This window comes from Sciurus carolinensis, chromosome 12, assembly GCF_902686445.1.
Source record: "Sciurus carolinensis chromosome 12, mSciCar1.2, whole genome shotgun sequence".
NCBI classification, from domain to species: domain Eukaryota; kingdom Metazoa; phylum Chordata; class Mammalia; order Rodentia; family Sciuridae; genus Sciurus; species Sciurus carolinensis.
Window position 1 is genome coordinate 9,629,001 of NC_062224.1, and position 144,179 is coordinate 9,773,179.

The following is a 144,179-nucleotide window of genomic DNA, read 5'->3' on the forward strand; positions in this document are numbered from 1 at the left end:
CAAATGACAGGCTTTCCTTCTTTTTAAGGCAGAATGGTATTCCATTAGTATTCCTCTTACTCATTCATCTTTGATGAACCCTTGGGCTAACTCCCTATCTTGGTGATTGTAAGGCTGTCAGGAAGGCAGCAGGGCAGATATCTCCGACATGCTGAGCTCACCTCCTTTGGATATATACCCAGTGGTGGGCCTGCTGGATCACATGGTAGTTCTATTTTAATTATTTGAGGAACTTCCATAGCATTTTCCATAATGGCTGTACTAATTTACTTCTGCACCAGCCCGGCACCAGGGACCTTTAAGAACTAGAAATTATGAATTCAAGCTTGTAAACATCAACAGAGGTCACAGGTCTACATGTAGACATATGCAAATTAATATGCAGATGTTGCATTTCACAACTGAAACGTGGAACATATTTAACCTGACAGCAACGCTGCTCAAATCCTGATTTCTTTTTCTAATTGGGAAATTTGTTTGTAACTCATTTTCCAGTCAAGAGCTGTCTCTTGTTCTCCATTTTCTTACATATCTATGGAAATGCCTAGTGATGTTCCTGAAAAAGCAAGTCATTTTTTTTCCACTTTAACACCACAATTACTCCTGCTTTCCTGTTTCAGAGTGTTGGAAGATGAGGAAGTTTCCATTAATCAACCCACACCAAAATACTAAGAAGGAAATAAAGTCATTCCATGAAACAGGCTTTAGTGCACTCATTGATGAAATGGCCCAGAGAAGTTAAAATTCTTGATGGCCTCATACTTTACAGAAATGAAACATTTTTCTTTTCCCTTTTTCCAGTTTCTAGATATTGTTTCAGGATAACATGATCCTGCTTCAAATTCTTGGGAAACTTCCAACTGTTTCATATATCATTTAAAGTTCAACGGCTAGATCTAGAGCTAGATTCATTTAAAGGCTGAGAAATCTGACAGGCAACTGGAAGGAGAGGCGAGGGCTGGAGGATTTCCTAGTGGAGCAGAGGTCTTCACTTCCTCCTGACCTTACCCGATCTCAGGGAGCGGGGCGCAGGTGCGGAGGAGGGTGGAGTAGGCCCAGAGACAGAGAGGATGTCAGGCAGCTGTGGCTGCACATTAGCCCAGTCGCAGCCCAGGGTTGGAACAGAAGGGAGTGGCCGAGGCAGGGCAGAATCTGGATCCTGGGGAATCTGCGTCCACAGGTGGGAAGGACAGCCTGGGAGCCCAGGGATCCATCCTCAGCACCCACGGTCTCCTACGTTGCTTACCTTTTTATTCAGGTTGGATGACTCTGAGCCCAGTTGTCCAGGGCAGTCCGAGGGGGAGGGAGGAAGGATGGTGGAGGAAAAGAAGAGGGGGCGGGGCCTGATCTTGCCGCTCTTGCCTTCTTACAATCCTGGAAGTCATTTATTAAACAGAAGGAATTCCCAGAGGGGAATGCAGCGCTGTGGGAGAGGGAGCAGGCGGATTCCAAGACTGAAAGATGATGGACGTTTAAGAGGAAAGTAACCTTATAAATGGATACATTAAATACTGAAAAAATTGCTTCTAATAATAATGCATAAGGGAACAGTCCAGGGGAGTTGAGGTGACCTTAGGACGCCTGGCCCTGGGGCATCCTGGGGGCCACGTACTGAGTGAGAATCCAGCTTTGCCCACAAGCTCTTTCCTCAGCCACGGCGACTGCAGCAGGTAGAGGGAAGGCCCACACCTTCGTGGGAGATCCGCTCACCGGTCATTCCACACATACTCATGAGTGCCCCTGTTGTGGTTTGGGTGTGAAGTGTCCCCCACATGCTCCTGAGTGACCGCAGGCATGTCTGGAGGTGAAGTGACTGGATGGTGAGAGCTGTAACTAATCCGTCCATCCTAGTTTGGATGGACTGGATGGTAACTGCAGGCAGGTGGGGCTGTGGCTGGAGTAGGCGGGTCATGGGGGTGTGACTGGAAGCCCCTTCCCCTCTCACCTTGCTTCCTTGCTGCCCTGCGTGAGGCAGCTCTGGTCCACCATGTCCTTCCGCCATGATGTTGGGCCTCACCTTGGGCTCACAGCAATGGAGTCGGCGGGCTGACTAAGCCTCTGCAACAGTGAGCCAAAATCAACTTTCCCCTCCTCTGAGTTGTTCTTGCCAGGTATTTTGGTCACAGCAACAAAAAGCTGACTAACACAGCTCCGTATAGGCCAGGCCCTGTCGGAGGACCCGAGGCTGCAGCCCTGAATAAACAAAGATTTCTGTATTCACAGCACTTGGAGTCCAGGGGGGAAACCAGCCAAGGAACAAAGTAAACAGGGGAAACCAGGTAAGCAGGCCGTGTGTGTGAGACACGGGCTAGCCAGTCCTTGAGAGGACAGGCGGAAGGGGTAGGAGTGTGTATGGACGCTGCCCTTTCTAACAGGGTGCTTTGGGATGGCCTCACCATGGAGACCTTGCTCAGTGACCTGAGGCAAACTGGCTGGCGGGTTGGGTGTGCGAGGCTAGTGCCCGGGGCTGAGGAAAGAGCAGGTGCAGAGGCCCTGAGACCTTCATCTGCCTGGATGGACCTCAGGGCAGGGCAGGGCTGGTGGGATTAGGGAAGACCTTGGGAGAAGCAGGGCCCTGGAAGGAGCCCAGATGTTCTATAGGTGGGGGAGGGGGCGGGGTGACTTGCTTGTACTCTGAGTGAATGGGGGTCACTGGAGAAGGGACAGGGCCCTGAATTACATTTTAGTCATCCTACTCTGGCTTCTGTGTTAAGGACACCCACAGTATGTGGAGACAGAGCAGAAAGGAAATTGTCACTTGGTCCAGGTCAGGGGCAGTGGCCCAGACACAGGCAGGACCAGAGGGACTGAGCAGCCCAGGAGAGCATGCCAGCAGGATTTTCCAAAGGCTTCAGATGTCAGAGGCTGGCAAGTGCCCTTAAGGTTTTAGCCTGAGCGGCTGGAAAGATGGAGTCACCAGGAACGAAAGCGAGGAAGACGGAAAGGGGAGGGTTGTGCACTGGGGTGCAGAGATTGGAGATCATTTCTGGTCCCTGCAGGTGTGAGATGCCAATTCCCCAGACACCGGAGACCACTATGGGATGGGGAAGAGGCCCTGGCTCAATGGAACCAGCAGGGATGGAGCCCCAACGGACCCCAGCATCTCAAGTAGGGCGCCCTCCTGGAAGCGTTTAGCCTGCTTGCTGACCTGGTGAAATGCTCTCCTTTCCAGAAGCTCAGAACTGGGGACATGCTGGTGCTTCACGGTCCCTGCAGAGGGGGAGCATGAAACCTTGTCCCAGGCAGCCCCAAGAATGACTTCCAGTGGTCTCTGGTCCCTGGTGTTCACACCACTGGAAGGCTGGGCTCAGTGCCCCCTGTCTAACAAGTCAAAAAGGATGACGGGCCTTTCCTGGGGCTAGGTAGCAGTGGCCGTGGCCATTCATGGTACTCAGTCTCACTGGCTGTCACTCATATGACAGAGCGACCATCTAGCAAGGGCTGAGGGCCACCTGTGGCCAGTGCCAGACCTGAATCCTACCGACAGCCACAGTGGTCCTCTTGGAACCCGCTTCTTCCCCTTTTGAGTTTTCAGGGGACACTTCAGACAGGGGCTGACCCTGGTACACCTCAGGGAGGCCCAGAAGCAGGTGACCAAGGGAAGCCTGCCTGAGTGCCCAGCCCACAGGAAAACTGCTCCTGTGATATGAATGTGTGTCGGAACAAGTCGCAGAAGGTCGTGGTAATGTGTCACAATGTGTCAGGCCGAAATGAAACGCACATGGCACATCCTGCTGGTGTAAGCTGCACAAGTTAGCAGAGATGCAACATCCAGGCCTGAATGAGAGGATTCTTTCCTAAGACCCAAGTTCAAAAAAAAAAAAAAAACACCTCCAGTTGAAGAGCTATTAAAATACTGTAATGCAAAAAGAAAGAAAAATATGTGATGGCCCTTTGTAACTATTGTTTCAATTACTGTCATATGTTAATATCCTAATCAACTGAGCAAGGGGCTAGGGCTCCTGGAAACTGTGCCTCAATGATCAGTTACATTCCTGAGGCACAACTCTTCATGTACACAGACTTGAGCTTTTGAAAAATATACATAACCTTGCGGGGGGGGGGGGGGGCGACAACTCTTGATTTTATTGTTTTATTCATTTGGTACTGGGGATGGAACCCAGGGGTGCTCTACCACATCCCACATCCCTTTATTTTTTTTCTTTCTAGACAGGGTTTCACTAAATTGCTGAGGCTGACCTCCTACCTCAGTCTCCCAAGTTGCTAGGATTATAGGCATGCACCACCATGCCCACCTATTGTTTTAAATTCACCATTTTTGTTCTAAAACCCATACTTATTTTTTTGTGGGGGAGGTACCAAGGATTAAACTCAGGGGCACTTAGTCACTGAGCCACATACCCAGTCCTATTTTGTATTTTATTCAGAGACAGGGTCTCACTGAATTGCTTAGCACCTCACTGTTGCTGAGGCTGGCTTTGAACTGGTGATCCTCCTGCCTCAACTTTCTGAGCCGCTGGAATTACAGGTAGCGCCACTGTGACCAGTTGTACTTTTTTTTTTTTTTTTAAGTGTGGGGGAAGACAATATCCCTAACGAGCAAGAGAAAGGAACTAATAATGCCTGGATTTGTGTATACACACAGAGGTTCACATTGCTGCCAAGCCTGCCTTTTCACTATTTATATATCCCGGGCACATTTTCACATGAATATATATTTATCTTTCTAACTAAAACAGCCTTTGGTTGTTCTTGCTGTTTACATTTTTACCATAATGCTTTTAACCCATTGTTATGTTTAACCTGAGGTGCTACCTGTCATTCATTATCTATGTTTCAGACAATTTGATAACAAATGACCAGTCCTTTAATTTGATGTAATGAAAATAATTTCATGAGAAGATAAGGGGCAATTGACTAAGAATTCAGTGTGGACCATGTTTTAAAATATTATTTGCTCTAGAAAGGAATGAATGATTGACACTCTTACAGCACAAATCCTAGGCCCCAGGCTACAGAAACCTCTGTGGGTAGGGAGGCTTAGAGCCTGCAGCCACCTCCTGTTTTAAGGTAAATGGCACTGCCACTGACAGCTTCAAAACACCTGCTATTCAGTTCACAATAGCTAAGCTATAGAACCAGCCTAGGTGTCCTTCATCAGATGAATGGATAAAGAAAATGTGGTACATATATACAATGGAATGTCACTCAGCCATAAAGAGGAATGCAATTATGGTATTTGCAGCTAAATGAGCGGAACTAGACTATCATACTAAGTGAAATAAGCCCATCCCAAAAAACCAAAGGTCAAATATTGTTTCTGATATTCAAATGCTAACTCAAAATTGTGGGGGGTTCACCTTATGGGACAGGGCAGATTGGAATGGGAAAGACAGCAAAATGAATTGGACATCACTTTCTTGTGTTCATATATGAATACCCGACCAGTGTAACTCCACAACATGTACAACCACCAAAATGGGAAGTTATACTCCATGTATATATGACATGTCAAAATACATTCTACTGTCATGTATAACCAAAAAGGACAAATAACCTAAAAAAGAAAACAAACAAGAAAAAAAAAAAAAAAATCCCACCTGCTATTCTCTTCACTGAGTGCTGAGGCTCAGCCATTAGACCAGCAGCTCTCATATTCTGCATTCATCGGAGTAACCTAAGGAGCTTGTTAAAAATACATATTCCCTAGTGCCTTCCTAGAAGCTGGACCTCAGGGGTGTGCAGAGAAATCAGTGATTCTGATGATCTCGGGGCTTAGGAACTGCTCCGCCAATTCTGGCCCAGACAGAGATCAGACCATCCGTTGGAGGCAAACAACCTAAGTAAACTCGCGTACCACCGTCTTTTGTCTAGGGTTGCCCTAGAGTAAGACTAGTTTATGTTGTTGCTTTTGCAGACTTTGTTCAGTTTCTTTATTTTCTTTATCATTCAGTTAACATTTATTGGTCAGAAGGGCTCAGGGGCTACAATCCCTATCCTGAACCATGGTGTGGGGCCTTTTCTTCACTTGGGGTAACCACTGAAGGAAATGCCTGTCTCAAGAGAGTGCTTCCTGGGTGGGGGGAGGGCACCTCCACCACAGCACAGAACCTGGCACCAGGTGACGCTCCATAGAACTTACTGCTAATCAATCGCACACATGTTGAATATAGATATTTAAGACTTTGGAGTTTCCACTAGAGCAGGCCATGATGGGTTTCCTTACTTAGGAATGGCTGTCCCACCCCCAGGCCCCAGACCTTCCTTGTCTGGCCCTCTCCGCTCCATGTGGATTCTCCAGACCAAGCCCGGACGCCAGGGTGTCTCTGAGGGTGGCGTCCATAAGTCCTCCTACTCTCAATTCCTTCTTTCTGTCAGCCTGGAGCTGGAGGACCCAGAAGCGCTAGTGCTCCTACGACGACCCGGGAAATGACAGCTCTGTCCTCAGTCAGTGCCTCCAACTTGAGATCCATCACAAGTTCTTCCTCCCTGACCTCAAAAGGTGAAACCTGTAGGCTCCCGGAGAAAAACGGCGGGGCACCCCACTATTCCCAGCGCCTCCCCCGGAAAAATCCTGCGGGAAGCAGGCGTGCGTCCATGTGGCGACAGGGACCCCAACCGCAGGGGTCGCCTGGGCTCTCCAGGAACCTGCAGCCCCACCCAAGCAGTTCCTACCTAAGGCAGCGAGATTCTCCCGCAGAACTCTGGCCACCTGCTGCGCTCCGCCCACCTGCGGCCTCCCCGCCCCAGGTCTTGACGCTTGGGGTCTCCCCACCCGGGATGCCCCCGCCAAGCCTCCCCCTCCCCGACCTGCTCCACCTGCAAAGTCTGGGGTCGCGGCAGCCCCCACCTGCCTCGCCCCTGCACCCCACACCCCGACGCTGGCGCGCCCGCGTGCCCGGCCCGCGCGCGCCAGTCCCGCCCGCCAACGCCCATTGGCGCTCGGGCGGGCGGAGGCGGTTCCTGCCCGGCGCGGGCGGGGCGGCGGTTCCGAGGCCCGCGCGCGTGGGCCAGGTCCTCACTGCTTGCTGCGTACCCGAGCGAACCGGCGCCCTTCGGCCTCCTCGCCATGGCCAGCAGCGCCCCGGCGACCCCCAGGGGGTCCTTCCCGAGGTTCCTGGAGCACCTCTCCGGGTCCGGCAAAGCCATCGGTGTGCTTACCAGCGGCGGGGATGCCCAAGGTGCGCGCCCGCCCGCTTCCCGAACCCGGGCGGGAGAGGAGGGCGGCGGGGGGGAGGGGAAGAACCTGGGAGTAACGTTGCGGGAGCACGGCTGGGGAGGGAACCGAGGAGCAGGGATGGGGCTGGAGTACCAGGGGAAAGTGATGGGGAAGATGACAGGGGAGGGCCCTGGAGAAGCGATGGTTTAGGGCTGGGGAGAAGCCCTGTATCTGGCACCATCAGGGGTAGCGGAGGGGCGACGGGGACCGGCGATGGGGCTTCATTGCGGGGCGGGTGCTGAGGACAGAGAATATGGCGGTAGGATTCTTCATCGGGAGGATAAATTAATGTCCACCTCCGGGTCTTTTTAGTGGCTCATGCTGGCCATGGGGTGGAACCGCCCTCCGAGATCGTTCTGTATGTGAGTCTAGAATGGGCCCGGCATCCCCTCCAGAGCTCCAGTACAGCGCGCTCCCTCAGATACCACGGTGCCCGCCCTTAGCTGGCTCTTCCCAGCCCCCTGTTGTAGGGAAACAGCCCCGCGCCCACCCCGCGGCGCCGGCGTAGTCCCCGCTGCTGCATTGCGGGACGCGGCGGGGTCGCGCGGGGTCCCTCCTCGGTGCTGCCGCCGCGAAGCCGCAGCGCCCGACGTTCCCGCTGGGAGACTTTAAGCAGGGTTTTTTTCCGCTCTTACCTCCTGTCGTCTTCCGGCTTATGACAAAACTGAAAACAAAAATGGGTCACTAGGCCCTCCCCGCCAGCCTCCCCTGGACGGGAAAGACCAGGAAGCCGGGACTCCGGGACGTCACCAGCACCCGGGTCGCGGACTCCAGGCTGCCCTTTACCCCAACGTGGAGACTGATTTCAAGGCGGAAGGGACCCAAGCCCGGGACCCTTGGACCTGGAGGGTGGTCAGCCGCGCACAAGGCCTTTTACCCGGGGCGCACGTGGGGCGCTGGGGTCCCCTGGCGGTCGGGTTTCCTGGTCCACGTAAATCCCTAGCGAGGATAAGCCAGCACTCGAAAGTGGATCGGCGCTTGTCAGGCGAACACGCCCTTGGAGCCTTCAAGATCACGCGGGCTGGAGACATGTTCCCCGAGCTGGGCTTTGGTTTTTATTTTCCCCTCTTCTCGGTGCCCCCAGATGAGTACCGAGGCACTGATGGCTTATTCCTCCCGTTTCGAGGCCACACGCCGTGGAGGGATGCTCAGGGGATGAGCCGGGCACCCTCGCCTGCTGCCCACTGTGCGGATGACCTTCCCTTCGCCCTTGAGCAGGGCGGGGCCGGGCCGGTCGCGGGGGCGGCAGGTTGGGGAGCTGTGAGCACCGCCCCGCCTGCTGCCCGGAGCCTACGTGATGCCCAGCCCGTCGCCGCCCCTGCGCCTTAGCCGGGACAGGAGGGGCAGCATCCTAGGAGCCTAGCGTCAGGTGCGCCCGGTGCCAGCGGCGGAAGCCCGTGCTGCGACGTGGGGTTTCCCAGTGAGACTGTCCTGATTCTATTAAAGGCTGTGAGCGCTGCACCAGTCACCGCCGGCACCACCAAAAAAGCAGGATTGCTCTAGGATTGGTTTGATAGTAAGGAGAGACCCAGTGAAAACATTCCTTATGAGGGGCTGCTTTCCTAGAGAAAGAAAACAGTGAGAGAGCAAAGGTTGGAGTTGGAAAAACAGGAGACTGAAACAGGAGATAGCATCGCCTGCGGTATTTAAATAAACGGTTAAAGATGTGCTTGTGTGGGGCAGCTTGAAGGTCTGTCTTGTGACCTGAGTGGATTCCAGTCCAAGGGCTTCAGAAGGATCTGCATCCTTCCAGATACCTCGCGCTAGGTCAAATTAGGAAACACTTTGAATCTTATCCTGGGCTGCCCGAGAAGAAGCCGTCACCACAGGAAGAGGAACTGGTCTCTAAGCCACCAGAGCTGCACATCAAGATTATCGTCGAATTGAGACACTATATTGGTTGAAAAAGTATTTATAGGTCATTCTTTTGATAACCTGTCTGAACGTTTGCCAGAATACTTGGTGTAGAAGCCTATGAGATACTTCCGCAATTTACAAAATCAGTATTCTCTGTTACTTATTCTGAATCTGTCATTTGTGAGGGGTTATAAATACTTAGTAGCTTACTTAACACTAACATGTCCATCGCTCCATTTCAGCAGAAAAAATCCCTTGAAAACCAACATTATATGAGAACTGTGTGCTTGGTCAGTATAGCATCAGGTTAATGGGAGATGGCTGGTCTTAGCTTAACAGGTGGCATGGAATATGACCTCCTGCTTTTTCAACTGTCACGTCTGGGCTGTCCCTGGAGAAACTAGCCAGAGTCAGCTGTCTGGGCGGTCGCACTTGCGGGAGGATGAAGCCATCGTTCAGTTTTCTTTAAGTTCCATGCAAGCCACTGTTTCCTGTTGTGATGTTATCTTGGACCTGTTTCAGAGTTAGTTCACATGTTGCTCTCTGAGAAAGCTGGCCTCAAGATAGGCTCAGAGGCTCTGGTCTTGGCAGTAACAGCTTTACCAATCCTTAGAGGAGGTTATTCCTGGAGATGGTATCTATTATGCTCCCATGCTTCACCATTTTGCCTTCACTGTATCAGTACTTGATTTTCCCTGAGAGAGAGAGAGAGAGAGAGAGAGAAAAGAATTTTTCACATAGCTAGAGATCAAGGAAAAGTATTTAGTCTCATTTTTAGGGTCATTTTCTAATTGGATATGGAATTACAGTAAAATTTCATAGATAGCTATAGGGACTATTTGTTGTGTGCATTTTATTTACTAAGAGCTTTACAATTTCTGTCTCCAGGATCTCATCATGTAGACCCGGGATATGTATTTCTTAATTTTGGACATGGGGAGAAAGATCCACAGAAAGATGAGTTAAAAATTTAGGCAAGGCCCTGAGGCTCCAGAGAGTTTGGCAAGATTTAAACTAAGCTTTGAAATCTGATCCCCCAGACTCTCCACTAGACCATGTTCTTAGCAGGTCTTTCTTGGTGATGCTTTGTGATCTAGTCTTGCTCCAATGTGAGCAGAGCCCTTCTTACTCTAATTTATAAGAAGGGCCCTGGGGCAGCTTTTTCTAGTGGAACAGAAAATGCCTTTTTATCGTAATGACCATCAAGGTGGCTAAAATGATGTACCATCACACTTGATATCAAAGTGATAGAGCATTTTTATTCCCAATGGAGTTTATATTACCTAAAGTAAAACTGAAAGTCCCCCAGCTGTATTCCTGACTCCTTTAGTCCCCACATTAAGAAAGAGTATTTCAAGGTGATTTTTTTTCATCTTCTTTAGTTACACAGTGTTTCTGCAACATTAATTGATTTCACTTTCATCTAAAATTAAGCTCTGCATTACTGTATAGACAGGTTTGCCATGACTTAGTACCCACCCTCAAACAATTCTGTTTCACACACCAAAAGTTATCCATGGTCTTAGATACAGGCTGCGGTGTTTGCAGGGCCTCGTATGTGGTGGAGCTGAAAATGAATGCTCAGGAGTCAGAGTGGATCCTTAGGGTAAGTAGAGGGTGCTAAGGTGTTCAAGGGCATCCTTTTTCCCTAAGGCAAGGAGAACATTAATGCCATACTTATGGACAGTACATATAGTTTAAGTCTTTCTAATCACAGAATAACTAGCGCTGAGTGACTGTTCTGTTGCAGGCTGCCCCAGGTGTTGACTTATCCCCATTTTACACAATGCACTTGAAACCTGAGATGAACTGGCATTCCAGAGTTTGCAGAGCTAAGTGTTAGTGCCTGGCCACATGGCTGCAGAAAAGGAGGCAGCCTGGGGTGCACACACGTCAGCTCATGGCTGTATTTCCAGCACCCAGCACGGTCCAGGGCAGGTGGCAAATTCTCAAATGTTTGTTGGTGGTTCCCCACCTGGAGTCACCCTTGAAGTGAAAAGTGATCAGGGTTCCAACTAGCTTTCATGAGGTCATCCAAGTGAATGACTCAAAAGTTCTCTGTGATCCTCAGAGCAGTATGAGTAAACTCATGCCTCAAGTTGAGAATTGCCACACTGTAGACGGAAGTATGAGGAACCTGTAGACATGACCAGAGTGCGAGCTGGTTCTTAAGTAGCGCAATCTGTTCTCCATATTTACAGATTCAACCAACCTCAGGTTGAAAAATAGTTTTTAAAATTTTTAATATTTATATTCTGTTACATATTATAAGTAATTCAGACATGATTAAAAGTGTATTAAGGATGTGTGTAGATTTATGAAAATTCTACACTACATCATTTTGTAGAAGGGACTTGAAGCATTGAAGGTTTTTGATGTTTTTGATATCTGAAGGTATACCTAGACCCTATACCTGGAGGAGATACCAAGGGACAACGGTATTTATTGAGCACCCAGGTCAGAGTCCTGCTTGGGCCCCGTCAGTGCCCAGAGCTTGCCTAAGAGCTAGTAAGATGCAAAGGGAAATTGGGAATACTGGCCTCTGGTCTCACACAGCCCTCAGTATCCTGGAACTCTGTATGCCTGTTCTTTAATGAGATTTTTTTAGTTGAAAATGTAATGATTAATTTAGCATAAATCAGTGGGCCTTGAAGCAATGCATGAAAATTGTGGCATAGCCCAGTTGTGTGGGCGAGTCGTAGGTTGGTGTAACTGCATCCTCTTCTACGTGTGCCATATGCAGACCACCCTAAGGGTGGATATTTTGTCATCTTCACAAAAGGCATATTTTCCTCTTTGGTTCCAGATGCTAAAAGCTTTTGGTAGAGAACTCAGACCTTCTAGCAGGAAGAATTGGGGATATTTAAATAAGCTCCACCAAACTTGGGAACTTTCAGAAGCCACTAAAATGAGAAATGAGAGGATAAATTATCAGCATGTTAAGGGCAAACATCAGTTTACAAAGCTTCATCCACTACCATTGTGATGATATTAAAATGCATATATGGAAAAAGAACATGCTAGATATTAAGGAAACGATTGAGTCACTTTTTGAGTTTTTTTTTTTTATCAAGCTTTATCTGGTGGTGTATTTTTATTGGTTGCAGAGTATCTGTGGGAGTCTACAGTTCCTCTTCATTAGTTCTCTTTTCTTTGCACCTTTGCCATCCTGGACTTTATTTGAAATTACAGTAGCTGTGCTTGTCTGGAAGAAAGAAGCAGCAGAAAATGGCAGAACAGTGTACTTGAAACTCAAGAGACTTATTTATAGATCCTTGTTCCTGGCTGTGCTATCTACTAGTGGTGAGATAGGGTCGTGGTTTTTTTTTTTTTTTTTTGTCTCCCATTTGCAGCATGAAGACATTGGAATCACTGGCTCTTCTCTCCCTGCCCCCCTTTCCTCCCCCAACCCTTATCTTAACTAAAGTCTTCAGGCGAAATAGGAAGTCAAAGAAACAGTGCCTGAGGGCTCTGAGCCCCTGTCAGTGTTTTCCCCAGGACCTGTTATCCTCTGCAGCCGCCTGAGGCTCCTGTGCAGAAGTGGGTGCTGAGTGTGGGGGCTAGGTGAGACTTGAGCCTCGCACTTGGAGGTCACTGGTGCTCAGGTCCCTGAGACCAGGCTTCCCTGAAGTTTTCCCAAGAGGACACCATCCCAGGAGTTCCACGTGATGGTTTTCTGACCTTGACTCTATTTTTTAAACACACATTGTCTAAAAATGTGTAGATAAAGGGACTAACCAGAAGTGCCCTGATTAGAAAATGACTGAGAGGGTGACATACAGTCACCTCAGGCTCAGTCAGTCAGTCATTCCTTCTCATGGTTTCAGATCTGGGCCAATGTTATGCAGATTTGCTTTCTGTTTTAATGCAGTCATTTCACGGTGAACAGCCTTTCATGTGTCAGGGAGGGTCAGGCAGAACTGCAGAGCACCCTGTCTTGTCACTATCACTTTGGGGTGGATGGACTGTGTATCTCAGCAGCTGCTGAGAGCTGAGAAGGAAGCTGGACCAGGGAGAAAGACCTGCTGTTTCAGGGAGAGGGAGGAGCCCACAGGAAGCTGCTCTCCAGGACCAGGGAGTCGGGGCCCAGGGGCCAATGGGAGGAAGTGGTCTTGGGTCTTGGGTGGGTCCTGGCCACTGGTAGACCAGGTGAGGGACTTTGCATTCACATCGTGTGAACTGGGAAGCTGCGTGAAGGCTACTGGCTACTTCTGATAAAGGTGGCTTTGTGCAGTGGAGGGGAGAGGGAGCAGGGAGACTGGGTTAGGGACTCAGGAGGAAAGGTATCAAGCCTCCAGTGGAGGTTTGAGGGGTGGTGGGGCTGGGTCCTGTGGCAGGATGCCCGCATGGCTGTTGGCTTCAATGGATGGAGGAGACCAAGGTCTTGAGTGTGTTGGGGCGTGGGATGGATAGGAACACACCTGCTGTGGCAGGAAGAGAGTGCGTGAGCAGAGGTTGATACGGGTGGGATGGTTGACAGGTATTTTTTACAGCAGTGTTTTAATAACAGGAAAAAAGTTGGGAGAGGGCCCTGTGAAAAATGACCCACAGGAAATTAATTCCATCCGTGTTCCTGGAATGGGTCACTCACCAGCTTTGAAGAGCTTCGTGTCCATCAGTGTGGCGAGATGTTCACAGCTCTTCAGGACTCGAGTGCACCTCTGTCCAATGGGAAAGAAGCCTGCATAGGTAGCCAGTGTTTTATAGGTAATTTCAGTTGATGTGGTTGCCACGTTAATCACGGTAGAAGAAAAAAGTGAAATTCTATAAAAATTTGTTTTCTTTTTTTTTTTTTTTTTTTTTTTTTTTTTTTTTTTTTGCGGTGCTGGGGAAAATTTGTTTTCTTTAACCCACTACTTCAGAATACAAGAATTGATTTGGGTGTTAATAAGATATTTAAATTATTTCCACGCCACGTCTTTGAGGACCACTGTGTGCTGGTACCTACCGCACATCCCCATCTGGGCAAGACACAGGTATCTTGACCAGATACATTTAACGACTAGTTAAAAGGTCCCAGTGAGCTTTCTGTGGAAGCTTTGCCTAAGTGCAGGGAACAGTGGTGACATTTGCAGAGTTCCCGGCACACTTCCTGGGGCCTTTGCTCCATGGCCACTTGCTGACTTCCCTCACCTTCTTCAGATCTTTCCTCAAACACCGGTTTTCTTGGAGACCTCCTCTTCCCTGACCACCGTAGCCTCCCCGGCATGCTCTCCGCCCTGGGCTGCCCCTGTCCTCATCTGCTTATTTTCCTCCTTAGCACTAGTGCCCTTTCACCAGTGTGCAGTTCATGTGTTGGTCGTGTTCATTGGTCTCTCCTGACTGCGACAAGCCGCAACAGGGTCTGTTTTGTCAATGTTGTATCCTAACAGTACCCGACACAGAGGAGGCCCGCGATCCTCGTGTACTGGGTGGATGGTGGAATGGATGAAGGCCTCCTCCCAGGTGTGTCTGCAGTTTACCCCCGACCTTGAGTCCTGATGCAGCGGGGGCTTGGGCAGCCCAGGAGGCCAGAGAGAGGCTTCCTGGCCTGATGACTTTGAACCCTGAAGGAGCCAGCATCCTGACAGGACTCCCCCTGGGATTCCTCCCTGCCGACATTACTCAAAGAGTAAATTTAGCGAAGAACTTCAGTGGCAAGAGTAAGATGGGGCATATTTTAAATTCATCTTTTGTAAGAGAAGCCAGCCACCTGGCTTTATTTTTCAAAATGGAATTTAAATATTGAAATTAGTAAGGGAATGTACGTAAGTACTGGGAAGTATTCGAAAAAAGTGCTTCAGTGCTGTCAAACAAAAGGTCAAGTGAGGAGACTTATTCCACTATTCAGATAAGAAATAAAGGGATGGGCCCAAATTAGTTTATTAGAATAAATTGTTTCTCATTTTCGGTTGATTTCATTTTTAATTAGCATACAGTATTTTATACTAATTATGGGATACAGTGTTGTAAAGTGATATATGTAAAAGGTGTGTAATAGATCAGTGTAGTTAGCCTTTCCACCCCCTCAAAAAGCATCATTTCTAATGATGCACAATTTAAATTTTATGAGAGCAGAATCTCAAGAAACATTTGGAAACGGGGAGGTCCGCCTCAGAGTGGCCCACGAATGAGGACTGACCTGATGCTTTCTTGCCAAACCCTGCTGTGGGCACATGCAAGACTAGAGCCTCAGGAGAGAAGTTACGCACACTGAAGTTGAGCAGGAACCCATTGAAAATAAGTAGTATCAAGAAAATAATAATCTGTCCGTTCGGTTGCCCTGAATCATCTCCCACTTAGCTAGCCGTCTCAAGGTTTGTTTTTGTCTCTGGTTCCCATAACTGGATTGTATGTTCCCTGAGGACTGAGGATTAGATTTTGGCAAATTATGAAGAGGTTACTTTCCCAATACCAGGATTCCTGCTTGGTAGGAGGATTACATTTTCCCACGGAAATGCCGACGAACGTTGTTTGGATTCCTGGGTCTGGCTACCAAAACCCAAACAGAATGAATGAACCCCACTGGGCCTGAGCTGTCCCTAAAAACAGTAGCTTGAGTGTTGAGCAGAAAACCCTGAAACGGTCCTTTGTCCCAAATGGCCTCTCAGCTGAACCCAAGGACAGCCCTGAGCAAAATGAGGAAACAGGGAATGTTGACCCACAAGGCTGTAAAACCAGTTGGAGTTGCAGGGATTGGTGACTCGACTGCTTTCTTCCTGCCTTGCCTCCTGTCCTTCACCCTGCTGTGGCCCTTCCTAGAACACCTTTGGGTTCTCCTGCCCACAGTGTTAAGCTGGAGGCAGCTCTTTGCAGCGTTGGTTGATCACATCCCAAAGCAGAGCATTTACAGCCCAATGGGGCCCCACCCATAAGCAGTTAAATAGGAATCTGGCCCCTGCAGGCATTCTTATCTTGAAGTCTCTGGTGGTGATTCCTATGCATGGTCTTTGTAATAGGTGAAATTGGGAAACTTTTAAGTTAAAAGAAGAGGAGGGTTTAGATTACTACTTCACCATTTATTGATTTTGTCACCTTGAGCAAATCAGAGCCCAACTGCTCAGGGTCCTGGGAGGTGGCAGAATCTCAGCAGGCTTCCTTCCTGGTCCCAACAGGATGCTGCCAGTTCCTGAGCTGCAGAAGTGAAAAGGGCCAGCTGGCTTTACTCTGTTAGGGTGACTTGCAAGTGAAAAAAAAACCCTCTAGGACTTAGAGCTGCGCTTCTTAGAGTGTGGTTCCCACAACAGCAGGGAGCCTGTTAGGAAATGCCAGCTCTGGCTCAACCCAGCCGACCCCCAAGGGGTTCCAGCCAGGTGCGGGGACTGCTGCAGGGCCTAAGGCTGAAGGGGAAGCCAGTTCTTCTCCCCCAGGTGAGGGCAGGGGGCGGGAGGCGGCCTGGGGGCTCACCTTGTCTATTGTATCAAGCTTTTAACCTTCAGTCCTCCTGTCATTTCTTTTCCATGGACATTTCCCAGTCCCCACGGTTCTTCGTTAATATGACATTATGAAAGGCCCTGGGAAACGTGTCTTCAGAGAAGGGGAGCAAACGGAAAAGGGCTCTCGGTGTGACTTTAATCCCCTGGTGCCACCCAGGGTCTGTACGTGTTATAGTACCGGTAGCTTTAAGTCCTAGAACAGTAGAGTCGCTCGGAGGGATCTGGGAATTGCCACTTTTATCCCTAAGTGTAAGGCTGGAGGTACACCTGACCCTGCCCCCTGAGAGATGCCCGCATCAGTGAGCAAGTGCCATGTGGTGCCACAGGTGTGAGTGCGCAGGGGCAGCTGCCTCCCTGCAGGGGCTAAGGAGAGACAGGTGACGGGGAGGCCAGGAGGTCATCTTTGAGGGGCAGGAGACGGAAGGATAAGGAAGAGCCTCCAAGGAGGAGTGCTGGCCCGGGATGCTGAGCTTCCAACAGGCACTTCCTGAAACCACCACACAGACAGGAGAGTCCCCAGAGCAAGGGCTTAGAGCTCCGCTGAGGTATCATCCAGGGGAGGAGCGAGGCACAGGAGTGCTTTCAAACAGAACATTTGTACTGATGTTGAGGGCAAAAATCGTGTACAGGAAAGTGATACCGCCAGTTGTGGGTGATGAGTTCTGCTTCCTCAGATGTTGGAGTGTGAACATTAGAGAAGCACTCCGAGGCAAGCACACAGAGCAGGTTTTATTTAAAGGCAGTGACACAGACTTCTCCAGGGAGGGAAACGGAGGCCATGGCTGGTGTTCTGGTATCCCCAGAAGTGAGAGCGCCCTGCATCTTTTATAGACCAAAGTTTCCTTCCGTCTCCTGCTCTCTCCGCACTCATCTCTCTCCTTTCTGGGTAGATACACAGGTGACTGGGCCCAGGAGATACTGTGGGATGGCCATGGGGTGAGTAGGTGGACTGGAAGGGCCAAGGTGGAGTGAGCAGCAGCCCAGGGGGTGCGGATTAGTAGCTCTTGCCAGCTCAGGAGTTGCTTCATTAACACCTTTTTGGGAGGGGTGGTGTCAAAGGGCCTTGGAGACATGAACATTCCAGTCTCCCTGGGGTGGTCTCCAATGGGCTTCCATTGTTTGTACGGGATCACCTATTGTACATTAACTGTCTGTCTTTAATTCTGGCTTCAAAAGAAGTGTGGACCAGTGTACAGGAGCCATGCAGCCTCAGTTCAAGTTTTCAAGGAGGCGGAAGCTTATGTGGCTGTTCCCGCACCTGTAATTATTTTATAAATTAAAAGGATGTATTGATGAGTTATTTGCAGAAACTCAAAAAAGAGAACAAATTGCTTCAGTCATCCTGGCAGATATCTGGTGTGGATCATGTTTGAGGGATACGGACTCAGGGAGAAGTGTTAGGAAAAGGCGTCATTTTTATAGATAGCAGCTATGGGAGGTATTGGTAGTATCCAGTTTGCACCACACAGAAGAAAATCGTGCTGCCAAGCAAGAGAGTACAAGAGAAAGAGAAAAATAACAGGATAAAAGAATCCATTGTATTTTGAAATGAGTTTAACCTTCTTGGGAGATGGCCCCCAGTTAATTCAGCAGGTTGTTAAAATTTCTTCATAAAGTAAACTGGGTTTTAATATGAAGTAATAAGGGCATGAAACTTGCACATGTATGTAGGCATCAGATGTATGTCAGCATGTATTTATCTCTGAGACAATCCCAAGGTTTTTCAGCTGAAGAGATATTGTCATTCAAAAGTGTAGCCTTCAAGAAGTGTGCCTGGCCCAACATAATTTAGGATATCTTAAACCATCTTTTGGGCCAGTGCACCATATAAGTATACTCAAGTTTAGTCTCCTTGTGGATCACAGTATACTCTTGAAGAACCACAGCTCCTTTTAATAGGGCACTTACTTGCCAAAAGACATTGTCCATGTATTCTGTAACATCTCTAGTTCTGACATTTATTTCCATAATATAAATACACAGAGGAGCAAGATTGGGAGTGGTTGGGTGTCTAGGAGCAATTTCACTGAAAGCTCCGGTGTTCCCCCTTCCGAGGGCATCTTTTAGGACCTGGTCCTCAATCCTTTCCATTTTTCTTGTGATGCCCTTAGCTCATTAGCTAGAGCAGTGATACAGGACTGCCTGTATCAAGTTCCATGCCTTGGGGGTGATTCGAGCAAGTTGTCAACCTCCAGAAACAGGACTTAAGTGGAAAGCGAAGCAGATTCAAGTCCAACAAACAGACTTATGTGATTACACGTTGCATGTGGCTGCTCTTAGTTTAAGTGTGACAGATGTCCTTGAGTTATCCAGATTCCTTTTACTATTGGCAGTAGGCAGGTTGGGTTTATCTTCTAATAAAATTGCATGACTTATTTTGCGCTTAAGACCATCACTTGATGGTTTATTACACTGGTAGCTGGTAATGAAATAACCCGTTTTTCATCTCCTCAAATCTCAGATCTGTCACCCTTTTCAGTATTGATTTCTTGGACTGTGGCTAACTCTCAACACATGTCTTCTCTGTTGTCCTGCAATTAATGGGTGGAGCTGCTTGGGAGCTCACACCAAGTCGGGGCAGCGATGTGCTGAACTCAACGTGCTCCGGGTTCTTTTATGGCGTTACCCAGTACCCATCGATGGGTGACCTTGCTTTCCTGTTTCTCTTAATCCTTACACTAATCCCAGAGGTCTGTGTCACACATCAGGGAAAAGAAACACAGGGGAGGTTTCGCAATTTACCTGCAGTCTCGGTTAATTAATGGCAGAACCCCGTTAATGGGCCTCAGGCTCTTGAGTAACGATTGTTCCTGTTCCTTTCTCAGGTATGAACGCTGCTGTCCGTGCTGTGGTGCGCATGGGAATATACGTGGGGGCCAAAGTGTACTTTATCTATGAGGTCAGTGTATGCTTCCCATTCATTGTTTGTGTGTGCCTCCCACCTGCACAGAGCTCCGTCCTCGCAGGCCTCTCTCCCTCCTGTCTCCTAAAGCTGAGCACCGGAGGTGAGGGGAGAAAGGAGATGAGACCGAGCACAGAAGTCATTTTGGTATCAACTTCCTCTTCTCGATTTATAGGATCAGTGATCGCAAATGGTGGTATTTGTCTGTAGCTCTTATTCCAGTGCAAGTGATGTAGTGTTTTCCAATGTGGGCTGAGTTTGAACAGGCACTCTGGGAAATGGGGAAAACAGCCACTTTGAGCTTTTGGTCATTCATATGAAACCCAGGCCTCCACCCCACTCTCAGTTCAGGCTTTAGTTTCAGAATAAGAGTCCTGTGACCAAATAGCAGAGATGACTCTTGATTGACTTTTTTTTTTTGGGGGGGGGGTGCTGGGGATCGAACCCAGGGCCTTGTGCTTGCAAGGCAAGTACTCTACCGACTGAGCTATCTCCCCAGCCCCTCTTGGTTGACTTTTGAGGCCCTGACAACTTCGGGATAAGTAATAGTTGGATAAAAGGCGCTAATAGAGTTTGAACCACATTATTTATGTCAAGGACTATTTGGAAAAATGTACCTTTAACTTTTACATTTATAAGATATAGTTCTAAAAAATTGGAAGAAGAGAATATTTATTTTAAAATTGAATTTTTTTAAGATGGCCATTAGTAAGCATTGTAGTATGATTTCTCCCAACCCTGTATATATAAAAGATTGGAAAGAAATATATACATTTTGAAAAGTATAGCAAATATATTTTGTATGCTATATTTATACCTGCCATTAGGACTGTTTTCTATTTGCTATATTGATTCCAACTATTGCTTTATTTAATTTTGGTACTGGGGGATTGAACCCAGGGATGCTTTGCCACTGAGCCACATCCCCTTATTTTTTGAGATGGAGGGGGGGGTCTCACTAAGTTGCTGAGGCTGGCCTCTAACTTGCAATCCTTGTGCCTCAGCCTCCCCATTTGCTGGGTCTTACAGGCATGTGCCACCACTCCTGGCCCAACTCTTGCTTTAAATGCTCTGTCAGATGGATGGCATGTCGTGTACTTGGCCCTCACCTCTATGATTCCTGCCTCCAACATAGCCCTCTATCTATATGATATTTAAAACCACTCAGGGTTTTGTGTCACTGCCTTCCAAGATCTGGCATTGACTGAGATCAGAGGCATGAGCCTTTTAATGCCAGTGTCTGGTCAAAGTGATCTCAGAAACTTCAGGCCCACCCCCAGCCAGCACAGGGAAGCGGTGCCACCCATGCTTGCCAGACGGGGTGTGGCTGCATTCATCCCACTCCTGGGAGCTGGCGGGATTCCCTTCCCCATCCAAGTCATTCTCTCCTTTTGTGAAATGGCTGTTCCCGTTCTTTGCTCATTTGTCTACAGAACCGCTTGTCTATCATTTGCTGAAAAGAGGGTCTTCCTGTGTTTTGGTTTGCTTCTTTTGAAGCGTTTGGAGGTTTCTGCTTGCACTTATCTGGTTGGGGCGATTTTAAAATGATGAATTTAACCTCAGCGTTTCTGGACTGCTGTTTTATCATTTTTGTGTTTGGATTGGTTTAAGGTCAAATTGCCCTTGTGAATTTCCACTGCTGGCCTCTGGCCAGGCTCTGATGGCTGCTTTCCCCTGCTCACTGACGTGGAATGAGCACATTAGCGTTGGTGCCAGGGGCACCATCCTTGCCTCCACCCGACTACCTTCCAGTTTGCGTACAATCTCCAGTGCTGTCACCTGGACCTCCTGGCTGCCTTTTGCTCCTGCTGCTGCCGAGCGTGCCTGTGCACTCTGAGCTGGTTTCCGCTGGCCGCCTTGCCTTTCTGTCTTTTAAGAGGTGCGGTGTGCAGCCTGCCTTGGATCTGGAGGGAGAATTTGGCATTCTGTCCTGGGAGCTGTTCCTAATGAGTGAATGAGGTTTTCAAAAGCTCTTTGGAGCTGGAGCAGCCTCAGATGAGGTTTTTCTGTCGAAATTAGCAAAACATGTTCAACGGTATACAGGATATGTTTCCCCAGGAAACCTCGTGATCTCAGTGACTGCTACAATTCTTGGCTCTTGCTAATGCTTGAGTTTTACAAATGCCTTCACGACAGTGACTGACTTGGTCCTCATGGTGACTTTGTGGGTTATGGGATGGGAGGAAGGAAGTTATTTCTGTTATTTCACAGTGAAAGAAACCGATCCATCCATCACAGACAGTCTGTTTTCTCTGTGTCACTGTGTATCATTTTCAGGGCTAGGAAGGGTGTGTGACCTCTCAGGGTCAGGGAGTAACTGACCCCAAGGACATTGACGAGTATTTGGAGACTTTGTAAGGTCATTATTGGAGGGGTCATTGCTGGCATCTAGTGGGCAAGACCAGGCATGCTGCCTAGCACCCTAAGATGGACAAGGCAGCCCCCACCACTGATGATCAGCTGGCCTCAGGTATCAGCAGTGCTGAGGTTGAGCAGCCCTCCCTTACACCAGTGGTCAACCCTGCACTGAGCTTGGAAGTTGGTAGAAGGGAGATCGGGTAAGGCTGTGGACGTACAAGGGTTTCATCTTTGAAATAGTAACTGGCCGACTCTAAGTACTTGGTCGAATTCAGTGGTTTTGTTTTCCCGGTCCTGTGTGTGTCTGTTTTTAATTGGTCACTGTGTACCGTAGTTATCCACCTGTGGTCTGGTGGTCTTCAGGTGCCATCAGACCTCTGTCTACAAGACATGGCGCGTTTCAAATGGAGGAATTGATACGGAACACATATCATAGGCCTTCATCTAAGAGTATTTGGTCTTTCTTTTGAGGTAAACCAGATTTATCCTCTACGCTATTGTATTAAAGTTGCAACAGGGATTTGCTAGATGGGTCCTCAAGCTCGGAGGTTGAAAAGGCCCACCGTGGCCATCTGCAGTCTGAAGAGCCGGGGAAATTTGTAAGCTGCTCACTTTGAGAAGCTGGACCACCTCCATGTGAAAGTCCAGCCGTGCAGCCCCCAGCCATAGGCTGAAGGTCCGCAAGCTGCCTGGAGGGCCACTGGTACCAGTCTGCGTTCAGAGACTGAAGAACCCGGAGTCTGAGGTTCATGGGCAACAGCAACAAAAACAGCACCCTTGAGGAAGGGCACAAGCAGGATTGCAAGCGACCTCCTCCTGCTGCTGTTTCTTCTGTCAGGCCCCAGCCTGCTGGATGGTGCCACCCACGATCAGGGCAGATCTTCCTCCGTTCAGAGGCACATACAGCAGCCTTCCCTGAAACGCCCTCACAGAATGTGCTCAGCAAGGTCCAGGCAGCCCTCCATCCAGCCAGGTTAGCACCCAGAATCAGCCAGCACAGTTACCAGCTCAGAAAGTCGGGGCTCCGAGGTCCACGCTGCCCAGTAGGCAGCCGACTCCTGGTGGTCTGCAGGGGCTTCATTTGTCCTTTCCTCTCCGAAGGGGTGAACAGGGGAAGTTTGGGCCAGTGTGGGCTTCCCTTTCCTTCCCTTCCCTGGATGGGGAATGAGGAGTCCTGAGTCTGGTCAGCTCCCATCTCCTCGGGGAACCTCTGCAGTTCTTCCACTGAGATGTCGCCAAAGAGAATCCTGTGTGCAAATGTTGTTTAAGGGCTACTCTAAGTCCCATGGTGACTGTTGCAGCAGTAGTGGGCACCTGAGATAGAGGCTATGGAATATCTGAATGTGGTGGTGTACAGGCTTTAAAATCCTGTCTCACTGGGGAAGTGGGAACACACTGAAGATGAGCTCTGTTGAACTGAAAATGCCCAGAGATGATAAGGCGCTTCTCCTGATACTCCTACCACCCCCCTACAAAAAGGTCAGTCTCAGCGGAAGAGCTCTGTTGTTTATATCCCTACAGGAACATGGTCCTCCATATCTGCCTTGCCTTGGTTGGCGCACACTGGAAGCAGATCCTCAGACCAGAGGGCCTTGGCACACAGAGCAGGTTCTTTGCTCAGTAGCAATAAATGTCTCTACTTGGATCAGTTTGGAGCATCGTGTTCTCTCTATTATAGATTTAAAATCTTACATGTAGCTGACCTCTAAGGCCACCTATAAATCCTGGCTCCCTCACCCACTGAGATTTGTCCCTCACTCTGCAGAATCCCAGGTCTATAGGGGTGGGTTTGAGGAGATGCATGCTCCCGAGGCCCCAGGTGACACAAGCAATAATGTCCCTACTGCTTGCTAAAATCCAGTGTCTTCTGAATTTTGGTCTGCCGCTCAGAGTTTGGGTAAAGGATTGTGGACCTCTGGCGAGCGCCTTGGCGGCTCCATGAGTAAATTAGCTCTTAATCCCATGTCTTCATCTGTCCAGTGCAGAGGCTCGCTGCACGTGGAAGGGCCCTGCACTAGCGCAGGGGGGCTGTTTGTGGCCAGGCACAGCATCGGGGACTGCCTCTGATCTTTTTATAGACCTGCTGGAAATCATGGCTCCACGTGCCTTCTCCCTGAGCTCCACACGTTGTTGGAGCTTCTTTCTTGACCTCAGCTCTGTGGCATTCGGGACTGGGGAATTCTGGGAGGGGCACACTGCCGGAGATCCAGCAGCATCCCGTCCTGACCGACAAATGCCAGGAGCACCCCCACCCAGCAGTCATGACACTCAAAAATGCCTTCAGACGTAGGTAAATGTTCCCTTGGCAAAACCACCCTCATTGGGGACCACCGTTCCTGACATATTTGGGCTCAAATTTAGAAGAGCGTTTTTCTGGTTTTGGTACCACTTAGTATTTTACCGCATTTGTTCGTGTTTTTTAGTCTAGTTTCTGAATATTCCTACAGCTTTGTAGGTTACCATCAGACTAAAACAGTTAAACAGGTAATTACGAAAGGCTTCAATTAAAGGTTCTTTTTTTCCTCTCTGGTAGAGGACGTGTATTCACTGGAGTGTATTCACGGGAAAGCACTGGCATTTCTGGTAAAAGCCTGGCACTGGATTAGCCTGAGCTGTTCTATCTGGCTGCGGCTTGCAGACCTGTAAATCCGGGCCAGGCCTACGTGTGGTGCATGCGAAGCCCTTGGGCTCCGTGCTGGAGAGACGGGGAGGGCTGGCGGGTTAACCCGTTCTTCTCTACCTAGTCTTCCTTGTTTTTCCTCTTAAGCAAGGGTTTTTCCTTAAAGACATATAAAAGCCTTTGGTTTCTTGGTGATGTAAGAACAACAATTCTTTGTGGCCAACTCTGTCCACTCGGCTGCCCTGGTTAGGGTGGGTGACATCAAGTAGGGAGTGTCACTTGGCTGCCCCAGACAGCTACTGTGACTGCAGAAGACCCTGTAGAAATGACTGTTTCCTTGAGTTATAGGTGGGCTTAATATCCTGGTTTCGTTTGTTTATTTTGGGAATTATTTATTTTTGGGGGGGGTTACTGGGGATTGAACTCATGGGCACTCAACCAGTGAGCTACATCCCCAGCCCTAGTTTGTATTTTATTTAAAGACAGGGTCTCACCGAGTTGCTTAGCACCTCACTTTTGCTGAGGCTGGCTTTGAACTCGCCATCCCCCTGCCTCAGCCACTGGGATTACAGGCATCCTGTTGTTAAAAGCTATTTCGCATATTTAAAAAGAACCATAAAATATGAGACCCAAAAAATCTCTCATCTTCAAAAGAAACTAGTCCGATGCTCATGAACACTCATTTGTAAATACTATCAGAGCTTGTCTCTCCTTGTCCGCACCCTGAAATAAAGGCTAGGAGTCATTCTGTCACTGCTGATCTTACTGTGATTAAAAAGAGCAGATCCTAAATGTCTGGCGTGTTATAAATCCTTCTTACAGTAACAGAATAAGGGGTAACAGAACGGCATGGACAGGTAATCCTGTGGTCTCCAGAGCTGCTGTGGTGGCAGCTGCTGCCCCTCCCCATGGCTGCAAGGGCTCAGGGTCCCCCCTTCCACTGTAGCCTCCAACTCCTCTCTGAAGACCCAGGTTCACTGGATTGGCCTTCCGCCCTGAGCCTGAATCATCAGCACGTAGACGTGGTGTCTCCTTTCGGGCCCTGAGCCTGTGACTTGACTTGATAGACTAAGAAAGAAGTTTTAGTCCATAGATTGGTGTCATTTTCTCTTTCCTAATGGAGTCCCCCTCCTGGCCAGAGGAAGCGCTGTCTTCTTGGATAGGAAGCGCCACCCTGCTGCTCAGTGTTGAGGGGTGAGCCATGCCGCCCTGTGACGACTCTCCAGGGCCTTTCCCAGGCTCCTGCCCTGCTTCGCTCAGAAGTGCTGGTGGCCCCTCTCCAGCCTCAGCTCTCGGGCTGACCTGCCGTTGGAGTAAGGGTCCGGAAGTGACTTCTCTGTAGATACGTTGTGATCCAGATAATCCCCGTGCTCTTGGAATGTGGCTGGTGAAGCAGGACGCCCGGCCTTGGCCGTGCTGACCCGGGGGGACATGGCTGTGCCCCCCCTCACCCCTCCCATTCCTGACTCTGACCTCCCCCCGCAGCAATGCTGAAGATTCCAAACATGCTTCTCCTGTGTTATTCAGGCATGTCTCTTTGAGCTTTTAAATGTAACTGTCTCTTTTTTAATGTCATGGAAGCCAAAGCTGCTTGGCCACCACGTCTGCTGGAAGGTGACCGTAGTGCCGAGACGCCTGGTTGGTGTGTCGCTCCGCAGTGCCTCCTGTGCCTCTGCTTCCCACCACCGTCTGCCAGGGGCCGTCCTTGCACTAACACCATTACTGCATTGCTTCAGTTGTTAAAATTGGTTCACAAAAAAGTGGTTTATGTGACCTAGGTCTCCGCCGAATGCCTTACTTTTCCACTGGAACACTGGCCAGTGCGCATCCTGGGAAATAGTCGTAATTACAGGAAGGAGCATTTTCTTTCATTGAATGCTTGCTGTATGCCAGCTCTTATGGTAAATTCTTCAAGTGTGATTTACCTCTGCCATGTTCCCAAGGCCACAATGTCACGTTCCAGGTCGCAGGGAGCTTCAGCCAATCTCCACACAGTTAGCATTTTTAAATTGCAAATGAGCATCAGCTCCTGCCCCTGCCTCTATCACTTCCACTGCCGCCTTTGTCACTGTGGGGCTAGGGGAGCCCCCTCTGAGATGTGAGATAGCCTCTCTCAGGGAGGAAGGTGACCCGTCTTATCCTACTGTGCTGTCAGCTTGACCACTGAGGTTGGACTGTTAGCTTGGACTTAAAGGACTCTAATAGTGCTGGAGGGCTAAATAAAATGCATTACCATATTACTGGTTTTTCAAAGTGCCAAGTACAGGACTGCATAATGATTGGCCCTGTTCAACCTATTTTAGAGCTGAGTCTTACCAAGGACATTTCCTAAGGCTTCTTTTCTGGAATTTTCCATACAGTGATTAAATCAATGTGCACACTTTTATGGGATGACTGTTCAGGTCTCTGGACAAGAGCATTGCTTTAGCTCGCTAGTGGAAAGGGGAGCACGTGGGGAGAAACTCTCCAATCTCACGTTCTGCATATGCATCCCCTATGGAAAAAAGAAAGTCATGACCCTCAACTTTAAAAACCATTGGCAGAGAACTTTCTGCTGCCTCTTTTATCGAGCACTGGACTTGAGCAACATAAGACTGCGTAGCCATTACGTAGCTCATACAGCCATGCAGAGCCCCTCTGTGCTCACTCAAGATCTGTAAGTGAAATGCTTTAGTTTATTCAGAAATAAACTAGAGGCGTCCTAGTACTACTGTAGGAAACAAACAAAAAATGTTTATACCCAGAAGACGCAAAGCCCATGGATAAATGTTTGAATGCAATAACTACATCCACAGGAAGTCAGTTGTAACGGCATCTAGAAAAATACTTTCAAAGTGCATCATTTTCAGCAGCTTGTTTTTCACTGGTGGCTGGAATGTTTGCTGTTCAGTCAGTTATTGACTGATGAATTCAGGAAATTGGATTGGAAAAACAAGCTCCACCCAACTAAGATGCACGGATGAATTGGACAGAATTTCTGGAAGAAAAAGGAATTTTGCTAAAACACCAGACTGTAATTTCCTTCTGGGCCTTTAATTTTTAAAAAATATATATGTTTTTTCTTAGAAGAGAAAGCCACCTATAGCTGGACCAGTTCTTATTCCATTTATGGCAGACTAACCAAATGCCCAAAAATACTGGCCCAAACTACCTCTAAATAAAGCACTGTCTCCTAAGCAGTCAGTCAGGAGGTTACTAATACTTATTCTGACATTGCTCAAAAGGTTTCATAGAAGTTTAAATGACTTCAGAGTCTGCGGCGTGTGCTTAGACGTGAGCAAGTGCCTTGCATTAAAACCTTTGTAGGACAGTGGCTTGGACACGGCCAGCCACAGGTGTCTCAGGTTCCACTTACGAACTAGAACATCTCCATTCTGCCCTTGTGACTGAGGCAGGAAAAGAGGAAGTGGTCACTCTGTTGGAGGGTATGGGTGAGTGTTGGAATGGCGCCTGATTTCATTCCCAGGGCTCTGTCCATTTATCTCTCCAACCTTGATATTTCTGGGTTTTTTCTTGGTATATCTTTCCAGGTGTAAAATGTGGCATGACCCTCCACAAGACAGATAATGTTTTTTTTCTGGTCAATAGCTAAGCATGGTCTTAAAGGTATTGTGGTTTGTTTTTCTTATGTGAGTCATAGAATTAGCTTGGCAGACAAACTCCAAAAGGAAATTGTAGAAAATATTTTGCTATGTTAAAATAAGTAAGTAGCTTCTAGGAAGATTTCATTAGAAAAAATCTCATCTGAATTTGTACATTATCATACATTTGGTTAAATTAGACCTTCAATTTAGTAACCTCTCCTTTTAGTAAAGACAACTTAAAACTGCAGTTAGCAGTTATTTTTCTAATGTTACATCTGCGTGATGACTTTGCAAATTGAAGAATGAGTCATTTCCTAGCAACTTACCACATGTGTACAATGAAGAGAGACCTTTGAATGCTATACTAATTGCTAATCGAGTCATTCTTTTTTACTTTTTATTTTCTTTGTGTAAAATAATCAGTTTATTTTTGGAAAATATGTCACTTTTTAAAATGTGTGTCACGGTATACTTGGAGATGTAAGCAGTAAAATGTTACTAATTGAAAAATCAGGTTGAATTATTATTCAGCTGTGCTTTAAAAAAAAAAAAAATTGATAGATCTCTAAACAGCTGGAGAGCCTTGGTCGAGACCCTGACAAGATGTTTTCACACGTGCGATGTGTTGGTGAACAATTTGTGTGTGAGTTTGTGTCAAACTATGAACACTTGGGCTAAGTGTGTCCCTCTTCCAACCTAAGAACCAGGGATTAGTAGGGAATGCACTTTACTCCTTGTCATTCTCTTTGGATGAGTCTGGGAAAATGTTTCCATTATTAAAAGAGTAAACTTAAGAGGCTTCACTATAGAGTAATACTTCCATCCAACACAAGCATCATGCTGTCTTCTAACCTTTGTGTGAGGGGGAAGCTATGTTCATGGCTATTTGTGGTTCCATTTTGTGTCATGTATGGATCAATGAATGTTACTGCAAACTTGGACCCATTTTTAAAAATGCATGTATTTCCTCACCCAGGGCTACCAAGGCATGGTGGACGGAGGCTCCAACATTGTGGAAGCCAACTGGGAGAGCGTATCCAGCATCCTACAAGTGGTAGGTACCCCACTGTCTCTCTGAGTAACTGCTGTGGTTGGAAACCTTTTACATTTGGGCCTCAGTAACACTGAAAGCACATGAATGTGCTGACTTGCATTATTTTCTTACAAGGAAAGAAAGCATTATTAATTTGCCATTTAATTAAATTGTAAAAAAATAAAAAGCTCTTCATAATGCAAACCCAGGAAGTATGCTTGCAATACTGAGTGTGTCATTGCCTGTTTTCCCGTGGCCTGGCAACTCGATTTTTGTTTTTCTTTTCGATGAGACTACAGTTGAGGCGACTTTGGTGCTTTGGTGCTGCGTATTCAGTGTCAAATCTCTGTGCCCGTTAGGTTTTTGCATGTCCCTTGCCACTAGATATGACAAAGCCTGGCAGCCCCGAGGGCTGTGGCTTTAATGGGGACACTGCATCACTCTTCGGGTCTGGATCAGGCAGGGCTGATTTCTGTGTGGTGTGCAAGGTAGAAGCAGTTGCCACTGCAGGGGGAACAGTTGCTTCCTCTGAGTTTAAAAGAAACCTGCCCAACGATTTTATGCCTAAAACCTTCCTGGACCATTTCTGCTCGATGCAGGCCCCAAGTCAGTTGAGAAAGAGATTACGTGGAAGGAATAGACTTCATGAAATGCTTCTAATGTGTGGTTTGGGTTTTTACAACGTGCAGACTGATGTGTGACTCATTTCGAGGACTTTTGAATAGAAACCAGACCAGCACATTCACTGGGAAGCTGCTGGTGGGACGTACATTATAATGCTGGCCAACGACTCGGTCTGCACCTAGCTCAGCTGTGCCTGGACAGAAAGTGAAGGAAGGGACTGTTGACAGCCATCAATGATTAGATAGAACAGTATTCTCAAGACTCAGGCTGCGTCGGCTGAATTACACGGAGAAGAACATCTCCATTCTGCCCTTGCGACTGAGGCAGGAAAAGGGGGAATGTGCTCACTCTGTTGGAGGGTATGGACAAGTGTCAGAATGGCGCCTGATTTCATTCCCAGGCTCTGTCCATCTCTCTCTCTCCAACCTTGGTATTTCTGGGTTTTTTCTTGGTATTTCTTCCAGGTGTAAAATGCCGCATGATCTCCCAGCTGCTCTCTGTCAAGTCAAAGTCCAGTCAAAGAGCCAGCTTACCCTGCTCTGACCTCTGGACCTCCCACCCCAGGCCTGCCTCTGTGGAGCCAGCTTGTATGCTGTCCCAGTAACACTGGGTACTAGCATCGTGAGCCCAGGATCACTCTTGGTGCTGTTAGTAAAATAGGTTTCAAAGCTGGAAAATTTCTCATAGTGCTTTGACCAATTAAATGGTGGCAATTTTAATGTAAAAAAAGCACATGCATTTTTATGGTTTAAAATAAGTCTTCATAAATTGACATAAGTTATGCAATGCACTCTCTGGGTGTCCAGACAAATACAAAAAGCTTGTGAGCACGCGAATCTTCAGTAAATTGTCTCCCGACTGAAGTCCATGCAGTTGGGAGATGGCACTGTTCCTAAGCACCAAGAGACACTTGAGGCAGCAGGTCCAACTAGAGTTTCATAATTGCATTCATTATGTAGAGGACTCTTGCATTTCTCCAATGCTACAAGCCATCTGTCCTTAGTTTTTTTTAACAACCAAGTGTGAGAAGTTATGATTTATGTCTCTTGGAAGTTTGAGGGATCAGATTTAAATTTTCTCAAGATTTAGCCTCTAAAGGGGTGGATGGATATAAAGCAAAAACCAGCCTCTGTTTCTCCGGTTCCTGTTGGTGTTGCTTGAACCTGTGGTGAGACCTGACTAAGGGAAGGAGCCTTGGGTCACCTGGAAGCGGCCCGAGAAGGTTTGTAACTTATCCCCATTTTACAGAGGAGAAGGCAGAGGTTATAGGGGAAGCCACACAGCTGTGGGAGTGTGCTCCTCAGGCCTCAGCTGACGACCCTCTGGTGGCCACATTCCACTCTGTGCACCCGGTCACGCTCCCCTGCTGTGGGTACAGCTTCCACACAGGCCTGCCTGACGGTGGTGGTGACACCGCAGACTCAAGTACTGTGCATACTTGGTCCACGGCTGCTGTTTGTCTTCAACTCCACACCTTCTTGGCCACTCCTGGGCATGACACCTGTGTCCTTCCCCACAGAATTCCAGTATGGGACTAAAGATGGGAAAGTCACACACTCTCACAGTGGACTGACAAGAGATGCAAATGAGGAACGCGTACCTTGAAAGTCCTGCGTCTGTTCATCGCCCTGCACATGTGCTGATCCATCTGGCGTTCTCTCTAGTTGAAAGGAGATCAATACACGTGACTTTATCTTTTCCAGGGTGGGACGATTATTGGCAGTGCCCGTTGCAAAGCCTTTCGCACTCGAGAAGGTCGCTTACAGGCTGCTAGTAACTTGATCCAGCGGGGCATTACCAACCTGTGCGTGATCGGTGGAGACGGAAGCCTCACGGGGGCCAACATCTTCCGAAAGGAGTGGAGCGAACTGCTGGAGGAGTTGGCCAAGAATGGTACATTTCCCTGTCCGCTCATGCTGGTCTCTGGGGCTTCTGCTTTCCCCATTCCTCCCTAGCCTTTAAGTGAGCTTTGAAATGCAAACTTTTTGCCTTTGTAAAAGTTTTGTTTTGTGTATGATTGACAAATAGCATTTGCACACATTTATGAGTCCTTTTAGCCATATGAACCTCTTAGCTGTAGCTACGTAGTTTTAGCATCATTGAGGCACTTTTTATAGCTCGTCGTTTCAGTGTTTAAGATTGTTTCTCAAATAACAATGGTAATGATGGTAGCCCTACTGTGTGCCAGGCAGCAGTCAGCCTTTTACATAGGTAGCCCTATGGTGGAATTCTCACAACAACTGTCTGAGATCAGTTTGTAACTTATCTCCATTTTACAGATGAGAAGGCAGAGGGTATAGGGGAAGCCACACAGCTGCGGGAGTGGCTGGGGCCCACACCAGCTCCTACACTTTGAACCGTCATGGTATACCCCACTGGCTCTCGGGGTCACTTTATACCTGAGCTGTTGCAGGAGGTCAGACGACGATGATCTGCCATTTTGTTATCCTTTGCCACCTTCGATGCTACCTAGGAAGGGACTTCTGAGAACCCTGTGCATCTTGTAGCTTTCTCTCTCTCCAAGTTGACATTATATGATACCTGGGACATAAAATGCGACAGTGTATTGCTCAGGCTAAGAGCCACTGTATGAAAAATGCAAAGGTGAGGTCCAGCGTTTGTGCTCACGTTTGTGCTTAGGAGTGGAGCATCACCACCAGGCCGGAAGCGCGAGGCCCTCACGGTATCCTCCGTCTGCTTGAGCTGATCTAACAAGCTCTGTTGGTAGCCCAGAGTAGGAACAGTGGCCACGAGTCCAGGCCAAAGCCTGCCCCTGCTCCTTTGGCCTTCTCATTTATTTTATGCAGAACCGCCTGATCAGGCGTGCCCATCCGGAGGGCGTTAGGTAGGTAGGTACCCACCAACTGACTCGCTCCCTGTGGAGCTTTTGAGAAATCAACGTGAAGCTGGCGTAAGTTTCTCAGTGTTGAATTCTGAGATGGCGACGTCACCCCGTTCACAGTGGCGTCATTCTCCAAAGCCATTGCTGGGTAACATGGATGTTTAGACGTACTGATTGCAGCATGTGGGTCTATTTACTTCAGTGCTCTTGTTAAGTACCAAATGACTGCTCGCACTTCTGTGATGACTTTGTCTCTGTCTGGCTTTTCTTTCCTTAAAGATGGAGGTTGCATGTATTTCTGATGAAGAGAAGGGTCTAGAGTCCTTGCTCTCTTCACCTGTGGCCGTCCCGCTCCATACCTGAGCCACTCTTACCTGTGTCGCTTGTTTCCGGTGTAGGTAAGATCAGTCAAGAGGCCGTGCAGAAGTACTCGTACCTTAACGTGGTGGGCATGGTGGGTTCCATCGACAACGACTTCTGCGGCACAGACATGACCATCGGCACGGACTCTGCCTTGCACAGAATTATGGAAGTCGTTGACGCCATCATGACCACTGCCCAGAGGTAAAAGCCCCCAGAGGATCCCGGGGTGTCGACTGTAGGCACGTCCTGTGCCAACACTTAGAAGTGGCAGCTCTGCAGATGGTGCCGCAGAGGGCTATCCTGGTGCAGGTCTTGGGACTGGAAAAGTTTCCAACACAAGAAAGTTGTTCTCTGGTTGACCTTTCATTTAAAATTTTAAACTACTTCTTTAAAAAAAAAAAAAAAAAAAAAAAAAAAAAAAAAACCATTATAGCAGAAAAATGAATTTGTGGGAGAAAAATTGGAAAACAAAATAGTTATCAAAAACCTTGCCCAAAGGTTCCTTGAAGGGAATAGCTGGCAGGCAAAGGGATGGAGCGCGTGAGCTTGCTGGAGAGCGAGGCGGCATTGCCTTGCGCTGGGATTCCAACCTGCAGTTGATGAGAGTCTGGACGGAGTGGCATCAGCGCAGCTGAGCCCACCCAGACTCAGGGAGGGCATTACCTGTCACTTCAGGGTGGCCTAGAGTTCCTGAAGCACTTTTCATGAAAACCAGGTGGATAGAAAGTAGGATAAGCGCCTCCCGTCTTGTGAATGAGAAGCTTGAGATTTGGAACTTCAGAAAGGGCCCCAGGGCAGGGCCTCCCATGTCTGCATGTATCCGTCCTGTTTGCCACTGTTGCAGTCCAGGTGTGAATGTGGTGGCCACTGAGAAGCCACGTTGTCTCTTCGGGGTTGAGGGATTTCCCAGAGCAGATGACTTTTGCCATAATCTCTGGGAGTTTCTAGAGCTGATCCTGATCCCTGGCGCTCATACTCTTGGGTTTATGGGGGACGTGTCCAGCCGTGGTTCCTGACCTTGCCCAGCACTGTCACCACCTTTGAAAGAACATAGAACAAATGTCCTAGATGTGTCAGTTAGTCTTAGGCTCAAGCAACAGGTGTAGAACACGTCTAGGACCTGCAATTGCTGCTAATGCCCCTCTGCTCACAAGAGTCTGAAATACCACTGTAGTGGCATTTGCTTTTGTAGAAAATGAGTCATATTTTGAAAGTTTGGGTGCCTGCCATCGTGAGTGGCAGACTCTTACCTGATGGGCAGAGCACCTTTCTGTCTGCTTTCCGTCCTCTTCCAGTGGTGGTGACTGGATCTTCCCTTTACCTCTTTGCAGCCACCAGAGGACCTTCGTCCTGGAAGTGATGGGGAGACACTGTGGGTACGTATCTGCAGACACGATTTGGGTGGAAAGGACCTTTCTTTTGTGTCCTGCAGTGTCTTGAGCCCCCTATCGTGTGACTCACAGAGCAGCCAGCATCTCTTGGTTCATGTCCAGTGTGACGTCTGTCTGGCCTTGTCGTAGTACTTGAGTGCCCCTGGCAGCCCTGCTGCAAGCCTCCTGCTCAGTGTGTTCATCCCGTCATTTTGTTCCATGTAGGTACTTGGCCTTGGTGAGCGCCTTGGCCTGTGGAGCGGACTGGGTGTTCCTTCCAGAGTCTCCACCAGAAGAGGGTTGGGAGGAGAACATGTGCGTCAAGCTCTCGGAGGTAACTGGCAACCTTGCTGTGCGTGGCTGGGGATTCTGGCCGTGTTGCTTTAGTTAGGATCTGTAAAGGCCTCTGGAATTCCAAATTGGACAGCTTTTTAAACAAGTGAAAACTTGCTGATCGTAAAACAAAGCAAAGCCTGTTGTGGAGGATCATCCTCTGTGAGCTGTCCACGTGCCTGTCTCTTCCTGAAGTCACCCAGGATCATGCCATGAAGGAATAGCTAGCACTGGGCTGCTTTTCTTTCAAGACAGCGGTCCTGGTTTGAGGAGTAGGTTCCATGGGAGCAGGGCTACTAAAGGAAGCCAGATTTGGAAAGAGAATCTGTTTGTTCTTTTTCCTCTGTGTGCCCAAGTGTGAACAACCCTTGTTCACCTCTCCAGGGGTCAGGTATGTGACATTTCCTTCTCCACGGTGTGGGATTTGGGGGTTTGCCTCTTTGCTGATTATGGCGAGCCAGGCTTCTTTCTTCCTCTGTCCAGAGTGAGCTACATGTTTGTCTGTCCCACTGTGACTGCTAGTGTGGCCAGTTTGCCTCCAAGAACGCTTAATGCCTCGGGCATTAGAGGTCTTATTTAAGACCATGCTTAGCTTTTAGGACAGAATCTCAATGTGTGGGGTAATCCCCCACCTATTTTGTGGTGCTGGGGATAGAACCCATTGGCCCTCTACCACTGAGCTACACCCATATCCTTTTATTTTATTTTGAAACAGGGTCTGACTAAGTTGCTGAGGCTGGCCTCAAACCTGCAATCCTCCCGACTCGGCCTCCTGAGCCACTGGGATTACAGGTGTGCCACAGTGCCTGCCTTCCTTCCCTTATTTTTATAGTCATTGTTAATTGTCCAGTAGGTAAATTGTACAAGCACCATGGCACAGACCAATTTTAGTTGTATTCAGCAAGTGCATACACAGTGCCTGTGACAAAGGCCACATGTGCAATAAGGCTTTGACACAAGAGCCTGCATTAAAAACTATTGATTAAAGCTGAACTGTAGCGAGGGGAAATCATGCATCCTTTTTATAAGTTCAAGCTCTTAATTGACTTAGTACAAATATTGCCACTTGAGGAAGAGGTTCCCGGCTCCTTGGTTCTGACGCGGGGCACGTGAGCAGCATCCTCAGTGGACTTGCGTTTCATGAGCTGTGTGGTCACACTCCTCTTCACGGGCACATCCTCGGGCCCTGAGGCACATGCAGTTGGTTACATGACACAGGACATTCCCATTCCTTCTGAGGTCTCTACACTCAGTGGGCCCTGGCCAGGTGGGTCCTCCTCCCGTGCCTGGCCTGATCCTCAGTGACATTGTGTGCCACAGGTCCAATGACGCCCTTCAAGGAAGACTCTGGGAGGCTGGTTAGAAAGGAAGTCTGCAATAAGTTTGGTTCGGCCGTTTGTTTTTAGGTAGTTACTCTATATTTGCAGGTTATTGAACTGTGTTGTCTCGTGAGCAGATCTCACTGAATTCTGCATTTTATATACTGCACTGTCAGGTACGACCAGAGGAGGGGCAGGGGCATCCCCCTTAGGCTTTGGCAGAGGCAGAACTGATGGTTTAAACTAATCTGTGTGGAAACACTTGATATCATTCTGTCATTTATTCTAAATGACACGAATGCTCCACTGCAAGAATTTTTTCCAATATTTTGGAAGGTAAATTAGCCTAGGAAACAAACCCCCAAATGTCTCCTAGCTGTATACATTTTAATATAAAATTCATAAGAACTTTCTGAGACACCCAAATTCCTAGGTTGAAACCTTGGCTCTCCCACTGAACGGGGTAGCTTTGTGCCAGTAACCTCGCCTTCCTGCATCCAGTTTCTCTTCTGTAATTTGGGAGGGTACAGCTCACTACTCCTTAGTGATTTTGCAGAGTCACTGAATTAATTTATCCAATTCAGGCACAGGACAAGGAGGTGATCCATAAATGACAGAGGCCTTCTCACCGAGGTGTCCTGAGGACTGTTGTTTGTAATCACTTCTGAATAGTACGTTTTATGGATGACGGTTGTTTAGCCACACCAGTTATTTATGGATATTGTCATTATCTCTGCTTTTCCTCTTTTAAGCAGCACTGACGTAATCACTCTGCACTGATATCTTTGGACCTTTAAGAAGTTACTTCTGCATAGCAGATTCTTCAAAGCATAGCACATTTCATATCCTCAAGAATGAAAACAGAATATGAGCGTAACACTGTTGTTGGCGTGAGCCATGTTAGAACAACCCAGCGTAGTACCCTGGTTCTGGCAGGGTTGGCTGCAGGAACAGCCAGGGGTCCACACAGCGACGGCTGACACTTTCTACAGGAGGGTCTTTAATTTGGGGCCTTACAGAAACAGATCCATTGAGAATGAGTCAGTCTACCTCCTGGAGTGGTCCCTACATGTTCTGGTTCATTATAGGCTCACGGAACCTCTGTAAGTGTGTATGTAAGACTGTGCAGTCAGCAGCACTAACGAGAGGGTCCAAACAGCATGAGCGGCCACTAAGAGACAGCTGCCCAAGCCCTCTGTCTGGGTTCCGGATCTGTGTTACTCAGATGTCTGTTGCTGTGACAAGTACCTGAATAAATCAACTTGAAAGGAGGAAAGGTTGATTTTTGGCTCATGGTTTCAGAGGTCAGAGTCCATGGTCAGGACCGCCTGGCAGAGGGGAGGGGACAAGGTCCCAGTTTCCCTCCCAGAGCACAACTCCATTGACCTACTTGTTCCCTTAGGCCCCTCCTTCTAAATGTCCCACCACCTCCCCTTGGTGCCATGGGGTGGGACCAGGCCTTCAGCACACGGACATTTGGGGAACGTTCCGGATCTGGACTGCAGCAGTGTTCTTTCCCACTCTCTTACCTGGGCCCCACCTGTCCACTTCCCTGCCTGTGCACAGTCCTGTTCCTGGCAGTGGAAACAGATTCTTGGCCCCACACCAGTGGGCTGGGTGGGCCCGAGGCTCATGGGGGCTGCAGGAAGCCCTGGGTGTAAAGGAGAACAGGCATGGTTTGCAGGGGCACAGCTGGGGGGAGTGCAGCCTGTCACCTCCCTGTTGTGGTCTGTCCGTCAGCAAGTCGGCACCCCGCCCCTGCCCTGACTGGCTGGGGTTCCGTGCTCACCAGTATTTGCGATGTCGCCTAAGCTGCCAAATTCCCAAAGGCCCCTCCCAGGAGACCCTCAGCCGTCCCTGCCATCACCCGGAGCACCTTTTTCCATCTGGTGTCGTTGGGAAGCACTCCTTGCAAGGATTTCTGCCCACAAAGAGGCCAGTTCGCTTTGGGACAGACTTCCATGGTTTTGTTATTGTTGTCAAAAACAGATTAAGAATGTGAATGTTTTAATGTTCTGTTTCTTTAGAACCGTGCCCGAAAAAAAAGACTGAATATTATCATTGTGGCCGAAGGAGCAATTGATACCCAAAATAATCCTATTTCCTCTGAGAAAATCAAGGATGTAAGTTTGTATAATTTCTCAATTTTACTCTGTTGTGTACCTGAAAGCAGGAGCTCTTAGCACGCTTGACAGGGTTTTGATCTAGAACACTGTGTGGTATTAATTTTTTCCCCCTGATATTTAAAAATATTTTCCTAATGACTCCTAACGTCAGTGGACCAGGTTCTGGAGAGCCAGCATGTCTTGTGTTCTCTAGTGATATTCTTCAAGGCGTGTGGCTCCAGCAGAAATGGGGAGAGACCATACAGTGGCCAGGCACGTTCTTTGATGAGAAAGTTCCAGCTATTGAGCATCAGCCGCTCTGAGGGCGAGCAGGACTGACCACTTGGCGGCTAACCTGGGCTTCTCTGTTGGCAACAGCAGAAGTCCCTCTTCCAACCTGGAGCGTCAGCTGAGCACATTCTCAATGAGCCACCTTGGCCATGAGTCATTGCGTCTTTATGGCCCTGAGGAAGGGCGGGGTCTGGCAGGCTGTTGCAGGAAGCTGGCTGAGACTGGCCCTTGCTGATTTCCACAGCACTCTGACAGAGCAGCCAAAGGAGGCTCTGGGCAGATACCAGCAGACACTTGGCTCCAGCAAGAGGCAGGGCCGCAGGCATTGCCGACCTGGCTTTGCAAGTTGATTTCTTTATCTTGCTTAGTTATTATCAGCTGATGAGCAAAACATTTCTCTTACCGATTTCAGTCCCAGCTCCACACATCTTGTGTTAAATCACTGACCCATACCTGTGAAAGACATTGGCCAATATTTACAAAATGTGATCAATAAAATCAGGGCAAAGATTTTCTTCCTCACCTAACTAAGATTAGGTCATGGAATATTGTACCAAAAAGGGACCATGGACTTGAGATAGCCAGCCCTGCTACTGGTAGAGAAGAGGAAGCTGGGTCTCAGAGGAGTCCCGCCTCTGCATGTCCCAGGCCGGCATGCCTCTGGGTGCAGGGCTGATATTCAGATCACAGCTGTACACACTGAAGGTGACTGGGGACATGCTTACGTTTCCAGAACATATAAACACTTGGAATATAAGCTACTGAGACAGCGTTGTTTTGGAAAATCAATGTTATATTCATTAGCTAGTTGGGAGACATTTTATTTGATAATAAAAGTGTTCTTTCAAAACATATCAGCTAGCTGTTCCACTGAACATTCCTTTTGGGCAGAGAATTGAGGAATGATCTTCTGTGGCTTTAGGTTTGAAGAAGGAGTAGAGAAATCTTTCCTCAGTGCAATAACTGTTACCACAACTGAGTTGATGTGCCACATCACAGTTTGGTACTTTCTGTTTTTGTTTTTGTTTTTTTTTTGGTACTGGGGATTGAACCCAGGGGCACCTACCACTGAGCAACATCCCCAGCCTTTTTTTTTGGTATTTTATATAGATACAGGGTCTCACTGAATTGCTTAGGGCCTCGCTAGGTGCTGAGGCTGGCTTTGAACTCACAAAATCCTCCTGCCTCTGCTTCCCGAGCCTCTGGGATTACAGGCATGGGCCACCTCACCTGCACAGTTTGGTACTTTCTAACGGAAGTCTTTCCCTTTAGCTGGTGGTGACACAGCTGGGATTCGACACTCGAGTGACTATTCTTGGACACGTACAAAGAGGAGGGACTCCTTCAGCATTCGACAGGATTTTGGTAAGTGAGGATAGCAGGTGCCAATCACGAGGTCACTGGGAAAGAAATGTTTCTGGACTTCCAAAGGTTTGTCTGTCTGTCTCAAAGGTTGGCAGGCAGCTCGTCCCCGGACATGCCAGCAGCCTGCATGCTAATTTTCAAGATCCTTTGAGACTTGCTCACCTAGGGGGATTTCCCGGTCCCCCCAGTTCTTAAGACTGCCCTGCTGTCATCTTGCCAGTTTTTCTTGGAGTCATGGTGTTACAGGGAGGTGGACCAGAGGCGAGCAAGCAGGGTGGGAGGTGAGCACCCAGCTGGGTCTCCATTCCAGGGCACAGAAATGGCAGAGAGTGTTGCCGTGGTCACCGCGGGCCCGTGGTGCCTCCTGCAAGGTGGTGGGAATAGGATGCTGGGCCGTCTTCGACTGTCACCAATGTCATTTCCAGGCCAGTCGCATGGGAGTGGAGGCGGTCGTTGCTCTGCTGGAGGCCACCCCCGATACCCCGGCCTGCGTGGTGTCGCTGAGTGGAAACCAAGCCGTGCGCCTGCCCCTGGTGGAGTGTGTGCAGATGGTGAGCTGGGGCAGTGGGCGGGCATGGAGAGGGGCCGCCTGTCTGGCCGGCAGGTGCCTCTGGCTGCCCTGCTGCTGATTCTGTGACCAGGGGTTTAGATGGCCTTACTGGACACGTGGATCCCACGCCACCCTGTTGGCGATGGCGGCAGACCTCTGTTTTCACGGCGCAGTGTATAAAACCTGCACAGTCTCTCCTTGCTTGTTTCCCAGTCACTGTCCTTGTGGCACTCTGGTAGTGACGTCCCCTAAAGATGAGTCTGCCACCAAGAACCAGTGTACGCTGGGGTCCTTGAGTGTCTCTGGCAACAGCAGGGATCCCGGTGGCCCCTGGGCCCCAGTCTGCTGGGAAGACAAGTGCAGGCAGGTGGCCCTGCCGGGAGCGTGCGGGGGAGCCTTTCACAGGGAGGAGGTGCGGCGCTGTGCCTTCTCCACTTCCGTCCTCCCCTGGCCTTCCGTGCCAGAGGACATTCAGATCCGTGGTGGGACGTTGGAATGGCTTCCAGGGACATTCTGGGATGCACCCGTCCTCTTTGGTCCACGGGGGTGTCTGAAATTGGATTAAGAAAGCCTGAGTTATTAGTTTCCAACCTGTTGCTCAGTAGAGGAGGTGGCAGTGGAATTAGCTGCTGTAGAAATTGCTCTTCTATTTTTCCAAAGTCTTTCCATGACTGTAACTTAGGTTTCTCCAGTGACCCTGCAGTGGATGTCTGTTATGATATAGAGAACCGGATAAGTGATATAAGTCCAGGGGCCTGGACTTAACCCTAAACACCTTAAAAACGTACTCGCCAAAGCCGTCAGGAGCGAAGAAAGTCTGTCCACATGGCTGGTCATCTGCATGTATGTGCGTGTGCGTGGTCACGTGTGTAGGTGTGCATGTGTGCATGTTTGTGCAAGCGTGTTCATGTCCATGTCCTTGGGGACGGGAGGACAGGAAGTGTCTGGAACTGTGTGAGAGGTGATCGGCTTGAAAGGGCCACGGCATTGAAGTCCGTGCCGCACGTTCATTTTGAGCCTTTCTCGTGTCCAGTGCCTGTTCTCCTAGAAGCCAGGGTGGCACAGAAATCTGGGCTCCTTCTTCGAGCCGTCCTATCAGGGTTGTGTTTCTCGAGGCCACAGTGAGCCGTTCGTCGATCCCCTGCAGTTTGTCTGGTGTTTTCCTGAAGGTCTGGTTTTAATAACCGTAGACAGCAGTGGAGAAGGGTTGGGGTTTTCTCCTGATCCTGCAGATGTGGAGATGGAAGTTTGGGGAAATGGGCGACTTTCCCAGGGTCCTGAAGTTGACTGGGATTGCTGGAGCCTGTCACTCGGGGGCCCTTTGTCCTGGTGTGGCCCCAGCCCCTCTGCCCCCTCCTCCCCTGACCACACTCAGGTCCTATACACAGGACCCCCATGAGGCAGGGGAATACATTTTTGTTTTCCCTACCAAAATCAAACTGAGGAATCTTCAGAACCTTCCCAGAGAGACTGGATTCCTCCAGCTTGGTCTTGTGGGGAGAAGTCCTTGTGCTTTCGTGGCCGTGATCAGCATGTCCACCTCCTCCTCTTTCTGGGAAGCAGCCTGGGTGGGGTGAGCCCAGGGCTCTGATCTCACCGCTGGGCACCAAGGGTCCCACTGCTAACCATAGCATTAGGTGCCAGGGGTAGCTGGCCACCTAGCTCACCTAATCTTGGAGCTGCCAGTCAGCCAAGGTCAGACTAAGAGGGTCCAGCTGTGGAGGCACTGAGCCTTTCCCCCAACCATCCCGACCAGGGACTTAGTAACCTTGACACACCCTTATTTCTCATTTCTCATTTCTTTTTAAAGACCCAGGATGTCCAAAAGGCGATGGACGAAAGGAGATTTAAAGATGCTGTACGGCTCCGAGGGAGGTGAGGTATTTTGAAGAAAATTCTGCTTTATTAGGAATTTAAGTCCTTGGACCTGGTTGTCTAGAATGTGCTTAGAGGTTTTGCTCATCCTTTTCCAATATCTGGTGTGCACAAGAGCTAGATGACTAGGTGGAGAAGAGAATTTTTTATTCTCCTTTCTTTTTTTCCTTTTATTTAAGCAGGGTTGTTCTGACCCTAGTGCAATTAAGGCACAAGGTGACATGTTGCCTGCATTTTGAAAAGAAATTTCAGAGGAGCCCAAGAATGCCTTTTGTCTTAGCCCATTTCTGAAGTAGAAAAAGAGAGCCCCTTGGATCCCCTCCAGGACTCTGTAGGACATGTGTAACATCACGGTCCCCCTCTTGGGCATTTGCAGGGTATCTGGTGGGACGTTCTGTGTGGCCCTGCCCCCAGGCTTTCCAGTGTTCTTGGCCCTGACTCAGCAACATCTTTGCCTTCTAGGAGCTTCGAGGGCAACCTGAACATCTACAAGCGACTAGCCATCAAGTTGCCCGATGACCAGATCCAGAAGGTAGGTGACTGGCCTCCGGTGGGGCCCCAGCCCTCCCAGGGCCTGGACACCCTTCTGCCCTCATGCACACAGGCCCCAGCTTAGACCTTGGCCCCTGGGGGTGTCCTTGAGCTCTGCGACTGACCTTCCCACCCTGGCCTTTACGCGGCTGTGGAATGTGGTCACCCGCGTGTGCCCGGCATGGTGTGGGCCGGGTGTAAGGTGTGCGGCATGCCTGGTGACCCGGCCTGCCCTCTCCTGGTAGAGCAACTGCAATGTGGCTGTGGTCAACGTGGGAGCCCCCGCGGCCGGGATGAACGCAGCCGTGCGCTCCGCCGTGCGAGTGGGGATCGCCGACGGCCACAAGATGCTGGCTATCTACGACGGCTTTGATGGCTTCGCCAAGGGCAAGGTGAGTCTCCCAGGAGGCCCGAGGCAGGGGACGCTCTCGCAGCACGTAGGGAGGCCAGGCCCCTGCTTCCTTCCGACTTTGTCATCCAGGATTCTGCCACATGGTGACGACAGTGGGTTTTCATTTAAGGGGCAGCTTCTGTCGGGAATCCTTTCCCAAGTTGAGGTCCGGGCCTGTGCAAAGGCCCTGGGGGACGGCGGCCAGGTCACGTCAGGCGTTTGTCAGGCAGTGTGCTTGGCTGTCCGTGGCCTTCGGGGTTACATGTGCCTGCTCATTTCAGCATTCCTCTGAATCCGAGACGATGTTCCGGTTTTCATGGTGAGGAATGGAGGCGCAGACGCGTTGACCAACCCACCCGGGTCCCGGGGTGTAGCACTGAAACAGGGCGGGGAGACCGCAGAGCCCATGCCTTCAGCCACGGCCACGTCGGCGGAGACGATCTGCTCTCTCAGTTAGCAAATGTGTTTGTTTATTTGTTTCTTGTTAAATTCTTACACTGTGAAATTAAACAAGGGGGCAGGGTAGACAAGACCCTCCTCTGTGATCTTCACAGTTAAGAGGGAGGGGACATGAGGAACAGACCTAGTGAACCGTCTAGGTTCTTAGATGGCAAGTAGTGCCCAACAGATGCCCCCAGGAGGGCGATGGAGCAGGGATGGAACCCCGCGGCATGTGCCTGAGGGTCCTGTGCAGATGCTGCTGAGAACAGGATCCCGGACTAAAGGTCTGGAATCGGCCAGCGGCTCCTGTGGGCCTGGGGTGTTCATCCCGGGCAGAGGAAAGGAAGTGCAAAGCCCGTGGGGGGCGGTGTTGCTGCTCTAGGATGGTGGTGGCCAGCCTGCCTGGGCAGAGGTGGGAAGGGCGGGGACGGCAAGGAAGCTAGGGCCACATGGTTGGCAGACAGTCCTGAAGAAGAAGCTTGGCTTTTATGCTGCGCTTTAATGCTAAGGTGGGAAGCTTTTCAGCAGGGGAGCAGCACATCCTGCTGGGCTTTTGCAGGCTCCGGGGTGTTCCTCAGAGGCACAGCAGGAAGCACTGATATCCAGCCCTGACCCAGACCTAGCCCTAAGCCTCCCCACCAGGGAGGGGATCGGAGGCTTTTGCTGTAACCTCAGCAAGAGGTGAAGGTGGCAACCTTGTAGACAGACGTCTTCAAAGGTCTGAATGTATTTTTAAGACAGGGCCCATAGGATTTGTTCATTTAATATATGCAGATGTGAAAAAAAAGGAGGCAAGAATTACCCCATTCTGGCCTGAGCCCGTGGAAGGGGTAGAATTGCAGTTTACGGACATGGGGAAGCATGGCTTACAAGGAAATACGAGGAGCTGAGGTTTGGCAAGGCTAGTGGGGGAGATCCAGTGAGCAGGCAGGCACTGTGGCCAGGTGTCGGCAGCGGTGTGGCCTAAGATGTGGATCAGGGAGGCTTCAGTATCAAGATGGCAGACTTCATGGAACTTGAGGATTTCCCCAAGGCTGTTAGCAATAGGAAGACCAAAGCCTTGTTGTAAGAGTAGATCAGAAGAGAAGACACCAGCCCGAGAGACAGGAGTGGCAGAGAGACACGGTGCAGTCGCCTGACAGCCCTGGGGAGCACCCGCGGTTCCCTTTCCATCCGGCAGCCTACACACAGCGCCTGTTCAGAGGGGCTTCTCTCTGCAGCAGAGAGGGGACTAGGAACCCTGCCGTCCTTGGGGCATATTGCTCTGCCATTGTTCTTCTTGAGACTTTGGGAAGACTTTTTGGTATTAAGCTGCTCTTTGCTTTATGTAAAGAATTAAGCCAGTTCCAGAGAACCAAAGGTCAAAGTCGAATGTTTTCTCTGATATGTGGTGTTGATTCACAATAAGGAGGGGAGTGGCTAGGGGCAGTGGAGGTACTTTGGATTAGACTGAGGGGAGTGGAGGGAGGGGAGGGGCGAGGGAGTAGGAAGAGTAGTACAGGAATCAGACATTAGCATGTATGATCACACAACCAATGTAACACTGCACCCTGTAAACCAGAAGAATGAGAAGTCGTACTCCTTTTGGGTATTATTTAATCAGCTGTGTTGCTGCCATGACTAAAGGACCCAACCAGAACAACTATAAGGGGAAAAGGTTTATTTAGGGCTCACAGTTTCAGAAGTCTCCGTCCATAGACAGCAGGCTCCATTCCTGAGGGCTTGAGGTGAGGCTGAACATCATGGCAGGAGAGGGTGGCAGAGAAAAGCAGCTCGCATGATGATCAGGAAGCCTAGAGAGAGGTCTCTACTTGCCAGATACAAATATGTACTCCAAAGCCACGCCCCAGTTCCCACCTCCTCCAGCCACACCCTACCACTCTAGTTACCACTAATCCCTATCAGAGGATTAATTCACTGATTGAATTAAGACTATAACCGAAACATTTCTCCTCTGAACATTCTTGTGTTATCTTACACATGAGCTTTTGGGGGACACCACATCTCAACCATGACATGTATGATGTGTCAAAGTGTGTTCTAATGTCATGTATAACTAATTAGAACAAATTTAAAAAAAATAATTACTCCCTTCCAAACTGGCATTTATAACTTCAACTTGGGCTCCCAGCAGCATTATGTTGGACTCCCCCCATCCCCACCCCCTCCCCAGTCTCTCTGTCTCACACACACACACACCTATGTGCCCGTAGGCTTGGACAGTCACACTTAAATGGGGTGATATGTTTATTTTAAATGCACTCTGCCTGGAGACCTCATGGCACATGTTAGAGTCAACACGCCCCAGACCCATGGCAGAAACTGGGCATCCTGCGCTCTGTCCAGCCCAGCATGTCCTCCTCCTGCAGCTACTAGACTCCTCTGGTAATGGAGCTTGAACTGCTTAGCAACTCATTTGTGTTCTGCTTGTGCTTTTCTTTCTATTTTTTTTTTCAATTTATAAGATTTCTTTTAATCTTTATTGATTTCAGGACCAAAATATTTTCTCTTACTTCCCAGCAAGAGAGTTTGGCCAGCTAAACTGTCCCAGCAGTACACGTGCCTGGGGTTAAGTAAGACGCGAGTCCCTTATGGGCAGGGAGAAAGTGCTCTCACTGGGTCCCTCATTCCTTGTTTGACCTCAGACATCCGCTTCGTGGCTCGACTCACTCAGCAACACTCTGAGGGCGTAGTTTAGTAAGGCTTCAAAATCTTCCTGGGAATGCAGCCTATTGAAGGTACAGGAATCAGCGCTGTTTTTAAAAAGCTTTCCTAGTCCCTTTTATCTCTCACTTTGCTGTCTGTGTTTGCCTATCAGATCAAAGAAATCGGCTGGTCAGATGTTGGAGGTTGGACTGGCCAAGGAGGGTCCATTCTTGGGACAAAACGGTAATTTCCAAATCTTAACTCTCAACCTGCTCTTAGGGAAGAAGGAAGAGGCATGTTCTAGAAAAGAGTGGCTGTGTGTGGGTGCCTCTTCTAATTTTCTGGAAGGAATTGCTAAAGGAAGAGGCTCTGGGGCATGGACCTGTCCTTGCTCTGGAAACCCTTTTGTGTCTGGGGAGCTGGGGATGAGTCCCAGGGTTTGTAGCTGGGGACACTTCTTTCCAGCAATTCCTTAGTTCCATGCGTTGGAAGAGCAGAACCCTGCAGCTCACTGGAGGCCTCAAGAGAAACGGTCATCACTGGGCTGTGGTGACCTGCAGCCTGTAGACTGTAGTGAGCGAGCACTGAGGCATGCTGGAGCAGGTTTGTGGTAGTGGGATGACTCAAGCGAGCCCCATGGTGACGCAGGGCTCATTCCCATACCTGACAAAACAGCCTGGGTAATTCTGGTGTGAAAATGTGTTTTTCTGAATTATAGTATGCTTCCGTGTTTCCCCACAGCTGGGGGAAGATAGTCTTGCAAGGCTTGCAAGGTGTGTTTAATCTGAAGTCAAAGTTCTTTTTCATCTCTCTTTATCTCAAGGGTGCAATATTAATGCCAGTTGTTATTGCAGTTTATATTTTAATATGGAAATAAAGTAATTTTTAAGTAAACTTAATAAATATTGGTTTCCATGCGATTCTTAGAGAATTGTCTCAACCCTTTGTTCTGCTTTGAAATCAGGACCCCAGTATCACCTGCTGCTAGCAGGGACCCACAGGGCTGCCTGTGTCCAGTCTTACCATGTGCCCTGGGGTTGGTTTACTGGAAAGCTCTTAGAGGAGATGTATCCTATCTATTGAGCGCTTCCAGGCTTCCAGAGACCGGCCAAGACACTTTCAGCATAGGTGTGCTGGGCGTTGCTCTTGGGTCAAGCAGAGCAGGTTCGGGGCTTTGAACTCATTCTGAAGATGCTTCAAACTTTGCATCAGAAGACTGGGAGGGATTTTGTAGTTAGACATATCTACTCTTTGGTCCCAATTTGTTGTGCTTGAATATTTTTGCCATACAAATTCATACAAATCCATCAAAAGTATAAGTACTTTATACTAAGCATGAATGACGGATGAGGAACGGGCATTGGATGGAATCTTGGGCAGAGCGTAGAGCACAATATCTTTGTCTGGTGTTGCACTGTTGATTATCTCATTTGAAATAGGCAACAACACAGAAGGTGAATAGCAAGTGTGGGTGTATGAGATTAAGTTGAATAATATAAACTGAGTGCGGTGGTGCATGCCTGTAATCCCAGTGACTCGGGAGGCTGAGGCAGGAGGATCGCGAGTTCAAAGCCTGCCCCAGCAACTTAGCAAGACCTTCTCTCTAAATGAAATATAAAAAAGGGCTGAGGATGTGGCCCAGTGGTTAAGTGCAGTTGTTGAGAAGCTAGAAATTTCCATTTAAGCAATTACTGTTAATAATTACGAGATACTTCGGTTTATCATTTTCTTATGAGGCAGGAGGAGTCTTTTCAGGTGCAGGATTAGCTGAAGTGCTCTCCCAAGTACTTTTGGAAAGCACTCTCTCTGGAGACGTGATTTCTGGCCATTGCTGCCTTGGGTGTCCATTCCCTGGCACTCTGCAGGGAAAGGGACCAAAAAGCAACTAAAGGCCCACTACCATCAAGCTGCAGAAGGTGGCTGTGGGCGAGCGAGAGAGGGGAGGCGAGGCCTAGGGCAGAGGGGTTTCGGGGGGCGGGGTTGCTGGCAGGATGCACATTGGGGATGGTGTGCAGCTTCACGGTGCCTGACCTTACCGCTTGGTCCACCTATTTTTAGTGTCCTGCCTGGGAAGTTCTTGGAGGAGATAGCTGGGCAGATGCGTGCCCATAGTATCAACGCCCTCTTGATCATCGGTGGATTTGAGGTAAGTGGTCTGTTAACCTGCTTGATAGTTTGGGACGTGTGAATATCAACCCTGTTTTCACACAAGCACAAGACTTGTTGGCTATTCTTCAGGAACTTGGGTTATAGATTCTGAGTCCCGTTGCCCCTGGCTGATTGTAATGCAGAAGAATAGCAGGTGGCAAGACAAAGCGTAAGACTGACCCAGTTCCAGTAAAGACGCTTAGTGTGGAAGCCAAGGCTTAACTTCTTAACTAAGACTCACCTACGCGGTGAGACCAGATTTGATTCCTTTAACTAAGACTCACCTAGTTGGCAAGATCTGATTTGATTCCTGCCTGCAGAAATCATTCCTTCTTATATTTTAATATGGAAAGAAAGTAATTTTTAAGTAAACCTAATAAATATTGGTTACTAAATTACTAAATAAATATTAAATTTGAACCCTGTAACTCTTTACAGAGGAAAGTAGTCCCATGTTAGTTTTCCTTTTTCAATTATTTTAAAGTCACATATTGAACTACAGTCCTTAATGATTCAGTAAAGATCAGCCCTGTGATAATCTTTGACTTACTCTAAAGAAATGTAAGAGCCTCAGTTAATCAGCCTCTCATCCATCAGTTAGTGTTCCGCACGGTGATAATGTCCTGTTTTCTCCTTTGTTCCCAGCGAACCTCTCACCCTTGCCTTGGACTTAATGCCTCTCTGTGTTGCTTTTGTAGTAGCGCCATGGTATCCCAGAATGCACCCAGTGTGCTGTGCTACCAGTGGCTCCCGAGGCTCTCCCGGGCTCCCGGTGATGCCCTCTGCCCGCTGTGCCCCTGCCAGCTTCCTGGCCCCCGCAATCACACACACTTGTCTGACAGGCCTACCTGGGACTCCTAGAGCTGTCAGCTGCCCGGGAGAGACACGAGGAGTTCTGTATCCCCATGGTTATGGTTCCTGCCACTGTCTCCAACAATGTGCCCGGTTCCGATTTCAGCATCGGGTCAGACACAGCTCTGAACACTATCACCGACGTAAGTGCGCGTGCCAGCAAAGCAGGCACGCTGCTGCTAACCCCAGGCCGCCCCTTTTATCTACCAGTGCACTAGCAATGGGCACCAGGCAGCTGCTGCAGTGCCTAGGTGGGCCTAGAGAGCTTTCTCTCTCTCTCTCTCTCTCTCTTTTTTTTTTTTTTTCTTTTTCCCAAGATTAATGCAAAGCTTTTGGCTCTGAAAAAAATTGATCTAGCTCCCAAAATTTTTACTGCTTCTTCTGTGCCGCTGAGGTGTCATCACTGCCAAGACCCATTAAGTGGCACTGGCACCGTAGCCCTGTGATTTGATAACTATTAAAATTTTGTTTGTCTGTTTGGGCTGAGCCTAATTTACTTCCAATCTGTAAATCTTATTGTGATAAATCCTGGACCAAGGTTCTCTGCCTTGAAGTCTAAGGGTGGAAATTAAATAGTTTGTAATTTTGTTCATTGACTATTGGATCCTCTGTCTGCATTTATTGTATTTTTGATTATGCTGTTAATGTTATTTCCCCCTTAATTGGCAATTCTAAATTGTAATCTAATAATATTGATGCTGCTTTGATTGTTAATTTCTTGCCAGAAGGCAAGAGCAAAGCATAGGGGTACATTCTACATGTCATATTTGTAGATAACACTTATGACTCAAATGGGAGTTTGAAGATCAGTATCTGAATCAGAGTACATTTTACTTAATTATTCCATGTCAAATATTTCAGTAATTCTCAGGTTTTTATTTTCCTGTGAGATCTAGTTCTTGTGAAAGTTTTCTAAGTTTTATTTTTCTTTCTTTATTTATTTTTTAACTCTTTGGCACCAAAAAACCTATTTCTAGTGCTGGTAAATAAAAGCCCCAAAGCTTTTAAGATAAAAATCTAAAGGGTAAGTAACGCTTAGCACTTATTTCTTGCTTTTCTGAGCTGCTTAACCTTCTCTGCGTTTAGTTACTAAGGTGGTGTGACCCGTGTCTGCGACAGTGTTGTGTGTCTGTTTTCAGTCACTAACTGTTTGTGTAGGTCTTGCATGTGCTTCCTGGTGACTGTCCTTACTGCTCTTGCTGCTTTCAACTGATTTGGGCTCTGGATGGATCTTCGTTTGTGAATGTCAAGATCGGTGTCTACCACAAAATGAATTTTCTTTTTCTTTCTCTCTTGCCTGCCCTGGCTAGTTGGGGGTTTCCGTATTCCACGTTGTCCTATAGTTAAAGCCTACTTCAAGGGGATGGGTGGGGACCTGGAAGCTGTCCTTTGCAGTAGGTGGGAGCTTCTGCAGGGCTCCGCCAAGGCTTTTGTCCCCTCGATGTACTCCCCTAGGCACCAAGCAAAGATTCTCCTACCTTATGATTGTAAGCTCCTCTGCTATAAAGAACTGCTTCTCCCCAGATTATTGAAAGAGAATATAAACATAGTTGAAAGTTTGAAAACGGAAGTAGATTGGAGGACCAAACCTAAACCATCTATCCTACTTCCCTTTGAGGGAGTTTGTGACTTTTCTTTCAAATTTGGTCATTTACGCATTTGAGTTTCTCCAAGCTAGGTTAACCAACAATGATGTTTGAGAAAGAAAAAGAAGGAGCAGGTAGTTGATCATTCCTGAGCACCTCAGGCACGATCACAAGGCAAGGGGAGGTGTGTGGTCTTCCTCATGTGCTGTTTCTGAGGCTCCAAGGAGCCAGGTCGACCTCTTGGTTCTGCCATCTCAAGGTAGGTGGCCAAGGCCGGAGCCAATCAGGATAACCTCAGTGACTGCTCTGACTGCTCTGGGGCCTGTATCCTCAAGGGGAAGAGGCGAAAATCTGAATGTGTCATTGGTTTCTTCCAGAGATCTGTTTATTGGGCAAAATGAAGTTGGTTCCAGTCATTTGGATTTGGGGTTAAACTAGATCGTAACCACGACTCCTCTGCAGGAAATGGGGCTGTGTGGCGCTCTACACAAGGTCACTCTGGGTCCCTCCTGCTGCTGTTCTGGTGGGTTAGGGCCCATAGCAAGTTGGTGTCAGTTCACTGACCTAATTGGTAGCTTAAAGCCGGTGTCCTACACAGGTTACCAGAGCTCCCTGCATGCTCACATTTAGGTGCTTTGTTTCTAGTGGTGTTTAGCTGCCTGCTTGGCCTGGGATGGCCTTCACGTTTAGAATCCACGGACATCTCCAATACCAAATGGTTCCTTTTGTCTGGGGAGCTTGGTGATCCTCAGCTGTGGATGGTTTTGCACCAGGGGGCATTTTCAGGATCAAGGGGCATTTTGGATTGCCACAGCTGGGAGAGGAACTGCTTCTGGCATCTAGTGGTCAAGGCCGGGGATGTTGCTCCATATCCTACAAGGTATGGGACAGTCCCCACCAGAGGGAATCATCCGACTCAGAATGTCAACCAGTCCAGGTTAACAAACCCTGAGCTAGTCCTACTTGATGAAGTTATCACTGTCTTTGCATGTCTGATTGTTGTCTTCTCTAATCCTTTCCTCCTTGTCTGCAGTGACACCTAGCTTGCAGTCGCATGCCTGGAAGGGGATCTCAGTAGCTGCAGTGTCAGTGAGTTTTCTGGGCAGAGCAAAATTAGCACAGTACCTCAGCGCAGGCGTTTAGGAGACTCTTGTGAGGTAGCTGCAGGCTTTTTTATTGGACTTACTTTGTATACCTCCCCAAACGTACAGCACTTTGTTCCAGCCAACAACACAGCCAAAGCAAGCCGAGCACGAGCCACTGTTGATGCCACAAAGGCGGCAGTGACTACAGCCCTGCCAATAGCCCTGGTCAGTCCTGATGACCACGAAATCAAAAACCATAACTAGGCCCCTGAGACTGTGCCCCAGCTGTCCTCCTGGTGTGGGTAGCTCTCACCGTCCAGGGTAGCTTGATGGTGTCTTAAAGTGTCCACCTGGAGCGGGGAGCAGGGAAAATCACTGAGGCTCACTCAGGATCTCGAGGCTAGACTTGCTTGTGTGTCTTCAGAGTGTCCTGCTTTCCTGGGCAGGGGCTGCCCGGCCCATAGTCTCCCTCTCCTTTGCTTAGAGATTGAAGGAAACAAAAGGAGCGATGGGACACAGAAGGCAGGAAGGACTGCCATCAGGGGTCTCAGGAGGAACAAAGTCACTGGCCCCGATGCCCACCCACCACCACCTCCACCCACCCCATCTGGCCCCCGGGGAGCCCCGTCTGAGGACGGCCTGCACCCCTTTGACTTCCAGCAGGAGCCTTCTCAGAGACGGCCGCTCCCCCTACAGCCTGTCCTCCACGGACCCTGGGCTAGAGCCTTCCTCCATACACGGAGTGAATACTTGTAGAAGGTGCTGGGGAGCCCACTAGAGAGTGGGTGCTGGCCAGTGGGCGCCCCCAGGTGAATCTTCTCATGATTCATTTTGAACAAATCGCTGCAGTAAATGCCACACCAAAGCTGGAAAGAGAGAGGCCACACAGACCAGCTGTGGGTCCAGCTCGGGCAGAGGTGGAGGAAGTGGGCTAAGGGGGCCAGATGCTCCTGTTGGACTCGCCACCACCCAGTGCTGACCACCCTTGTCACCTCCCTACTGACTGCTCCAAGGACTAACCTGCTGCAGGTCCATGGCCCACTGTCCAGAATCCTCAGGCCGCACGGGCTCTAGAATTTAGAACATTCTGGGTTTCAGAAAGGCAATACGGAAGGACGGCATGTGGCTTGGTGGTAGAGCACTTGCCTAGCATGCACACGGTTCCAGGTTCCAGGTTATCTGACTATAACTGGGTCAGATTTGCCAGCAAATATTTCAAAGATGTTGGGGGCTGCTTGGATTTAGGAACTCTGGGTAAGTGGACCTGTATCCTACTACTAACTTGGTCACCTCCCTGAGGCAGAGAGTTAAACCTCTGTCTGCAGGGCTGAACAGCTCACCTTTTGACATCAGAGCCAGTTTCCATTGGAATTCCAAAACAGTTGATCGGACCTTGCCGATCTATCCTGCTTAATGTAAGCGCTGCCAAGGGCCCTGAAAGGGAGGCTCCCTCCAGAAGGGAAGTGGATTCTCCAGACGGCAGTTACGCCCTGGAGCCAGGGCTCCTTGGTGGCGGGCTGTGGGTAATGTATCTGCATGCCTCTTCCGCGTCTGCCCTCTGCGGTGTCACGGTGCCTGCCTGCAGGTGACCCTGCTCTGCATCCGTGATGCCAGTCATTTGATGTCGACCTCACAGCCCTGTGCTCTCCCCACCCCTCCCTGCAGAAGTTTCGTGATCGGTGTTGCACTAGACTCCCCAGCCTCACTGGCTCTCCCACTTACTCTGAGATGCCAAGAAATGAGCTGCTGTCCGTCTAATGACTAACACGCTGATGCCGCCTCCACCCCTGCTTTGCTCCGTGCCTGCTTTGCTGCTGCCTTGCACCACCAGACTCCACTGCTTGTGGCCTCTGCTGCGGGACACGGGGGAGGAGGCCGGGCTGCCCGCTGTGGCCCGGTGTTGGAGCTCGCCCTGCCCCCGCAGTGCTGATCCAGGCTCCCTTTGGCTCTGTTCACCTGCATGAAACAGCTTCCCACTGGCGACTCAGGTCCCTCCCTGTCACATCCCTGGAGCCACAGCCCACACCCAGTGACTGGCAGGTGATGAGCCTGTGCCCGCTAACTGCCGTGGCCCTGCTGCTTCAGGCTTACTCCGGCGCCATCATGATGGCTGATGCTCGCAACAGCCACGAGGAGTTTTGCATCCCTGTGTGCGTCCTGCCTGCCACCATTAGCAACAATGTCCCAGGCACAGATATAAGTATTGGCTCTGACACTAGCCTGGATGTGGTGGTTGAGGTAAGAGAACTCTGTCTGCTCTTGCTTTGTTCTGTTTGCTTTAACAATTTGTTTCTTCTGCCTTAAGAAGACCGCAATGAGGTCCAGCTCTCTCTTCCAGTTCGCTGTCCCCCTTCACTCCCTGCCCTCCCCCAAGTGGACACTGAAAGGGGAAACCTACTCATTCTCTGAGGATGAACAGGCCAAATGCATTATTCCTTTGTGTTTCCTGTTAGGTTGGCTTTTTGTCACATTTTCTATAATAAGGTGATTTCTCCTAGGCAGAGCCTATCTGTGGACTAAAAGTAAGGTGTTGTATAAAGCCCTTTGCCTAATGTTTCTGCACCACCTAAACAAGGTGAGCTGTGGGCAGCATTTCTGGCAAGGCCTGCTGTTCCTGCCTGAAGTTGAGTAGCTAGAGGTGTGACCTTAGAGGAGCGTCACACAGCAAGTCACGGGAGCGTGCTGAAAGGGGGCCTAGGTACCTGGTAAGTATGGAAGCTCCTCGGTGGAGCAGAGCTGATGGGTACAAAAGGAGCCGCTGCCTGGACGCACACGCTCCCCGCCGAGTTCCCTGGGAGCTCACTGACTGCCGTGCCGCATCCTGTGGGTAGGGACTAAGCGATCCAGCAGGTGCTGGATGCGGTGCCAGCGTCCACATTGTAGCGTACGTGATGTGCTGTGCCTTCATGGGCCCCGACTCCTGTGCACTGGACATGAGGATACCTGCTAGCCCCACAAGCCTTTGCTATCTAGAATGTTCCTCACCAAACCAGAAAAAGGATGGTGGTAACTTCTGACTCAGTAGGTCTGGCGTCCTCCAGAAGGGCAGCTGCGGGCCTCTTAACTTACACGTTCACATCAGAGTTAGTTCATGAAAAGTCATGACTGTTGAGCTTCTTTAACTCAACTTGGTGCAGAACTTCCGAAAATAGCAGTTTTATCCCAGGTTTGGTCTGGGTTGAATTATAATGCAGGAAAAGTACCTCCCCACTCCCCGCCCACCTGCCACACTTGGGCCAAATGTCCTAAATCTGCATCAGAATCTCTGCATTTGTCTCTTGAACCGATGGGTACATCCTCATCACTGCCCTCTGGCACTGGTCCTTGTGCCTCCAGCAGCATGCTGCCCTCACAGAGGCTGGCTGCAGCTCGTGACCAGGGTCAAGGCTCCCTTGGACCCCACGTATCCTCCTTGGAGTTCTGTTTCTTTGCATGCTAAATTAAGATCCCAGATAAACCAGTAAAATAGCTCCCCATCACTGAACACTGTTAGGGCCCAGGACAGTGCTGGACCTTAGTCTCCTTGAACACCCGGGCTACTTTCAACTTGCAGGTAGCACAGCACTACCCACCTTCACTGACCGGGAAGGCACCTTGCTGGCTCCCTACAGCAGACAGTGGAACAGCCCCCTCCTGGCCCCAGCCCAGCCCCTGCCCTGGTCCCTGGAGTTCATCAGGCACATTCCTTGGAGGAATCCCATAGTCAGGATAAAATGACCTCCTGGCTTGTTGGCAGAGCAAGACTGAGTTCCCACGGTACGGCCCACTGGCTTTCCCCCTATCTTAACACCATAGTGAACTCCACCTTATCTTTCCACCTTTCATTTATGTGTTTGAAACCTGGTGTAAAATGTCAGGACTATTTAAACTGCAGCTTGCAGTTTTTCCTCTAGCACAGATCTTCCAGGGATTTTCCCCGGTCATCTGTGTGTGCCATTGGAGGGAGCTGGTGTTTGATGCTCAGGGAAACGCCAGCGGGCAGTGGCTCTGCCTGTGGTCCAGCGGGGGACCCTCTGTGATGCCTCCTTCCACCCGAAGTCGGAGACACCCCTTCATGGCCACCAACACATGGCAGGATGGCCTTTGTGCTGTGGCCTTTTCTGGTCAGCACTACTTTTAATAATTGAACCAGACATGGTTCGAATACCGTACTATTTTTAGATGAAACTAATTCAAATATTCAGATACAATCTATGCAACAGGAGAGTATTTAGGGAGGTGTGTGCAAGCTCCAAGCAGCGGCAGCCTGCTCCAGCCCAGCTGTCATTGTTTTTATAGTCCGTGGCACACAGAAGCTCTGGGCCTTTGTCCGTTGTCAGGTTCACTTGGTGGACTTTAGGTTTCGTTGACAGCCCATCGAGATCGGTTCAGAGACACATGCGTGCAACTGCTTCTGGTCGGGCTGCTTTGCTGGCACTATTCTTTTGACATTAACTGACTAGAGCGTTGTTGTTTGAATTAGTGACAATAATTCCCCACCTTAGAACAGACACATTGGGGATATTAAGCTCAAAAATTAACCCATGTGGTTTTGTACCTCTGGGAGAGCCTGACAGCCTGGCCAGCTGCTGTCCAGTCCTGTCCCTTCCCATCCCCCAGAATGGCTCTAAGAACAGGCCACACCAGGAGGCTTAAATACCTGAATGCTTTATGAAAATATCCAGTGCAAACATAACAATGAAAGTCCAGTGGATTCTGCACCCTTGCTCTGCTGCAGCTGTGGGTTCTCTGACTTCCTTGGCTAGTTTTGGTCCCCTGTCCCAGCATGAACACAAAGAGAATCGGTGCCATTGATCCCTCTTCTTCCCAACTCAACTCTCAGGGAATTCAAAGCTGCCCATGCACTAAGGTGCAGAGTGGGTTTTTAATATACCAAACAATTATTTTAGGAGGATAGAAATCCATCCAAAAAATTAGAATTATAGGTCGGAATAATGATTTTAATTGGGCCTTTGCTTGTCAATCAAAATGTTCTTTCAAACTTAATTCAAAGTATTTAAGTGAAAATTTCCAAATTGTTATTTTACTTTGGTGGACACGAACCCTCTTTCCTCTTCCCCCAAAGATCCAGAAGGCTTGGTTTCGAGCCCAGGGCAGCATTCCCTTTGTGACTTTCCTCTCCGTTAATGGCCCTGGAGACTGGTGTAGGGGATCCTGTGTGATGGGCCCTGGGCTGGCTGGTGGGTGGGTGGGGTGTGCGCACCCATTCCATTCTGTGACACTGGTTGAGTTACCTGACTGGGAACTGGGGCTGCTGACCCTGCCACAGTGGGTGGACCCAGCCAGGACTCCTGCCTCCTGGAATTTGCATCTAGTGAGGAAGAGACACCTAAATCAAACACCTCGTCCTGGGACGGTTTCTATCAGGAAAGGACACCCAGTGTCACAAGAGCCCCTGCCAGAGAGCTGTGCCGTCCTAGAGATCAGACAGTTTTCCTGAGGAAATGACATTGAACTGGGTCAGAGGTAAGGAGGGAAGAAGGTGCCTGTGTGAGCCTCCTGTGGTTGTAATAAAAGAGCACACGTCAGTGTGCCTTAAAGCAGTACTCACTATTCTCCACATCTCTGAGGGGCAGAAGCCGGCCAGCTGATGTCAAGTTCAGGCCCCAGGGGAGAGGCTGCTCTTGCCTCTTGGAGTTTGTGGGGCTGCATTCCTTGCAGGCCTTGGCCCCTGGCCTGTCCTTTCTCCAAGTCAGCATGCAGTATATTGCTCAGTGCTTGCAGGTCTTCCGCTGCTGTGTCGGATCGCCTCTGACTCCCTCTTGTAAGGACACATGTAATGGCATTTATGGGCCACCTGGATAATCTCCCTGCATCAGATCCTTAGCTCGATTTGTAGATTTTAAGGATTAGGATCAGGATACTTCTGGGGGATTCTATGCAGCCCACCACAATGCCCAGACACCAGAGTGTGTGAAGACCACCAGGACAACCCGAGTGCAGCATGACTCCAGACCAGGAAGGGGGCTGAAGCCAGGAGCCAGGAGCGGGACCTGGCCTCGGGAGTGGGCAGGCCAGGGGTTCCATCTAAAGCCTTTGACGTGTACTTAAAGTAGTTGGTGGAAGGTTTTGAGTAAGGCAAGAAGTTGATCAGATTTGGATTTTAAAGGTGGATCTCAGTACTGTGGGAACAGATTGGGTGCTGGGGGCTGGGTTAGAGGCTCTGGCAGAAATAAGTGGCACCTAGACCTGTGCCACAGGTGGGAGGTGGCAGGTGGCTGTTTCCAAGTTGTGTTCCATGAGCCTGGAGGCTGGGTGGTAAGACCTTTCGTTATGAGGCCAGGTGCCCCTGCGTCTGGAAGACTCCTCTGGATGCTTTTGTCTAAGAAGCTACTGTCGGTATTAGACTAGAGGTACCCCTAAGCATGACGTAGCATCTGTGCATGAACCGAAGATGACCAAAACCCTAACTGCATAGACAGAGCTTTTCAAAATTAGCATAGTGATATCCATCAACTAAGCCAGAGAGTTGGCATTTGCATAAAATCTAGATTTGCACCAACAAGGACACATTCAAAACTGAAAGGTGAGCCCGGCGTGGTGTAATCCCAGCAGCTTGGGAGGCTGAGGCAGGAAGATTGCTAAGTTCAAAGCCAGTCTCAGCAACTCAGCAAGACCCTGTCTAAATAGAATATGAAAAAAGGGCTGGGGATGTGGCTCAGAGTTTAAGTGTTCCTGGGTTCAATCCTTGGTATCAAAACAAGAAGAAAAGCAAAAGTGAGCTGTCTTGAGTGACCATCTTCCTCATCACCTCCTAAGGCGCCCAGGAGAAGGACGGTGGCCAGGTCCCCACATGGGTGCTCAGAGCTTCTCCCTGACACTGGTAAATGCAGAGGCAGGCTGATGTTACTGAGGCAGGGTCCCGGCCGCTGTGCATACTGTTCCTCGCCATGTCCAGTGCTCATGACTGCTCGCTCGGGCTTGGTGGAGGGACTTGCTGCAGCTCTCGAGGGGTGCAGGCTCTAGGCTGGTGCACATCTGACACTGGCCAGTGTCCTGGGTTGGAATGACTGATCTTCTTTTCTGTGACCAGACATGTGACAGAATCAAACAGTCGGCCAGTGGGACCAAGCGTCGAGTGTTCATCATCGAGACCATGGGGGGCTACTGTGGCTACCTGGCCAACATGGGGGGCCTCGCAGCTGGAGCCGATGCCGCCTACATTTTCGAAGAACCGTTCGATATCAGAGACCTGCAGGTACGGCAAAGGGTCAGGCCCCCGTGAGCACAGTTTAGTTCGGAATCCACATGGTGCGGTTGAGTGTGTGCTCACATTTGTCGCCATTCGCATTTTGAGGGGATGGAGGTGGTGGTGTAAAATATCCCAAGCTGTGTGCCCTCAGTCATCCCCTCGTCTGTCCAAGTGCTGCGACTGCAGTATCGGGAGCTCTCTTGATGGGTGACGCAGAACAGACAGGGTTGAGGGCACCTTCTTCCCATGTGTGAAAACAGGCTTGGGGATCCTTGTTTAATCCCATAGGTTAAGCAGCCTCCCTTAGGCCTTTTATGTATGACCGCAGTCCCAGACCTCTGGTGTCTTTGTGGACCCAAGGGTAGGGAGTTCTGTGGCAGACGGAGGGTGTTCCTTGCCCCACGGAGCTAGAGTCCCCATGAGAAGCAGCTGTCATTGGCTGAGAAGTGCTGAATTCAGTTAGGGAAGGTGCGGTGCTCACGAAGGTGGCCGGAGCTGCCAGGGAGCGTGAAGTGGCTTAACTCTGCATCTGTCGGTGGGGGTGGCTGCACATAGCGCCAGTCACAAACAAGACAGGAGCCAGACCTGCTTTCTCCACTTCATGCTGCTTTTTAAAATTATCACTTTTAAATAAACAGACTATTGTTAGAGCACTTTTTGATTTATAGCAAAATGATGTAGAAGGCACATATGCAGCTTTCCCACCTTCCTCCTACCTGCCCCCGCTACAGCCCGACCTGCACCCACTGATGAGCCTACATTGACACATTGTGGTCCCCAGCCTTCCAAGCTGTCAGAGGCCCCCTAAGGCTTCCCACTTGTTTCAGTTCCTTCAGGCCAAGGGCTGGTTCAGCCTATCCTTCCAGGCTGTTCCCTCACTGGCCCAGGCCTGGCCAGAGCCAGGCTGCTGGATTGGAGGAAGGAGGGGTGGGCATCTGGTGGAGCTGGTGCGGCCTCAGTGCGTGCAGCAGGTGCTCATGGACTGGGCAGGGGCGGGGGCAGGCCCACGAGGGCCACGGTCTCTGTTTGGACCCTGGGGCTAGACCCAGGCATGGACCCCGCAGCCTTGCCAAAGAATAAGCATGGGCTGGTGGACAAGTCGAGCAACTGTCTCTAAGCAAGTTATGATGTTGTTTCTGAACTAAATCAAGTAATGAGATGTTTGGTGACGAGGACATATGAACCATGAATTTACTGACAATACTGAACTGTTAATACTTCACGTCTATCTAAAGACAGTGTCTGACTGGCACTTATCATGGCTCCTGGCACATGGTAGATGATTAAGAAATGTAATTATGACAAATTTGATGACTCATATTTTAGGATGAGTCATTAGGAAATTACCACCCTTTAGTAATCTTCCTTGCATGGATTGAAATGTTTTTGCACATTCTTTCAAGACCAATTTTCTTAAGAGAACCTGTGTATGAATGAGCCTATATAATTTGGGGGGAGGGGTCAGAAAATGTTTATTAGGCATTTGTATGAGATGCTATGTAAAGTCAAGCAACAGGTAGTTATTTTCTGAGAGCTCTAAGAAAATACTGCCATGGAAATAGATAAGGAGCAATAGATGATCATGAACATTAGGCAAATGCACAGAATGAAATAAATACTTTAGGAGGGAAATCAGTTTATTTTGGAAAGCATTTCTTGTGGAAGTTATTATTTCCATTCGCTAAATAAATATGCCCAGTAACATAGCCCTGTTCCCACCCTATGTATTATTACCTTGATTATTGTTACTGGTGCATTTATCACTACTACACTGATATCACTAATATATTCTTATTTGTTTACTGTAGTCACCCACAAATAAATGAAAGCTATAAAAGCAGCTGCTCTCTCAATTGCTGCTATATTCTAGCACTTATGATCTTACAGTACCTGGCACATAGTAGGTGCTTAATAATTGATTGTCTGATTAACAAAATATTCTTTCTAGTCCAACGTGGAACATCTGACAGAAAAAATGAAAACCACCATCCAGAGGGGTCTTGTGCTCAGGTAATGTAAAAGTTTCTGATCTTCCTCCCTTTCAGACCTAGGTTCTGAGACTCCACAGATGATCTGAAACCTAAGGAGCCCTCATTGCTCCTTTACCACCCTGAGCCTTGCTCTGAATACTGAAGGAACAAAGAAATACAGCGATTGCCTGCTGTTAAAAATATACTCGCATTAAAATAAAGGGGAATTTCCTGGCAAGGCTGATATTCTGAGCCAGTTTTTAAAAATGAAGCAATAAAGGGTGGTTCTGAAATTGAGTTTCGCTCTGTAGTCTTCTCTTTTTTCCCCACGATACCTCCCAATCATATCCTTAAATAAGCCCCTTGACTTTCCTGAAGGAGAGAACACCCAGTCAGGATAGGGATGAAGGCCCCAGGAGCGGGCCTGACAGGCGGCTGTGCGCCCGAGGCTGCGCCGGTAGCGCCACCCCAGGTCCACCCCAGATCCCTGCGCGCCCCTGGCCTGGGGAGTAACCGGCTCTTTGGTTTCGTGGCAGAAACGAGAGCTGCAGCGAGAACTACACCACCGACTTCATCTACCAGCTCTACTCCGAGGAAGGCAAAGGGGTGTTCGACTGCAGGAAGAACGTGCTGGGTCACATGCAGCAGGTAGGCCTGGAGTCCCGGCAGGACAAGGGAGGGCCGGCTGCAGACTGGGGCCTCATTTCAGCCAGTTTTGGGAAAATGTGCGTTCACAAGTAAATTCGAGGGTGACTAGAAGCAGCATCTGGATTATTCTGTCGTAGCTGTCCCACCAGCTTTAGAATGTGTGCTCCTGTGTGTGATTATTGCAGTGTGGGGGGATTTTAAGGAAAACTCTGCTCTCATGTAAATAGTGACACTGGTTCATTTGGAAATCGTATTCAAATTAAATACTTCAATTTTTTTTTTTTTTTTTTTTTTTTTTGGACTGGGAATTGAATCCAGGGACACTTAACTTCTGAGCCACACCCCAGCCCTTTTCATTTTTTATTTTGAGAGGGGTCTCAAGTTGCTGAGACTGGCTTTGAACTTACAACCCTCCTGCCTCAGGGCCCACTCACCCACCCACAGCCACTGGGATTACAGGCATGCACCACCGCATCTAGCAAATACTTTCTTAAATATTGGGGTTTAATAAGACTTAAAATGGAATATCAGACCAGTGACACTTGAGATTGATACAAAATCAGGATGAATTGGAAAGAATGGCAGGGTGAGCTTTTAGTTTAGGATTTCTGAGTGTGAGTTGGGAAGTAGGTGGTCCCAGGTTTCCCGGTTTGAAGGCCTCCACTGTTTCCATCATTCCCTCCTGTGCCTTGTATCTGAGGGAACTTTTAAACTAGGGCCCACTAATCTATTTCAAAAGACGATGAAATGGGCAAGCGTGTATTTTTGTGGGAAAAAAAAAAGTCCAGTTTGTCAGATCCTTAAAGGAAATCGTCATCTCTCCTTACCCCAAAACAAGTTCAAGAATCCCTGATAGAGACTCTACAACAGTGAGGACTGCTCAGTGGTGGTCCCGCTGATTAGAGTCCCGCCCTGGGAGGAGGAACGGCCTGCCGTGCTTGCCAAGATAGGCTGAGCTCTGGCTGCAGCAATCAGAGCTTGGGTGTCTGACCCAGTCAAATCCACGAAGACAGAAACAGGCAAAACCAAACCATGTTTGCAGGTTTGCATCTCTTAAAAATGTGAATCTTGTTCAACTACAGAAACTGTCATTTCTGCTTGCTTTGTAACTAAATTTCATGTAACTTAACCACAAACAGGGTGGAGTACCTTCTCCATTTGATAGAAACTTTGGAACCAAAATCTCTGCCAGAGCTATGCAATGGATCACCTCAAAGCTGAAGGAGTCCCACAGCAAAGGTAGGAGGTCACGGAGGATGGCAGAGCACTGGAAGCAGGCAGAGACAATGTCTTGAGTAAAATATTTTTGCTTTTTCTTAAGTCCACTGTCAAGTTGCTTGTGATAACATTGTTTTGCTTTTGTTAGTCTTAGCATTGCTATATGACCTTTAAGGTTAAAATTAAATATAAATCCTCTTAATAAAGTAAAATGCTTTGTGGTGGGTGACATTCCAATAATTCAGTAGCTTTGTATCTATTAGGCAGAGACTGCTGTGCACATGTTAGACACCTAGGAAGACTGTAAAGTGGCCTTGTTTTATTTCCCTGGTGATGAGAAACACTTTGGATTAGCTTTTACTTAGGATACTTAAGACTTTCTCATTGCTTCAGTCACAACTTTAAGAGCGCAGAATCCCATAACAGAAGATGGTTGGTGTCCACATACTCTTCGTCCTTTAGAACCCAAGTGTGTCCTTCAGTATTTTAGAATTTTTTTGCAGGGGGATGGTATCAGGATTGAACTCAGGGGCACTCAGTCACTGAGCCACATCCCCAGCCCTATTTTGTATTTGTTTATTTCGAGACAGGGTCTCACTAAGTTGCTTAGTGCCTCACTTTTGCCGAGACTAGCTTTGAACTCAAAATCCTCCTGTCGCAGCCTCCTGAGCGGCAGGGATTACAGGTGTACGCCACCACGCCTGGCAGTGTTTTAGAATTTTGTGATGACCATTCCTTTGATTTCTTCAGAGTTCGATGACCCATGTAAGTCTTCAAAGAGTGATTTAGTTCAGAGTGACTTTGCACAGTGTTGGCCCCGTACTCATGCAAATCTGTCATCTCCACGACTCCAGGCCAGCTGATGGTTCTGCTGGTCCTGGCACTCGAGTGTCCCACACAGTGTGTTAGTGCCCAGGTCCCTGGGACCTGGCCCAGTGCATGCCGGGGTGCTGCTGGACAACTGGGTCTTCAAACTAGTTTTACCAGTCATATGCTCACTGTCAGGTGTGCACGTGTGCTGTTACTCCCAACTGGCCTATACCTGCTACCTTCACTTTTAAAAGTGTCACCTGTTTGGTGTGTTAGTTTCACTGTGGCTTGGAACTCAGTAGGTAAAGAGGAAGAGGGCAGGTTCTTAAGTATTTGCGTGACATTCTCCTTTCTCCATATTCTGCCTGTTTTTCTGTTGGCTGGTCACTAAGAGTTCGGCATGTCCACAGCAGTTTCTGGCTAATGGAGGCAAAGCTACCATATTATTGGAATGTCACCCACCTTTTCCTTTATGGTTTGAGTTTTGTTACTAAAATGTTCTTTCACCTTTAATTCTTTTAATCTGCTTAATATGAAGCTTAAGATCTGATTTCATTTTCTCCTATGTGGAGTGGGTAATCAGTTATTTAGGTGCCATTTATGGATAAAAATCTCATTCCCCCCCCCACTTTTTAGTACAGTTTTATTTATCATAAGCCAGATATCTATTTACTTAGAACTCTTTCTGGGTTTTGTGGTTCATTGGTGCTGAATTACCTATCCTTGGAAATCTTCCAGTTATATAAGTAACTGATGCTGAGAAGGGTAACTGACACTAAGTTGGCGGCCTTCCAACATCGTGGCTGTCCAGCCCTTGGTGCAGTCCACAGAACCAGAGTGTCAAGGGTCACCAAAATTCTGTCTTTTTGGGGAGGCAGGGCTGTGGGAACCTATATTTCATCAATAAGTCATTTGTGAAAAGAACATTTTTTACAATATTGAACATTGAATTTCTTTCCATATACTTACATCTTTTGTTTTTCTCCATAAGACCTTGTAAATTTTTTGGTACATTTATTCCTACATTCTTATTTTTTTAAAAAATGTTATTGTAAATGGTGCTTAAAAATATTTGTTGTGGGTATGTAGAAATAAAAACAATCTGATTTTTTTTTTTGTAATCAATAATTTACTATGCTCTGAATCCTGGTAAGGATTTATAGATTGTTACATATACATTCATATCATCTATATACAGTCTTTATTTTTTTAGTACTTTTTATGGGCATTTGTATTATGGCACCAACTCATCCCTGGTCAGCCTTGGATTTACTGGGCACAGTGACATTCAAGCTTTTGTCCTGTTCTCAACCGTGGTGAGAACCAGGAATGCCCTGAGCATTTCCTAAGAGTTGTGTTTCTGCAGTGTAAACCAACATCTTTACTCCACTATTTAGTGAAATATTTATTCACTAAATATTTGTCCATTGTTAAAAATGTTCTTCCCATGAATCCCTCCCTCTGTGGTGGCTGCTGTTCTGGTAAGTGGCAGGTGAACAGCCTTCAAGCCGTGTGGAGTAAGGGAGTCCTAGCCATAACCCACCGCTCTTGGAGCACAGAGCTGCTGGGAAAGCCTTGAAGGACCTGTCACACTATACACTGGCGGTCCCCACTGGATGGACAGCTCTCAAATATAATCCATGCCACCTGTCAGGATTTCCAAGCTTACTGGTCAAAACCAGAACTCCCTGCATCCACCCCAAGATAGCTCTGGGCATCCGACTCTTACCTCACCTTCACACGCCATTTTATCAACATGATGCCTTGTTAATTTTTTTAAAAACTTTTATAGGAAAGAAATGTGTTACTGATGACTGCATCTGTGTGCTGGGAATAAGCAAAAGAGATGTCCTTTTTCAACCTGTGGCAGAGCTGAAGAAGGAAACGGATTTTGAGTAAGTCAAGGAAACACTGTACGAGTAAATGTCATTGCCATTAGCAAGAATGAATAATAGGAGTCATGAGGACAGAGGGACACCACAAGCTTAGTAAGTAACACATGCCAATATTTTAAGGAACACATGGGTTCTTCCAAAGCAAGGTAAAAGAATAGCAGACATTGAGAAATAGGGCAGAACTTTTAGAAATACAAAAATGTTTTCATTTGATCTGTGAAAATTGCTCTATCATCTAATGTTCAGTCAGGTGACTCCACAAACCCACCTTTTCTGCCAAGTCTATTTGGGCTGGCTGCAGCCAGAGGCAGCTGGAAGTTGTCTTCCAGTGGGGAAGGCGGCACTTACCATCTTCTCTTCCTTCCCAGGCACAGGATCCCCAAAGAACAGTGGTGGCTGAAACTGCGGCCTCTTATGAAGATCCTGGCCAAGTACAAGGCAAGCTATGACGTGTCCGACTCCGGTCAGCTAGAGCCCGTGCAACCCCGAAGTATTCAAGGGGAACCCGCCACCATCTGAGTGCTGTGCTGACCACCCAGATGACGTGACCAGTGAGGCCTGGAACTACCGGGACCATCCTTTTTGTAACATTTAAGTTATTTTTCAGCACTTTATGCAAGTATTGTTGGCAGTAACAGCTAATCAGAAAGCACCAGTCATCAGTGTCATCTTCTCCCAGTCACCTGAGCCTGACCCCCCAGCCATTCCAGAGTTGTCTCCTCCCCCTTGTATTCTAGCTCATGCTTCAAAATGTGTCTGTCTAGTGGAATTAAACATTTGCCTGAAACCCTTAAGAGCACTGTTTATTTTCTTGAATTTAAAACAAGATCTGCAGGTGGCCTCTAAAGGATTCCTCAGCAGTTTTACGGGCAGAGATTAGCAAAATATAGGGAGTCATGGAATCATGCAAGACAAAGGTGGAAAAGGAAAAGCACAATGCTTTGACGACCAGCAACTGTGTCATTAAAAACGAGGAATTGGCTCTAGCCCATGCTGAAGTCAGCCTGGGCCTGGCTCTGACAGTGACTATGCAGTGGGTGGGTTACTTAACTCCAAGCTCAGTCTCTCTTTAAAGTGAGACAAGATGCAGAATTAAAATGTGAAATATATGAACATATGCCTTAAGAATAAGCTATCAGATACTCTATTTGAATCCTAGTTGCATGTTATACCACAAAGGGCGTTTTTATGAAGAAATGTGATACCAGTATCTCTTCCAGACCACAACAGTGTCATGCTCCTGGGTGGACCCAGGTTAGAACTCTCCAGAGGATTCTGAGGTGCTGTTGGGACTGAGTTCACATGCATGGGGATGATCCCACTGGACTCATGGGTCCCTGTAGGGAAAAGCATTTCTGCCTGTTCTTCAATCTACACCCAGGTCTAGTCTGCAGGAGGCAGCATCCATGGGAGCACCAGATAAATAACTCATCTCTGCCCACAAAACTGCTGAGAAGTAAGTGTTACACCAGAAACGGGGGAAGAGTTTACAGAGGGAAGGGAAGAGGTGATTTAGGAAGCTCTGCTTGCAAAATCTGAGGATAAAACAATAGAGGTGAGCTAGTTCTGAGACATTTTCTCAGTAAAGAGAGTGGGAAAAACTCAACTGAACACTTAACCTAACACTCCCTGTTCTTGAGTTGGACCCCCTCCAACTGCCCAGTTTGACTTGCATCTGTGGGCTGACTTTTCTGCAGGTCCATGCTGTGATCACACCAAGGCAGGCAGATGTTGGAACTCCCTTGTCACTTATTCATCTATTTTTAATGAAGGTCTACTATGTACAATTTTAGCAAAATGTCATTTAAATAATGACAAACACATCAGGTCAAAGGTCAAAGTTGCCTTTTATTTTAAAAATAAATGTTCTAGGATTAATAAGCTTTAAAATTCTAATCTGTATTTGGCATTTAACACATAATAACTTCAATTTCTTCATGATCACCATACTTCCCTCGTTCTTCAACTTGCCAGTCAATACTTTTGGCCAAATTTTAAAAACAGCATGATTTTTGGAAAAAGCAGTAACATTTCTGGATCTTCCAAGTTAAATCTGGCTCAGAGGCTTCCTTTTAAAGAGCCTATACACATGTAGGTTCAACTGAATTCCAGAGTACAGTCAAAAGTACTTGAGACCAGTTATCTTATTATCCATGAGGGGTCCTTAGCGATTTTTGCATTCTCTGGTCCAAGGATAGCCAATCCATGTGTGCTCTTCCCAGTGCCAAGGTACCTGAAAGGAGGACAGTAAATCTGGCTGTTAGCTACGTTGCACACATTCTCGGAGTCAGCAGCACGTCTTCACATTTCTGAATTTCACTGATCACACATCAACCCACACAATACTCACGCGTTGCTCACGGCAATCAGTTTGTCGTGACTGACAGCGAAGAGCTGCTCCCTGTGTGCCTGTTTTACCTCATCCGAAAGGCCAAACAAGAAGTGGTCCATTCCTAAAAGTTAAACCACAGGTACAGATGGAGAAGCTGGCTGGCTATGGCTCACGTGGGGCTCTGTGCTCACAACCTGGCAGGGACACCGAAGTCACTTTATGATGTATTTCAACAGGTCTTTGCATGGCCCAGAGAGGTCAAACCTTAACCACCACTTGCCACAGAGCTGTACTCACCCCTCCTACAGAGTCCCACTTTTGGAGTGTGGGTGAAGAGTCAGCAAGGGTCACCTGTGGCTAGTAATATCGTGAACAAAATGGCGCTATATGATGACATGGCCATTCTCATGCCATGTCAACAACATGCATCTCTACCTGGCAAGTCGTATCATTGTGGGTCAGCAATTGGACCTTGTTGGGTTCTAGATTATTCAAGCTCTGAGATGGTATGATGTGATGCACTTGAAATGAAACATCAAGATGTTCTTGAGTTGATGTCGGGAAGCATGACTTCAAGGTCACTGTTTAGGTTGTTAAATATGAAAACCATTCACAAAGGAAAAGGACAGAGATGGAAAAAAATAAAAGAATTGCTACTTGTGGTTCCCACAGGCCAAGAAGCAAGTACTCAGAAAACTCTGGAGTTTTAGCTGACAGTAACGCAGAACAAGGTTTTCATCATTTACTCAAATTACCTTTGTCTGAAGGAGCAACAGGAGCATCTACAGCGGAGAAAACAGAGAGCTTAGCTTCATCAATGTCCTGCTCTGTGAATTTTCCAGATTTAGCCCAGTCAATGGCCTTCTCAAAAGAATTGAGTGTTTCTAGTGAATTTGGATCCCTGGAAAACCAGAGTTAAATACTGAAGCATTTTACCATGGAAAAATTAATGACAATCACGTGTTGACTAAGAGTTCTTCAACATTTTCTGTTTGTTAATAGCTCTACTTTTAACATATTCCAAACACCCTAGTGACAGAGCAATTATACTCTGTAGTTTAAATCTGACCACAACAACCTTGTCACAAACTCCCTGTACTTGGTGACATGGTCTTCCTGCCTAATTTTATTGCCATTTTTATTTTAAAATGCTCTTTTGTGATTCCATCAGGAGAGGAAGTCACATGGATGAAGGGAAGTCAGGAACACAATGACAATACAAAAAATGACATTGTAAAAAAAGTTCAAGGTTAAACAAAAATACTTCCAGAAGATAAACCCAGGATAGTCTAGAATTTACCCAAAGGTAGGATAATTTTTGAGATATTTCCTTGTATCTGAATGGAAAGACCACCAGTCTTTGCTACCCACCATCACGGTCTAAAGGCGACTTCTGGACCTGGGGGCTGTTTCACCTCCTCATCTAGGTATGGCCTGGGCGCAGGTAGTCAGTGGGGGAAGAGCTCAAAGGAGGGGGGACAAGGAGAGGTGACGACAGCCAGCGCTCGCTCAGGCTGTTCTGGCCCATGCCTTCAGGCAGCAGGGCTTGGGGAAACGTAGAATTATACCACGTAAAAGGGTAGCAGTCTGAGGTCTATGAAAACCTAAAATAGGATCTCCGTTCGGCCTCTGCAATTGACAGGGGCTCAGAGGCTCTCAGGTTGTAGTCTACCTAAATGTGACAATTAGCAAATGAGGATTTACTTAAAAATAAGTAATACAATGTTCCACTCCTATCCCTGGTCCTTACAACATAAAGGACGTTGCTGGGTGTGGTTAGGTGACAGTCACTCCGATATACAAGATGATGACAGCAGTAAACAGCCAAGAACTAGAAGTGAAATGACACGAGTGTTAACACATGTGATGTGGTGAAAAACACCAACTCACCTGTAAGAGTAAAAAGTGAAAATTCCATTATAGCTGAGTTTAGCACCTCCACCATAAGCACCCCCTTTTTCTCGAATTTCGGTATGCAAGAATTTAGCCGTCATCACACATGCAAGGATCCTCAGACTGAAATTAATGTATTAAAAAAAGGAAAGTGAAAAACAACATGGCTCGTAGGAAGTATTACGTATAATGTAATCTGAAGAGATGTCAAGAGCGTAATAAAGTGAAAAAAAAAAAAAAAACAAGTTAGAAAGTAATATACAGTCAGCTCTCTACAGCATCCTTGGGTTCAATCAAGCACAAATCAGAAATATTAACAACAAAAAGTTATCTGCAATGAACATGCAGGTCACGTTTTTCTAGTCATTATTCCCCAAACACTACAGTGCAGCAGCTCTTTGCACAACACTTACACTGTATTAGGTATTATAAGTAACCGAGTCATGATTTGAAGTATACAGGAGGAAGTTGTGTGCAAATACTAGATATTTTATGGAATGAACCTAGGCATCCAGATTTGGTATCTGCAAGGGGTCCTGGAAGGAAAACCTCAAGGACCCCTCCACATTACGGTCCCACTTTTTTTTCCCTTTTATGTAATGAACACAAAGTAAGAATATGGGGAAGAACAATTTTCAAATAGCTCACTTGGATCACAGGGTTTGGAATGGAGAGACTGTGGAGATGGAATAGAAAAAGACTTCCACATGGCTTAACTTGTTATGTTTGTGGCATTTTAAAAGTCTGATACAATGAAAAGGGGCTATTCTTTTTTTTTTTTTTACTAATTTCATTTATTTTTTGGTTGTTTAAGAGAAGATAAATTTTTTGCACTCCCAGAAAATGATTAGATTATATGAACTAAAATATGTAAGACCTAAAAAGAAATCGTTAAGACAATGGCTAAAACATAAATTAACAAAGTGATAAGATTAGGAGAGGATTTCTCACAGAGTATCATCATCACATATTAAAAATTAAATACAAGTCCCAAATCATTCAAATGTCCACATTAAAAAAGAGGAAAATGATATACTCATAGCATAAGAAATAAAAGCAAAGAAAGTAATTTACTTAAAATATGTGGGAAAACCTTAGTTCTCCATACCAATTGGAGACGCAAATAAACTTCGTAAAAGAAAAGTCATTAATTTGCAGCCAAATCTTTCAAAATTGATGGGCAGAGCAATGGAACGACAACAAGTAGTTGTTGTGAAGGCAGATGTACATTGGCTGAATGTCCCACATCACAGTGTGGAAAACTGGACAGATTCATACAGGCATCCCTGACTAAGAAAACACATCCAGTAAAGCACATTTCTTTTCATAAGGCTTAGTTTCCCGATGGCTTCCACTGTGAATGATAACAGTTGACCCTCTGGAAGAGACAAACTTTTTAGGCAGCATACTAACATGGCCAAAGATAAGCCAGCCATGATGCTGCAGAAGGGAGCCCAACTGGGAAGTCTGGCAACAACCCAGGTCTGTTAATCACGCTGTGGTGAGACTTGGTCCCTGACCCCCACTACCACCGACTGCGGTCTTCTAGGACAGAGGCTGAAACAGGCCAGATGAGCAATGAAATGAAGGCATGAACATAACCCTATTCCTGAAGGACCGTGGTGGAGAAGTCACTGTGGTCTCTCCTGATGATCAGGGGAAACCTCATGTGCGAGGGGCGGAGCCACTCAGGGCCAGCACCAGCACATCCCTTGGCTGGGCCCGGACAGGTCAGGGTCCCTGGAGAAGAGAGCTTCCAACTTGCATCAGGGCTACAGTTTTTATCCACCTGTGTTACCTTTCTTGAGATATACTATTATTTTAATATTATGTAAAAATACATGTTCATTTCTTGAAAAATTATAAAAAACAAAAAAAGAGGTTATAAAACGCCCAGAGGTGACTCTTACAACATTTGAGCGTTTTAAATTTACATTTTCCTGCTGAATACAACACATATCATATATGACTTACAGAAATATTTATTTTCTACTAATATATAAATGCTGAAAACACAGTTGAGACCCATCTTACGGTATTTCCTACCTTGAACCCCCTTCCCCACTCCTCTCTCGACCCCCAGAGAGGCTTGTTCATCTGCTTGGCTCCACATGCCTGTCACTCCTCAGCACCTCCAAGGCACCTTCTCTCCACCTGGCCACTCGGCCCAGGGCTGACCTCAGCTTCCCACTTGGGTGGGCAGAGCAGGGAGTCTAACTCCCCACAGGAAATAGGCGCCCAGCTTCTAGAACCCCACAGCTTCCCTGAGGAGGTGCCTGTTTCCTGCCCCCTCGGCTCTGCCAGGCAACTGGCTCTCTCTGCAGCTTCCCCATGTCACACGCTCCACACTCCTCTGCATTCCAGCTTTCTAAGTTTCCCCGAAGCTTCTGCATGCTGTCTGCCACCTGTCTCCATTCCTTCTACCTTGGGGCTTTATGGTTTCTAAGTCTCTGCTGACACTTTGTGGGGTTAATAGAGGGTTCAAATGTAAGCACACGGGTTCCATCTACCATTCACTGAAGCTTCAAGCCTTCATTTACACATTTTTTTACCTACACATGAGGATACCAAGTCTGTCATTTTGAAAGGAGTTAATTTACTATAAATGTCAGTATTTATGGGAGGGTTATAAATTGTTTACAAAAATAGGCATCACACTGAACAGGGAGAAATAGAAAGTACTTCCTTTAAAATCAGGAACAAGACAAGGATATCCACTCTCAATACTCCTACGCAATATAGCTCTTGAAATTCCAGTTATAACAATTAAGAAAGAAAAGGAAGTTTAAATGGATACAAATAGAAAAAGAAGTCTTCAAATTATCTGCTGATATCATGATCTTAGACTTAAAAGACCCAGAAAACGCTACCAGAAGACTTCTAGAGATGATACATTCAGCCAAGTAACAGGATCTAAGATTAACATACAAAAATCAATAGCTTTTCTGTATTTCAATAATGAACCTGATGAAAAAGAAAACAGGAAAACAATTCCATTCCCAAAACCTCAACAAACCAACCAACCAACCCAAAAACAAAAACTTGGAAATAATTCTAAGGTGGTAAAAGACCTCTACAATGAAAATTATGGAAAACTGAAAAAAGAAATTAAAGAAGACCATAGAAAATGGAAAGATCTGCCATGTTCTTGGTAGGCAGAATTAATATCATCAAAATGGTTATAACACTTAAGCAATCTATAGATTCAATATAATCCCATCAAGATACCAATGATATTCTTCACAGAACTAAGAACAGTTCTAAAATTCATAAGGAACAATAAAAGACACAGAATGGCCAAAGCAATTCTGAGCAATAAGTAATGCTGGAGGTATCAAAATACCTGACTTCAAATTCTACACTAGAGCACTTCAGTAACAGAAGCAGCATGGTATTGGCATCAAAACAGACATGAAGACAAGTAGAAGTCACGGACATAAATCTACTTAGATACAGTCACCTGATCCTTGTCAAAGGAGCCAAAAACACACACTGAAGAAAAGATAGCCTTTTAAACAAATGGTGCTGGGAAAACTAGATAGTCATATGTAGAAGAATGAGACTAGATCTCGATCTCTCTCACTCTGCACAAAAGTCAACTCAAATATATCAAAGACCTAGGAATTAGACCAGAAGCACAGTCACTGCTAAAAGAAAACACAGGCTTGCCACTCCATCATAATAGCATTGGGTACCAGCTCCCAGAGCTTAAGAAATAAAACCAAGAATCAATAAGAGGGATGGAATCAAATTAAAATGCTCCTGTGCAGCAGAGTTAAAAGAGCACAGAAAGAGAGTCTACAGAGTTGGAGAAAATCTTTACCTGCTATTCCAAGAAGGGCTTAATATCCACAACATATGATTAACTCAAAAAACTAACCAAAAAGAAAAGAACCCAATCAGCAAATGGCCAAATGATCTAAATAAACATTTCTCAAAAGAAGAAATACAAATGGTCAATGGATACATGCAAAAATGCTCAACATCCCTAGCAATCAGGGAATCAGAAATCAAAACTACACTGAGATTTCCATCGCACTCAGTCAGAAAGGCAGCCATAGAGAATACAAATAACACATTCTGATGAGGATGTGGGGGAAAGATGCACTTACATATTATTGGTAGGACTACAAATAAGTACCACCATTTTGGAAAGCAGTACAAAGATGTCTCAAAACTAGGAATACAGCCAGCATATGACCCAGTCATCCTACTCCTTGTATCCAAAAGAACTAAAATCAGCACACTATAGTATTACATATGTACCAACGTTTATAGCAGCACAATTTACAATAGCCAAGTTATGGAACCAGTCTAGGTATCTGTCAACTGATGAATGGATAAAGAAAATATTATATATATACATATATACCTATATACACATGCATAAACATACACGCGTGCACACACACACACACACACACACACACACTCACATCCATACAATGGAATAAAGAAGAATGAAGTTATGTCATTTGCTGGTAAATGGATGAAACCAGAGCACAACATGCTAAGTGAAATAAGTCAGACTCAGAGTCAAAGGTCAAATATTTCCTCTCATATGTAGAAACTAGAGAGGAGAAAAGAAAAAAAGGCATAAAAAGGGATCACACAAAAAGAGAAGAGAAACAACGGAGTAGAGGAATGAGATTGAAAGGGAGGGAAGAGATGTGGGGAAAACAATCAACTTATGCAGTTTTCCTATATAAATATTTCACAATGAACCCCACTTTTATATAGAAGTATAATGCACTAATTACAAAACAATAATAGTAGAAGGGAGACCAGTATGGTAGAGCAAGGGGATGAGGAGGAGGAAGGAGCAGAGGGAAAGGGGAGACACTGTGAAATGAGACCGAGCAAATGGGCACGTAGAAGTAAAGCTTGATGAATCCCACTATTATATCTAATAATGATATATTTTTATTAATAAACATAATAATTTTTTAATCAAACAATAGGCCTGTTGGGCTTTCGGTTCACAAAGGCCTTGCTGTGTGGACTCCTTGGGGAGCATACTTTGAGTTTTTTCCATAAGTTCTTGCCAACCGGGCATAGTTAGCAGACAGATCCAATTCACACAGCAGGGTCCAGTGCTCAAAGTCAGTATAAGAACGGTGCGTGACACAAAACATGCCTTTCTTCTTTCTAACATGCTCAACAAATGTTGTTCTTAAAGCACAGAGCTGTAAGGTCCTCACTCCACTGCCACCTACCTGGCGTGATCTGGATGCATGTAGGGGACAGTCCTGATACACTCAGCCACGTAATGGACTGGGAATGGCAGCAGGAAATGCGTCTTCATCTGGCAGGGTTTGAAAGTGGGGTCCTGAGAAACAAATGGGCTGGTCACTCCAGGCTTCAGCAACTCGCATGGCCCACGGGCACTATGACTTCCCTGAGGGAGTCACCTACAGGGCGCTCCTACCTAAAAGCAAGCCACCACGATTACTTCATTCCACACAACCTCTGACTTCAAGACTAACATAAAATATCCCACGCTAGATGTGATGCTTTAGAATACAGTTGCTAATTAAAAACATCCCATTGCACATCATTTCTATCACAGCTGATTCTCTGGGAGCATGTTAAACTGCCATGCTGTGATAAGAAAGCCCAATGGCTTCACTGCAAAAAGCTGAGTGGGTAGGAGGGACCATCACACTTCCTACTGGAGGGCAGGCGGCTGATCTAAGCACCATGAGCTGCAAGGGGACGGAACCTGGTGGAGCGGCCAGTGTCTTCCTAGCCACATGCCTACCTGGGAACGGGACATTCATTTAGCAGTCTCTAAGGGAAGAAAGGGCTCAGAGAGGCAGTGACCAGATGCAACTGTCAACTCTAAGGACACAGCCCAGCCCAGGAGGACGCAGATGGAGGCCCAGAGGAGCACTCCACTCTGAGGGTGACCCAACACACCATGCAAAGCGAACAGCACTGGTCACTCTGAAGTCAAGGTCCTGTGGCCACTTACTGTGATCAGCTTCCTTATGATCTGGGAGCCGCTTCCGTGCGCACTTTCACCAGACGCACTATGTGCAGGTTTCTGAAAATAGAATGTTTCCAATAGAAATGAGAAAAATCCAAAACCCTCATGAAAGAGACATAGTACAGACAGAGCTGATAGCAAGTATTAGGGGAGATCTATTTAACTCTTTAATAACAAATATTCAGATATTTGAAAGAAGCAAACTTATTGTGTTGATTTTTTCAGAAAGTTAATGAAAAAGGTCCTTGTTATATATCACAATGAAAAATACTTTAAGTTTTTTTTTTTTTTTTTTTTTTGCATTTTCTAGTTATAAAACTGCACCAAAAACAAGAGGTTATATAACGTGAATGGGCTGTGGACAGAAGGTCCCAAAGCAACAGGAAGCTACCCCCACATGGTCTCCCAGGGGTGAGGTGGAGAAGCTAGTGAGACAGGGGCAGCCAGGGGATGAGGGCACAAATGCAGAAGGGATGTGTGAAGGTCAGCAGAAGGAGAGGACCCTGGGAATCATTCCAGCAACATCTTCCAACCATCAATACTTTCCAGTGTGAAGTAAGGCCTCTCACTGAAAATGGTGAATCAGACTAAAACCACCATTGTAAACTGATCAAATTGATTAGATTATTAATGACTGATATTGCTTTAGAGAAAAATACATGAACTAATGAGTCACAGCAAAAGGGATTTTTAACAATCTGTGTCTTCCAAAGTCTAACAAACAGTGAGAGACAGACTTCATCAGATAATTGTTTTGGGCTATTTTTACGGCCATATTCCAAACCAGAGTCTGCCTTTCCTTGTCAGGAAACTGTTCACAGTAAGACCCAGTAACAGGAAGTGAGCACAGGATGGAAGGCCAGATGACAGGAAGTGAATTCCTTTAACTCAGTCAGTGCTAGAAGCCATGTACTCCTCTTCAGTTTCTTCACATCTGATGCTTTTAGAGTTAAATGAGGTAATCTGTGTAAAAACTGAGGACAACTGTGGTGCCAGCCACATAACCAAAGACTCCAGCTTATGGCCAGTGTGTTACCTCAACAATGTGTGGACGGACAGGCTTTCGTTCCTTCTTGCTTCGACCAAGGCTTCTAATGAACCTTTCTACCTCTTTTTCTGCCTGTGCCATCTGCTGAGGAGTAGCATTCACTGAACATCTGATTAAAAAATTATGTACAGTAAACCATTATTATAAAAAGTAAGACACTTTTAGCTGATTCATCACATTTTGTATAAATCACACAAAAATGTGAAGTGAATAACAATGTTTCTGTATAAGACAATATTCTAATTGTTAAAAAGAAACCAGTTTCCCAATGTGAAAATGATACAGCTGTCTTACTTCTTTACAGTGCTTTCAAATTATCAGCCTTTCCCATATTTATTTCAATGTGTTATATCTAATAGTCATAAAGATATAAAGAGTTTCTTACTCTAAAGTCTGTGTTAAAAGCAAAGAGAATAAAAAGAACATTAAGATCTGCCAGTACTGTCTTCAGACTTACGTAATAAGATTCAAAACTTTAAAAATTACTGTCAAGAGATCAATTTGAAAATGTGAATTGATTGCTCAAGTAAAAAAATCATAAAATGCCAAAAATTACTATGTTTCCAAAATATGCTTTAATACAACTTTTCCAAATTCTAAAAAAACACAAATACTATCATATAAAATTTATTTGAACTCTACAGTACCTTGGTAGAATATATTTTCCATTTTAAATAAATTAATAGCTGGTATCATTAAATTAATACAATGTTTAGGCACTAAATTAATGGGGTTGCATATATTAGTTCTTTTGTTCCTTACCATTAATCGGCAAGGTAGGGTTTCATGGCGAAGGAGGCAGAAGACCAGAGTGGTCACGTTGCCCAGGACGGCTGTGGCGTACGCCTGAGCCCTGGGCCAGAACCTGCGGTCAGGCCTGCCTGATGCCAAGCTGAAGCCTGACTACCAGCTCTCACCTCCTGGCACCCACAGCACGACCTGCAGACTCTGTTCACTGATTCTCAGAACCAACATGGGAAAGGTGCCAGGGCTGTGTGAAACCAGTGACCTGAACATTTCCACAGTGAGTTCAAAATCAGTGTCACTGCAGTAAGATGCTACAAATACACAACTAAGGATTTTTAAATTTTATTTATGCTCAAACCTGAAGGCATAAACTGGTCATCATATAATTTTATTTTTATAAGAAACTGTATTTTTATTCTGGTCTTGAGCAAATTAACCTTTATTGGGTTTCACAGATTGCTTATTTAATGAACATTTGCTTTTGGAAACAATATAACTTTAAATCTTTGCCTTAAATCTTTGCAATTCTAGAATTAAATTAGCTTGCTTTCTCCCCCACCTCCCACACATTTTATTTAACTTAATCATAGAAAATGATTTTAGTTCACTAGAACATTGGAAGTCTAGAATGAATTCTATAACTTATGCCTATACGAAATAGCTTTTCTTTCTTGAACACAAGTGTATATAACTTCAAGTAAAAAATATCTAAAAAAAATAGAATGAAATGAATAAGAACTTTCTTTAGAAACAAATCAGGAGCCTACCTCAGATTATCACAGTTTAATACGTGTTTCTTGATCCGTGGGAACTTTCTTAGGATAGGTTTGATGTCTGTCATTTCAGCGATTCTCTTCATCAACCTCACCTGAACCAAAGGAATCAAACACAAGAGTGATCCAGACACAGGCAGAGCCTCAGTCTGAAAAGTAAACACCATCAACCCCAGAATCCTGCAGGAGACACGTCCCAATTTTGTGCTTGTGTCTCATAACTGCCAGTTTTGGGGAAAGGAGGTGTTGGAGTAGAGGTTGCACAGGAGGAAAGTGAGTTAAAAAATTAATTCCCCATGAAATGTGGTCAGTTATAAAGTTAGTGTTTCTGACATAAATACCTTATTACCAGGAAACATCAGCAACTCTGGAAGAACATGTGGCTAAGCCAGAGTAACAAGCAACCCTTCCCAAGTCACACCTGATTCATGCCGCTGAAGGTCTCCTGTAAGTCCCCTGCAGGCGTGAGGGTCCTGCTAGCTCTGAGGGTCGCATACAAATGCCCAGAGTCTGGAATTCCATTTGAGAGCTCCTGAGCTGTCATCTTAACCAACACTTTGAAGTGTTCATCCTCTTCAAAGCATGGGCTATGGAAAAAGAAAAACATAATAAATTCCTGGAGACCCACCTGTGCCTCCTTCCATATCAAGAAAAACTTTATAATGTATAAGTTTTCAGACTATTTCAACAACCTCAGACATTTTAGTAGTCCATAGGAATGACAAGTAAAGCCAGGCTAGGAAACCCAACAACCAATGAGTTGAGCAAAGTCTATTTGAGAACATTTCAGTGTTACATTTCCACTATATCTCAAGCATTAACATCTTTTGTAAATGACGTTACTTGTTAAATATTTCGCTCCACAGGTGCATCATGTCGGGGAGATTTCGATCCAGGCAGAAAGATGAGAAAAGTACGCCCTGTATCATGAAAGGAAAAAATAAGTAAGAACTTAGTGTAATTTAAAAGAAAAAAACAACACACTTGAGAAGCAAACCTCTGAGGTTAGCTCCCATCCTGAAGAGGAACGCTACCTGCTCGTATGTGTCCAGGTGAGACTCATCAGGGAGCACGTGGGGAGACACCGTCATGTCTCCGGTCTTCAGCTCGAGTTGCTGAGCCTGTTCTCTGTAGTTGAGAGTGCCACAGCCCAGCCTGTCATGGCAAAGCAGCGTTTCCTCAGTTATCAAGGCGTCTGCACCATACTGCTTTTAAAAGCATTCATCTTGAGTGGTTATACTAACTCAGGACTGTGGCTTTACAAACCTCATTCTGTACATCAAAGGGTAGAGAGCCCAGATGCATTTTGGGGTTGACACTCTCTAGACTGCTCAGGTACCCTCTTTCTAAAGTGGAAACCGGCTCCTCTTCTTCAGGGACTCATTTCCAGGGTTCAGGCCCCTATGCACTTAGGCAGCCAGTGTCTAGCACTGAACATAAAAGTCTCTATGTGCTCCTCCAGCCCCAAGCTTGGAAATGATTGATGAGTGTTCTCTATTTTCTTCTAAAACATTCTGAAACATATTTCATTTGTTAGAATGTGTGGTGGTCTTGGGGAAAGAGATCCAAAAAATTAGTCTTTTTAAATTTTTAAGAAAAGCAGAATTACTATTTGCATTGATGCTTCTAAAAGAAATATTCTCACCAATGTTCCTAACACAAGAAATAATCTGATCCAAGAGGACGACTAGGAGGTATTATCTCAAATTGCTTGTAAGAGGTGGGAGCTCTTAAAAAGAAGGCAGAGACTTTCCAAAGGTGGAAGCCATTTTCCATGTGACCCAAAGCTCAGTCAGGGTGTGGTGTCCGCAGTCACACAGTGTTCCACACATGCCAGCATCTGTACCTCCACAAAGTGCAGTCTGCTGCAATGATTAGATTCCCTACGTTTTCCTGGAAGAGCAAGGGCTAAAGCTTGTATACTGCTTACCCTGCCACCCTCAGCCTCTGTCATGCACAAAGAAAAGGGACAAGGACTACATGTAGACTTTTGTTTCCAAATCCATTCAGACACCTGCTGATGGAGGACAACGAAGTAACCTGCAAGTTAGCTCAGCAGAGAAGCAAAGCACAGGAGGAGACACACCAAGTTCTCACAAGACAGACCAAGGCCTAGGTCCTGCACTGAACTGCTCATATTTCCTGAATAAACACCATTATTCCTTTTCAAAATCTTAAAAGATCAATAGCATTGGGATGATCCATCTATAAGTATTACCTAAATTCATAAAATTTCTAATACTATATATTGTGGTAAGAAAATGTAATTTCCACAAGAAAAAAAATTCTAAAATATATTGTACTTATACACCATAATAACATGTAAGCTTTGAAAAATGAGTCACTGAAAGGTGGTTACTATTAAAACAATATAAACACACAGAACATACGCATTCATAAAACACACAAAGAGGTGCTGAACTATGTAAATGTGTGTCTGTTGCAAACCTGAAACTCACTTGGTAAGGACACTGCAAAAGAGAGGCACATAGGGCCTCAGCTCCTCTGGGAGTGTGTTTAAACTAGAGAAGGCTCGGAAGTACACCAGGCCGTTGGTGGGCTGGGCACAGTACTGCACAGGGATCTCTCCAGCTAGAAAAACAAACAGGTTAATTTTTTTAGCAAGTAAAATTTTAATCATTTTTAATTTTTCAGAAATACTTCTATGCTTTTCAAGAATGGAGGTTTAAAACTTAGTAACAAATAATACTATTTACTCACTCCAGTTTATATAAGTTTTCCTCTAGTACTTGCATTACGATGAAAAAAAAAAATCTTTGATACTAAAGCAAACCCTAATTTTTGAAGAATTGTAATGGAAGAATAGCTGTGCTCATTTGACTATGCCAGCATTCCAGTGCCTATTCAGTACACCTTTACTAAAACCCATGCTCAATTGACAGTGACCTGACTAGGTCATTTCAGCAACATCTGACCCGACTATTTCACCTAGTGTAAATGCTGCTCATCTTCCACAAAGAGCCGTACTGGCCCTTTAGGTGTGACACTTGCTGCTCTAGCACCCATGTGTCCCCCAGCACATTCTGTGAGCTCTTAGGACTCTGTGGTCTTGGGACCCCTCCAAGTCTCTGGTGGGTGAGTACTATGGATTCTATTTTGTATATTCCCACCTAGCACAAAGCCTGAAAACCAGAAAAGGGACTAAAGTCTTCACTGATGACTGACTGGTCTTTGCTAATTCTTATAATGAACACCTAGGAAACTCACTGGTAATTAAAGACCACGGGGGATTAAAATATCAGTGGGATAGGAGCCCCACTCTTCAGGATAAAGGAACTTATGCCAACATGCACATGCATACACACTCGCGTGTGCATACACATGGATGTACAAGTAAGTCAGACTCAGTAAACATGCCAAGTATTATTATAAGAGACAGGTTTGAGTTATTTCACAGAAAACAGATGTGTGCAGGTAATCTAAAATCCTGTCCTCAGTGGTACAGATTGAAGCGTAACAGTGGCATCAGATCAGTAAGCTCCGACCATGCCCACTGCTAAGCTCAATGCTAACACCTTCCAGGGTAATGTTACTCCAGAGACACGTGTCCCATAAGCTACCAACCAGAACCCAAGTGAAATTAACTTAACTCTGGAATTCAAAAGCAGTGACAGGATACAGACTGGATGAGACAGGAGGCTAAGAGCAGCCTTCAACTCCCTTTCCAGTTGATCCTAAACTCTGAGGCATTTCTTCATCCCTCCACTTCTCTTCTACACTGACAGCTGAGCTAAAGAGACAGCCTTGGCAAAGGGCTCAAAGAGACCCTACAACCTTTAAAACCACTTAAAACCCACAGCATAACCTAAATCCTTGTGTTTCTAGAAGAAGAAAATTAGAGCCACATCAAATCTACTTGCTGAAAAACAAATACAGGCTCCTACTGAGTAAAGAAGCCTACTGTCATCAAAGATAAGGAATAATTTATAAGACATATGAAGAAAAAGATAATGGAGAGGGGTGCCCAAATGTTTTCTGGAAAACATCCAAAATGTGACCCTGTTTCTCTAATATTTAACTTAATCAATAAATTCATGCACCCCAAAACTGAGTGTTGAGAGAGACCTGTCAAGGCCACATCCAGGGTGGTGAAAGGTATGGTGGGCTCAATGTCCGAGACTTTCAGGGCTGGCAGACAGGAAGCGTCCTGAGGTTTACTTTGCTGACTTCGTAATTCTAGACCTAAAAAGAAAATGAAAAGAGAAAATGAAACCCTCAGGACTACAATTAAAAGGTTTTACACAATTATCTCCTCTCTGCTTTTCATTATCTGACATTCAAAATTAGCAATCCAAGGCCAAGTACTGAGAATATATGAACGACTGTGGTGTGTAAGGTGTCTGCCATTCCCAAGCGAACGTTCCACGGGCATGGAATCTGCTCTGCAAGTGGTATTCAATCTAAATCTCATTCCTCAATTATTCTGAAAACAGAATTTTATTGAGGAATGGTTTTTTTGCTTAAGAAGTTCCCTTCTGAAACTAAAAATTTTATACTGGATAGACTGAACTTGTTTTATGGGTTTTCAAACCATTTTTTGGCTGAACTGAAATTTAATGACTTTAATACTTGTGCTCTTTTATTAATTTTCACTTATACCAGTAAAATGCTTCTATAATCAATAAATTTCACAAATGACAGCAGTGTTTAAAAAAATACACTCCCCACGCCTGATGATCTATGCATCTAATAGGAGGGAATTCTCTCCCTGGGGAATTACTCCACAGAACCACAGGATCCATGAGAAGAAAGAATCTACAGAATCCAGAATTTGTTTTTCAGGAGACTCCAGTAGTGCTTCTGTAAAAAGACTTCAGACTTTAAAATTCTGTCACACAAGCATATAAACAAATTAGTTCACAAGCATTCGTAGGGGACGGCTGTGCTGTGCTAGTATTTTAACTCAACATCACAACAAAGAACACTCCAGCTGGCCACTGAGTTGACCCGGAAAGGAACAACACGGCCTCCCTCATCTTCTGTGAGAGCCTGTGACTACCTAAAGTCCACTCAGATGTGGCACATGGGAGAGAGTGGGCGTCCCACGCAGTGTCTCCCTCTCTACAGGAAGCGCGGGGCCCAGAACAAAGTAAAGCAGAGCCCGACCTCCACCCCCCACTCTAAGGCCAGCTGTCTGCAGCAGCAATCACTGTCCAGAACAGTCTCTGCTCCTCGGTGTCAGGAGCCCAGCTTCCCCTGAGTTCTCTCCTCAAGGCTGTCCCTCACCTGACCGATCATGCCACTCCATTTTCTAAGTGTGTCTGTGATATGAAAAAACATTCTCTCAAGCTCTTCCTTACCCAGCCTCACCAATATTCCAAGACCTACCTCCTCTAGAACTTCCTGCAACTACTCTGACAACCCAAGTGCTTCTTTTTAGAATGTACCCAGTGTCCAAAACATTCAGCATTTTCTTTTTTTCCCAGCAAATCAAAGCTCCCTGACAATAAGAATTTTACCCCTTCTTAGGACTTAATACATTACACAGAGACACTAAAATTTTTAAAGATTAAAGCTTTTAATAAATTTATTTCTCAATCACCTTTTTCCTCATTAGTATTAATTTACATATTGAACTTTAATTCATAGAATTGAAGTACATGCTTTAAGACTTACTGACCTAAAATAACCATTAAATGCACTAGCACTATGTCCTACTTATGTACGATAAATTAGAATAATTTTTTTTTTTTAAATAAGGAACTTGGCAGTGAATCTGTAAGGCAAAAATATACTTTTGTAATATTACATCATTTGTAAAGTACTGGATGGACTGCAGTACGCTAAGCACACCTTAAAGGTCAGTCCATGAATATGTTAGCAATTTAGGGAACATACAGTCTGCTGCTTAAGCATGGAATTACTTTATGAACTTATTAATGGCTTTAATTAAAAAGGAAAGCTCAGAATCTGTCAATTAGCACTCACTAAACAGCTTAAAACAGCTGTGTCTAAACAAGAATTCCCGTGTCTAGAAGAAAGGTTACAAGTTGCCATTAAGTTTTCCTTTGCTAGATTATGTAAATGCAATCTTGCCATAATCAAAATGGAATTATTTTCCAGAGTCACTTCTACCTCCTGATGAATGCAGTAATTTCTCCTATAATCCCAGTCATGGCTCTGTGGTATGTATTCTTTTGTGCCTGATTTACTTCACTTAGCACAATGCCTAGAAGATTCATCCATGTTGAGTTCATCATAATTTTTTCCCTTTTTATGACTGAGTAGTAATTTTTTAATATGAAAATACATGTTGATGGAAATTTGTGATGCTTCAAGTTTAGTATGTATACCTGTCTTCATCCCTCTTTAGAAAACTCCCAGCACTAAGACTGCTGGACTTCAGCACTGTGAAGCACTATTAAAAAAATTATGAAATTGCTTTCTTAAGTAGCTGTACCATTTTGCTTTGCCATTAGCAACATGTGAGAGTTCCACTTGTTTCACAAGCTTGATTACATTTGATATTTGCAGCATTTTAAATTTTCAGCTATTGCAGCAGGTGTGTAATGAAAGAAGTATTGTTTTAATTTGCATTTTCCTAATAAGCAATTATTCATTTACCTAAGAAAAGAATGAGATCACGTCCCATATAAATAACAACATGCATTTATTTACCATTTTTGTCTTCTTGGAGTATATAATTATCAAAATCTATTGCCCATTTTTTAACTGGGTTTTATTTTCACATTCCTGAATTGCTATAGTTTTTTAAAATATTCTGGTTACATTTTGCAAATAAGTTATCACATACATATTTTACAAATATTTTCTCCCAGACGCAAAGCTGCCATTGATTAAAAGCCAATTTGAATCCTCTACTCTGTCCTGGGACCTTATTCCTTTCTTAATCCCAGGTAACCCACCAGCCCCTATGAGGTGGCCCAAATCTGACTTTCTTCTCACCTTTCCCAGCACAGCTATTCCAGCTTTGACCTTCATGCCATGTGTACGTTCTAAGTGGTCTTGAGAGTTTACTCTAATGTCTTTCCATTCCCTTAACATTGCCCTGAATGATACCACCACTGTATTTTTACTGGCTTCCTAATTCTTGTGACTTAGTAAAGAAGCACACAGGCGGGCACTCTCCAGCTTCTGTTCAATGACCTCCTCCATTTGGTTTCCACGTAGCCCCTCCTTCTTCTCCACCCTCCCAATACTCTCCTCCACCCTACCTGCTCATCAGCCTCTTCTGTGTCTTGACCATGTCTAACCTACACACACCCTCATGGTGCTATATGACCAGCCAGCACCAGTACTCTGTGCCTACACTGGGACATGACTCTCTGAACACATCACAGCTTATACCGTCTATATTGTTCATTGGGCAATTAATTAAATAATGTGACTATAACAAAATTTTTGTTGACATATTGCAGTATCTGGTTAACAGAAAATACTTAAAAATCTGTAAAATGAATATATTTCATAAAGCTACTTTCTACTTTTCAATTACTCCTACCTTTCCAGGTGAATCACAGCATGAATTTTCATGTAGGGTTGAATCTCACAATTGAAGCCAGTGCCTCAATGTGAACTATGAAGGTGCCCAGTATTTGTTGGGTGAAATAATACTTGCCTTCAACTATAATCTAGCTAAAAAGTTCGCTGGGTCTGGGTGAAGGAGAGGGAATTACCAAGCAATGGAATATCTGACCTTTCTCATAGATCTGCTGCTTGTCTTCCAGGGAGAGAGAATCGACCTTTTGCTTCAGTTTTTCTGTTTCTATTTGTGTTTGTTTCTCATAATATTTTTCATCTGGTTTCATTGATAAAGTCAGTTTATGCTGATTATTCTGCAACAAACACATTAACAAAAAAACTAAAATGAGACTTTGTTACTGAACCAGCATCACATGTCCTTGGTTCTACAGTTCATTCACTGTTCTTAAAATCATGATAATAGAACTTAATTCAAGGGTGGTTTTGCCAATCAAAGTATATAAGCCATATAAAATCCTTAAAACCATACCTGCCATGGAATAAGTACAAAATTAACATAAGCTGTTACTATTGTTAGATTATTATTATAGTCATTATGTCTTATCCATAACTGTAACAACACTTAATATTTCCTTTACATTTTGGTTGTAAAAAGAAACCTGCACTCTTTAGTATTATAAATCTTGGATGTCAGTCTAAATTATAGATAATTCTCACAATTTCTGTTTAATATTCATCATCCTATTAACTTCTGAAATGCTGGAATAAAAGTTTTGATTCAATACTTTGTAAATTATTATGACACAGTAGAGGTTGATCTAATGTAGAAATAAATGTTAGGTGATTTAATGGGCTTCTCTTATTTTAATAATCTAAAAAACAGGTACAAAATGCTCATTTGTAATACTATAAAGACAGGTAAGAGAATTAGAGCAGAATGAAAACTTATAACAAAGATAAATTGCAGGTCAAATTATCAAATCATGTTCTATGTCTGAAACAATGACACATATTAAAAGTTACCCTTCAAAACAGGCAACAGTCTGACCCATCAGTCATACCTTTTAAAAAGTTCTACTAGTTTAAATGAGTATGTAGCAAGGAACAAAGCCAAGCACAAATGCCTAGAAATCTAGGAACACAAGCAGCATCAAAAGAATCCAGTCATAAAAATAGAGAATAGTCAGTGTACTCAACTGTTCTCATAGTTTAAATAGGAAAATGTGTCCACTTTGTTAATACATACATGTATAAAATTGGACACATATTAATATAAAAAAGATCAACTTGCATTAAAACCTGGAAAACAGTAAGTTAGTGTAAGCATTTACATTTTTAACTTAGAAATTAAGAAATTATGACATCCATTATTAGAAATTGACTTACATATATAAAAATATATACATTATGTTTTGAGTATTCCTTCCAATATTTTGAAATCCAACTTCAAATTTAAAGAAATAAATTCTTCAATTTTCTTACCATAAAATATTGTTTCACTTTTTCTTGTAAAAATTTAGGATTTTCCTTAAGGCACTGCCTAAATTTAGTTAATTGACTTCCCAACTGCAAGAGCTCCACAGGGTCCCCATCGTGATTCCAGCAGGAAGCTATGTACTAGAATAAAGAACTTAAGTCATACATAGTACACCACAAACACTGTACTACCCTATAAACATTGTACTACTCAGTAAATGTGGAAGGCATGATCTTTTATTTAAATCTTAGTTTCTGTATTTAAAAATACTATGGATGATTGTTTATAACAAAAAATTAAGTCCTTAGTTGTCTGAAAGGGAAAAATACTCATTTTATCCTTATTTTGTTCTAGTAAAATAAAAAGCACAGTTTTAAATCATGTTTAAAAAATATAATTGTTACCAAGAGTTTGTAAGCTATCATACACATTTATAATTGTGTGTAAATTTATTTCACATTAAAACATAAAATATCAGGAAGCCAATTAAGCTAGCAAAAGATAAAAATGCATTATAAAAGTAATTAAATTTATATCTTCTGATCCAAAAACAGCCTAACTTCCAAGGTTCAAATGAAAAGCACTAACAGTATGAATCTATTTTCAGTGCTGTCAAGAACCACTAATTGCACAAGTAAAAAGGCAAAACCAAACCAAAGCCAAAACCCAGATGGTTGAGAAATCATACTGATATCAGGGCACGTCCAAAGCTGGTTGACTGATGCTTCATTTGAATTTCAATTTTATGAAGTAAAGCTTCAATCTGATCATCTTCAAATCCTTTCCTAAAGAACACAATTAATAAGTGAGATGGTGAAAAGAAATACAAATTTAAGCATTACAGGGTACAAGGGCAAGGTGCTAAGCAACTCAGTGGGACCTTGTCTCTAAGTAAAATACAAAATAGGGCTGGGGTTGTGGCTCAGCAGTTGAGTACCCCTGAGTTCAATCCCCATTACCCAACCCCCCAAAAAAGTGTTACAGGGTAGCATCAACTGATAATACATGTTTTATTACACACAGAGAAGGCTAAACCACTGAGGAAGTCACAGTCCCTCCAGGAGGAGAACTCTTGAATGAAAGATGAAAGCAAATCATTACAAAAGACCACACTTACTCAACAACTTCGTCAAATGTTCTATCCACAAGGTCTCTGACCTTCTGAATATCTTCCTCAGCAATTCCTTGGAGGCCCACGCTGAAGTAGGCCTCCCTTGTGTTTCCATTGTATCTTGAAACAGAAAAGGGGAGTGCATTAGAACCCGTGAGCTTTCATCATTACCTTGGAACATGCCTTAAAGACCAGAACTAAGAACATTCAACTGCAGGTTCTATTAAAGGAAGCTCAGTAAAGCCATGTTCTGGGATATTCACTTCTCAGATATAATAGGCCAAAAGTACATTTATGTCATTTCAAATATTTGTAAAAATAAGTACAGAACTTTTGAACTATGGCAAAATCTAGAAATGGGGGAACTGCTGAGTTTTAGAAAAACTTTTTAAAATTTCAAAAACTTCTTAATTATGTGACTTTTAAAACAGACATCAGTATGATATTTTGAGATTTTGAAAATGCTACCTTTTTCACTTTGGCCAAAGGTCCCTGGATCCATAATCTAATCCAGAGCTCCCTGTTAGGAGAGGGGACGAACCTAGCATAGTGGGCCACTGAGCAGCATCCCTGACTCCACCCACTAAACACCAACAGCATTCCCTCCAGTTATAACAACCCCAGGACGTCCCTAAGTGTCAAGTGTTCCAGTGGGGCAGTGGAAAACTGCCGACTGATAACTACTGATCTAATCTAATAATAAAACTTACCCAACATCAGGAGAAAAGTCTGTGCCAAGTCCAGATTCGATTAAGGCTTTGTAAAAGGGGGAATTGGGCCCAGAAACCAAGAGTGAAGACAGAAGATTTAACGTGAATGCTTCAAAAGTGTCGGTGATACTTTGTGGAAAAAAAGAAATGGGGTGGGCAAAAGGGAAAATCTTTAGCAATTTTAAATGTTTCTTAAATCACTGAAAATCACTATTAAAATAACATTTTATCTCCAAACAAGTTGAAGTTCTACTAGAAATTCTTGCATTTGTTTCAATCGTTATACACACAAATTTTTTAACCATACTGGGCTGTTTTTTTTTTTTTTTTTTTAAACTCCAAACCACATAATCTAAATGCATACTGAATGCTCACCACATGACAGTTTGACAAGTATTTTCATGTATATTATTTAATTACAGGTACCGTATCACAGCAACACAAGAAGCAATGGTGAGAGGGAGCCAAGAGTCCCTGCTGCAGTTCTCACCTGGTCTCCATGACATCTTTAGAACTGCAAGGTTTTGTATGTATATATTTTTCTATGGCAAGTGATCACAGTACTCTCATATTCAAAGGGACCTGTCATCATAAAAATGTACAAAACTGCTACAGTTCTACAGCAGTTTTTCCTCTGGAGGAACAGAGTCTTAAAATAGAAGGGCATAAATCACTTTTCTGCTGGGCGGCTGAAAAAACTGATTTTCCCACATAATCACTTTCAGTGTTATTAAAAATGTTGTTGACATTTTGTTCTCATTCTTAAAACCTGCTTGACTCTTGAATCCTAGCTATATGTTGATTTATAATTGACCGTTGAATTCTGCTCCTAACCTTCCAACCTGCGTATTTTTTTACTGTTTTTCCTCTAGTACAAACTTTAATAATGCATACTTACTCTGGCAAGAGGAAGCTAACGCTGACCATTGTTTGTTTAGAGGCATCTGCAGCAAGCGAATGTGGGCCACACGTTATTTGGAATTCCCTCTGCAAAATGACGTGATGTGTCACGTTAGTACGAAAAGAATCTGGCGGTGACTGAAACAGGTTATTTGGATATATAAAATACTCCAAGATGAGCTTTTCACTAGGTTTCTTTCTAAACAAATAACCATTCCCTAGTCTTAAAAAGCTCTCTATAAATTGTACTAACCACAACAGTTTAGAATCCTACTATTAGTACACAGCAGATTCTTGTCTGAATGTATTTAATAAGTAAGATAAAACACTGATGAAAACTGGATGGGGCACTTACGGGCTTATCCCAGGGCTTCTGGGCTGGCACTGCGGTATTTGGTTCAATTTTCTGAAATTTACTCAGTGCTTCTTCATGAATTTGTTTCAGATGATGTTCTAATTGAAAATTACCATAAGTGAAGAACCTAAAATTTTAAGGAAATATGTTGGTCTGTTTCGGGTTAAATAATTAGAAATCAACAGTGATGGTTTTTTTTTTTTTTTTTTTTGCATGAAACAGAGGATACACAGTATTATAGCAGCTAACAACACTCCCCATGTTGGAGTAAAAATATACATTGTTCCACTTAGTTTAACTGCAAACAGAGATAGAAGCTTTTGCCCTTTTAATAAGGTAGGTGGCTCAAACAAAACACAAACCATAAATGGGGCTTCATTAAATGCAAATGCAGCAAATATTGATCTTTTGTATTAAACCTACTATAAAGGCATTATAAAAACCAAATGAGTTATCTGTTAAATATTTTACCACCCTACAGCTAATATTGACAGAAAAAAATTAAAAATTTCATAAAATTCAATTTTAAACTATAAATTTCAGATTACAGATATAAACCAGAGGAAAGGGTTTACAATACCAGACTTGATCTTTTTCTTTACTATAAAGCTACCTGAGCTATGATTAAGATTTGGGGATTATCCTAAAGATTCTTTAAATACTTCTATGCTCAAGGGTTTAGAAATAAATTATACACACAAAAAGCTTGGTTAATGCACTAGCAATCAGCACCCCGAGAGTTCAGATGCTGATCTCTCAACACCTTTCTCCATTCAGTCAAAGCACTCGGTGGATAAAGGAATAGCTAAAGATTCAGAGCAGAAGAGCCCGGAGCCATGGGGTGGGGATGGGATAGGGGAGTGGAAACCAAAGAAATCAAGGAAAACTAAGAAAGTGTCAGAAAGGAACTCCCATGGCCCACAGCTGGGACATTGCAGTCATAAAATATATAAATTCTATCTGATCACACAGCTTCAAACATATACAAACATAAAAATACTTCCATGAGATCATAGTGTTAATAAAAAACAAACCAAAACAAAGAAGGCTGGAGGGCAGGAAAGAGAGAGAGGAAGAAGCCTCTTTCAACATCATTAGAGAGAGCTTCTGCTACTATCTGAAACACTAAAGTTGGAAAAAAGCAGTCCCTGTCCCAACAGACCATATTTCAGGGTAACTCAACAGTCCCAGCTGATAAGGGAGAGCTCTTCTTTGTACAAGACCGGCTAACAGATGCAGAAGTAATTATAGAATGGGAAAACTTGGCAAACTCTAATAAAGTACTGATTCATGCAACAGTTACCAATAAGGTGACAAGGAACTCAAGCAATTCTCACAGGTATCAGAATCTCCACCTGCCCGATGACCTGTGATTGTAGGGATAAAAGCAAGCTCTCACCACCAGAGGCCAGATGTCACCCTCCTATAGGGTGACTTCAGCAGGCCCCTGAGCATGAACGGGCCTCAGAGTATCTGATGGGAATGCAGCAGGTGACATGAGCATCCTTCTGAAGGACTCCCTTTAAAACAGTTAACCCCGTTTCTAACCAAGTCCTGGGATCCAAGTTCCAGTTCTTGAAAATCCAGGGATACATAAAAGAGCACCACAAAGCAGTGCAGCAAATCAGAAAGTAGAGAAAGCCAGGCCTGACCTCGCACCACCCTCCCTAAGAGGGCACCAAGACAGGCTGAATGACAAAATGCCATGGGTGGCTTCATTTCGACTGAACAAACATTTGGGGGAGTATGGAGAATTTAAATATGGAATAAGAAATACAGGGCTTAAAGAAAGTATGCTTTGTTTTTTAAAAATGTTATGTAAGAAAACATTTGTATGTGTTGGGGTCACAAAACTATTTAGGGGTAAACAACTGTGATGTCTGAAATTCAAAAAATTTTCAAAAGTGTGTGCTAAGTATATAGGGATTCTACTTTTATATGTACTTGAAACTTTTCATAATTTAAATTTTTTTTTAAAACCTTGCAAGTATGATTTTACACTAGTATTCATTTGTAAATATAATTATTAGTGATACATTAAACAGACAACAATTACTATATCCACCACTTCAATGTGCCAAGGGAAAAGCTTGAGCTTTTCAGGTGCTGTGAAAATCAGTCCTACAAAGTGGATGCCATCACAAGCACTCCCATTCTACAAGTAGTGGGGCTGTGACAGAGGCCAGGCAGCAGCACTGGACTCTCCATCGGGGGTGACTTCAAAAGCTGTTTGTAAGGACCATGCTGTGCCAATGACGGTTATCACCACAGATGTTTAAAATGAACATCCAAAGAAGTTCAACAAAAACATAAGCAAATCATCTTCCCAAGCCTTATCTAGTTCTTAAACATTTCTTGGTTAAATGTGAGAGAAGTCGTGTCATTTAGTGTAAGAAGGCAAACAAGTCAATTCTTAATTTACCATTAATCCTTTAAAACATTACCTAGCATTACTTGGGTGATAGTGAGTAGCATGAAACTCCTTAAGCTGTTCCCACGTGAGTTCTGGGATACACAATGGATCGCCTCCAGAAATCACTGAATAAGTGTGGTCAGGAAGAATTTTGTTCTGAAGGTGCTGGGCGAATATCCTCTCATTATCTGTCTTGAAATTTAAAAAAAAAAAAAAAAATTAATATGCAAAATACAGTCATGCACTGCATAACCACATTTCTGTCAACAATGGATCACAAATGCAATGACAGTCCCCTAGTATTACAATATGGCCTAGATGAGCAGTAGACTATGCGATCTGGGTTTGTGTGCACATACTCTATGATGTCCATAAAACAACAAAATCACTTGCCAATGCTTTTCTCAGCACTAAGAGATACATGAGTATAAAACACACTACTGTGTTACAATGCAGCAAATTAGTCACACTCTGGAACATATACCTGTACCATGTGGCAAATAAAACTGCCCTTAAGGTAATCAAGACATTCATGCAGGTATGATTTCATGGAACATTCGATTTACTCATAATCTGTGCACTGAATCCAACAACAGGCTCTCTTGGAAAAGAAGAGCAATTGACTTTTCAATATGAGTTGGGTGAAAGACTGCACCCCTAAAGTCAAGAGAATGGATGTGGTGGAACCTTTGGTCCACCCACCATATGAACATGAGGACGTGAGTTTCAAGAAAGTGTCTTGGAAGAAATGATACCAAGTGGGGTATGAAAGGATAAATTTGCCAGGTCAAAGAGCCCACAAAAACCAAGAAGCAAAATGGAGCACACAAGCCACACCATGTACTTCAGAGACTAGGACAGATGGGGGCTGGTCTTCTAAATCAAGAGGACACACAATGATACCTGGCCCTTCAACCACTGGTCATTTCTGCTCACAACACTGACCCAGCTGATGCAGTAAGTTAATACTTAAGGTGAGAATTTAAATAATTAAATGTTAACTACCTTCAAGCATTTCTATATTTAGTAACATGCTTTTAACACAACAGAAAAAAGAAAAAATACTTACAAAAGCTCCCTTCATTTCATTAAAGACAACTCCTTTAAAGATTAAGGGTGTCTGGGGATCACTTGGGTCCTCATGTTCTAGTCGCCATCCTTCCTGCCTAAATAACAATAAATAAATAAATATGATATGATTCTAATACTAAAATCTAAATTAACCAATCAGTTAATCATTACATACCAGAAATCTAGTTCCCGCAAGCATGGAAAAAAGGTTGCATCCAAGTATACTGAGAGGAGATTCTGAAAATCCTTGTGATTTTGTGTGGAAAATGGATACTGAGTAAAATCACTAGCTGGGTACAAATAAAAAAGGAAGATTTTATTTTTTTACATTTTTTCTTTCATGTCATTTAAATTTCCTCATTTTTATTGGTGCATTAGCATTGTACATATTGATGGGATTTTTCATATTCACATGCATACAATGTAACAATAAGATCTGGCCAATGAAAAGTAAGATTTTAAAATACAAGAAATTCCTTCAGAAGTTAATTTCAAGTTTCACTTCACCACAACAGTAAGAGTGAATAGAAGCTGTCACTTCTATTGTCAGAGGAATAGAAGCTAAAAGCCCCCACTCTGGATCCACACTTCACCTCCTTCCTTGGCTCATCTCCCCAGACACACCCAACTCAAGGTTTTCCCCTAACAGGCAGGAGCACTCATTGTCAGAGGAAGTTCATGCAGTTCAAGTTCCTTTAGAGAGATTTTCATATTCCTGGAGAGACAGTCTTAATTCTATGCGAGCACTGCTTTCATTTACCCTTTAATCTCACTCCTTCCCAGAATACTCCGCACACACCAGCCCATTCACATTCTCAGGTAAACCCAAACAACACTGACTCTAGCTGTAATGCTACAGACACCTAATATAGCCATAATCCCTAAAGAAAACTATTTTGAACTTTTCCAGAAAATACTCAGATACCTTTCTTCTAAAACTCAGTTTTTATGATCTGACCATGATGTGGCTTTCTGAAGGATTAAATTTACAATCTTTCCACTAGACTAGAGATCAATGATTTATTCTAAAATATTTATTAATGGCTAACAACTCTCTTTACTCTTAGAAACTAAGTGAATGTAAATGTTTGCATCTGGCAAACCCAATGGTGATTATGGTTCAGGACATTAGCCTTACCTGTGAAGGCATTCATGAAAGTGGATAATGACCTGTTCAACATTTTGAAGAAAGGATCTCTACATGGATATTTCTGAGAACCACAAAGGACTGTATGCTCAAGAACATGTGGAACACCGGTACTGTCCATTGGAGTAGTGCGAAACTGCACACTAAGAAAAAAAGAGGATAAACAAATCAGGAAAGGTTACATGTAATACTGTCTAACAGAAATCCTAAACATATGAACACTTCCAATTATTAAAAAGAATCATTCTAACATCAGTCTTTCAACATTATCATTTCTGATGATAAGGTTGGAAATCACCGAATCAGACTGTAAAATTTTAATGTATTTATCAGGTGAGGACAGAAATTCACATAATCTTTTCCTTATATTTTCAGGATGTTCTGTCAATAAAAGTAAAATGTTAGTGTCACATGATTTTAAATAACATACAGTAGGTGTTTTAAAGAGAAACATTCAAAAATGTGTTGTTACATTGTACCACACACCTGAACACATTATTTGTGTCTTCTCTTGCCAGGTGCAAATATCTGGCTCCTGTGTTGTCATGGCTGAGCTTCACTGCAGTGAGAAACAGTTCAGGAACAGAAGTTACCTGATGTAAGAAGAAACAACATGAGCAGCAAAACCCAGGTGGAATGGTTGTCTTCAACATGTGGAAAGAATAAGTTTTTCTATTTTAAATTAGGGCCAGGAAGCCAGCACTTGAAAGTTGGCAGGCACAGGCCATCTTGTCCAAATCCCCAATCTTGCAAACAAGAAACTCAAGACCTAAATAAAGGCTGATGAGATCGTATACCTTTTCTGTTTTCCTTAAGCACTTAACTATTTGCTACGCATTTTCTAAACATGTCACAAATAACCTATGAGGGAGGTATTCTCAACCCCATTTATAGATGAAAAAACCACAGCTCAGAGTGATGAAAAGAGCTGCCCAGATCACACAGCCAAGATTCAATGATGTCTCTGCTCTTTCCCATTATTCTGTCACATCTCAATACCAGTGGTTCATCCTCTGCATGTTTGCTGTGCGTCTCTGGCTTTGCACATATGGTTCATTTAATGCTCAGAACAACCCTACAGGGAAGGTAAATGTAGGAATGGCCCTTAGCGTGTGAGAGGGGAAGGATTCTCCTAAGAATACACTTTAGTTGATCTAGTTTAGGATGTGTTCTCTGAGGTAAGTGGGGATTGTTACTAGCTGCTGATCCCTCCTGGGAAGGATGATCATGCACACAGCCAGGACCTTTAGGACACTGAGAAGGACCAGGAGGGTATAAAGCCCTCAATAAAAATGAATGAATCCTACTCCCCAGGGAGGGGGACAGCAAAAGAGGGGGCAATCATCTCTTACTTTAGGTAAGCCTCCACGAACATTTCCAGAGCTCTTGATATTAAAGAAAGTGTCCTGTCTTTCAACTATGCCAGTCCTCTTTCCTTTAATCACACACCATATAGTTGTGGCAGTCACACCACTTACCATCCCTTTTCTCAGTACCCATCAAAGTAACCTATCCATTATTAAAAAGGAGTTACTGGCAGAGCTGCAACCAGAAGTGGAGTCTCATAAGGTTAATCCAGGGGCCCTGTCACACACGTGACACACAGAAACTAGTCTGCTGATTTCTGAATAACTTGCAGATGGTAAGTTACTACTTATGTTCCCAAGTTTGCTATACTTTAACATCAGTGATTAATGTACTTAAAATCAGGAGACATGGTGTGTTACCCTAATAACAGCTTTCAGGGTAACTATTTCTCAAACAGGAATCACAGTTTATAATAAAATAAGTTATTTATTTTAATTTGAAAAATAAAAGATTCCACCATTCTGAGTAAGATCTTTTCAAAGGGTAACTTGTATTATAAATCCAAACTTCTCTGCATGGCCTTCAAGGGACTTAATGCTCTGACCCTGTTTTCATGACTCATCATTCCTAGTCTTGCCTGGAACTCCCCTGTGTCACTGGCCTGCCCAGAGTCACAGGGCTTTCTTTCTTAAATGTCACCTTCATCACACGCTTTTCCCTCCGCTGCCATCAGTTCTCCTTCTCCCCTGGCCCGTGGCACCTCTGTATGCTGCTCATCAAGCTATGCCTTCTATTACAAGCTATTTATCCTTGTTTATAACAAATGCAGCACAAAGTGAACCACAAAATATTTAAGTAGATACTTTTCAACTTACCTTGAGTGAAAAAACAATATGAAAGGTTTAAACAACAAAAAAAAAACCCAAAATCAACAGAATTCATTTTAAGATAATACTGAGTAAATACTGATCTACAATCTCTTTAAATTTTGGGGACCCAGATGGCTCAGAAAATAAAGTTTAAATGCAAGTTTAGAGGAAACTATTTGATGACAGAACCCGACTGAAGAGATGTAGACAACTGAGTTTTTACTGATCACACTACAAGTGAAAAACCAGATTTGGCTGCAGAAACATTCGTGTTTGATTAGGAAGGTTGTTAGGAATGTCGCTTTCTAAAGTCTGAAAAAGTGTTAGGCTTGAAGGAATACAAGTAAGGGACTGGGATCATTTCATGTGTACACTCGCTCTTCAGGTCTGGGGACACAGGATAAGATCTGCAGTCTCAGTTCTGAAGAATTTCACATGCCAGCAGAAGCTGTGTATGTTACCTGCCTCAATTTAGAAGGCGCAAACGAAACAGACCATACCTGGTTTACAGTGAAGCCGTGGATCTTTTCTCCCACCTTATACTGCAGCGCACTCTCACAAGCTGGGCTACTTCTCCACCTCCATCCTTTGTGGTGTGTACAGCTGAATTGAAACATCACCAAAGTCAGATGATTTTTAAGAAAATTGGTTAACATAATTCAGCAACATGTTGAAAATACAACATCTCTAAAATCTTGGATACTCCAGAAAATTAATTTTTAGTAAAGTTCTTTCCACTGTGACCTTATACCTCAATTCAGATAAAGTTTGTAATATCAATTAAGTATTTAAAACTTTATTTTTACATGTTCACAAATAACAAATATGTGTAAATTTTCCTTAATTGAATACAAACAATTCTTGTGTTGAAATGGCTTCTAGCCATGACAGAATTCACAGTAAAGCAATAACTCAAACTACAATGAAATCCCATTACATATTTACCAAGCTGGTGGAAGTTAAAAAGCTTACTATTACCAGAAACTCTCATACACTGAGACTGGGAGTGCAAATTGGAATGATTCTGGGAAAGCTTCTGATGTCTCTGTATTTAGAAAAGCTGGAGCTCAACAAGTCCTTCACCTCTCTATAGCCTTGAAAACTTGTGCTTGCACACAGCACACACACTCACAAGAATGGTGGCATTGATCCTAACAGTCCTAATCTCAACCAACTCAGACATTCATCAACAGAGAATGGATAAGCTGTGGACTATTCATTCAATAAAATAACCTTAGCAATAAAAATAAAATGACTGCAACCACATTTAAAAAGATATGGGTCACATAATGGTGAACAACAACAAAAATACAAGATTTTTATTTAAAAAAAAGCACAGTATTATTCTATACAAGTGCTATTCAAACAGGTAACACTATTGTAGGCATGTATTCAGGTGGTAAAAATGTAAAGCAACAGCAAGGAAATAATTATAATTCAGGAGAATGAGTACCTAGAAAGGAGGTAGAGGGTTATAATCAGGGCAGTATTAAGCCTAGTAATGGTGACACAATTTTTTAATAATTACTCTCTCAAACAATATTACATGTTTTATAAGATTTTCTACATTTTACTCAGGGATATTTGTTTAAAAAGTTATAGATAAGAGGAAAAGAAAATCACTTAGTCATTGGCAATATTAGGGAGATATACTAAAATAAACTCACATTTCCCTATTAATTTAGTAAATTCTACATTCTGGATTACAGAAGAATTTTAAGAAATTCATGTATTCAAGAATTCATGTAACAAGAGCACAACGTTTATGAAAACCTTGAGGAGCAAAACTAAGGCTCTTCCCCTATTATACTTTCTGGTAACCTACTATACACATAGTAACCTACTACCTACCGAAATAAAATTTAAACACTCCATAGAGGCCCCAATACCACTGACACACCCATGTTTCCTTACTTGGGCAGAAAGTATCTAGACAGCACTATAAATTAAATGAGATTTTGTGGATTGGTGTGAAAATTAAACTCTTTTGAAATCATCTTTTTATTTTTCTGTAAATCAAGTCATTAAAAAAAAAAAAGTTCAATGCCAGGCTACGATTTTATATAGCAGCTTAAAATACAGCCTGTGGAACTCTCGGGTCTTTAAAGAGCTCTGCCCCAAAACAAAAATTAAATGGAAGTGAATCTGTTTATGAGAACCATAAACTGCCAGTTACTTTTTTTTATAGATGTTAAGATTCACATCAATTACCAACTCCGCTTCAAAAAGTCCTGACAACCCACACACAGGGCCACCCACCCTGGGATCACCTGAGGTTGGAGAAGGAAAAGTGGGTCAGACTATTCCTTGGGTCTAGTTCCCCCTTAAGACCACAGACTTTCTGGATGCCTCAGTTTAGCCCGGGTAGCTGGGACAGAAACTCCTGAGAGGGAGGAGACGCTCTGCCATCCCCAGAAGTTGAAAGGGCTTCTTGGAAGCCCCTATAGGGGCCCTCGCTCTGCACCCTGGGGTATCTGAGTTTGGGACCCCACAGGCGGTGTTTCGGGGTTCAGGGACTCCAGACAAGAAGTGTCGGGGTGCAGGGGCCCAGACAGGAGGCTGCAGGTGCGGGAGCCTGAAGAGCCTGGAAATGTCAACCCAGGTACTGGGATGGCAGAGTCCCTGACGCCTCCAGTGCACACACCGCCACCCACTTCCCTGGTCCCAGTGTCCCCGCGCCCCGTGTCTGCCCCGCGAGTTTCCCCCCGGTCCCAGCGTCCCCACCGCCCCAGCCCTCGGTGTCTCACCAGCCCCTCAGTCGCTGCAGGGCATTCCGCGCCCGCCGCCCACTGCAGCGCCACATGGCGTGTGACTAGCGGCGGGACAGCCGGGAGACTGCTCTTAACCCGACGCACGGCGCGGCGGGGCGTGACTTCTCCAGCTCCCATTGGTCGGCGCGGACCGCAACGTCCTCTCCTATAGGCTAAGGAGGAAAAGGGCGGGTCCCCTTCTGGGGGAACCAGCCTTAGGGGCGGGGCGGGGCGTGGCACGGGTCCTGGAGGGAGAGTGGCGCGTGCCCCCGGGGGGCGTGGCGAGAGGCGTGGCAAAACGTATTGGTGGGCGGGGATCCGAGGGGGCGGGGCGCAGGACAGCGGAGGGCATTGAGGGACCCGCAGAGAGCAGGAGAGGGTCTGGCGGCCTGGAGGCATGCGGGGTGGAGCTTGCGGTCGGGTCAGGTAAACTCGGATGCGGCTTGTGAGCCTGCAGTCTGCGTGCTCGCTCACTCGCTCGCCAGTAGGGCTAGGGTGAGAGGAAGGGGTGCTCAGCTGAGCCCTGCTCAGGTCCTTAACCGGCGGCACTGCGTGGCTTCGTGGATGTGGCCCCCAGGCTGCTCTGGCCGGTCCCCAGGGCCACGAGTCCACTGTGTTAGGCATATTAGGAATGGTCCCTAGCCGGATTTCCCCAGCACTCCGCTGGCGCTCAGAGCTCCCGCGCTCCTGTGTCCCACTGCTTCTCACCTCGTTCTTCTCCGCATTTCGTGTCTAGGAAGACTCCACCTGTTTGTTCAAACTTCCCAAAGTACCCAAGGACCCTTCCTGGAGACAGGCTTAAGGAGACAGAGTGGGGTGAGCCTGCCGCTGTGGGTTGGAAGGGACATTTGGAATTAATGACACCTGGGGCGTGCTTGAGTGGAACTTGGAAAGCATCTGCCATCTAGACTGACCTCTGGTTCTCAGAGACTTCCTCTCCTCCCTTCATTCTTCTCTTTCCTTCTCCTGGGCCCACTAATGCAGACACAAAATCTTCCTCTCAGGCTCTAAAAATGCTAAGTAGATGTCTATGATCGCTTTGAACATGCAGAAGCTTTGGCGGTAACTGAGGGTCATGCAGTGAGGAAAAGTCACAAAACGTCTACCGAAAAGTCTCTAGTGCAGAGGATTCTGCAGGTAACCAAGTGCTTAATGATAAACTCGAATGAACCAGAACAAAGATGATAATAAGAAGCTCTGCATACAAGCATGCTGGGCTCTAGGGAGCACTGAGTCATCACAACATCTTTGTGATCTTAGGGGAGATAGTTGGGTATTATTAACCCTATTGTAGAGTGCACAGAAAACTGAGGCACTGGGGGTGTTATAGTATTTTTCTCTCTCTGAAGAATAGATGCTATATAGATCCAGTAATTACCACCTGCTAGTATGTTCCCATAGGACACAAACCTCACTGATGGATAACCTAGATAGGTATTCACAACAGGACTTTATAGTTAACTTGAGTAGCATCTGGCCTAATTTTAAGACTTAAATGTATTCTAAATAAATATTAATGTAAGTAATTACAATATAGAAATGAAAATTATGCATGCAGTTTTCTATGTTACAAAAACATCCTATGGTATAGTGAAAATTGTTGCTTTAGTAAGATTGTCAAGAAAGTTTTTATAACAGGATAGATTGTCCCTGTGAAAATCTCAGAAGGGTAATCATGTGAGTATCAGTGTGTTTGATATATAATTGGGTCTCTCCAAAGACGCCAATACCTCAGAATGTGACTGCATTTGGAAATAGGGCTTTTACAGAGGTCATCCGGCTGGACTCGACTCCAGTATGATTGGTGTTTTTAGAAAATGGGGAAGTTTGGATGCAGAGAGACATACACAAGGAAAACACAATGCGAACCCAAAAACAAAAATTAGGATGATGTTTCTACAAGGCAAGGAATGCCAAGGACTGCCAGCAAACCACCAAAAGCCAGGAGAGAAGCCGAGAACAGATTCTGCACATGGTCCCACGAGGAACCAATTCTGCCAACACCTTGATCTTGCACTCCTAGCTTCCAGAACCTTGAGAATTGTATGTTCTTCCAGAACCATGAATTTCTATTGTTGTAAGTAAGCAGTTTATGGTACTTTGTTACAGCAGCCCTAGCAAACTAGTACAGGAGAAGTCAAGGGGTTTTTAACCTCTGAAAAATAATATGAAATGATTTAACCAAATCTGGTGTTTTCCAGGATTGCATGACATTGATATAAGGGCACATTTCAGGAAATCCTTAATTTCTAAATCCATCACAAACTCAAACTGATAACTGTTGGAAATTCAAAATGAAGAATAAGCTCAGTGCCTCCAAATTTAGGATTATAGAAATGTATAGAATACCCACAAACTCAGTATGGATATCACAATATGAGGAGAAAGCTCCATATTGCCAGAAAAACCCATGTACCAGTCCTAGCCTTCATTCATTCATTCATCTTTTTGTCACTCAACAGATATTATCATATGTCACTATTTACCAACCACTAAACTTTGCTACTGCTCAGTTTAAATAAAACATTTCTTCTGTCTGTCACACTCGTAAAAATGGGCTCAGTATAGAAGGAGAGGAGGCCAGATTTTCCTGAATTCTATTTTCAACTCTAAAATTCTTTTTTTTAATATATACTAGGAATCTAACCCAGGGTGCTTTACTACTGAGTTTAAACATCCTTGGTCCTTATTTTTTGTTTTGAGACAAGGTCTAAGTTGCTAAGGTTCTCACTAAGTGGCTGAGGGTAACTTTGAATTTTGTGATCCTACTGTCTCAGCTGCCCAAGTTGCTGGGATTACAGGCAAACACCAAGGCACCCAGCTCTATTCTAAAATTTATTCCAGGTCTTATTGTAGCATTGATGATAGGATTGGCTTCAGCCTTCAATTTTATTTTCTGCCTGTTAAAAATGATCCATTAGGAAAATAAAATTAATTTGACTGCTTTTGATTTTCTTTCTGCTTCAAAGTATGGTCCCTGATATCTCATTTTGATGCAGATCAGCTCTTTCCCTGAATTAATTTAAATATAGTGTTGTAAATACTTGTTTTAGGAAACCTAAGATGTTGTTGAGCTTCTTCTTGGCTAATGCCCTTCATAATTTTAAAAACTGTACAAATTGATGTATACACATATGAAAAAAGGCCAGGATTATTCATAATTAAACAGAAAGTACAATAACCATGGGATATTTATTCTTTTATGTAGCAAATATAAAAGTTTGATGAAACTTAAGGCTAGTTGAGGTTTGTGAAGGTATGGGCATTTGGTATTTTCATACTCTGATTATATTCAGAACTATACATTTCTTGCCTTTTGTAAAGCATTTTAGCATATTTGTACTAATTTAAATGTGTGTATGTTGTCACTGGAAATTTCACCTCATGAAATTCATCCTCCAGCTGTCTCACAAGGGCACATTGATGGATAAAAATGTTCCCTGTAGCATTTCCTTTTTTGACTACAAGAAACAGAACAACATAAAAGTCTATCAAGAGTTTTCCTGAATAAAATGTAACACATTCATGTAATTAAGTACTATGCAGATACTAAAATTAGTGATATGTGTGCATATGTATATATAATTTCCCATACACATACTACAAAATAGTAAGCAAAAATCATCAGGAGCTAGAAAGATACCAGATGCAAGCTGAAGCTCTTGCTTGAATTAGAAAACATACTCTCTTTTGAATGGAAAGAATCCAAAGGAGATTTTAAACCATGAACCTAGTATATAGTAGTCTGATGAAAGATAGTTATGAAAACCTAAATGAATGGCAAACATTCAATGTTCATTGATGGGAAACCCAATTTGATAAAGTTCATGATTCTCTCTAAATACACAACCCAATTACAAGTAAAAATCTCAATAGAATAGGGACACAAAATGATCTTAAAATATAATATGAAAGGAGAAAAGATTTAAAAATAGGTGACAGCTTTGAAGAAGAGCAATGTGGAAGACTTATTTTTCCAGCTGTTAAAATAAGTGCTTCTTATTAAGGGCTTCTTCTTACAGACTCATTAAATCTTCTGAGGTGCTTTGGTTTGAGTACATCCTCCCACCCCCACCCTACGAGCACACCTGCTGGAAGCTTGGTCTCTGGTGTGGAGATGTTGAGAGGTGTGGAAACTTTTTAAGAGGTGGGGCCTCTTAATTTGCCTATGGAGGCAAATTAGGTCACTGAGGTCCCTGTCCTTGGAAGGGATTAATGCTGAGGTCAGGGAGTGAGTTCTTGTGAGAGCAGAATTGTTATTAAAAAGCAAGACTGGCCCCTTCCCACTGTCTGTCTTTCTGTGTATCCATGAGGCCCCTTCTGCATTTGTCAGTTTTCCTTTCTGCCTCTTCTCCATGTTGTTTGTAGGCAGGGAAACTCACCAATGGGAAGAATAGATGAGGCTGCTCAGTCTTGGACTTCCAGACTTCAAAATGTGAGCTACGTAAGTCTCTTTATAAAATGCTAAGCCTCGAGTATTTTTTTACAGCCAACAGAAAACAGACTAATACATAAAGCTATAGTAAATAAAACAGCATAGTAGTGACCCAGAGAGAAGCAAAGGGGCCGTGTTAGTCTATTTTCTCTCTCTGTGACAGAAAACCTGGAAAAAAAAAAAAAAAAAACTACTTAAAGAAGGAAAGATATATTTTGACATGCAGTTCTAGAAGTTTCAGTCCACAGTTGCTTGGTCCCATTGTGTAGGTTTGTGATGAGGCAGAATATTATGGCGGCAGCAGCAGATGTGGGCAGAGCAGAGTCTTTCATCTATGACAACCGGGAAGCAGAAAGCAAGAATGAAGAAGGAACCAGGAACAAGAAATACCCTTCCAGAGTGGCCTCACTGACCTACTTCCTCCAACTTCCTACCCCACCTCCTACAGTTTCTACCACCTCCCAATATCCTATTCAATTATGAACTGATAAATTGATCATTCAACAGATCAGAGCCCTCATGACCCTAATCACTCTATCAAAAGCCCCATGTCTGAAGATTGCTGCGTCCGTTAGGGGACATTCCAGATCCAAACCATAATCGAAGCTAAAGGCAGAATACAGAAGGCTAGAGTAGACCTATTCCTACAAAGAGAAGACACATTCATAGCAGAGACATGATGAATGGCAGAAATAGCTTCCTGGAGAGCAGACTCAATTCCATATTATAGTTTGTAAGGAAAAAAAAAATTGGATTGGTACTAAAATCACCTTCCACTGACCCCAAGGCCAGAGTGATATTATATTAAAGATCAGAAAGTTTTACTGTTCTCACTCATGCTTTGCATATACACAGTTTGAAGTTTGCTTCCGATTCTTGTAATGGAAAAAAAAATCTTCAAGACATAAATGGCCTCCAAATAAGTCATTAGCTTGAATTCCCTACTCAAAGTGGAGTGTTCAGGTTGCAGTTCAGACAGACAGGACCTCTCTCTGCTCACCTGTCATTCTTGACATGGATTTACTGGTACTTCAAAACTTTAATGGGAGACAAATCCTTGTACACTTCATATTGCTGCTGTGAAAAATTACCATAAAACTAGTAACTTGCACAAATTTATTATCTTACTCTTCTGCATGTCAGAAGTCTAATTTGGAACTCACTAGGTTAAATCAAGGTAGAAGCAGGACTGTGCTTCCTTCTGAAACCTCTAGGGGAGAATCCATTCCCAATTTCTCGCTTCTAGAGGTCACCTGAAGTCCTTGGCTGGGGGGGTCCCTTCCTCCATCTTCACAGGCAGACATGGTCGAGATTTCCCCCATATCTCTGGATCTGATGCTGTTATCTCTCTTTCTCAGTTAAGAACCCCTGAAATTACACTGGGTCCACGCAGATAATGTCAAGGTCATCTGAACAGCAAAGTTACTTTCCATCTGCAACCTCAATTCCTCCTTGTCACTTTGCATTACATATTCACAGGTTCTAGAGAGTAGAAGGATATATTTGGGGGCAGTTATTTTGCTACCATGAAGTTAAAATAAAACCTACTTATGAAGACTGTGAACTTTTAAAAATATTTAGTTGTTTTTAAAACAAAATTAACATTTTATTAATCTGTTGTTACTTTAGACAACATTGATCAGATTTACATTTCTAAAACATGGTAGGTAGTCAATTGCTGCCAATTCCTTTTTTTTTTTTTTTTTTGCATTTTTTTTCCCTCTAAGCTTCTTCCTTCAATTTCATTTCGTGTTCAAATCATTATTTTACAGATTCAATGTGAAGATTCTATTGCAAATTCTTGTATATTCAGCAAAACATTCTACAGTATTTTAACTCTGCATGAAATTTGTATGAATTTTGATATGCTTGGACTAGAAAGAAGGAAAGGACTCTTATAATTTAATTTGTAGACATCACTTTTTGGCGCTTTCAAACAAATACCTGTTTGAAAACTCTTCTGTTCTAATGAATGGGTATGTGTCAGAGGATGGAAGAAGGAAAAGAATACTCATGATAGCATTTATACACCATTTTCTGCATTACTGTTTGTGGCAGTGAAATAAATATTCATTAGTGAAACATCTTTTTTAGTGGGACAAGTCAGAGGCAATAACATGTTTATAGAACATAAAGCTCAGTAAGGGAAAAACCTTTTTCTCTTCTTTTGAAATTTCTCAATTGATTCTTTTTTGATTCAGACAACATATCATCATTTAGGTAGATTGACTTCAACACTCCTCTCAACACAGTAATCATTAAAATGACTGCTTTATTGATAACACTGAAAAGCTCTTTTGGGGAAAGAGTGAATGTCTTTTAGGTTAGGAATCAAACAAATTTGTGCCAAAGAATGGGTCCCCATGGCCAAGGATGTAGCTTCATTTTCTCCCCATAGGTAGTCTGAATAAGGAGAAGTGGTGCTACTTCCAATTTCAGCCTTCTTAGACCCGAGTGTGAAGATACAAAAGTGGGAAGGCCTCAATTCAAATATCAAGTCCAAATCCAAAGGGTATTTAATCTTGTAATGTTGGTACCAGGAGTGACACCATTCTTAGCCAATCCAATTGGATGAGACTTAAATGTTCAGGGTTATTAGCGTCAAGAGAAGCTCCTCCTTTGTACAGTTGGTGGAAATATTAGTTACTATAAATATTTTAGAGTGCTGCATGGCTATATTAGTCAGAAAGTAAAATAATACATGTTCCTGAGAACAGACATCTTGTCTCTCACTGTTTTCAATATCCATACATTCACAAAAGACTGCAAAAATTTTGTGTATAACATAGTTGTAAATAGAGACACACATAAATGTCCTCTAACAGATTATTATGCATTCATCCAGTGAGGGTTTTCTTGGAAGAGCACAACATCCTTAACTCTGTGCCTGGCTGACTCAGAGCAGCCTGAGCTCAGGGAAGTACAATCATGAAGTCTGTCCTCGGGGAGGCCCCATCTCTGAACTCCATCTTACGTAGCAGCCATGCTTTCCGATCTCTTTTAGATATTACAATGGTGCATTCTGAGCCCTCTTACTCCGGGTTATGACTTAAATTGATAACCTTCCCTCCTCCCAAATCAACCCATGCCCTAGGGCTGGGAAGGACTTCCGCTCCCTCCCAGGCTGTGCTGGCTAGGGGCCCAGCTGGTTGGGGCTGTGCTAGTATCACACGTGGACGAGAGAGGGGACGTCTCCCCTAGAGCCTACAGACACAGGACATGCTCTCTGGTACAGGAGCCAACCTCTTCTCACCTGGTCCCTCCCTCCTTTGAGCAGCTTCTAAGAACTAGGGAAGTCCATTCAATGCTCTCTCACAGTCACCATGTGGCCACTCCATGTGCCCACAGGACAAGAGGGCCGATCTATAGTGTTGTGGGGAAAGCGCAAGCAGCAAAGAAAAGGATCCTTGTTTACATTTTAAAAAAAATTTAATTGTGGTAAAAAAGACCACATAACTTAAACTTGACCATCTTGACTGGTTCTTTCTCTTATGTTCTCAGTGTAAGGACATGCATTTTGTGGTGTCCCCAACCTCCAGAACTTTTCCCATTGCTCCAAGCTGATTTTTGGTACTCATTAAAAAATAACACCCCATTCATCTCTCCCCCCAGCCCTTGGCAAACACAGATCTACTCTTGGTCTATGCAGATGACTACCTTGGATGCCCCATACAAACCTTGTAATTGTACAATTACTGGCTGTTTTTCATACAGTCTGATGTCCTAAGGTCCACACATACTATGCCCCGTGCCAGAGCTTCCTTCTTTAGAAAGGCTGAACACTATCCTACCATATGGAGGGACCACATTTTGCTGATCCTTCCACTCATTGGTGGTCTCATGGGTTGCTTCCACCTTTGATCTTCCGTGAATTCTACACCTATGAGCATGAATATAAAAATCTCGTGGAGACCCTGCTTTCAGGTATATTCCTACCTAGAAGTGGATTTGCTGGATCATCTGGTAATTCTACCTTTGATTTTGTAAAGAACCATCAGTGTGATGCTTTATTAAATAAAAAATTTTAGAAGTGTAATACAGATATAGGTGTCATAAAAGTGTAACATATCTGGAAGCATGTAAACTACTGAGAATCATTATTTTCAAAGACTAGAAATGGAATATGCGAGGTAGAAGACATTGACTTTTCACCTTTCGATCTTTTGAAATGGTTATTTTTCCCCCCATGGGTATGTATTACTTGAATATAAAAAATAAAAATGAGTGCAATTTCTTTAGATGTGCTTTGCAATAGATTAAGAGAAACATGAAAATAGAAAAAGGTCTTAGGTCTCTACATAGCTCCTTTCTTGGTTGAAATTAAGATGCGCTGTTCACAGGTTCTGTGTTTTGGCGTTCATTTTCCTGGGAAAAGCCACGTTCATAAATATTCATACATTTGTTTGGGAACTCCTGGAAGACAGGGCCTGCTGTCATTCACATTCATGCCACCCATTCCTAGATCCATTTGAAGTACCGGCAGCACTTAGTGTCTGTTACTGTTGACCTTGCTTGTTAATTCCTGAAAACATAACTTGAGCTCCAGTCAATTCCCCACCTTCATACACTTGGCCTCTTCTCCGTCTCCACTTATTTAGTTTTCTTCCTCTCCTCCTCCTCCTTTTCTCTCCTCCTTCCCCTTCTCTTACTCCCCCACTCCTTCCCCTTCTTTCTTTTCTCCTTTTCCTTGTTCCTCTCCCCATTTCCCTTCTTCTCCTTCTTCTCTTTCTTCTCTTTCCCCTCTCTTGCTTTCTTCAAGACAGAAAAGCAAGGAAAGTCCTGCATCCTCCTGATTAAAATCGTTCAACTGGCCTTTATCTTCATCTGCTCTACTACTTATTATACAGCATACATAAAATGTAATTTATGTCAAATTGCTTAGAACTCTCTCTCCTCTAATGTGATCCAAAGAAGTCATATTTTATAAAATTTTATAGTCAGAAAGATTTGAGTTTGGATTTCAGTTTTAATACTTTTGGGTTAATTAACCTTATATGCTTTGCCCAAATTCTTGAAGTTTTAGTTTTAGTTTTCTCTACAATAGGGGCAGTATAACCTAAATAGATAAAATATTTAGTGTAATATTCTTTACCTAATAGGAATTGAATAAATGATACTTTAAAACTGATGTTACCAATTATTGATACTGGTTTTGAAAATCAGGATGGGGTCCTCATTCCCCTAGGGTTGAAGATTAAACACCCAAGAAACACTGAGGCAAGAGTAGAAAGCAAATTTTATTTCAGAGACACAACAAAGACAGAGAGACATTGAGAGAGAGAGACACAGACTTCTCTGGAGAGGAGTTAGTGCTGCCAGTTCTGGTGTCTTGCATTTTTATAGACCCCCCACCTCCTTTCATCCCTACAGACCTGCCCAAGGCAGGAAAGAAGAGCCTCAGGGGGTAATGGCTTCTGTTGGAAAGTGTGATCCTTCTCCTCCCCTGAGGTGTTAGCAGCCAGTTGATGGTTTCCTTTTCTTTGATTATTAGCTACCTGTCCTTGACCAATGTGATTATAGCAATCATTTCAACAATCTTCTCACTTCAAACAGGTTTCTTAGTTTACTTCCTAATGAAGAAATGTCACCTTAAAATGCAGGTGAACAGGACAAAACAATTTATAATCTGTTGTCTTTTGACAGTATTAATACACGATTAAAATATTTTTCTCTTGGAAATGCTGAATTTGAAAATAATAGGTTTTTTGGCCAAGGGTGGGTACCAGGCATTGAACTCAGGGACACTCAACCACTGAGTCACACCCCCAGCCCTATTTTGTATTTTATTTAGAGACAGGGTCTCACTGAATTGCTTAGCACCTGGTTTTATGCTGAGGCTGACTTTGGGCTCGCAATCCTCCTGCCTCAGCCTCCCATGCTGTTGGGACTACAGGTGTGCACCACTGTACCTTTCGATAATAGGTTTTTATATACTTTCTAGAATACAGTATTCAACCTTTAATCCACTTCCCATGAAATGACTCTTGCTTGTAATATGAAATGGAGGCTAATAATTCAGTGCTCATCTCGTAAGGTGTTGCTGAAACTTTGCAGTGCGGGTCCGGAGTTGTGCAATCAGCCCCTATGATGACCAGGTGCTCAGGCTGCCTGGAGCTAACTGCCTGGTCCTCCCCTCTAGCACTTCTTCTTCTCTAAGGTGACCAAAGCTTCTGGCCTCTTTCCTACCACTTCAGTTACCATGGTCATGTGAGCTATAGGATACTGCAGTATCAGTATTGTCCAGATTCCAGGAACATTTTCCACAAAGTTCCTTTTGGATTAAACATCCTGCCCACTGTGGTGAGCACCAGCAAGTTTCCATGAATGAATCACGGTGCTCATTCTTGTATACTTGTTCGTTCCCTTCTGTTCCTGGATCTACCCATTGAATTAATAGACGTCATCCAGTTTTTTTCTTTTCTAGCACAAATTATACATAAATTATTTAAACATGGATCCTGGTGTTTGAGAGGCATTTTGAATATTTGGGTTATTAGAAAGGTATAAAGAGGAACATTAAACCTAATATTCAGAGAAAATATAGATGTCACCTGTGAACCTGGTTGTGCTGCCTGGGTTGTCAAAAAAAGTTGATTTGAACAATCTGGTGGGTGAGCTGATTAATTGCCACATAAGGTGTTCATCTAAAGTAATTCCAACAGAGTTCATCCATTGCTTGGCAGAGATTTAGCTTCCAAATCAGTATGCAGTGGATTTATAGATAAGTTTACTTAATTAGAAAATCTCCTTAGGATTCAAAGGCTGGTCCATGATCAGTCACTTACATGAAATCAAACCAGGTTTAATATTTTAATTTATTTTCATTCAGTAGCTCTGGTGTCTAGTGACATGGAATACAAATGGGAAACCTTCATACCGGAGCTACACAGTAAATCTCGCACTGAGGAAGCCTGTTTATGTCATTGTACAGAGGTGCCCCAGATCTGTGCTGTGTAATACCATACTCAGATAGTTTTCTGGTACACAATGAGGAAAGTTCAAAACCTGAGAATTGAGAAAAAAATTTAAATACTAAAACTAAGAACTTAGAAATTGAGAAATCAAGGGTAGAAATTGAATTTAAAAAGTTTAGAAACTTTTGTTACACTTTAACACAAATGTCATTTATTTAAATCCAAGATTAAAAGTGTATGCCACTTGGCCTGGGGTTGTGGCTCAGTGGTAAAATGCTTGCCTAGCCTGTGTGAGGCACTGGGTTCAATTCTGAGCACTGCATATAAATAAATAAATGTTCATCGACAACTAAAAACTGTCTTTTAAAAAGCATATGTCTCTGATTTTATTTTTATTTTCTTTTCCTAATAAAGAGTCTTCATTGTATTTTTAGAAATATCAGACCACCTGGATTGGAAATTAAAACAAAACAAAGCTGTCGCTTCATCACAGTCCAGGAAGGGAAGCCCTGATTTAGAGTCTTGCTGTTTGTACAGTGAGGGACTCTTTTTCAGTGTGTCCCTTGGCCCCCCGGTGGTGTCGGCCATTCAGGAAGCTCATTCCTTTTCTCTGAAAGGGGCTACAAATCCCCTTCCACATAGTGTGATCCCGGAAGTGCAACTTGGAAACGTAAAAATACAAGACCTAATGGGAAATGTTTGGGCAGAGACAGGGATGCTGGTCTAGGAGGCAGTTTGACCTAAAAATTTAGAGTTCATGATGAAACTCAGCAAACGGTTATGGAAATAGAGTTATTGAAAACATGCATTAAGCAGGTGAATGTTTAACAGTGGAATCCTGGAGGGGAATCCCCTCTTTGTGGCATTTACAGATTCCCTTGATGTAAATGCTACGGTTGACTTCAGGTGACCAAGTGACCTTCCAGAAAGCAGAGACATTGATAGCAGCTTCTGATCAATAGCTTTTGAACCCCAGCATAAGCCGCTCCAGCACATCCCTAAGAATGGTGCTAAACATCCCGGTCAACTGCAGACAGAGAGACTAACAGACAAAAGTAATGGTTTTGAACTTTGGGTGAGACACTGCCATTCAAATCATGGCACCAGCCCTTCCTGGCATTACATCATTAGACAATCCCAGCAACCCCAGGCATTTCTATCAGGACATTCCAAGGGCTTAGGCCTTAGAGGAGACCTCCCAGAGGCTGAGGGCAAAGGCAAGACCTCTCTTTAGGCCAAGTTAGTTCTTTCCTACACATACTTTAAAGTCTTATGATAGAAGTGTTTTTGAATTTCAAAGATGTTAATTGAACAATGCAACTACCCTACCATTGCTCAGAGCAAAAAGATCAGATCAGCAACTCTCTTTCCCTGATGCAACTTAGCTAAGCTTATTTCTACATTTACAAAAAGCCTGCAAGATATATTTTCTAAAATTATTGCACATATGAGACAAATGAGTCATTTCATCTAAGATATCCACAGCACCTCCCAGAATACAGCCACCAGTCAGTCCTTGCTGGGGTGGCCAGCCTGAGGCAGCAACAATATGTTATGCAGGACCAGACCCTGTGACTCAAACAGATTTAGAAATGGGCCCCTGAGCCACTGACAGTCTGTTCTCTGAGGTCCATGATATGACTTGATGCCATAAACTCTGATCAAACATTCTTAGTCAATACTTACCAGCTGAGCCAATCAGAAACTCTCTCCAGTAATTTCTGATGGAAATCAAAGAAAGACTAAGCACAGGAAACATGTGTCAGACTATAGAGAACCTGCATCCCATTAACAGCAGAGCCCTAGGTCCCTCTTCATGTAGCCTCAGAACTGTCATAGATACACTGTACTGCTGGCTTTCCTGAAAGCTGGCTCTCCTGTGATCATTAAGAACGTTTCTGAGATTCACTCTCTTCATTACCTTACATGCTTGCTTTTTTTCTTTTGTTAATGGGATGGCTTTTTTTTTTTTTAAATTTTTAATTTGTTCTAATTAGTTATACATGACAGTTGAATGTATTTATGCATTTTGATAAATCATACATAAATGGAGTATAATTTCTCATTTTTCTGATTACATCTATTGTAGGATCACATGGGTCATGCAGTCATACATGTAAATGAGGTAATAATGTGTGTTTCATTCTACTATCCTTCCTACCCTCAGACCCACATCAATACAGTTATCTCATACTAGATAAAGGCGCCAAATAGTCATTGGAGAAAAGATAACCTATTCAACAAATGGTTCTGGTAAAAATGGAAAACCATATGTAACAAAATGAAATTAAACCTTTATCTCTCACTCTGCATGAAACTCAACTCAAAGTGGATGAAAGAACAGAACACTAGAATAGAGACCTTGAGGCTACTAGAAGAAAAAATAGGCCCAAATCTTCACCATTTTGGCCTAGGATTTGACTTCAAGATCCCTAAAGCACAAGAAGTTAAATCAAGAATCAATAAATAGGGTGTATTAAAACTAAAGAGCTTCTTCTCAGCAAAAGAAACAATCAATAATGTGAAGAAAGAACCTACAGATTGGGAGAAAATCTTTACCACATGCACCTCAGAGAAAGCATTAATCTCCAGGATATGTAAAGAACTCAAAAAACTCAACACTAAGAAAAAAAAAAAAAAAAACTAATAACCCAATCAATAAATGGGCTAAGGAACTGACCAGACACTTCACAGGAGATATAAAATCAACCAACAAATATATGAATAATATAACAACAAATACATGAATAATAATGTTCAATATCTCTAGCAATTAGAGAAATGCAAACCAAAACTACTCTAAGATTTTACCTCATTCTAGTCAGAATGGCAATTATTACAAATACAAGCAAAAATAAGTATCGGTGAGGATGTGGGGAAAAAGGTACACTCGAACAGTGCTGGTGGGGTTGCAAATTGGTGCAACCATTATGGAAAGTGTATGGTGATTCTTCAAAAAACTTGGAATGGAACCACCCTTTAACCCAGTTATCCCACTCCTCTGTTTAGACCCAAAGGACTTAAAATCAGCATACTACATGCTAGCTTCTCATGAACCCCTTGTCACTCTGTTCAACTGAGTGGCTCTCCATTCCTTGCAATCTGCTCAGAAAAATGGAACCAGCTATCCAAGGCCTGTGCTGAATGACAGGAGGCATATGGAGCTTAAATCACCCTTGTTTTGAAAGAAAGGTGTTGAGAGATTTTCCAGACAAAGGCAATGAAAAACATCCATGCTTTCTGCTTCATGAAATCTTTGCATTCCTTTTATAACAAAATGTCCATTCCAATGTCTTTCCAAAATGTAAATGACAGGTCTACATTGATACTGATCACATATTACATGGTCCTTTATGCTCAGAATGATATTATTTTATTTCCCATGAATACTAAATTTGATAGGCTGCTTTATCTTTTTTCTGAAGAGCTATTTTTGCTGAAGTTTAATAATGAATACTTATCATATTATTTTATTGTTAATAAATAACAATTTATGTAAAAATTAACATTAATAGATCTGCCTGTGGGAATATTTTGATGAAAAATGTAATAGGAAAAAGTAGTCTTTTATGAACCATAAATTATATTTAGTTTCAAAAAGAAAAGAAAAAAGTTTATATTGCAAATAGCATCTGTTTCATCTGTGATTTCATAAATAAACTGTTCTTTCTCAGAATTTTAATAGGTATTTTGCATATATCATTTGAATGTTGACAAAGCAATACTAACGAGGTCATGGACATAATTCCAGTCCTGCCATTATGCCCTCTGTTTCCTTTTCTGCAAAATAAAAAGGTTCAAGCATACCTCTAAAGTCCCTTTCTGTTCTAACAATTCTGTTGTTCTATGAATTAATTATGCAGTAATGAATATATCAGGAAAGAACACCAACTTATAAATGCCGCTTCTTTTCTTTGAATCTTGTAAGCATTAGCAAGGAATAAATCCCCTGTAGCCCCTATCTTCCTGCCTTGCCCCATTGGGTCAGTTTCTCCTGCATCCGTTTAAACTTGGCTTAACATCAGATATGGAAATGCACTTGTTGATGGAATACAAAGATTTTGTATCTGAACTAAATCTGGCCAATGACATATTTGCTCCCCAAAACTATACCCCTCCTTCCCTGATCCAAGATCACTGTTCTCTTGCTTCACATTTCACACGTTTATTAGTGTATGCATCATCTTAAAGCATACATATTTCTTATTTTACTTGAATTAACCTTATAAAACATTATAATACAGGAAGAAATGATTGAAACATGCTCTTTGACTTAATATTTTGTAACTAAGATGTATTCTCTTGGTTGGATGGAGACTAGTAGTGGTATTATTGGGTCATTGCAACATGAATAAATACACACAGACTAGAACTAGTGAAATCCAGCAGTAGAAAATGTTGCCAATTGTATATAGAAATTGCAGGGTGAGGTCGTGAGCCAGCAGCAGGGTTGAATCCAACGTAGACCTAGGAGAGGAAATGAAAATGACTTCTGCATTATTATCCCATCCATGAATTTCCAGATAGGTCTTGTCTTTTATTAAAGGAGCAAATAATGTATATTCTTAAGTCATTTTATTTCCCTTCACTGATAAAATGATTTTCGCACAAATAAAGTTGTATTCCTTACTCTTGACAACAGTATGAAAGGATATGGTCACTAGATGGGCTGCCTTTCCTTTTACCTTTATAATTTCCTTGGCAAGGATTCTGCTTTTGAGTAAATACGACCTTTACATGGCTTATTTATTTTACTAAAATTGCTTTGCTGACAATTATTCACACTTACAACTGCCGAATTCTGCTAGGTTGGCCTTTTAAAAGGGATAAGTGAAACAAAGCAAATGTCGCTGTAGATAAATGGAAAGTAAAGGAGAGTTCTCAAATGGTTGGGTCTTGTGTGGGGCTTTATTGCTTGGTCTTTGACAGCTTGGATGTCTAGGCAGGGTGCTGGTGGAAATGCCCTGGGCGTGGACTCTGGAGGGGACAGGAGTTGGCTTTGCTATGATGGTCTGACCCCCGACACATTCTGGCTATGATGCCTGCCCACCCTGACCCCAGACATACTCTCCACTGGTGGGATTTGGCACAGGTGACCCATTTCCACTTTAGACCTGGCAGATCAGAACATTCCATTCCCCTAATGGAACTGGTTAAAGAATGAACAAGTGATGCCAGCCATGGCCACAAGAGCCCATTTCTAGTACTTTTGTGGCAGAGGGCCTAAGGTACCTACAATCTCTCTAATTTCTTGACATTCAGAGACAGCCCCTGCCAGTATCTGATGTTTACTCTTGTGCACTATTTCTCAGCAAATGTTTATGAAGATGTGGTTATACTTATTTCCTTGGTAGATCTGTATTTTACACATTGTAGCTTCTGCTAGCCTTTCTGTCCTTTTATATGTTCTTCATGATTTTTAATGTCAGCCACTCCACACAACACTCCAGCCTATAATCCAGTTTCTCCCCTTCTCGCCTTGCCTCTGCTTTCTGTCCTCACCATGTAAAGATTCCTGGGTACTAGTTTATCTCTCAGGACACCTTCATCCAGATTTCAGAGTATGACTGAATATTTAAGACAGTCCTAAGCTGGTCTACAGAAGCTGTCACTGGTTTTTTAAAATTTATTTCCTTTTAGGAAGGAATACTTCAAATTGCAATCAGTTTTGGGAGAAAGTGTTCTGACAGGGAATCCCACAGGGACTGGACTTTTGTCATCAGTTGGACATGCCTGCAGACAGACATGATGCCCCTGGTACCCCAGCCCAGATTCCTCTCCCAGAGGCAAGTGGCTGGAAGCCCAGACCTTTTGTGGATCAGGAGAGCAGGACTCATTTCTCTGGTCATTTCCCCATCTGTCCTGGGTAATGCAATTCAGGCACTTACATTAATACAAACTTGGATTCTGTGTTGGCTATTTTGATAAATTGTGAACTGCTTTACAAAATGAAAGGTAGAAAATTCCTTATGGGAGATTTGTTTGGAGAAAGATTATAAATAGAAGTGAATATTAGGTAATTAAATTTCAATAGAGTCAATATTTTCATACTAAAGTGTTCCCTCTTAATGAAAGCAGTTTGGTAATTTCTATTTTTCAGGTTTTTATATTATTATAATGGAAAATGGAATCTCTAACACCTCTTTCAATTTCTGTTATTTCATTACAATTATTGTCTTGTTTCTCCTCAATTATATTTATTTTTAAATACAGAAATCAACTCCCTTATCACAAGACTACTGTTTCTACCAAAATCCCCATAGATCCATTATTACATGACTTCCATTTCTAAACCAAATTTTGTTCCATGTGCAGTAGAATATGGAATATTCAAGAATAAAACTATTCATATATTTTACTTTTTCAGCCAGGGGGATTAATTTATTAGTTTATAGTTTATGTAATTCATTAATCTGTAGTTATTTTTAATGTCTAAAGTGACCACATATTTTGTATACAAAATGTAGGGACATTTATTGGGCTTTGAGTCAAACCAATATGGCAATTATTTAATGAGTTTCTATTCTAGTAAGATCCTGTCTAACATGGTGTATAGTACTGTGCATGTGCAGGCTTTCTGCAAACATCTATGGATTGCCTTATGTTTATCTAGCTAAATGATAACATCTGGAAAGACCAGTATTGCATCCTTTCTATGCATTTTCCTGTTTTCCTAAAAGAAATGTTGCTTAATCCAAGGATTAGTGACAGAAAAGCAAAGAAAAGCAACAGCAACACTGACAATATCAAGCAACAGGTAACTCATTTGAAACTCAGGTAAATTCATTCTAAAAGAGATTTTTTTTTCAATTTTTTTTTTTTAGTCCTAGGTAGACACAGTACCTTTATTTTATTTTTATGTGGTGCTGAGGATTGAACCCAGGGCCTCATGCATGCTAGGTGAGCACTCTGTCACTGAGCCACAACCCCAGCCCCTCTAAAAGAGATTTTAACTAAGGGTTTAGGGAAATGTTGGTTTAAAAAGTATAAGACAGTAGCTAGTCACTGTGGTACATGCTTGTAATCCCAGTGGCTGGGAGTCTGAGGCAGGAGGATTGCAAGTTCAAGGCCAGCCTCAACAACTTAGAGAGGCCCTAAGCAACTTAACAAGAATCTGTCTCAAAATAAAAAGGGATGGGGATGTTGCTCAGTGGTTAAGTGCCTCTGGGTTCAATCCCAGTACCAAAAAATATTTAAAAATTTAAAAATATATATCTATATATATATAAGACTGAGGATAAAATGTTTGAAGATGAATGACCAGTGTGTTCAGACGGAAGACTGGGTAGCATGTTCTGACAGTCTGGCCAAACTCCACTTGTTTTGCAGGTTGTACTTTGCCAATTCTCTTAGGTTCAAGGAGCCTGGCTAAAGACCCTGGTAACTGTAATAACTTACTACTAACTGGGGCAGAGGAAGTGGCAGGAGGAAGGCAGGGCCATCCTTAGTGGATAGTGTTGAATGAATTCTTTCCAGGAGAACATCTGTATTCTAACACCAGCTACTGGCTGGGCCAGGAGATCTGGGCGCTCAGTCAGCCCTGTGTGCCAGATGGTTCTGCACCATAGATTCAACCAACCTCAGATCAAAAACATTATTTTTAAAATTCAATCTATATTAAACATTACAGATTCCCCCCCCTTTGTCATTAGTGCTTAAACGATTCACTGTAACAACTATTTACATGTCACTTATATTGTATGAGGTATCATAAGTCATTTAGACACGATCTAAAGTACGCAGAAGAATTTGTGCAGGTCATATGCCAGTACTGTGCCATTTTATTTATGGGACTTGATACCTGTGGATTTTGGTGTCATTGGGGTCCTGCAATCCCTGTGGCTATCAAGCTATGACTGATATGAGTTCATTTTTTTCCTTTGAAAAACACGAAAGAGTTATTTTTGAAGTCACAACCCCTCTGTTGAGTACTACAGTGGTATTAGGCTCAATTGAATGGATTCCACCCAGTCATGATAATTGGAAAATATTCCAAATTCTATTTTAGTTTCTAAAACTCTATGCAAACCATCAACAGTCTCTGGTGATATTTATCTAAACCCTTTTCCAGAACTCTGCCCTCCAATGTCCACACACAATGGAGTTGCTCATGGGCCTCTTTTCTCAAAGCAAGAAAATACAAGCAAAGCTAATTAACTCCAGCACCCTCCCCACCTTGAGCCCTCTTTATGTCCTCTTCACCTTCCCTTGCTTCTGGATTTTCTACCAGAGGCCCAAGTGCCAATCTGGACAGATAGGCCCTCCTTGCAGGCAGGGAACCCTTTGTGTTAAAAAGTTTTATCTTGTTACAGATCCTCTTTGGTCAATATTATTAATCCCTAAGAAGAAATGTAAAACTAAATGATCCACCCAGAGACGTGTTTGGGGTCTGGATCCTCCCTGCTTCTCTCTTCTGGAGGCCCTGGTGGGTTGAGTTGGTGGGGATGGGGCCTTTCTGGGTGCACAGACCCTTGCTGGGAAGGAGTAGCTTCTCAGGTGAAAGTCTGAGCACTGGTATCCTAAATGGCAGGACATCAGAACCAAGGAGCAAGCAGACACCCAGGCCCTGCCAATTGCAGAGGAGAACCTGCCTTTACAATCCAGCTGTGGCCCAGACTCCTGTATGTTTCCACGCTGGCCTTGGAGGAACCATGACTGGACTTGGGGAGCAACCCTTCACCCACTGAGAAGTCTTGTGCAGGGTCTGTGGTTCAGGAAGTGCCTGCCTCGCTTCCATCTTCCAAAGGATGCTCTTGACTTTCAGGTCGGAGCTTGATTAGTGAGACAGACCTGGGGTTGGCGATTTGTCATGGACTACCGAATGCCTGGATTTGAATCCAGTTCTACCACTTGGGGCAAAGAGGACCTTAGTAAGTCGCTTTACCCTTTGTGACTCAGTTTCCTTCTACAAAACCAGGGTGGCAATAAGAGTTTCCAACTCTGCATTTCTATGATGATTCAGGAGTAAATGAATACCAAGTGCCTAACAGAATAAGTAGGATATAAATGCTTGTTACTAGAAATATTATCCTGTTCCCTGGTGGCTTCCAGAGGAACCTCTTTTCCTTTCTGTCCTGGGTAAAGTCAGCAGCAGCTATGAGGGCTCTTTGCTCCTGAGAAAGCACCTCTTTCCCTTCCTGCTCACACCTTCCTGACTGTGAATGGCTGCATACCGGCTTCGTGGTTGCTTCTAGTAGCCTTCTCTGTGCTCCTGGCAGTTGTCACTGTGTACTGATTATTTTAGTTGGCACTGAGACATGGACTTTGCTAACCTGATCACATGGGTTACAAATCCAGAATCAGGCCAACTACTCAAACTCTATTCACTGAATGACTGCTTTTTAGAATGCCCAGCTAGGCAAAAATCAATTTGCTGAATTTATGGGTTATTGTTTCTTTGGTGCCAGTTTATCGATAACCAGATTACAAGTTGAACACATAATTCTGGGGTAGTAAACCTGGTGTTGATGTTTTTTAAGGTCACATTTTGTAAGTGTCTGGGCAGCACTGCATGCTGGGCCTGGGAGGCCATGCAAGACCCCACTCATCACCGGCCAGGCTCGGTGATAGGGCTCACCCCCAGCACAGCACCCCGAGGGTCCCCCACTTTGGGGAAGAAACCAGCTTGGTGTCCTCGAATGGGAAAGTGGAGAAAGCTCAGCTCTGGTCTCCTCCCTGGACCTTTTATTCCCTCCATAGATAGACCTTGAATTTCTTCTGAGATCGTTTGCCCTTCGGGCCAGATTGAGAATCAATCAATCCCGGGTTGGTATTGTGTCTGAAGAAGGTGTGGCTGTCGCTCTTGTCTCTGTTTCACGTTCCTCTTCCATTTTCTCAGTTCAGTGAGATGGGAGCAAGGGATTCCAATCTCAGCATGGTCTCTCTGACATTCTCCCACTTTCTGGTGGTCTCCCAAGGACCATCCCAGCCAACGTCAGGGCACTTTTGTCCAGTAATGACAGCAGTCCTCCACGGGGACCCTTCACGCTCTCTCAGGCCACTGGTGCTCTTGTCCCTCCTAGCAGAGCTGGGAACTGCAGACAGATGCCAGCCGTGGACCCCTGGCTGAGAGCGTCCTTTGATGCGTTATCACGCTAGAAGGTCACAGAGGTGCCCAGGGGCAGGAAATGGGCATAAAGCGAAGAACAAAGGGATAATGTATGCTTTCTGTTCATTTCCTGTGGATTTTACTGAGGAGAAGTATTGGGAGGAGGGTGATTCACAGGTGAAGGCGCAGTAGTTTGCTTTCATCCTCTGAATCCCAGGGACAGCCCTGCTCCTTCACTGGAAAGGGAACTAGTAGTAATTCTCTGCCTCCAGCCGCAGATACCTCTGGGACCTTCCTGCTCTGAGACACTGGGTGGCAGCAGAGGTCCAGCTGACTACTGGGTAACTTGAGGGAAACCCTGGGAATTTCTCAGATCTCTGTCCCTTCCTCCTGTCAGGGAGGGTGAGAATTTAATCGCATCCTTACTACACAAAGTTCTGGAGGAGACACTCCATTAAGTCGCAGAGCAACTGTGGTTTGGAATTTTCATTGGGATCTTCTAAAACATGCATTAATTTAAGAGGTATTCTTCTGTTTGAGGATTTCTTAGTGTTAAGTCATCATGACTAATAAGGTTTACTAGGGACAAAGATCTGTGCTTTTATTGTCACTGGCCAAAAAAATAGGCAGTAAAATAGCTTTCAGTTTTCAAGTCGTGTTGAAGGAGGCTATTTACACTATGCCTTAGCACTCTGGCGTTAAATTGTCTAATTGTATGACAGACTCTAAATCCAGTGTTGTTAAAGAGGTCTTATAAATTGTTTCCAGTTGTATACAACCCTCAAAATAATCCTTAGTAAGATGGTTTCCATTGTGAGCTTATGCAGTAAAACATTTATTTGAATATGTGAAAATCCAGTCAATTGGGCATATGTAAGGTATTGAAATGATTCAAACTTTTCTTTTTTTTTTTTGAACATTGTGTTTCCTTGTTTATTCTTTGTTATTTAAGCACAATCTAAAGTACAGTCCATTCTCTACTATCTGGGAATGGATTAACAAATTTTCAGACAAAACACACTTGGGGACCAAGCTGAGCTTCAAGAAGTGCTCATTTTATTGGTGTAAAGCATTTCTTAGGAAGAGGTTGGTTATCTCAGTCAGCTTGGACTGCAATAACAAAAAACCACAGACTGGTGACTTAAACAACAGACATTATTTTCTCTCAGCTCTGGAAGCTGGGAAGCCCAAGATCAAGGCCACAGCAGATTTAGTTCCTGGTGAGGACAGCTTCCTGGTTTGCAGATGGTCACCTTATTGCTGCGTCCCCACATGACACACACAGAGATCTTCCTCTTCCCATTAGAACACTAATCCCAACAAGGCCTCACTCCCATGACCTCATCTAACCCTAGTGATCTCCCGAAGGTCCCAACCTCTAAATATCATGTGAAATTAGGAGGGAGGGACATAAACATCTAGTCCAGATCAAAGGAGAAGAGAAGGATTATGTCATGAACTGTACTGTGTCCCCACAAAACTTATATGTTGAAATTTTAACACCGAGGAGCTCAGAATGTGCTTGGAGTTGGAGTCAGAGTTTTAAATGAAGTGATTAAGATGAAGATGTTAGGATGGGCCTAATCCAGTCTGTTTGACCTCCTTATCAGAAGAGGAGTCTGGTACGCAGACACACACCGGAATGACCCTATGAGGACTCAGCAAGACAATGGCCGTTTATAAGCCAAGGAGAGTGGCCTCAGGATAAACTTATCCTGCTGGTATCCAGGAATCCCAGCCCCTTGGAACTGCAGGACAGTTTCTGTTATTTAAGCCACCTGTGCTGTAGTGCTTCTCTAGGACAGCTCGAGCAGACTAAGATACCTGGTGGGCGTGGGCAGCCGAAAGGTGGTGTGGGCAAGGTGGATATGTGGTAGAGGGGAAGATTGGAACCCCTCTAGTTCTGCTGCACCCTGTTCACCTCTTGTGGAGCCTTGATGTTATGGGGCACAACTGAAGAACAGACCGATCACCACTAAGAAGTCCAAATTTGAGAGTCTTTATTAAGCTGGCCGGCTGACTGTCTCACACAATGCCCCAAAAAATGGCTATTGGGAGAACAGCCCTGACCACAGGGTTGTAGGGGTGCTTATACCAAAAATTACATTAATCATAAGTGTCTGTTGCTATGATTCAAAACTACACATTAAGATCATGAGATCATCGACAGAGGGGGAAGTGGGTCAAAATGACCCTTACCTAGGTACAAACTAAAGAATGGTTACTAACATCCACACAATCACTGTTCACATGGTACATTGTTTAGGAGCAATAGGAATCGAAAGAGAGCAATTTTTCTTTACATAGGAATTATCATTCTGTATCGTTAAACATGTCACACTAAGTAACTGAGGATGGGCACAGAGGCGGGGTGTTCCCATGGGAGAAGATTATTTCCTACATAACATGGAGTCTCAGAGCAAAATGGAGTCTGTTTAGTCATTTCCCTTCGAGTCTGGCCTATAACCTTCTCATGGAGTCAGATCTGTCAGCCCATCACATTGAGAACTGCTCTTAGCAGCTAGGAAGTCTGGCCAGGGTACCTCTTGCAGTACCACCTTGTAATAGCCAACTGGAAACTCCAGTCCTCCAGGAAGGAGGGTCCCGGCTGTTGGGGCTTTTCACTGGCGATTTACAACTGGGTTCACAGTTGCCTTCCCACTGGTGAGGCCATTATGTGGAGTCCTGTCCCATCTGATCATTAAGTGATGCTAGAAAATCTTAAAAACAAAAACAAAACAGAACAGAACACCACCCCCACCCAAATCCCACTGTGTGTCAGATGGTCTGTTAGGGGCTGTGTGTGTAAGTGTAAAAAAGAGGTTGCTGATCAACCATTAGAGCTTCACTCTTTTGGAGGGAAGGTGTCCTAGGTGGTTGGTTGTGCAAGGGTCCCTTCTGGATTGCTAAGGCATACAACTCATCTTTTTATGGCAGCCAGAATGACCTGGAACATGGGTAGGGCTGACTCCGCAGGTTATCATTACCGAGGATCCTGACTGGGGAGGAGAGTCCCTCACAATACTCAGCCACTGTCTGTCCTAGGCACCAGTTTCCTGTCAGCGTTCTCTCATTAGATTGAAATTTCCCAAAAGTTTGGGGAAATCTATTGTTATGGTTTGGATGTGAGGTGTCCCCCAAAAGCTCATGTGTGAGGCCATGCGGGAAGGCTTAGAGGTGACGTGATCAGGCTGTGAGGGTCTTAACCCAGTCAGTGGATGAATCCTCCTGATGGGATTAACCGAGTGGAACCTGAAGGTGGGCCGGGTGTGGCTGGAGGAGGTGGGCACTGGGGTCACGCCTTTGGGGTCTCTCTCTCTCTGTTTCTTAATCATCATGTGAGCTCCTTCCCTCTGCCACACTCTTCAGCCATGATGTTCTGCCTCACCTGGAGCCCCAAAGAATGGAGCTGGCCTTCTTTGGACTGAGACCTCTGAAACCATGAGCCCCTAAATAAACTTTTCCTTTCCTAAAATTGTTCTGGTCAGGTCTGGTCTTCTAGTCACAGAAGCAAAACAAAACAAAACAAAACAAAACAAAAAACTGAGTAAAACAACTATTTTCTCTGCTTCTTATAGTACGTGGCACACAAGAGACAATTTTAGCACATATTGGCTAAAGAATGAAAGATCCAGTTTCAACAATTCTAATCATGAAATGGAGATGTGGGAGTCTTGACCAGACCCTCAGGCTGTGGGATTCTAGTTTCCACCCAGCACTTAGGCACAGGTGAAGCTGAATGAGGATGAACTGTCCTGTGATTGAAGCACACCAGCGTCCATGCAGCATGGGTGTGGTCAGCCATGCTAAGTTGGTGCAGAGAAGCTGTTGGGTGGAGAAGCTACGATTTTGGAATCTCGGTTTCACTATTACTCTACAGTCCCTTCACGTCATCACGTGGGCCTTCCTTTCTGAAGGGCTGGTGCAGAGTGATTGCATCTGAAACCTGACCTCAGAGTGAGGGTGGGATTGCAGGGGACAGCCAGCTGCAGACACTCCTGGTAATGGCAATTGTCACCTGAAGCCTGTGACCATCTTGAGAATATGAGCATTGCTCTGCTGTGATGGTCAAGGCCAGGAGTCAACAGTTCAGTGTGAGTTAGTTTGTTTAGTTTTCTCAATTTGACTCTGAAGTCACAACTGGTGCCCATCAGTGGTCACAGAACAGGGGAGGGGTGGAGGGGTGGGAGGAGGAGGGCAGGAGTCTTAAGGGAGACACAGCTTCATAAAGACATGCAAATAAATAAGTAAGAAGGGAAAGCCAAACAAACACCTTGTGGGGAGATGGATCCTTAAGGGCAGGTGCATAATGTCAAGTTTATGTCTGATGAATTAAATTGCAGTTTATAGCAAGTAGGAAAAGGTAAACGTCTCAATCAGAGTTTTAAAACTCTGATTTAAAACTCAGAGTTTTAAAACAGAGTTGGGAAACTCTAAAACTTAAATAACAGGCACATGGTAGGTGTATTTTTTGAAACACAATAAATCATTTACATTGAATTCATTTATTCATTCTTTCAGGGAATATTTATTTAGGGCATAGAATAGGAACAGCCCATGCACTAGGCTCTGAGAATTAGCTGTGAATTTCCTGCTCTGAAGGAGCTCATAAGTTAGCAGAAGAGTGGAAGGTGCTCAGAAAAAGGGATGATAATTTGGAAACACTGCTGCTACGTCAGAGAGTGTGCAAAGTCTGTGGGAATGCAAAGGAGGCTGGGATCCATGTCCAGTCTTAAAAATGATTTTTCCTTATCCTTCCTGCCCATAAAAAGAACATGTTGAAACCAAATGTGGCAAATTATAAAGTAACATCCCAGGGAGAGGCCGAGATTGATATATTTTATTCAGTTTTATAAAAAACAAATGTATCATTCTCCACTTATCAGGGAAAACATTCAGTCTTTGGTTTTTTGGGCTTGGTTTATTTCACTTAGCATGATATTCTCCAATTCCATTCATTTATTTGCAAGTGCCATAATATTATTCTTCTTTATGGCTGAATAATATTCCATTGTGTATATATATATACCACAGTTTCTTGGGTACAATGAATCAAAATGTAGTCTGTAAAAAATTAAAAAATAAAAAAAATAATTAAAAAAAAAGACCAGGATAAGGGAAAAAAATACATTATTAACTGAAGCTACGGTCTTTAAAAAGATACAAAGTACCAACCTCCACCAAGATCCTGGCAAGTCAATGACTTTAGGATATTATTCAGGGTCAGCAGCTTTCGAAACCCCAGCTAGTTAATGACAAATTTTCTCCAACAATCTTTTTTTTTTTTTTTTTTCCCTCCCAACCTAAGTATATCATAAGGGTAAAAATAGAAGATCTGACTCCGTGGCCATGGGATTTGGGGTAAGAAAGAGAACATCTGCTTTCCCGGGACAGCAACGTCTTCCAAATGCCGTGAGTGTTGTGAGCAGCTTGCCATCTACCCCAGCAAACGCAGTCAATCATCCAGTATTTGTGCTCTGCTCACAGACAGAATTCTTGACAGCGGCCTGGTTCTCCCTCTCCCAACAGTGTTGGGATGGAGGGTACTTTATTGCATAGAAACCACTTTCTTGCCTCCAACTCTTAGTCCACAAAAGTACTCAGAAAATTTTTCCGTAAGGTTTTTGTGGGGGATGGAAATTTATTTCAATGTGGAAATCTCAAGAGCTGGACTTGGAACCTTTTAACATCAGCTGCAGCTGGGTGTGGTGGCTCCTGCTTGTAATTCCAGCGGCTGGGGAGGCTAGGGCAGGAGGATCGAAAGTTCAAAGCCAGCCTCAGCAACTTAGCAAGGCTTTAAGCAACTTAGCGAGACCTTGTCTCAAAATAAAAAATAAAAAGGGCTGGGGGTGTACCCCTCAGTTCAATCCCAGGTACAAAAAAAATTAACCTCAAATTTTTCACATTCTCTGTTATCAAAAATTGGTGCTATTGAGACTTTAGGGTGTAGCCAGCATCAGGTGGGGTTCTGGTGGGAACTCCAGACAATGAATGGGAGGAAAATTGACTTGTGGACAAAGTAGATTGCAGCTCGTATCAGCCCCCACAGCATCACAGGGGTGGCAGGAAGTGAACCTGCTGGCATCCCAGGAAGGCACAGAGGCATTTGGCTGCTCTCTTAAATAGGGAGGTTAAGAGCCGTTCCACAAAAGGACACAGAGAACTTCCCACAGAATTGCAGGTTTGGCTTAAGAGGCTAAGCGTGTTCTCTTAGTGGACCCCTGACCTAGAAATCCCAGCACAGGGAAATTTAGTCATTCCTAAAGCAGATGTTGGTGGATTCTTCACTGCCTTCAAGTCTGGGTTCATGTTCTATTAAAAATATTATGAAAATGGACAAGGAAATTGTAGAACTTCTTTGACGTAAAAGGGGAATGTTCAAGGCAAAAATGAAAGGAGATACTGAGAGAGGCTTACTGAGGAAGAAGAAAAAAATACTGTGGCAGAAGTATTCAACAAATTCCAAGTCAATCATAAATGCACGTCTGTGTGACTGCTGTGCACATCAGGTCAGAGTTGGGAGCCAATCTTGACGACCTGTCCTGCAGGGTCGATTATGCATTTCACGAGCTATTCTTGCGTACCTCTTACTGCCTTGCTAGACACAATGCTGCGGCTAAACTGGCTTGCTTTCTGCGGCGATCCTAAAGGGGCAACAAATCAATAGACAGTCTAGCCCCGTGTTCATTATGGCTCCTTTCTGCTCCATTCTCCAAATCCTATCCATCATCATAATAACCTGTTATGGAGTGATCTTTCATTATTACACACAAACACGCTTTACAAACATCTGTATTTTTAGCTTGTGTTATGTCTGGGATAATGAATGCTGCCACTTTTCTGTGGCCTAGAAATGTATTCTCCCAACAGGTTTTAAATCTAAAACTCCCTGTCTCACCAAATATATTCTTCCAAGCGTTCATTCAAATGCTTTGCCATCATTCCCGTCTTTCAGACTGGGTATGTCCTAACCCTAGTCTCTGGTCGCCGGAAGTCCTTCTCTTTTCTTGATCGCTTCACCTTCGGTCTCTGCTGGTCGGCTGTTCCCTGAGATGGAAGGTGCAGGAATTCCACGCATTGTCCCGTAGCTCGCCCTAGTCTCCTACCTTGACCTGGGAGGAGTCAATGGCTTGGAGAGTGGTGCTCGTCCACATTGATGAAGTGACTGCCAGAGAGAAGCTAACTTCTTTTCTCAGGGCACCTGCCTCACGAAGGGCATCCTGGGTCCCTTCCAAGGTCAATAGTCTCTGACTGCATGAGTTTCCTAGTTTTTTTTTTTTAGGGTCTCCAGTTTTTATTTGACTTCATCACTGTTAAGTAGTCTCTGTGTACATGATCAGTGTGTGAAAAACCTCCCTGTTTGACAGGTTCTGCTGCTATAGAGCAGCATTTGACAGATTTGGTCCCTAAAATTCTGCAGCGACCCACAGAAAAGGTGAGATTGTATCTCATCCTTCTGAAACTATTTCCCAACTATGATGAGCTGGTTGGAGACTGAGTGACAATTCTGGGCAGAGATGCATACGGTGCTCAGTCTCCCGGGTCCCTCACCTATCTAGATGTGTTTTCTGTAGAAAGAGCCAGTCATTCCCTCACTTAAAAGGAACTGCTATCATTTAGCATGAGCAATATTTCATGGATGGCTTTTCTATGAGAGTCAAGGCGTAAGGAGGGATAGAGGGTGTCCTGAGTTTATGAAGACTGGGGAGTAGAGAGAGGGCTGAAGAGCAGTGGATTTAGCGTGTGGGTGGCCGTGTCCTCTTGCTCCCAGTCATAGACTGAATTGTGGCCCTGCAGAATCATATGCTGATGCCCCTCACCAACGTGTCTGCGTTGGGAGGTGGAGTTTGTAAAGGGAAAATTAAGCAGAAGTGAGACCAGGAGTGTGGGGCCCTAACTTGATGGGACTACTGTCCTAATAAGAGGAAGCTCTCTCTCTCCCTCCCCCACCTCTCTCTCTCTCTCTCTTCTCTTTCTCTCTTCCTCTCTCTCTCTTCTCTCTCTCTCTCCCCCTTTTCTCTCTCTCTCTCTCCCTCTTCTCTCTCTTCTCTCTCCCTCTTCTCTCTCTTCTCTCTCCTCCTCTTCCCCTCTCTCTTCCTCTCTCTCTCCTCTCTCTTCTTTCTCTCTCTCTCTCCCTTTTCTCTCTCTCTTCTCTCTCTCTCTTCCTCTTCGCTCTCTCTCTCTCTTCTCTCCTCTCCTCCTCCCTCTTCCTCTCTCTCTCTCCTCTTCGCTCCTCTCTCTGTCCTCCTTCTCTCCTCGCTCTCCTCCCCTCTTCCTCTCTCTCTTCTCTCCCTCCTTTCTCCCTCTCAGCTTCTATCTCTCTTGCCCTCTCGTTCGCTCCCTCTTCTCTCTCTCTTCTTTCCTCTTCTGTCTCTCCTCCTTCTTCTCTCTCTCTCCTCCTCTCCTTCTCTCTCTCCTCCACTCTTCCCCTCTTCTCTCCCTCTCTTCTCGCTCTGCCTCCTTCTCTCTCTTGTCTCCCTCTCTCTTTTCTCTCCTCTCCCTTTCCTCTCTCTCTTCTCTCTGTCTTTCTCCTCTCCTCTCTCTCTTCTCTCTCTCCTCCTGCTCTCACTCTCTCTCTCCTCTTCCCTCTCTTCTCATCTTCCTCTTCTCCTCCTCCCCTCCTTCCTCTCTTTTCCTTCTCTTCTCTCTTCCTCTCTCTTCTCTCTCTCTTCTCTCTCCTCTCACTCTCCTCTCTTCTCATCTCCTTCTTCTCCTTCTCTCTCTTCTCTCTCTCTTCTCTCTTTCTTCTCTTTCTCTCTTCCTCTCTCTCTTCTCTTCTCCTTCTCTCCTTCTCTCTCTTCTTTCTCTCTCTCTTCCTCTCTCTCTCTCTCTCTCTCTCTCTCTCTCTCTCCCTCCCCATGCCATGTGAGAATACACTGAGAAGGTGGCCATCTGCAAGGCAGGAGGAGAGTGTGATCCAGAAAGCCACCCACAGACACCTTGACCTTAGACGTCTGGCCTCCTGAGTGGTGACAGGACAGTGTTTGCAAAAGCCACCTGACCCGCCATGTTTTGTCATGGCAGCCTCCTGTTTTCCCAGCTCAAAATCAAGCAAATCATGGCAGGACGTGGAGCAACCTGGCTGAACTTATTACTTCATTAGTTTGTCTTCTAGGCAACCCCCGCCCCCACCATCCCGCTGCCCGCGAAGCCCCGGCCAGGACCACAAACACGCCTCGACTCCTCTGCCTTGGTTTCCTTCAGGCTCCGCTCTCCTGTAGATAGTGGACGGTGGCCCTGAGAAGTGGACCTGTGTAAATATGGGGGTCTTAGCTGTGTCACTGCTGTGACTGAAGGACCCGACCTGCCCAACCGTAAAGGAGGAAGGGTTTATCTGAGGGCTCAGGGTTTCAGAGGTCTTAGTCCACAGAAGGCCGACTCCATTCCTCAGGGGTCAAGGAGAGGGTGGTGGAGGGAAGCAGCTTCTATCAGGGTGATCAGGAAACAGGGAGAGAGAGTCTCCACCCTCCAGATACAAAATATAGACCCCAAAGCCACACCCGAATTCCAATCTCCTCCAGCCAACACCCTACCACCTCAATTAATGCCATCAGGGATCAAATCACTGATTGGGTCTTACAACTCAGTCAGTTCTCCTCTGAACCTTCCTGCATTGTCTCACATGTGAGCTTCTCAGGGACACCTCACATCCAAACCATAACAGTGGGCCTCAGTTTGGGTGCTGTGTTAGCAGTGGTACAATTACCTACAAGGCGATCGTAGGGCCCATGCCAACCACCGGTGAGCATGCTATTGCTTATGTTGAGCGTCTTCTCTGAACCTCCTATACCAAGCCTCACTCAACAGATCTCCTACACGTTACATGCAAAGTCTTTGTGAATGTTTGCTGTTCCTCAAAATATATATACATATAAGCAATATATGCTTAGACACCTAGGACTTTCATTTTATCCAGTCAGATGGACTGGGAACATACCAGAAACACTGAGGGCCAGCCGGTAGCATGCTCTGCTCTCTCTCTGTTTTTAGAAAACAATTGCTTCTAGAAATAATTGAATTCATTAAAAATCTTAAAAAATACAGTTTTCCCCTCTAGATTACCAAATATTATAAACATCGTAGGAAGATTCACCAATTGTCTTCCTCTTTAAAAGTCAGAATTAGTAGTATGCAAAGTAAATAAAACCCAAATCAAATGATTACATTCTAGAAACTCCTATGATGCATGTTTTTAAAAGATAATCAAACACAATCACCAGGAAAAAAAAATCTTTGATCTAAGATATGCCTTTTTTGGCCTCCAAAGTATATTATTTTCCTCTGATTATGATAATTAAAGAAGATTGCCTTTAATAACCTGACACAGAGACACTTTGGTTCCCATTAACTTGCGTTTCAGGCTTGTTTCAAGCACTAAAGAGAAAAAATATTCTGAATTTTGCTTATGAAGGAGGATATTCAACTCTAACCCCACAAATATGTTCTGTGTTTGCATTTTATGAAAACATGCTTTGGACAGCCTGGACCACCCTCATGTAGATATACCAACCTAAAGATAAGTTTATATGGTAATGGATTAAAGTTGAGACTGTTACTTCTTCAATCGAGTGAAAAAATTTATAAATCTCTAACTGCTTGTTTGTGACATAATGTCACTAAAGAGTATTGTCATTTATTTTCAAGTATTGCAGAACTGCTTATTTAAACCCCCTAAAATGCCCCCCCCCCATTGGATATTTCATGAGCGTCCTGTTTATGGCCTGGTTAGACGGGTATAATTTGGGTTTGAAACAATGATAATATTTGGGATAGGAGGTGACATATCCAAAAGCTAGAGGGGACAGATCTGGGCTCAGATCAACGGATTATGAGTCATGGGACTTTTGAGCATGTGTTTTACCCTTTTTCAATCTGTTTCATCATTTGTAAAAAAATGTGTCTCATACAAGTATTGTGAAATTAAGTGAAAGAATACAAGTCATAAATGTAGCTAAGTGCACAATTAAGGCTGAATAAATGATAGCTATCATTATCATTTCAGACTTTTCTGAAGTCACACGGACAACGTCCTTAACCTTGGAAATAGAATTTAAATGCCTCGCCAGGGAATTGGCCTTGAGTCCTAAGAATGTCTCCAGGGAGTGAACCTTCCACAAAGACAAAGTGCACCTAGCCAGTCCTGTTTCCTTCAGGGCACGGTTCCATTTGTAAAGTCCACTGTCAGGCTGATGCCCAGTTTCACCTGGTAATTTCGCATGGTCTGCGAACTTAGGAATGACCTTCCCAGCCACCCATTTCCACCCAGCAACTTGAAGCAGTTTGTTGTGCCCCGATTGGGGCTAAAGTGGCACTCCTTCTGCTTTTGGCCCTGTGCCGGCCCTTCTGCCTGCTTGGCCCTTTACACCTTCCGTGTCCTCGGAGCCTCAGCTTAAACTCCTGCAGGGGGTCTCCTAAGGCCACCTCCAGCACGTACCTGCCTCACTGTTCCCAGGTGTCACGCTGTCACAGCTGAGCTCTGCCTTGGTCCTGGATTCTTCAACGCCAGGGATCTTCTTTTCTTGAGCCCAAATGGGATTAATTTGTCTAAAATATCAGCATTGTTCTAGAACACGGAGGCCAGCGGAGAGTCAAGAAGTCAAATAGTTTCTCGGACTTTTAAATACTGCTGAGGCTCATCGACCGCCTTGAAGACACAGTATTTATCAGACTCAGTGCTAGATCTTGTTATTTAATGATCTAATGCTCAGAGAAGCTTATGCATTAATCCTAAGCATGTTTTACATTTTCTAGACATGTTTTGTATTTTTAAAAATATTTGACAACTGGTTTTCAATAATTGCAACACTAGTTCCTCTATTGTTTTATGTATTTTCCTTCTTATTTTTGTGCATATTTTATATAATTTCAGTGTTTTGGTTTCCTGATGCTTTTTCTTGTAATCTTTTTTTTTTTGTAGTCATAGATGAACAGAATGCCTTTATTTTATTTGTTTATTTTTATATGGTGCTGAGGTTCAAACCCAGTTCCTTGCACATATTAGGCAAGCTCTCTGCCACTGAGCTTGTATTAATTATTTAAAAATGGTATTCTGAGATGGGCTCCTTAGACCTTACAAAAAGACCCATGGTGATCAACAAATATATGAAAAAGTGCTCATCATCCCTAGTAATTAGAGAAATGCAAATCAAAACCACTTTAAGATTTCATCTAACTCCAATTAGAATGGCGATTATCAAGAACACAAGCAATAATAAGTGTTGGCATGGATGTGGGGAAAAGGCACACTCATACCTTGCTGGTGGAGTTGCAAATTGGTGCAGCCACTATGGAAAGCAGTATGGAGATTCCTCAGAAAGCTTGGAATGGACCCACCATTTGACCCAGCTATCCCACTCCTCAGTTTATACCCGAAGGACTTAAAATCAGCATACTACAGTGACACAGCCACATCAATGTTCATAGCTAGATTGTGGAATCAACCTAGATGCCCTTCAATTGACGAATGGATAAAGTAATTGTGGTATATATACACAATGGAACATTACTCAGTCATAAAGAAGAATAAAATTATGGCATTTGCTGGTAAATGGATGAAGTTGGAAAATATCATGCTAAGTGAAATAAATAGGCCAAGCCCAAAAAACTAAAGGCTGAATGTTTTCTCTGATAAGTGGATGATGATATATAATGAGGTGGGGTGGCGAGGGGAAGAGAAGAATGAAGGAACTTTGGAAGGTGTAGAGGAAAATGGGGTGGAAGGGGGTGGAGGACAGAAAGATAGTAGAATGAAACAGACAGTATTACCCTGTATATCTGTATGATTGCATGAATGGTGTGAGTCTACATCGTGTACAACCATAGAAATGAAAAGTTGTACCCCATTTGTGTACAATGAATCAAAATGCAGTCTGTAAAAATAAAAAAGATTTTAATAAAAGAAAAGAAAAGAAAAACAAAACAAACAAACAAACAAAAAACAAAGAGACCATGGTGTCAAAAGAGTAAGGATGTCTGTGGAGCTTGGAGGAGATGCAGGATAACCGCAGAGCTATTATCGGAGGCATGAGTTGCGAGCTCTGGTAGGACCAGCGCTCTGTGCCTGGTACACAGGGAGCACTTAGTTCATGTCTGCTGAGTGAAGGCAAGGACGTCAGGTTGGGCCCCTCTTTGGCTCCTGATGCGTGAGCCTTCAGCTGCTCCTGTAACCCACGTGTCTCACTGTCCTGAGGCCTTTGTTTCCTGACACAGCGGCTGTCTGAAGCCAGTCCTGCCTCTGTCTCTTGTCGTGCACATCTATGGCCAGGGGCTCGGTTGGCCTTTGTTCTGGACTGTCTTTTCCATGATGTTTGGGCAGTGAACAGTCTTAGAACGTGGAGCTAGGTAGTGCCTGCTGCCTACTATAAAAGACCCAGGTTCTCCAAGTTCAGGGTTACTGTTTTCCTTCTGTAACAACCTGCAGCGCACGGGTGCCACCTAGTTTTTGGGTTATCATGTGGAGCTTGAGAAACTAGTGCCCCCAAATACTGATGCTCTGCTGATTCCAGTTTCTGTGAGTAATAAAGTTGTTCTCTGACCCCAGTGTCTCATGACTTCTGCCAACTTTAAGGCTCATTAATTAGCTTGCAGGACAGGAAAACCGGACCCTCCCCACCATGTAGCAGCTTCCCGGGCAGCGTCACCAGAGGCCCTTACCCTCTGGCTCTGCAGCAGCGGCTCATTCTGCAGGTTAGAGGCATCCAGAACCCGGGGCACACTCTGCCCTCTAGTGGCCATTGTCGATTGTACATCAAGGCTCTCTAGGGAACTTGCTCAGAGCTCTCTGAAGTGGCTTAAGAAGAAACTCGACCATGCAGGTTCTTTTTGGCATTGCCAGCAAGTGTTTTACACAATTTATGTCACTTACCATCAACCACAAGGTTTCCTTTGGCTTTGGGTAGGATTTATGGCTGCTCTCCTGAGGATTTGTATTGTGTGTTTCCCCCACACCTTTAATTTCCTGGCACTATCCACCCACACTAGAATAATTCCAATCCCTGGGAGGCCAGCATGAGAGAGCTCTGGCTCGGGCACTATGAGATCTGAGTCTGCACTTAGAGCACTTGAGTATTTGTAATTCGTTATTTCTTTTTCCCTTCTTGCCCTTCATACATTCTTGATGGCTGTGTCTTAGCATTGGTAGAAAAAATTCAGTATTTGGGATCATTCACCTCAACTTTCATTCAAGTGGGCTGCAACCCCACTGATCTAATCTGTGAGCAAACCAAACCTAAGGGTGGTCTAGAGTGGAGCAGGATGAACCCAGTGCTGACCTCTGAGATCTTTGTTCTATTCACACACACACACACACACACACACACACACATACGTCTTCAGGTAAATCAGACTTTGATAAATGGAAGCTTGTCAGACTCCCCTCTGGACAGCTGCATGCTCTTCTGTCTATTGTGGCTTTGCTTTCTCCATAATGTTGTAGAAGAGCTGTGTTAGTCAGCTTCCCTTTGCTGTGACAACACACCTGAGAAAAATCAACTTAAAGGAAGAAAAGTTTCTTGGCTCACAGTTTCAGAGATTTCAGTCCATGGTCAGTAGGCTTCATTGCTTTCGGGCCTGTGTCCAGGTAGAACAGCATGGTAGGGAGGGTGGCTGGGAAGCAAAAGGAGACAGACAGGAAGAGCTTGGAGTCCTAGCATCCCCTTCAAAGGTACACCCCAAACGACCTAACTCACTTCTTAAAGGTTCCACCACTTTCCCAAAGCCCCAAAAAGCTGGGAACCAAGCATTTAGCACATGGGCCTTGGAAGATATTTACAATCCAAATTGTGACAGATTCCTTTCCAGCACCGATCAGATCCATCAACTGAAAAGGCATTAAAAACTTGCAACATTCCTTGGTAGTCTTAAATTTATTCCAGAGTTTCAAAATGCAATTGGAAACACCATATGGTGGAAATGATGGTTCCTATGTGTCAGGGTCAGGTTTGCAGAGGACTGAAAACCGACAAAGGTGAATATTTTAATTTCTCTCCTAAAGAGACAATTTCCCCGACATATTGAAATTCAGTCTTGAAAGGCTGAATCTGATCTCTTCAGTCAGCCCAAGTTCAACATCTGCTCTCGATGGTGCCAAGCTTCCATTTCAACATCTGTCTTTCCCAAACAGTTCTCGTCTGAGAGTGAGCGAATGTCTTGAATTCATGTTGTTTTCTCCCTGTGAGATTCCAGAAAGCTACAGTGTGTCCTGCAAACAGTGCGATAGGATTTGGGGGCTCAGAAAGGCCTGCCTGGGTCCCGAGTCCCTGTCGTTTGCTCAGAGCCTTGGAAATCCATCCATCTTGGGAATGGATTTAAGACAACAGGCAACTCCTAGAGACCAGCTTGCCAAAAGACAGGAAAACAATCTTACAGGGACATTCTAGTTCCCAAACTGCTACTTGACCATGTCTGACCTCCCTAGTGTGTGACATAACAGCGTAACCTGTCTTCAGGATGTCTCTGTGGGTTACTTAATAAGGAGGAAGGAGCCAGTAAACACAGCAAGCCAGATTGTGACCAAGTAGGTTATGCTTAGAGGCCATAAGATGTCATGGAACAACAACTCCAAGAAGAATAGGAAGAATATAGGATTACTGAAGTTCCCTTTGGTAGTCGCCTGTGCTCTTATATACAGAAATACACAGACACACAGAAATAGTCACAGGTGCACACACGGAAACATGGGAACACCCACACAGGGACACTCAGACACACACATCTTCCATTTTTCACTTCTCTCCATCAATAATTAATTTAACTAGTAATGCTGAACAAGAGAATCATGAGTAATGAATCATGAGTAATACACGTTTACATGGAGATTGCAGGAAAAAATGTTACTTTTTCTATAAAAATCCACACTTTCTCTAGTAATCATCCTTAAGAATATGCTTTCATGCTTTTTAATATGCCTTTTAAAGAGTCAGAGAGCAGCTGAAGAATTGTCCTATGATTTGTACAAAAGATGGTCCACGCATGGCTTCTTCTATTACGTTTAAGTGTATTGTTGATTCAGCTCTCCATTCAGGTGGATTTTCTCATTCATATCAATGTGAAGAATGCAAAGAGCCACATCCCATTGTCTGCAGTTATGGAGGAGGGGAGCTCAGACAAAATTATGAAAAGAAAGAAACCCCCCCGGAGAAGATGAGTGACGTTTCTTACTTGCTGGCTCTTGCCCTGGAGAGAGGCCTCATTTTTCAGCCTGTTCATATGGTGGTGTTCTTGTGTCTTCAGACCTTGGAGAAGGTGGACTGGGTAACGAGTCCTTTGCACCTCCTTGAAAGGCATCCACACCCCAGAGGGCCAAGATTTGCCATGCACAAGGACCTATGTGCTTTTGATCATTTTAGTCCTCCTCTCTCCCATAGGTTTAGACTCCAGTCTCTTGGAGATTTCCTTGCAAACAAACCATGCTCCTGAGCGCTCCTGGCCCTAGCAAGGCTGGTGTAGCACCTGCGTAGTTAGCCTGCCCTGTGCACTGTAGTGGACGCTCCAGCTGCTGAGCACAGCCCCCTGACATTCTCTGAATAGCAACTCCTGTCTCTCACTGAATCAGCCTTCTCTCTCCACACCCCAGGCACAGCAGACATGACTTTAGCTACAGGAGGTAGATGTTCAGTGGCCTGCAATCCACCGAGGTGGCACGGAGCACAAGTCAGGAAGATGAGAGGCAGCGAGAGGACGTGGTACAGAGGAGGCCCTGGTGGAGGCACGGTGGCCCTGGTCATACTTTCACTGAGGCACCAGGACTGACCATCGTTGGGGAAATTCCTCCTCCAGGAGATAGGGCAGCAAGTACAGAGCAGCCACACCTGGGCTACCTTGAAAAGTCTGGAGAGCCCCAGGGAGCAGAGAGGAGTTAGGCCTCCCCACAGGGTGCGAATGGATGAGGCCGCAGCAGGCAGGATTCTGCAAGTCAGTCCACACATTGCTGTCCTGACCTCTGGGACGGCATGTGGTGGGATTTCACGTCTGTGAGTGTTTTGCTGTGTAGGACAGAAGGGAGATTGTGCAGTGGGCCTGACCGATTTCTATGAGAGAATTTTCTGTTGTCTGGTAGCATGAAGGGAAATAAGAGCAATTTGAAGAGGAACAAGGACTTCAGGTGTCAGGGCTGATTTTGAAGATGGAGGGGCTCATGCCAAGGAATGCAAGCAGCTTCTAGAAGAGACAGTGGCCCCCTGGCCACCAGTTGGCCCAGTCAGCATGGAGAGAAAGACCTCACACCTAGAATCCCATCTGTCTATCATTTGTACATCTATCAGTCACATCTTCATTTTTCATCTATCTCTATCAATTATATATATCACCTGTCTCATATCTATATCTATATTACATACCAATCATATCTATCATCTATCATATTTCTTGTCAATAATATCTATCATTTATCATTTATCCATTGTACCCATTACCTATTTCTATCATCTATAAATGATTTCTATCATCTAGCTTATCTATCTACCTACCGACCTGCCCACCTCTACAGAGAGAAAGGAAGGCAGACCAGAGACCTAGGAAAGCTGACGGTGCACTTCCAGGTCAGAGGTCATCTTTCCTAGAAAAAGCTAATGTTGCAGATGAAGTTTGAAGGCCATCCTCTGGAGAAAGGTCAGTCTTTTTGTTCTCTTAAAATCTCCAACACATTGGATGAGGACCACCCACATCAGAAAGGACAACTTCTTACCTCAAAAAAGTTTGCCCACTTAAAAGTTAACATCGTACAAAACACCCTCACGGAAATACTTCAAAGAAGTTTTGACCAGATATTCAGGCACCCTGTGGCCCAGCCTCATTGACATGTGAAACTAACCATCCTGGCCCACAGCCTCATGAGCTTGAAGGTGGATTTCTCCCAAAGCCCCAGGCGGCTGACAGTTTGGCGTTGCCTCCTGATTCCCTAAGCAGTGGTCCCGGATGAGCCTCCTGAGTTTCTGCCCTAGAGCACTGACTGCTCATCACATTGGCTCTGTTTGAAGCCCCTGGGTTCATGGTAATCTGCTGTGCAGTAGGAAGTGAGCAGGCGGACCCCGGAGCATGAGCCAGATGCTGTGAAATCAGAGGAAGGAGGGATTTCAGAGAGGGAGCATCCCTCCAAGCCTGTGCTCAGAGAGTGTTCTGGAATGGCAGGAGTTGTGCAGAAGAGGTTGAAAAGGTAGCCGGTGGCCGGGCTCTTCTTTTGCAGGCACATGGAGGAGGATGACTCAGGAATTCCACTAACAGGCGCTTCCCTGGGGACAAACGTGCTGCAAGAGAATCAGAGCTCTAGGAGCCCTCCGAGGGGCTTGCGGAGGATGGACGCGTGGCTTTCTGTGTTCTTTCATGTGTGATTGCATTTAACTCCCAAACACCAGCGCCTTGCACTGACTAGCTATGAGTGGTTCTCATTTGATGACCTGGAAAGCCGGGTGGTGGGATCTGGGAATCCTTTAAGTCTGCCCCATTTGCTGGAGGCAGAGGGGGAAACAGACCCTGACCTGCTGTCCCTTGGGGTGGGCAGCAGAGGGTTTGCAGGGTGGTGTTGGGGTCTCTCATCATGTCCCTTCAGAAATGAAGCCAGCATGGGAGCCAGTATCAAGGAGAAATGATGGGGGAACATGAAGACCCCCAAGTGAGGACCCAGTGGGAGTCTCCCACCGAGAGCCCCTTGAGCTTGTGCAGAGAATGTGGGACTGGTGGGGACAGGCAGAGTCGGCCTCCAAGGTCCCCTCCGCCAATGCTGTCCTGTCTGTTTTCTTCACTTTCTAGGTGATGAACTATTTACTTTCAATTTCAGTGAGTGACGACCTTCTCAAGTCAAGCCGAATGAAGGGGGGCGCCTCACCTCCCTCCTTTCCTCCTTTTTCTTTTCCAAAAGGCTAATAAAAATCTATTTGTGATCAGAGAGAAAAGGCTTTTGGGGAGGGGTTAGTGGAACAGAAATAAAACCAAATGTCAAAGCCAAGTGCTCAGGCCAAAAAGTGATGTAAATTAGTACAAGTTTGGTCATTTTAAAACCAACTCCCAGACTCATCCTTTATCCCAGCTCCACATTGTGAGTTCCAGGGTAATAAAGCAGGGATTTAAGCCTCTCTCTTTGACATGTTTATGGGGCTCATGGGACGCTGTCATTCTCGGTATTTCAAAGTCCTGGTCTGGCTGTCCTCATAGTGCAGCCAAGGGCTGCGTTCTTTTGAAAATTAAGATACTCTAACTTCTCCTGAGATGGTGTTGGCCACTTGAGGTTAAGGCCTGCCGGGAACTGGCTACATGATTTGCAGCCCCAGAGCAGACATGGCCGAATGGACAACAGGCAACCTTGGCTCACGCCTCTGTGTATCTCCAAAACTCCTCTGCTTTTCACTCGGGGTTGAGTCTGCAGACGTAAAGTTTTCCAGGCTTGTGAGGAACTAGGTGAAAAATCCTGGGTTTTGGGATAATAACTTTGTTATATTTATGACTGCTTTAGGGTGCAAAATTAACCAAGGTCACAAAATCCTGGAATATCAGATAACCTGAAGACCGTCAGTTCTGTCCTCTGTTTTAGTGATGGAGATGGTGAGGCTCACAAGAGCGAAGGGTCATCTCAGAGCTACTTAGTCAGCAGGACAGCAGAAACCACTTTCCATGATGGCATACCAATGGCTCTGTGGGTTCCAAAAGGCCAGGAAGGTTCATCTCTCTATCCATGCTATCTGTCATCTACCTGTCAACTTTTACTTCTTTTTAATTATAGTAAGATACACATGACAATCTACCATTTTTAAGCATATGATTCAGGGGAGTTAAGTGCATTTCCATGGTTGTATACCATCACCACCAACCATCCCAGAACTTTCCCACCTTCCTAAGCTGAGCTCTGAAGCCATTAAAGACCAACTCCGCCACCCCTTCCCCACCCGGTCCCTGGCAGCCAGCATGCCACTTTCTGTCCACATTTAAAATAACAGGCTAAAGACAACTTTGTTTTCTCCTCCTTTCTAAAGTTATCCCCAGAAAATCAAACTCCAAGCCAGAAAGTAGACACTTGATCTTCAGTGGATCTTATAGCCACAAACTATCCATAGAGCATGTTAAAAGGAACATCAAGCTGGGGTATGGAAAGATCCTGAAAGAAGGGACTTCCATCAGGGCTGCTCTCAGATGGGGTTTCTAAAGCAATTCTGCAGCCTCAGGGCAGAAGCAAGAATCCTTGTTTGAAAGAGTGGGGTTTGATTCAGGGAGCTGTAGAAATTTCCCCAGGAAATACTAGGTGGTAGGAGATATTGTCCAAAGTGGGGGATGGGGGAACAGCCCTTTTTGAACATTTATCATTTATCATCTAAAGCATTTCAGATGTGACTTTAACAAGAGACCACGACCGGAGGCCATCGTCTGTGAAATAAGAAGGGAGTCTCAGTTTCTGTTACCTGGTGAGAAAAGACTACAAATGTATGTACACTCACACACGCACACACACACACACAGGCACACAACCCTGGGTTGTACATAGCTGAGATTGAGCTGGGACAACTCTGCCCCGTCCTCTGCCCAACTTGTATTTGAGTAGACTCAACTTATTAGGAGAATCTAATAAGACGGCAAAAAGCCTGGACTCTCAAAGGTACTACAGGAATAAAGCTGGAAAGGAAGAAGAAAAGCTACAAAAGCATGCATGTAAATAAAAAGGGGGCCTCCTGTGCTGCAAGGAGATGATCTTTTTGAAGTGGCAGAGTAGGGTTGCAAGAGCTCAAGCAAGAAAAGTTTAGATCAGACAAGGACATAGACACTAAGCTGGCAGTTCTCAGAAAAGAAACAAAATCATGTTGGAAACAAAGACTGGAGTGAAGAAGAAATGGCCGCCACACAGCAGCCCCCAAGAGCTGTGAGGAGATCCAAGGAGGCAGAGACCTAAATAGCAGATGGGGCAAAAAGAGGGACCTCAAACTGACACAGAAATAAAAACAAAGTTTAATCCAGAAAATGCAACAATGTGCTGACAAAATATCAGTAACAGGTATCTACTTAAAGGTAAAGTTTTCTGGGGTGTCTAGACCAACAGAACAAAACAACAAAAACCAAGATGTTTTAGAGAGAGGAAGGAGCTGCAATCATGGGGGCAATGAAACATTGAAAGACAGCTAACTCTGCCTTGTGGTCACAGAAGAGTTCCGTTAAAGTAATGGAATGTTACAGATTAGATGCTGCAAGAACCATCAGTGGTGGAAGTGGGAAAGGGAGGGGGAGGTAAAAATAACACATATCTAAAAATAAGATGTGAAATTCAAAAATTTGAAAATAATGTATAAAACTGACAAAGGGTGCAGGCTTAAAAGTATGAAGCATTAGAAGAACTTGAGTATCAGAAGAATTAAAGTTTTTTTTTTTTTTTTTTGCAGTGCCGGGGATCGAACCCAGGGCCTTGTGCAAGGCAAGCACTCTACCAACTGAGCTAGCTCCCCAGCCCTTGCATTAAAGTTTCTGAAGGAAAGAAAGGGAGATGAGAGGTTAGAGCTATACTAATTTCATATCGCCTCAAATAAGAAATTTAGAGATACTACCTAAAGAGAGGAATGCTTAAGAATATCATATGATGTTATTTTTAAAATGTCTTGTAAAAATAAACGTGAAAATTTCAAATTAGCATAAAAATAATACAGAATCGCATGTGAATTCAAGATCTCCCTGGGATGACAGTGAGAAATTTAAGGGGAAAGAAGGAAAGGGAGACACATATCAATCCCCAAAAACCAAAGGCCGAATGTTTTACCTGATAAGTGGAGGATGATATATAATGGGGGAGGGGGGAGTGAGAGAAGAATGGAGGAACCTTAGATTATGTAGAGGGAAATGAGAGGGAGAGGGGTATGAAAAATGGTGGAATGAGACAGACATCATTATCCATGTACATATATGATTACACAAATGGTATGAATCTACAGCATGTACAACCACAGAAATGAAATGATGTACCCCATTGTGTACAATGAATCCAAATGCAGTCTGCAAAAAATTTTTAAAAAATTAAAATTTAAAAAAATCCATCACAATAATGAAAATCTGTCAAGAAACGTGATGTACTCCACAGCACAGTTTTGACATATATTAAAGCCCATTTTCCACAACACAGTTACCTTTGCCAATTATGCATGCCTTTCCATGAAAGACCTTTACAAAACAAAACAACAACCACAGAAAAAAGAGAAAGCAAAATTAAACATAGAGTTACCTCACGGTTCAGCAACTGCACTCCTAGATATTTACACAAAGGAATAGAGAGCAGCATCTCCAAGAGAGATTTGTGCACCCGCGTTCCTGACAGCCTAATTCACGATGGTGGAAAGGTGCGAACTACCCAAGTCTCCTCGGATAGACCCGTGGAGAAACCAAATGCGGCTTGTGCACAGGACAGAAGGTCACACAGCCTTCAGAAGGAAGAGGATCTGACGCTGCTGGGGTGTGGGTGACCTTAAGGACTTCTGCTAAGTGAGCTAGACCAGTCGGAGAGAGGACAAAGCAATCTGGTTCCATTTATATGAGGTAGCAAGAGATGTCACCTGGTAAGAAATTGGAATGGCAGCTCCCTGCCTGGGACTGGGGAGCGGAGAGGGTATAATGGGGGAAGGAGTTTTAGTGTAGGATGGTGGATAAGGTCTGTGGGTTGCTGGTGGTGATAGTGGCACTGAGATAAGAATACGTTCATGTCCCTGGACTGTTCTCTCAACAATGGCTCAGATGAGAAATCTTCTTTTTTTTTTTTATTGTAAACAAATGGGATACATGCTGTTTCTCTGTACATGGAGTCAAGGCATACCATTTGTGTAATCATAAATTTACATAGGGTAATGTTGTTTGATTCATTCTGTTATTTTTTTCCTCCCCCCCCACCCCTCCCACCCCTCTTTTCCCTCTATACAGTCCTTCCTTCCTCCATTCTTGCCACCCTCCTTAACCCTAACCCTAAACCTAACCCTAACCCTAACGCTAACCCCTCCCACCTCCCATTATATGTCCTCATCCGCTTATCAGCGAGATCATTCTTCCTTTGGTTTTTTGAGATTGACTTATTTCA

The 144,179-nt window shown here is 44.5% G+C and overlaps 2 protein-coding genes across 3 annotated transcripts; one reads left to right on the plus strand and one right to left on the minus strand.

Annotated features, from left to right (window-relative positions):
• Positions 1-6,949: 6,949 nt before the first annotated feature.
• Positions 6,950-66,189, plus strand: Pfkp (phosphofructokinase, platelet). Of its 2 annotated transcripts, none has more exons than XM_047520376.1 (22): positions 6,950-7,142; positions 19,278-19,351; positions 28,893-28,970; positions 31,277-31,466; positions 32,814-32,979; positions 34,110-34,154; positions 34,374-34,482; positions 37,828-37,923; positions 39,469-39,561; positions 39,987-40,112; positions 41,922-41,986; positions 42,449-42,518; positions 42,763-42,909; positions 46,168-46,238; positions 48,054-48,141; positions 53,752-53,904; positions 58,700-58,864; positions 60,807-60,868; positions 61,365-61,476; positions 62,616-62,715; positions 65,297-65,399; positions 65,768-66,189. In XM_047520376.1, exons 1-22 carry the CDS (start codon positions 7,031-7,033, stop codon positions 65,916-65,918), a joined length of 2,376 nt encoding a protein of 791 aa, XP_047376332.1. In that variant the 5' UTR covers positions 6,950-7,030; the 3' UTR covers positions 65,919-66,189. The 2 variants fall into 2 exon arrangements, with proteins under 2 accessions (XP_047376332.1, XP_047376331.1); XM_047520375.1 differs by lacking the exon at positions 53,752-53,904 and adding an exon at positions 48,986-49,138 and having other exon boundaries at positions 6,952-7,142.
• A 1,038-nt stretch (positions 66,190-67,227) lies between these two features.
• Positions 67,228-99,855, minus strand: Pitrm1 (pitrilysin metallopeptidase 1). Its single transcript, XM_047521472.1, has 27 exons — positions 99,754-99,855; positions 97,507-97,609; positions 95,316-95,422; positions 94,821-94,972; positions 93,858-93,972; positions 93,681-93,777; positions 92,643-92,803; positions 90,199-90,325; positions 89,842-89,930; positions 88,944-89,072; positions 88,240-88,353; positions 87,811-87,907; positions 87,128-87,262; positions 85,860-85,998; positions 82,268-82,384; positions 80,641-80,773; positions 79,216-79,336; positions 79,025-79,101; positions 78,603-78,768; positions 78,176-78,276; positions 76,650-76,770; positions 75,599-75,670; positions 74,841-74,953; positions 69,622-69,747; positions 68,487-68,632; positions 67,750-67,852; positions 67,228-67,632 (listed from the first exon to the last, which is right to left on the minus strand). The coding sequence occupies exons 1-27, from the start codon at positions 99,807-99,809 to the stop codon at positions 67,539-67,541; spliced, it is 3,111 nt and encodes a 1,036-aa protein (XP_047377428.1). The 5' UTR covers positions 99,810-99,855; the 3' UTR covers positions 67,228-67,538.
• Between the last annotated feature and the right edge of the window lie 44,324 nt (positions 99,856-144,179).

Bases quoted from the DNA above. Each gene is read 5' to 3' on its own strand.
- Pfkp (XM_047520376.1), top strand. From the start codon at position 7,031: ATGGCCAGCAGCGCCCCGGCGACCCCCAGGGGGTCCTTCCCGAGGTTC. The intron at 42,519-42,762 runs GTAGGTGACTGG...CTCTCCTGGTAG, and splicing joins CCGATGACCAGATCCAGAAG to AGCAACTGCAATGTGGCTGT. The intron at 48,142-53,751 runs GTAAGTGGTCTG...CTGCTGCTTCAG, and splicing joins TGATCATCGGTGGATTTGAG to GCTTACTCCGGCGCCATCAT.
- Pitrm1 (XM_047521472.1), bottom strand. From the start codon at position 99,809: ATGTGGCGCTGCAGTGGGCGGCGGGCGCGGAATGCCCTGCAGCGACTG. The intron at 93,973-94,820 runs GTAAGGCTAATG...ATTTGTACCCAG, and splicing joins TTTCATGAATGCCTTCACAG to CTAGTGATTTTACTCAGTAT. The intron at 67,853-68,486 runs GTAATTTGAGTA...TTTAACTTTTAG, and splicing joins TGTTGCTCCTTCAGACAAAG to GAATGGACCACTTCTTGTTT.